Source organism: Brassica napus, chromosome C2, assembly GCF_020379485.1.
Source record: "Brassica napus cultivar Da-Ae chromosome C2, Da-Ae, whole genome shotgun sequence".
Taxonomy (NCBI): domain Eukaryota; kingdom Viridiplantae; phylum Streptophyta; class Magnoliopsida; order Brassicales; family Brassicaceae; genus Brassica; species Brassica napus.
In genome coordinates this window covers 28,726,830-28,870,488 of record NC_063445.1, presented here as the reverse complement: position 1 = coordinate 28,870,488, position 143,659 = coordinate 28,726,830, and the positions used below count along the sequence as shown (strand labels likewise).

General features: G+C 36.0%; 9 protein-coding genes, 1 long non-coding RNA gene and 1 pseudogene across 17 annotated transcripts; 7 read left to right on the top strand and 4 right to left on the bottom strand.

Annotated features, from left to right (window-relative positions):
* The first annotated feature begins 10,436 nt into the window (after positions 1-10,436).
* On the top strand, positions 10,437-16,474 carry LOC106381461. Its single transcript, XM_013821365.3, has 5 exons — positions 10,437-13,046; positions 13,147-13,668; positions 13,755-13,854; positions 13,936-15,846; positions 15,978-16,474. The coding sequence occupies exons 1-2, from the start codon at positions 11,654-11,656 to the stop codon at positions 13,416-13,418; spliced, it is 1,665 nt and encodes a 554-aa protein (XP_013676819.2). The 5' UTR covers positions 10,437-11,653; the 3' UTR covers positions 13,419-13,668; positions 13,755-13,854; positions 13,936-15,846; positions 15,978-16,474.
* Positions 16,475-44,588: 28,114 nt separating this feature from the next.
* Positions 44,589-47,615, bottom strand: LOC106381458 (uncharacterized serine-rich protein C215.13-like). Its single transcript, XM_013821362.3, has one exon. The coding sequence runs from the start codon at positions 46,754-46,756 to the stop codon at positions 45,812-45,814; it is 945 nt and encodes a 314-aa protein (XP_013676816.1). The 5' UTR covers positions 46,757-47,615; the 3' UTR covers positions 44,589-45,811.
* Positions 47,616-47,765: 150 nt separating this feature from the next.
* On the top strand, positions 47,766-52,028 carry LOC125581634. The gene is made up of 2 exons (XR_007319279.1): positions 47,766-51,548; positions 51,637-52,028. It is a non-coding gene; the product is annotated as an uncharacterized LOC125581634 (long non-coding RNA).
* A 2,195-nt stretch (positions 52,029-54,223) lies between these two features.
* On the top strand, positions 54,224-57,066 carry LOC106381457 (DNA repair protein recA homolog 1, chloroplastic-like). Its single transcript, XM_048747428.1, has 12 exons — positions 54,224-54,611; positions 54,944-55,035; positions 55,167-55,242; positions 55,329-55,521; positions 55,614-55,699; positions 55,778-55,903; positions 55,990-56,094; positions 56,161-56,217; positions 56,304-56,366; positions 56,452-56,528; positions 56,622-56,694; positions 56,783-57,066. Exons 1-12 carry the CDS (start codon positions 54,378-54,380, stop codon positions 56,906-56,908), a joined length of 1,308 nt encoding a protein of 435 aa, XP_048603385.1. The 5' UTR covers positions 54,224-54,377; the 3' UTR covers positions 56,909-57,066.
* Positions 57,058-58,150, bottom strand: LOC106381459 (photosystem II 10 kDa polypeptide, chloroplastic-like). The gene is made up of 4 exons (XM_013821363.3): positions 57,870-58,150; positions 57,716-57,774; positions 57,588-57,643; positions 57,058-57,314 (listed from the first exon to the last, which is right to left on the bottom strand). The coding sequence occupies exons 1-4, from the start codon at positions 58,021-58,023 to the stop codon at positions 57,167-57,169; spliced, it is 417 nt and encodes a 138-aa protein (XP_013676817.1). The 5' UTR covers positions 58,024-58,150; the 3' UTR covers positions 57,058-57,166.
* A 2,107-nt stretch (positions 58,151-60,257) lies between these two features.
* On the top strand, positions 60,258-63,348 carry LOC106381455. 3 transcript variants are annotated; one of them, XM_013821359.3, is made up of 12 exons: positions 60,258-60,785; positions 60,850-60,997; positions 61,074-61,176; positions 61,290-61,413; positions 61,514-61,579; positions 61,856-61,894; positions 61,976-62,056; positions 62,138-62,179; positions 62,269-62,319; positions 62,435-62,503; positions 62,587-62,829; positions 62,922-63,348. In XM_013821359.3, exons 1-12 carry the CDS (start codon positions 60,621-60,623, stop codon positions 63,144-63,146), a joined length of 1,356 nt encoding a protein of 451 aa, XP_013676813.2. In that variant the 5' UTR covers positions 60,258-60,620; the 3' UTR covers positions 63,147-63,348. The 3 variants fall into 3 exon arrangements, with proteins under 3 accessions (XP_013676813.2, XP_013676812.2, XP_013676814.2); XM_013821358.3 differs by having other exon boundaries at positions 60,264-60,785; positions 62,132-62,179; XM_013821360.3 differs by having other exon boundaries at positions 60,266-60,785; positions 60,865-60,997; positions 62,132-62,179.
* Positions 63,349-73,342: 9,994 nt separating this feature from the next.
* Positions 73,343-81,092, top strand: LOC106381454 (histone acetyltransferase HAC1). 2 transcript variants are annotated; one of them, XM_048747423.1, is made up of 17 exons: positions 73,343-73,600; positions 73,705-73,999; positions 74,103-74,217; positions 74,315-74,579; positions 74,659-75,087; positions 75,201-75,343; positions 75,457-77,043; positions 77,138-77,434; positions 77,511-77,918; positions 78,010-78,210; positions 78,311-78,453; positions 78,546-78,858; positions 78,936-79,075; positions 79,473-79,551; positions 79,639-80,031; positions 80,121-80,338; positions 80,425-81,092. In XM_048747423.1, exons 2-17 carry the CDS (start codon positions 73,857-73,859, stop codon positions 80,537-80,539), a joined length of 4,989 nt encoding a protein of 1,662 aa, XP_048603380.1. In that variant the 5' UTR covers positions 73,343-73,600; positions 73,705-73,856; the 3' UTR covers positions 80,540-81,092. The 2 variants fall into 2 exon arrangements, with proteins under 2 accessions (XP_048603380.1, XP_048603381.1); XM_048747424.1 differs by having other exon boundaries at positions 73,353-73,600; positions 73,711-73,999.
* Positions 81,093-81,323: 231 nt separating this feature from the next.
* On the top strand, positions 81,324-82,128 carry LOC106378197 (annotated as a pseudogene).
* A 60-nt stretch (positions 82,129-82,188) lies between these two features.
* Positions 82,189-98,276, top strand: LOC106381453 (U-box domain-containing protein 52-like). 4 transcript variants are annotated; one of them, XM_022696244.2, is made up of 11 exons: positions 82,189-82,418; positions 93,936-94,149; positions 94,234-94,328; positions 94,401-94,522; positions 94,595-94,806; positions 94,891-94,939; positions 95,378-95,672; positions 96,006-96,107; positions 96,208-96,615; positions 97,117-97,875; positions 97,965-98,276. In XM_022696244.2, exons 2-11 carry the CDS (start codon positions 93,963-93,965, stop codon positions 98,016-98,018), a joined length of 2,283 nt encoding a protein of 760 aa, XP_022551965.1. In that variant the 5' UTR covers positions 82,189-82,418; positions 93,936-93,962; the 3' UTR covers positions 98,019-98,276. The 4 variants fall into 4 exon arrangements, with proteins under 4 accessions (XP_022551965.1, XP_048603384.1, XP_048603382.1 ...); XM_048747427.1 differs by having other exon boundaries at positions 94,595-94,939; XM_048747425.1 differs by lacking the exon at positions 82,189-82,418 and having other exon boundaries at positions 93,350-94,149; positions 94,595-94,939.
* A 175-nt stretch (positions 98,277-98,451) lies between these two features.
* Positions 98,452-103,559, bottom strand: LOC106381452 (pyrophosphate-energized membrane proton pump 2). Of its 2 annotated transcripts, none has more exons than XM_013821353.3 (15): positions 103,309-103,559; positions 102,808-103,079; positions 102,458-102,661; positions 102,204-102,355; positions 101,958-102,105; positions 101,756-101,891; positions 101,350-101,522; positions 101,077-101,197; positions 100,410-100,597; positions 99,864-100,301; positions 99,620-99,784; positions 99,388-99,543; positions 99,208-99,319; positions 98,902-99,121; positions 98,452-98,803 (listed from the first exon to the last, which is right to left on the bottom strand). In XM_013821353.3, the coding sequence occupies exons 2-15, from the start codon at positions 102,904-102,906 to the stop codon at positions 98,704-98,706; spliced, it is 2,412 nt and encodes an 803-aa protein (XP_013676807.1). In that variant the 5' UTR covers positions 102,907-103,079; positions 103,309-103,559; the 3' UTR covers positions 98,452-98,703. The 2 variants fall into 2 exon arrangements, with proteins under 2 accessions (XP_013676807.1, XP_013676806.1); XM_013821352.3 differs by having other exon boundaries at positions 103,347-103,541.
* Positions 103,560-104,090: 531 nt separating this feature from the next.
* LOC106381450 (V-type proton ATPase catalytic subunit A-like) lies at positions 104,091-108,810 on the bottom strand. Its single transcript, XM_013821351.3, has 21 exons — positions 108,654-108,810; positions 108,376-108,508; positions 108,023-108,149; positions 107,878-107,933; positions 107,738-107,794; positions 107,509-107,620; positions 107,386-107,423; positions 107,137-107,238; positions 106,906-106,962; positions 106,741-106,812; positions 106,553-106,654; positions 106,413-106,475; positions 106,202-106,334; positions 105,976-106,082; positions 105,681-105,875; positions 105,446-105,532; positions 105,245-105,349; positions 104,971-105,068; positions 104,821-104,899; positions 104,633-104,721; positions 104,091-104,547 (listed from the first exon to the last, which is right to left on the bottom strand). Exons 2-21 carry the CDS (start codon positions 108,451-108,453, stop codon positions 104,433-104,435), a joined length of 1,872 nt encoding a protein of 623 aa, XP_013676805.2. The 5' UTR covers positions 108,454-108,508; positions 108,654-108,810; the 3' UTR covers positions 104,091-104,432.
* Positions 108,811-143,659: the final 34,849 nt, after the last annotated feature.

Here is a 143,659-nt window from a genome sequence, read left to right as displayed (position 1 = left end):
GAGGGTTTGTGTAATTGTTTTAAGTTATGGTTTTTTTTATTTTATGTTTCTTTTAATAAGCTCAATGAGCAATATTTGGTTCTTATGGTTGAGTAGTAGTTTGAGTTCTTTGTATTGGCCTAGAACTCAGTTTATGTTTTTCTTATGGAATAAAGTTGGTGTTTCTGGTTCATGGGATTCTGGTCTACGGTGGTTTTGGTTTAGTAAACTCAAGGAAAATCATGTTAATGGTTCCTATGGCTGTTTACAGGGGCACTGGAAACATCTAGAACTATTTATATTTGGATTTAAATTTGGAGTTGCAGAGTACATGACCCGACGCTATACGTTTCTGTGGTCAGCTCGGGATGACACTTCTGATAGTATGGCCTCTTTAAGTCAATAATATGGTACATATATTGGACTGTAGAAAAGGAACACAATAGGAGGAGAAGATGATATGATTTCTTCTATGTCTCTTTCATGGCAGGCTCGTCAATGGATTAAGAATGATTGCGTAGATCTTTTTATGGTCAGTACGGCAAGTCAAGTGTGTGCAAAGGCCTATGTGCAATCTCGAAGCGGGCTTTCAAGTCTTACATTTTCAAGCAAGATGTTATATGAAATTTATGGAGCTCGTCGAATACGAGGTTTCTCGCGAGGTGCTATCATTTTAAAGGGTCTTCGGTTTTTAATGGAAATGATTATGGGATTATCCAAATTATCGGGTTTACAATATGGTTATCTAATGATATTATTTTTAAAAGGGTTGTATACTTTCGTTCATCATACAAGGTTTCTTCACACCTGCTTCTCTAGCTCGGAAAGGCTTATTAAAATACTTTTCATTGAGAGTACTTAGTTTAGCACCACCTCCCATCAGATAGTTTTCTGGCTGAGGTAACACCATCTATTACCTTCCAGACAAATCAACGACTGTTAAGGATAGCAACGGAGGAGGAGATACGGCAAGCTTTGTTATGATGCATCCAGAAAAAGCTCCAGGACCGGACGGAATAACAACACTTTTTTTTCAACACTCATGGCATATTATTAAAAAAAGATTTGGTTGAGATGGTCAATAATTTTCTAGTTACAAGAGATATAGACTCAAGGTTAAACATTACCAACATTTGTATAATTCCAAAGACGGAAAGACCTACAAGAATGACAAAATTATGGCCGATAAGTCTATGTAATGTGGGGTACAAGATTATTTCGAAAGTCTTATGCCAAAGAGTGAAAACCTGCCTTCCAAAGCTTATTTCGGAAACACAATCGGCTTTTGTTGCGGGAATGCTGATATCGGATAATATTCTTATAGCTCAGGAAATATTCCATGTCTTGAGAACCAATAAGTCTTGTCAAGACAAGTATATGACAATCAAAACGGACATGAGCAAAGCGTACGACAGGGTGGAACGAGCCTTTATTCAGGCTCTCCTACATAGGATGGGGTTCGATCCTCATTGTGTCAAATTAATGATAAAGTGCATATCATCAGTTCAATATCGGGTTCTACTAAATGGTCAACCACGCGGTCTCATAATTCCACATAGGGGTTTACGTCAAGGGGATCCTTTATCTCCCTATTTAGTCATTACTCGGTGATTTTCTTGTGCTCATGCACGGATGTAAATATTTCTAAAGTAAATATACTATAATAATTGATTGCTATTTAATTTTAATTTTAAATTAATTTTTAATTTGCATGCATCATTTATATTAATAATACTATATTACTTTAATTATAGATATGATTTTACATATGTTATATCTAATCGATTTGTTTTGTTTTTACAATCGATTTAGTTATCATTTAGGTAAATTGGATTGCATCTCTGAATTCAGCTGTAATATTTTTTATTCTATATATTAAATTTTGATTAATTATCTTATTTGCATTTAGGTGGTTGTTGTCTTAGATATGTAAATATATTTTATGAATATTATGTATAACTTAAAATATATTGTGATTATAATGAAATAAAAAAATAAACTAAAGTGTCTGATTCCAAATTTCATAAATTAATATAACGATAATATTCTGAAGTCTCATGCATATAGAAAAATATTGCAAAAGAACTAAATTGTAACAGTTGGTTAATATTTTATTTTCATTTTAATATGTTTTGAGTTGTCCAATGATTTATATTTATAAAATAAATTACTATTCTATAAAATTATATATTTTTATCGTAGTTAAATCTATGACTTTAGGTATAAGTTGGATTAGTCGAGTCACTCATGTTATGAGTATATTAAGTTACATATATTCTTTCAAATTCAAAATGAAGTATAATTTTTTTTATAATTAAGTCAAATCAAATCAATTATATTTATCGTTTAAAATGTGCATGTATTTTAATAATATTTATCAAATTATATGTTGATGTTTTTTAAAAAAATATTAGAAAGGAAATTGATGATCAATAGGAAGTTACATGCAAAAATAGCTGATACATTTTTGGAAACTCAAGAACACATATCAATATTTACAATAATTAAAATATATTATAAACTCTAAATAAATTTATGCCTTTTGATTATGGAACTGTTAACTTCCACAAACATAAAAACATAAAATTTAAAAGCAAATTTAATATTAAGAAAACAAATAAATTTAACAATGATAAAATATAATATATCTACCTCATTAAACTATTTTGTAACTATTTGATCAAACGATGTTCATTTTTAAAATTTATTTTTAGTTTTTTTTTTAATATCTCTTAAAAATAAGCAGTTAACAAAATTGTGATTTTATTTGAAAATAATATTATACAAGCAAAATATAATTTTCCAATATTTTTTTGCTGTAACTGAAAGATATTATAGTCAACTAAATATATGAAAAATAAATAAAATATTTCAATAATACTAATTATAAACTATTTTTAGTCAGTTAAACATATATTAGTTTATGTTACTTAATTATTTTATGTAATCGTCTAAGAAAATATATAGATATATAAAAATATTTCGATTACTTTGAATTTTTCTATTGTTTAAAATTATGTTTTAAAATAAATAATATTTCTTTTCCTAATATCAATATTATCTGTGTAAATTGTTTTTAATGAAATCACATTATATATAAATTTATATTTTTCATCTAATAAAATATAGATATAACGAAAGTATTTTATTACTTCAAGTATATTTTATGTTATTCAAAAAAAAAATTTAAATGTAATATTACTATTTTGTGAACCTTCTATTTTTTGAAATCATATTATATATACATATATTTTCGTCTTTCAATTCGTTTTTTTTTATTTTTATAAAAAATTTCATTTTTATCATATGTATATGTTTTTGGAAAATTTTAAAAAGGAAACTAAATAAAAAAATAAAAAGTAATATTTTAAATGTAATATTTTTAATTTATTAAGGGCATCAATGTAATCAACTATCGTGAAAATTAACAGGAGAGTGACACATAGGAAACTGACTTCTCAAATAATATTATAGAGATGTGCACTAAGGCTTTGATAGAAAACATTAAAAAAGCTGAGCGAGAGAAACAATTGATGGGAATGAAGGTAGCCAGAGCTTGCCCATCAATTTCTCATCTGCTCTTTGCCGATGACAGTCACTTCTTTTGTAAGGCACAAAAGAAGAGTGTCAAATCATTCTTAGGATATTAAAGGAATATGAGCCGGTATCGGGTCAACTAATAAATTTTCAAAAATCTTCAATACAATTTGGACATAAGATCGAAGAAGCTAGTAGATAAGAATTGAGGGATATTCTGGGAATGCAGAATTTAGGAGGAATGGAATCCTATCTGGGACTGCCTGAGTGTCTAGGTGGATCCAAGATACAAGTTTTTGGTTTTGTACAGGATCGTCTGAATAATAGGATCAACAGTTGGACTTTTAAGTTTTTCACTAAAGGAGGAAATGAGGTGGTCATTAAGTCAGTGGTTACAGCTTTACCAAATCATGTTATGTCTTGTTATCGGTTACTAAAGGCGGTTACCACAGGCGACTGCAAAGAAATTGACGAGTGCGGTAGTTCAATTTTGGTGGAGTCCTGGGGAAGCACAAAAGGCATGCACTAGAAATCGTGGGATAAATTATGTATAAACAAAGACGAAGGAGGTCTGCGTTTAAAGATCTTACGGATTTTAATACGGCTATGCTTGGAAAACAATTATGGCGTCTGATAGAGACGCCAAATACCTTATTTTCTCGAGTTTCAAAGGACAATATTACAGGAATGATTCACCCCTGGAACGGATCCGTTCATATTTCCCGTCATACGGTTGGAGGAGTATTGTATCTGCTAGATCTCTGGTTAGCAAATGACTAATTAAAAGGGTGGGAACAGGTTCATCTATATCCGTATGGAATGACCTATGGCTCCCAACCACTCGCCCGAGACCAACTAATAAACACCAACAAAACACTTACCCGGACCTTACAGTGGATTCTCTCATTAATTCAGCCTCGCGAACATGAAACTCGCAAGTGATTCGGGCTTGGGTGGATCCCCAGCACGTGAACATTATCGAAATCATACCATTGAGTAGGACTCAGTTGGTGGACATGGATGGATGGCATTTCACTAATAATGGGAAATACACGGTCAAGTCGAGATACCAATTAGAACAGGTATACCCGGATAAGAAAAAAACCACAAGAAATTTTTGGACCCAATGTGGATATACTGAAAGCGTTTTGCTGGAAGGTGCAGTGTCCACCGAAGATAAAACATTTTCTATTGCAAATGGTTCCAGGGTGCATAGTTGTTAAGAAAAACCTGAAAGCGCGAGGGATACAAGGGGACATATCTTGTGATAGATGCGGAGATTCAGAGGAGTCAAGAAATCATGTGTTTTTTAATGTCTTCCAGTGCGTCAAGTTTGGGTGCTCTCAAAGATACCATAAAACCCAACTAATTTTCCCACCAACTTTCTCTTCATAAACATGGACCATCTTTTTTGGAGAGTTCTCCCAAGCATGGACGATCATCAATTTGCATGGATATTATGGTACATTTGGAAAGGGAGGAAAAAGAAAGTGTTTAGTAATATTGACATTGATCCTAGAGAAACACTTAAATTAGGAGAAACAGAGTCAATACTTTGGGCTGAGGCATAACTGCCAAATATAAATCGGGAAAAACAACCGGTAGAGGTTAGGAATCTACAATCTATCCCAGGGCGGTGGTGCTTTACAAATGGGTCGTGGAAAAACAAGGAGCCTTACTCAGGACAAGGTTAGTATAGCACCTTAGAGGGTTTTGATGGATTGATGGGGGCAAGAAATGTTAGGGCAACTCTTTCACCTCTTCATGCAAAGGTGGAGGCACTAATATGGCAATAGAGTGTATAAGGAATTTGCGTCAGTTTCAGGTCACGTTTGCAACGGATTGTTCTTAATTGGTGAAGATGGTTTCCCAACCAGAAGAATGGCCAGCGTTTGAAATGTATCTCGAAGACATTAAAATTTTGAAAGCAAGTTTCCTAAACTCAGAGATCATTAATGTACCTCGGACGGAGAATTCAAGAACAGATAGTCTAGCACGCAATGTCAGAAAACAACTGTCTTTCATCGTTCACATGGATACAGAGTTTCCAGTTTGGTTCACAGAGTAAGTACGAGGCTGTATATGTTGATGACAAAAAAAAAGGGTCAAGTTTGGAAATTATCGGATATGCCTTTTCCATATATATTAGTTTTGAACAATTATTATATATATTCAAAGAGTTTTGGTATGATATCTATATTCAAAGAGTTTTGATACAATTTCAGATTATTTCTATTCGATTTTGAGTCGGTTTAATTTAAAAACAAAAAAAATCATCAGATTTAAATATTTATATCTATAAATGCACGAAAATTACATACCATTTGGTTAAATCTTTTTGTTTTTTACTTGAAACCTATCAAATTTATCTTAAGTTGCATAAAATGACCAAAAATATATCAGAAATAATTGAAATTAGACAATTTTCAAACTTCATTTTTAATTTTATTTTTAACTTCTAGTTTAACATTTAAAGTTTTATACTACTTGAAAATATCTTAAAATATGATTTTACAAATAGAAATTCAGAACAAATAAATCATAACTCCGAATGTATCTTTTTGGAGAAAACACTTGAAGAAGAAACCAACGCTGATACATGAAATATTAGCATTCTTCTAACGGATCTCGACAAGTGATGGATCTCAAAATCCAACTCATAAATTAGGGTTAGCGTTTACGCGACATGTAACTAATTAACCAAATGTCTAGTGATGATTTTGTAGGAAAACGTATTTTTTATTGATAATCTGAGAAAGTACAATTCTATATAGATAAAGGGTATTTGTTAACAAGAGAGTACAATAGATATCAAGACTATAGGTTTTGTATGGAAGAATTCGGATCCCCTTTTTCTTTTTAGTCCTCCTTTTATAGATCTTGGGAAATGGATAATAACGACCACATGATTTCCGGCGCCGAGCTGGTCGCGTAGTGGATTTTTGAGCTGAGATCTTGCATGGTGAGCTTGAGGTCGGCGATTTGGGGACTTGTCTCGAGCTCCAGGTTGACGGACATGTTGGCGGTTTGCCTCTCGCCTGCCGGGGTAGGGTTTGAAGATGCGAAGAGCTGTCTTCGTATTTTCTCTATCCCGGTAGCGTTTCCAGCCGAAGGGTTAGCGTCAGTGGCCAAAGCCGTGATGCGTTCGTTGGTTGCCTTTGTGGCCCTTTCTTATGCGATAATACGGTCGAGTATGTTCTTCATCATGTCGAACATGGAAGCTGCGTCGGTCACCGGAAACTGCAGTCGTAGGGCCTTGGGTCATGGGACCTTGGGTCGTAGGACCTTGGGTTGAAGGTTCCTCGGCAGCCAGGCCTTTTCGGCGGAGGGTCCGACAGGACTCATGGGTTGTTTTGCTAACGTTACTTTAGACGGCGCCAAATGTTTAATCTGTTTTCGGTTAAACGATTATGGGGGTGAGAATATGATTTGTAGGTTTTCAAGAAGACGTTTTTATTGATTTATTGGACGAGTTACAAGAGTTTTCTGTCTAATACGGGAAGAAGAGAAGGTTTTTGGTCGGAACAGTGACCGGAAAACATAAACCCTAGTTCTAGCTGTTTTAAGTGTTGTGTGCTTGATTTTGGATACCCTTTCCTTCTCTCCTCGTCCTCTCTTTATACTCATTGCCCTGAATCACATCTCGGCCCAGACCTGATTTGGCTGAACCAAAATGGTCTGGGCCGGGATGTCACGGGTCGAAGTGTCTTCTTTTTCAATATGGGCCGAAAATAATATTTGTTGGTCCTCCAACATCTATGTCAGTGGGGTTTCGTTGACATACTTTGTATATTAACCTTGATGTCGTCTTAGGTCCAAAGTGTTTTGCTTTTTCTCCTTTGGACCAAAGCTTCCCATTCAGCTAGCATTGGCCGCCTCAAAAGAACCCTCGATGTGATCGCTTCGAGATTGTATTTTACTATTCTTTGAGTTATGAGAAGCCTGGTGATCTTGCTGAGATTCACCGATGATTTGTTTTCAGTCTCTTTAATTCTCAACAGGTACGATTTTATTTTTACTTGCAAGACTCAATCTGTCCTTGCACCATTCTGTAACACTGCGTCTTGATGTGTTGGGTCAGGTACGTTACGTTTTGTGGCAAATTTTATAAACACTAGAAACTCTTGATTCAGCTTTTGTTTTGGTTATTCAACGTGTCATTTTGTGAGTGCAAGACACTTCTGAATCTCTTGCTTCGCAATCGCAACTACCTGCACTACAACCTTTATGACCAAGTAGAGAAGTTGAAATCAAAAGCACCAAGATTTGAGGCACATTCTAACCAACATATATATTTTTAGTAGTTATTCTTTCATTACCAATTGGTTATTGTTATTGTAGCTTTCTAGATTATAGTTTATATCGTTTCTCTAATCTCTCACTTATGCTAACCTCTCCACAGTCAATGTTATTTCAAATACTGCGTTTATAGGTAAGACCATTGGGTATGATCATTTTCTTTTATCATTCTGTTTTTGTTTCTTGGGATGCTTCAACTATTGTATCTAATATGGTATTTACATACGCACTCTGGTCATGCCACCACTACAAGAAAACTTGCTTTTAGCCACAACTTAGCCACAAAACTTTTGTGGATAGTATAAAACAGCTACAAAATCTCCGCAAAATTAGCCACTACTTACAAAATCTAAAATTTGTGGCCATTTGTTGTTTTTTTGTCGCTCCATAGCAGCAAAAAAACTTTTGTGGCTATTCGAAGAAACACAGCCACAATTAACTACAAAAATAAATTGTGGATATACATTTCCACAAAAATCCCCCACAAGATTCATGGCTTCCGTATCCACAACTTTACTCGCGGATAATTGTTGTTATATAGCTACAAAATGTATTTTGTGGCTATCTCGAGGATAAAAAGCCACAATACGCTTCAGAATAAATTGTGGACATATATTATCCGTAAATATCCACAGAAGTTTTCGTTAACATTTTAACCACAGACTTAAATTGTAGCTATCCGTAGAAATATAATTTTTAAAATTGCATGTGGTCACAAATATGGTTGTGGTTATAATATTTAAAAGATTATAATGTTAAGAAAACATATCAGCATGTTCAAATCTGGTTCCATAATTAATTACATTAACTATCTACGCTTGTACTAGGATTTGTACGATACATTAAATATGTTATACATTTTTTACTTTTTTTTAGGTTGCAGGGAGAACATATCTTTATATTACCAAAAAAAAAGATAAGAATTTTTTTAAAAAAAAAATGAAGATACAAAGTAAAACAATTTCACATATCACTAGGCATTTCAATTCTCGGTTTGCTTCATGGTTTGGTTCTTCGGTTCTAAAGGTTTAGGATCTATTAAAATATTGAGTTTGGTTTTGTTTTGTTTATTTCGTTTTTTTTGTTTGGTTTGGGTAACCAAGTTGAAATCCGTCTTATTTCCAAAGGAATTTAAGATTCTATCCGGTTTTGATTTTTTTGTTAATTTGGGTTAAAAGTAAAAAAAAACAATTTTTTGAGATCAATATCAGATATTTTGGGGTTGCAGATAAAAACTCGAATAATTCAGATAATTTTAATTATTTTGGATCAAAATTATATTAGTCATTTAACTTTTTGGTTATTTAACTTATAAATAATTTTAAGTTATTTTTATTTTTAAAATAAATATAATTAGTATATATATATAGATATATTATATTATAGAAATTTGGGTACTTATTTGGCTCTCGGTTTGGTTCGAATTCAGTTTTTTTTTTGGTTCAATAGATGTATATGGTCCACTAATATAACTGTTGGGATTCAAACTCGAACCGAACTTATTTTCCGATTTAGTTTAATTTGGTTCTTTGGTTCCAGATAAATGTGTGAAAGACTAGTTGCATCAATTATAAAAAAGCTCGGAAGATTTTATTTTAAATATTTAAGAAGTAGCCATAGACTAGCATCATAACTACAAAAGATATTAACTAGATTTTGGGACCGAAAAATAAATGATTCATCGCAACACTATTAAAGAGTAAACACAAAAAATGAGTAATGAAGAATCAGACAAAAAAAGAAGAATCATATATTAACAAGTCACATGTTGTACATTAAATATAAGTCATATAATCAATCTCTCATAAGGTTGTAAGATGCATATTTATTGGTTCAGACAAATAGTTGATGGGGCAAAGAATATACTCTTTAACCACAAATATAGCTATCTAAAGAATATCTATATTTGATGGAGCAAAGAATATATTTTCTTTAGCCTCAAATATAACTACGTAAAGAATATGTATATTTGATGGGGAAAAGAATATATCTCTATAATATTATTTGAGAAGTCAGTTTTCTACGTGTCATGCTCACGTTAATCTTTACAACGGTTATTTACAGAGATACCCTTAATGAATTAAAATATTAAATTAATATATTATTATTAATTTTTTTGTTTAGTTTTCTTTTTATTTTTTTTCCAAAACATATATAAAAAGAAAAAAATTATAAAGTTTAAAAACGAATTTAAAAACGAAAATATATGTATATAAAATATGATTTCATTAAAAAGGAAAGTTCCCAAAATAGTAATATTCCGTTTAAAACATATTTTTACCGAACAAAAATATACCTATAACCGAGAAATAAAACTAATTTGATTTGAATTAATTAGAATAAAAAATAATTTAACTTGAGTTTGAATTTGACATAATTTATTTAACTCGACTAATCCAATTTATTTTTATACATATTTATTGTAGGATGACTCAAAATATATTAATAAATAAAAATAAAATATTAACTAATTGTTACAATATAATTATATATATATATGTATGAGTCTTCAGAATATTATCATTATATTCATTTATGTAATTTTCAATAAAAACTTCATTTATTTTTTACTTAATTTTAAGAAAAATATATATTACGTTATACATCATCTTACTAAAATATATTTACATATCTGGAAAAACAACTAATCTAAATGCAAATAAGAATTTAATCAAAATTTACTATATTTAGAATAAAATATTATAGTCCAGTTCGGAGAAATAGATGCAATCCAACATACCTAGGTGATAAACAAATCGATTGTTTACCCAGAAACAACCAAACCGACTAAATAAAACATATCCAAAATCATATGTCTAGTTAAAATAATATAATATTATCGAAACAAATTATACAAATAAATTATAAATTTAGTTAAAGCCAAAAGTAAATATCAATTAATTATAATATATTATCTTTATAAATATTTATATCCGTGCATGATCACGGGAGAATCACCTTGTATATATATACATTAGATGGAGCAAAGAATATATTCTCTTTAGCCATAAATAATTGATGGGGCAAGGAATATTTGTATTTGAAGCCTAAGATGATTATAAATTGTAAACAAGCTCGACATCGTTTCATAACACAAGAAACAAACTTTCTAAAAAATGGGAGATTTCTTTCAATCAAGAGAATGGATGTATAAAAGATTAAAACGTTCTGATCATAGTTTGTGCGAGAAATTTATTGAGGGTGTAAACACTTTTATTTCTTTTGCTTGTAATCAAGCATTTTTTCTTGAGTGTGGGAAGTTGTTTTGTCCTTGTAAAAAATGCAAGAATCAAAAATATCACGATGTTGATACAGTGACGAAACATCTTATGTTGAAAGGATTTACAGAAAATTATTACTTGTGGACGCATCACGGAGAAAATTGGCAATACAATGATGGTGAAGCATCAGGAAGTCATCATGTGATGGAGCATGAACCATGGGGTGATTATTCTAACAATGTTCCAATGGAGGATCAGTACCATGATTCCAATACAGATTTTAATATGTTACCCGATGATGCTAGTTTTCCAGAAAACGTCCAAGAGCCAGCTTACGAAGAAAAACATGATGCTGTTTTTCAAGCGTTAGAAGCGGCAAATCAACCTTTATACGAGGGGTGTACTGATGGAATTTCTCAACTGTATTTGGCCTCAAAAGTGATGAATTGAAAAACCAATTTTAATCTTTCAGAGGAATGTCTGGATGAAATTACTGAAACCTTTAAAGCTGTTCTTCCGTCGCCTAATATTGCGCCTAAATCGTACTACGAGACAAAGAAGTAACGCGGTCTCTAGGTTTTCCATGTCATAAGATTGATGTGTGCGAGGATAATTGTATGCTATTTTGGAAAGGGGAAGATAGTAAGTTACTACATTGTCGCTTTTGTAAAAAAGACCGTTATGAACCAAATGTCGGTCGATCAGGGAAGAAAATACCAAAGCAAAGGATGTTTTATCTGCCTATTACGGATCGGTTGAAGCGATTGTACCAATCAGAAACGACAGCTTCACAAATGAGGTGGCATGCTGAACCTGTGTCCCCCGAAGGACAAATGCATCATCCCTCAGATGGAAGAGCATGGAAGCATTTTAAAGAGGTATATCCTAATTTTGCTTCTGAGAGTCGCAATGTTTATCTGGGTTTATCAACCGATGGATTTAATCCAATTGGTATGAATGGACAATCATATTCTGTATGGCCCGTCATCGTGACACCATACAATTTACCCCCCGGAGTGTGCATGAAAAGGGAATATTTCTTCCTCTCTATATTAGTGCCAGGGCCAAAGCATCCAAAGAAAAGCTTGGATATATATCTGCAACCGTTGATTGAAGAATTACAAAATTTATGGAGTGAAGGGGTGGAGGCTTACGATGTCTCACGGAAAGAAAAATTCACGATGCGAGCGGCCTTGATGTGGACAATTAGCGATTTTCCAGCATACGGGATGTTATCTGGATGGATGACCCATGGAAGGTTGGCTTGTCCGTATTGTATGGATGAGACCAAGTCGTTTTGGTTACCAAACGGTAAAAAACACAGTTGGTTTGATTGTCATAGAAAGTTTTTGCCTGAAGGACATCCTTATAGGCGGAATGTTAAAGATTTCTTAAAAGGTAAAACTGTCCATGATGATCCTCCACCATGGTTAAACGGAGAGGAAATATTACATGAAAGAATAAATAATATACGTGGACTGCGTAAAACAGTTGATTGTGGAGGCAAAGGACATGACAATCCTACTCGATCTATTGAAGGGTATGGTGTTGATTATAATTGGGTGAAGAAGAGTATCTTTTGGGAGTTACCTTATTGGGAGAACCTACTTCTTCGACACAATCTTGATTTTATGCATATAGAAAAAAATTTCTTTGATAATCTGGTTAACACAGTGCTAAATGTACCTGGGAAGACAAAGGATAGCATAAACTCAAGGATGGATCTCCCTTTGTTTTGCAGAAGACCCGAGTTAGAAATTTCCCAAGATGGAAGAGTGCCTATTCCAATCTTTAGATTGTCGAAGGAAGGCAAAGAAAAATTTCTAACATGGTTGAAGACCGATATTAAATTTCCAGATGGGTATGTTTCGAAATTTTCACATTGTGTTAATTTGAACAGTGTAAAGATATCAGGATTAAAAAGCCATGACTGTCATGTCATCATGCAACGACTTCTCCCAATTGCATTTGCGGAACTTCTTCCAAAACCTGTTCATACGGCAATTTCAGGTATTCAATATTTGAAATAATTATTATTTTTTTGCCAAAAAGATATAATACTCTTGCTGAATATTTTTAATTAATATTCTTATTTGTTCAATTTGTGTAGATATCGCACTCTTCTTTCGAGATATATCTGCCAAAATCTTGAAGATTGAAGATGTTGCTAGACTGAAAGAAAATATTGCAATTATGCTTTGCAATCTTGAAAAAATATATCCACCGGCATTCTTTGATGTGATGGAACATCTACCTGTCCATCTCCCAGATGAAGCTTTACTAGGTGGTCCGGTCCAATATAGGTGGATGTATCCGTTTGAACGATACATGTATCATCTGAAAAAAAGGTTAAAAACAAAGCCAGGATCGGAGGATCAATAGTGGCTCAGTGTGTGAATGAAGAAATTTCTTACGTGACAAATAATTATATTGCACCTTCAACAGTTCAAGTCCCTGAAAAAGATGTCAACGAAATCAGATTCACTTACAAATATCTTGATGTTCCAATAATGTTCCAGCAAGAAGGAAGAATCAGTGGAAAATCAAGTAGTGCATGGTTAAATGATGAAGATTATAATATTCTTCAGACATTTTTATTGCTCAACTGTGAAGTATTTGAACCATATGAGAGGTATGTTATGTTATTTATAATTAATAATGACGTAGATGGTTATGAATATATACTGGATATCTAGAAAACCAATAATATATATGCAGGATGTTTGAAGAATATATGATGGATAACCACCCAAACATAACTTCTAACGATATGACAAAAGCAAAAGATGAAAAAATTGCAATGTGGTGTAAAGATTACGTAAGTGCGAAAGTTATATACATGTTATAACATATTATATACATGTTTTTATCTCAGCTATTAAATAAGAAATATATGCAGATTAACAATGCTAGCAAATCATTTGAATTTCCATTGTGGATGTTGGAATTTGTACAAGGTCCAAAGCACCAAATCACGTCATGGCCTATGTATTATTCGAGAGGATATCATTACCACACACAAAGCCATGGACAAAATAAAAAGACAATGAATTTTGGTGTTTGTGTTCCTGGAACTACTGAGACCGAGTATTTTGGACTTATCGAAGAAATATTCATGATAGAGTATCATGGTGCCGTTGGGTTAAAAGCCATGATTTTTAAATGTCATTGGTTCAACATCGATCAAGGAATACGAAGACATCCATCTGGCATTGTTGATGTTTGCCCACAAATGCATTATGACAAGTACGATCCTTTTATATTACCAGAACAATGTGATCAAGTATGTTATGTTCCTTATCCTCGTCTACGATCAAGAAGAGAAGAATGGTGGACAACAATAAAAGTTATGCCGAGAGGATTTTTTGAAACTAAAGAAGTTTCTCAAAATGCAATACAAAACAATATTGTTGATCATGTGATACCATCCACTAATATTGTGTGAGTCGAAGCACATGCAGTCCAAGATGATTCAAATTACGAACCGATGCCAATGATTAATCCAGAAGATGAATATTTATCTGAAAATGATTTTATCGATCAGTATGACAAATATTCTGATTCAGATTCGCATTCGGACTAATAATATTGTATGAATAAATGGTTAAAAAAATAATGTATGTGTTATAAAACAAATAAGAAGATAAATAATAATTTGTAATGTATTTAATATTGTATGAATAAATGGTTAAGAAAATAATGTATGTGTTCTAAAACAAATAAAAAAACAAATAATAATTTGTCATGTATTTAACTTAATTCCTTTGTTTTAATATTGTTCTTTGAATGCTAAACTTTATCAAAATTCCTATTTAATTATTAATAGTATTATTGTAAAATACTAACCACAAAATTCTTAAGTGGCGGGAGTAATTTCCCGGGTATATAACTCCCGTAGAAACAAATAGCGACAAGTAGATTGGTAACAATCTAAAAATTAGAAAGTAATCACGAAATTTTTCACTTCCCGGGTTGTTTTCCCGGCTAAACCAATATCAGCCACTTGATTTATTAATTGAAAAAAGGAAGCTAATCTACTTGTTTGCTCCGCCTACAAATATTACGTATCTATCTTGTCCTCTTCTCACAGTCAATCTCTATCCTTTCTCACAGTCAATTTAAAAAAAAAAAAAGCTAACCCTCAGTATCCTTTCTCTCTTCCTTACGTTTCTCTGTTTAAGGTCAGAAATCTCTTATTTGTTTCCCTTTTAGATTCGTATATTGAAATCTGAGGGGTCAATCTTCTGGGTTTTTAATTTTCATGTTCTGTTTCGTTTTAGGGTTGGGGTCAATGTACAACCCATATTTGTAATGTTCAAGTATTTGTAAAGCTCAATCAGAGACCTTGTAAGCAAGAGGAGGAGATCAGAAGAAAAAAAAGAAGCCAGATTTTATTGGCCTAGCAGATTGGAACTTGATGCTAGAGACTTGGCAGGAGGAGCCACACCAAAAGAGGAGCAAAACGAATTCTGAGAATGCTTCCTCCAACCCAGATGGTTTAGGCACTCACCGTCATACTTCAGGATCAAAAAACCACAAGCGTTATGCTTATGACTTGGTTAGTCAATTTTTATATTCCATCAGCGTTATCTTCTGTAACTTACAAAAAAAATTTAACACCATTCCTCCAGTCACTGAAGTAGTGCGTATGACCCATACTCGCAAGGATGGCACTTTCATTGACAAAAGAGCAGAAGGTTTTGTGAAGGCTGCCGAGGCTCTTGCATTGGAGCGATCACAAGGTTCCTGTCTGACTGATGAAACCCCATCAGCACCCTCTACCCAGCAGCTCAACGCTACTTACATTGAAGTAAGAATCTCCTAATCTAACTTACATAATCTATTTTAATAGCAGAATGAATTTAGTTTTGCATAATGAATTGATCGACACTGTTTTGTTTGTCTATATCCATGAGTCTTTTCAATTTTTTTTTCTTGTAGGTGGCAACCAATGGCAAAGGGCGAGTTTATGGGCTTGGTTCAATTCAGGATATTGATGATGAACCAAGTGAGACTGCACCAGCATCTTTATTTACACATGTGGCAGTTGATGGACGCTTGACCACCATGGAGGGTGTTGTAACTTGCTTGAAGGATGATGTTTCTGGCTTGAAGGAGGATGTAATTGGTATTAAGCGAGGCATTGAGGTTCTACTGAAGATGAATGGAGTGGACCCTGTTACCTTTGAACCTATTCAGCGTGAGAGCGATGCATCTGTTCGAACTCCCCAATCAAGCCAAGAACTTGACCAAAATTCTCCCGTACATTAACTCTGATCTTGGTGTCTTTTGTGTTTATACTAAGTTAAGCTCTAACATCACTAGATGTCTTTTGTAAAAACATCACTGGATGTCTTTTGTAACTTCTGAAGAACATCATTAGATGTCTTTTGTAAAAAAAATTTATAATTTTAATGGTATTTGAATGTTTAAATTAATTATTATGTTGTTTAATGCTTTAAATTTGATTTCAAATTATTAATCAGTACAGTTTAAAAAATAAATCAAAATAAATATAAAGCCACAGAAAAGCACATATAAATTTGTGGCAATTTTTAAAATAAAACCACAGATTTCCACATAATAAGTTGTAGTTATACAAGCCACAAATACAAATAATTGTGGTTATTTTGTGTCTAAATTTCCACAAAACGTTTTGTTGTTATCAGTAGAAATAAAGCCACGATTTTAAGTGGCACGAGTTGTGGCTAATAAAACCACAAAAAAATTGTGGCTATTTGCGTATTACATCCACGATTAGTTTTGTGGCTGTTTGTAGAATATTCTCTACGGTTTAAAATGTGGCTTTTTGTAGCAAAAATTGCAACGAATCCGAGTTAGCGCTATTTGTGGCTATTGTCCACAAAAACCGTTTGTGGCTAAGTCGTAGAAGCACAGCAACAAATAACAACGCTTATTCGATTGCCACAAGCCCGTAGTCAACGAAATTTTTTGTAGCGATTTGTGGCTAAGCGTTAAATAGCCACAAATATTAAGCGATAGCCACAACATTTTTCATGGCTAATTACAGAATTTCTTGTAGTGCACATATATATGTGCGGTATATTTATATTTAAAATGCAAAAAGGTCGATTGAGTACTGATAAAACAGGTCTGATGTGAGAAAAAGAGATGTATATCGCAGATTAAGGGAAGCCAAAAGTGAGAAGAATAAGAGAGATTCTCGAATTGTTGAATTTACAACTGCCGTCTTTTCAGTTTTCACTAGAAGAATAGTGTAACCATCAATGAGAAATCTTATTCTATGGCAACGAAGCTTAAAAAAATAGTCCAGTCTCCAACACGAGGTCCTCGTGTTTTAAATTTACAGCCATGGCCTGATTTATATGTTTTTGATGTAAAGTTTTCTGTGGTAGTTTGGTGAGATTTACAAGCTATGATGGATCTGTAAAAGCTGAGAAAATAGAACCATTGTATATCTATACTATTAAAACAGAAACACGTCCAATTGATATTAGTTGAGTCCAATTATTTATTTCCTTTATTTAAGGAACCATTAATTATTTTCTTTATATAATTAATCGATTTTTTTTAACACTAACTACAACGTTATCTTTTCTTTGGTAACTGTATCTTCCAAAAAAGTTTCCTCTCTCTTTTTTACTATTGTTATGACCTACTAAAAAATAAACCAAGTATTATTATAATATAGTAATTGATTATCTTTCTTCCTACAGGTTAGTTACATAAGCAGTTACCAAAACAATATGAATCAATTTAATCTCGGCTAACAAATCGTTTCATAAAAAAAATTACTATTTTGATTTTTGAATGATTGCAATCGAATACTGGCTACCAGATCTGTATATTTGAGTCGTTTAGAAGCCGTTTATAAGAAAAAGGCTAAGCTGTTGAAGAAACTCAGATAACAATCATGGAGAAAGTTGCATGAAACTTAAAAGCTAGCTTTAGGAGGAAGACAGTTTAATTACGATTGTGCCATTAATAAAATAAAAATAAATAAATAAACAAAAAAAACTTCCCAAAATCCGAACCCGAGACAAATTAGCTAACATTACCACAACCACTAGACCTGAATATCTTGTGCTTTATAGACTTATTCTCTTTAAATATTCCAATCTAATTAGATTTTTATCTCAGTTTCATGAAATAAAAATTATTTGACTAATTTATTATGAAATTAAATTTAAGTTAATTTTTAAAGATCATTAGATTTATCTAGGTTTTTATCGGGTCAACCATAGCCAGATCACGGGTCAATGAAAAACTTATGAGGTTTTAACCAGATTTTATGCAGTTCTTAAATAGAAATTTTATAATTTAATTCAAAATTGGAGATAATTTATATGCATATCATTAGATTTCTGTGTTGATCGCGGGTTCTTATCAAATATGAAAACATCGCATAAAATATTATATTACAAATTAAGTTCAGAAAAATTTAAATAATTACTTTATATCAATATTTTCGAGTATATATGTTGGACTTAGTCGGTTTCAGGATCTAGACTTTTAGGTAGGTTCAACATTAGGTTTTAGAGTATGAATATTTTTTACTAATTACGTCAAAAAAATTCTGATTTTATTTAAATCTGATTACATATTTCATAATCAAAATTATTTATATTAGAATGTTAAACATATTATAATCTGCACAAATTCAATACAATTATCAAAACCATTACTAATCATATAAATATATATATATATTTTACACAAATATGATGCAAAGAAAAACACAAAGGGAAATTTTCACAAATAGATCTTTTTGAGTTTTGTGTCACAAAAATAGACCTCAAAAAATAAAATGACCAAAATAGACTTTTTATTTTGAAAATTTTAATATTTTTTAAGTTTTTAAAATTTGAAATCATACCCCCAAAACCCCACCCCTTAACTCTAAACCCTAAACCCTAAATCATTAACCCTAAACCTTAAATTCTAAACCATAAACCCAAAAACATACCCCTTAATAAAATATTTTGGTCATTTTGATCCTTAAGGGCTATATTTATGACAAAAAAAAATTATGCGTATCCAACGGAATTTCTCAAACACAAATATGAAAATTAATTTTCTTAAAAGAAATGTAAACAAAAAATATACCCGCTCTTTAAAGGGCGGGTCAAAATCTAGGTGTCTTTAAACCGGAATTCAGTCTTGCTTCCCTTTATTTGAACCATTGTACATTGTTTTGCTAAAAAAATTAAGTTTCAAAATATTATTTTTATTTGAAAAAAAAGAAACAACATATCTTCAAAATAAATTTTCCTTTTGTTAAGTTTCCTTTTATCTATAAAGTTCTCTTTCATATCATATAACTTTTAATTAGGGCTGGGCAAAAAATTTGAATCTAAAGAACCGAACCCGATCCGAAAAAATAGTACCGAATCCGAACCGAAATTGATTAAATATCCTAGCGGATTCAAAATTTTGGTATCTAGAAAACCGAACCCAGTCCGAACTGAAGTATTTTGGGTATTCGAATGTATCAGAAATAGATTTATATAGCTAAATATAATAATTATTTTTAGATTTAATGCATATTAAAAACATTCAAAATATACAAGACACTTTTAAGTTATCCAAAATACTTAAAAATATATAAAAATAGTCAAAAGTAAATTTTAATATATAAAAATAGACAAATTTTAATATATAAAAATAGTCAAATTTAATATTTAAAAATAGTCAAAAGTAAATATCTAATATAGGTAAAGTATACTTACAATACCAAAAATACTTGAAACCCTATTGATTCTCTATCCAAAACCAATTTATATGTTACGTTATTCAGATTTATATGTATTTATATTATTTTGTTTATAGTTTTTGAAAAATTTAAAGTATATAAAAAATTTTAAAATTTTAAAAATAATTTAAACAGGTTATCCGAACCTGAACTGAACCTGCAAAGATCTGGACCGAATCAGAATCGAAAATTAAAAAGACCTGAATGGAGTTGAAATCTTTGATCCCAAACATCCGAAACCCGAATAAATCTGAACCGAATCCGAATGGATACCCAAACCTTAATTTTCCAGCAAAAAGAAAATATAAAAAATAATTTTGCAACGGTCGTCTCCAAGGCTTAACTCGACAGATTAAAAACCTTTTGTGTTCCCTATCAAGACAATAGATATCTCCGAGACTTGTTTTCCTTCACCGTCGTCGAAGGCGTTACCGACGGACTCAGTAAGTTTCTTCTCTCTTGCGCAATTTGCTTACTTGTTATTGTATGAGGTTTGCTTATCATCATATCTAATCGTTTCTTGGTTCTAATTTCCTTTGAAATCAAATCTGATTTCCCTCTATCGATAGATTCGAGGGTTTGTTTAGCTTTAGTTTTACACTTTTACTTATCAAATTGGTGGGTTGGCTCAAAGATGTTGTAAGCTTATTATGACACTGATCGATTATTAGAGAACTAAAGAATAGCAATTACAGAGTTTTATGTCATCAGTGTTAGGTTACAGTTCATGCTTTGTCTCCATTTAGCTTTTGTCTTTTAATGGATCTCTCTAGGTTTCTTTCCTTAATTGTTTGTAGAGCGTGCGATACTTTGTGCCTATTTTATAGTATATTTTTGTTTTTCTTCTCTTCTTGATGTTTCGCTTTGCAGGTGAACATATTCACGGTGTCTCAAGCACGTACAATCATGGTTTGATCGTCCGAGAGACACGAACATAGTCTAGATACGGTTTCTCAGCCGTGAGTGATTTCCTGTGGTATATAATCAAAAAATCATTTTCATTAGTCTCTTTGCGTTGTCTCTTTTTCTTGTAACGTTTTTAAATTTTTTTTTCTTTTGGGGAGATTCTATATTACTGGATTGATTTTTTTTTTTTTGGCAGCAAACGGCTATTCTATTACTCAAGCTTGAGGTAGTCTGGGAAGCCAGACCGGGATAGAACAACCAATAAAACATAAGGGTCTATGAAAAGAGTGTGCATTCCTAGCTAACGAATCTGCAGATTCATTTGGCGTCCTTGGAAAGTAGCTGATCTTGAAGTCTGAAAAACACAACCGAAGAGTTTGAATTGTTTCCAGTTCAGTTGAGAAGTTGGGCCAAGCTTGTGGTTGTTCTATCATTGCAGTCAGATCCTTGCAGTCCGTCCCAAACCTCTGACAGATCGAGTGTTGTAGCATATTCTCCATTGCCCACTGTAGCGCTTCCAGTTCCGAATGTAAAGTTGTTTGCCTCCTCCTCAGGTTTCTTGACCCCATAAGTTGAATCTTACCCATGGTATCCTTCCAAACCCATTCCATCCCACTAAATTGAGCTGTAGAGGTCCATGAACCATCCACCATACAAATATTACACAAGCTTAAGGCTTGTGTTTCTTCAGTAGTTTGTACATGTGTCGGAATCGGCACAGAGTCTCGCGCATTGTACCAAGCTTGGCACTCACTTTCTACATACCTGACTAGTTCCAACGGGTCCCTGTCTATGTCTCTAACCAACTTATCATTCCTACCTTTCCAGATGTACCAAATTATCCAAGGATATGGATCTCTATCATCTTCTGGCTCCAGAATACTATTCTTTCTCCAGAAAAGATAGTCCATGTTAGCATAAATACTTGATACATGGAAGATTTGAGAGCTCGACGGTGTTACTGATAGCTCACATGCTTGTAAGGCAGGTGGACACTCAAAGATAGCATGAGTAACGGTCTCTTCTGGCGTTCCACATCTTGGGCAATAGTTATCACAGCGCATATTACGATGTACCAAATTCCTTGTTAGTGCTACCTGTCCTGATATTAGTTGCCATATAAGATGACATATCTTTTGTGGCGCATTCACCTTCCAAGCAAAGGCTTGAAGTTTTGATATTACTGGATTGATAACGGGACACTTTGGTGTAAATTCATATTGTGTAAACAAATAGAACATACATCCTGTCATTGATTTCATTGTTAGAGATCGTGATGTTTTATTTGTCTTTTTACACTTATGATATTACTTGAGTCTTGATCAAAAAAAAAAAGATATCACTTAAGTCATTCCTAATCAATCTTGCAATAGACAATTTTTTTTTTCTGATCAACGCAGTAGACAATTTCCCCTCTCGTATTTTCATGGTTCTCTAAAATATTTTCCTTGTTTGTTTGCTTGCTTGTTTGTGTGTTTGTATTTTGCAGGTTTGCTCCATAAATCCTTCCTCAGTCTCCTAAAATATCAACACTCTGAATTCTGATCAAGCTTGACCCTTTGGTTTCTGTATAGTTGATCCCAAGGAAGATGGTGAAGACAGCCAAAGAAAGCAACTTCTTCTTAAGTGTATGAGAGAATATGCAAGAAGTCTTCATAGAAATGGGATAAAAGCCCAATTGTAAGTAGTATACTTGTGATTGTATATTGATTGACAAAAGAACATTCAGGAGTCAGAATCATATTCATTGTTGCTTCAGTTCTAAAAGTGTGTGTATATATATATATATACTTCTTCTGAAACAGCATGGACTAGGAGTTTCAAAGTCTACTCCAATAAAACAGAAGACTGATCCAGCTTGTGTAATGTAAGGTCACATCTCTTGGGGCTGTCCCAAATTTTCATTTTATTTATTTGTTTTTCTACAATAAAGTGAAAAATAATAATTATATATTTGTTGAAAACACTAAGTCTGATCTACCATGGTCCATCAATCAATCATGCAAAACAGAATTTCAAAATTGAAAGAATATGTCGGCCCGTGGGTGAATGACAAAATCGATTGGAGGATGAAGTGCCCCCCCCAGTATATAACTTGTGTCTAAACAGAGAGACACGTGTCTTCTGTGCTGCTCACGTGGTTTAATCCTATATAATTGGGTCTCGTAGGCTTTCTTTTAGGCAGTGGTGTCTCTAGTCTCTGCTATTACACACTACAAGCTAGCTTACAGAATTTTAATAGACAGTCCTCTTGGCCACAAACTTTTTCTTTAGCTAATCACTGAACTAGTTTATTGTAACGAACATGTTCTTTGTATATTTGAATGTGTATGTGACTATTTACATATCGATGATGCTGGTGGGTGTAACTTGTGAGGGTTTAATGAACATAGTCTACATAGAGGACCGAGCCTCTTGCCAGAAATCTAAGTGGTCCGTCTGTGGCCCATACATACACACAAAGAGTTTACTTTGTCTTAAACCCAAAAATGAAGTTTTGATCCAAAAAAAGAAAAAATCACAAATCTAGTTTACTTTCTTTTTCACTTTAAAGCCTCGCTTTACAAATCATGAGAAAGAGAACAAAAAGAGAGAAGCCTAAAGTACAGAGAATAGAGACATGCTATAGATGCGTAGAGTATTGTACTTATAAAAATCTCTTGCTGGTCCAATCTTTGTCTATTTATTCCTAGACTTGATAGTCTATGTAATCTTTCCACACTTTGATACCTTTCACGTACCGGTTCGAGATATACTGACATATTATAACACGTGGGCGGAGTGTCCTTGGCTCAGCATTATTGAAACGGCCCGGTTCCTAGCCCAAAAATTTTCATAAAAGAATGGGCTTCTCTACGGCCCACTTGACAAAAACCTAGGGTTCCCTTCACCTTTTCATATAAAAAGGGTTGCAGCCCCTTCTTTTGTCTCATTCTGAAACTGGAGCGAAGCTCTGCAGAGATTTAGAGAGACTAGGAAACCCTAGCCGTCAAGCTTCTCTTTTCCTTTTCTCTCTTCTTCTCTCACGCCTCTCTCTCTCTCTCCCTCTCCTTTCTCTTTCCGTTGGATCTCTTCCTCTCTCCTCGCCGTGAGTCCTCCGAGATCAAGCCGAGCCGCCGGTGGTGGTGGTGGTCGTCGTCCAAGTGGTGGTGGGGTGATCGTCCGAGTGTGGTGATGGTGGTGGCTGTGCGGTGTTGTGGTGGTGACCAGATCTCGTCTCTCTCTTGTTTACTTGTTCCAGATCTGTTCAGATCTCATCCCCTTTGTCTCTTGTTCCAGATCCAGATCTAGGCTAAGGTGGAGTGTCTTGAACCCAACTTTCTCCCATGATTCTGTATACTCCTTTATGTTGGAGTTAGGAATGAGTAGTCCATGTTTGAGAGCTAGGTTGATAGAACATGTTTATTGTTAGGATGATAGATGAATGGATCATGATGCATAAGAACCCTCATACTGTTAAATGAGACTTAATGAACTGGTTTATGTTGTTGTGATGATGATTGGTTGATGAATGATGCTTGTGTGATTGGATGGGTAGTCCCATAGGTTGATTGTGATTAAAGCTAGGATGCTAGAAAGAAGCGACTGCTAAAATGATAGATGAGTATTGATTGTTAATGTTATTGCAAGTAGAACTTGAATGCGATGTGTATTGTGTGAGACACCGATAACGGGTGGCGTCTAGTGAACGTGTATGAGTACGAGTCTAAGTGAAAGTGAATGAGAATGAGTAAGTGAAAGTGAAAATGAAAGGGAATGAGAATAAGAATGTGAACGTGTCAAGGAACTTTCTTGATGTCCTGTTTGGACCACCGAGAACGGGTGGGCATCTAGAGTCTAAGATGTGTGACCTGCGGGACAGTAGCCTAACAAGAGGTACCCGCAGGAGCCCACGGGAGAGTAGCCTAACAAGAGGAACCCGCAGGAGCCCACGGGACAGTAGCCTAACAAGAGGTACCCGCAGGAGCCCACGGGACAGTAGCCTAACAAGAGGTACCCGCGGGAGTGAACCGTGGGACAGTAGCCTAACAAGAGGTACCCACGGGAAATGTGTAGTGGCGCCATAAGATCGAGTCAATGCCGAGTCATGGCGTAATTATGGCTATTATGACCGGGGGCGGACAGTGCCAGGATGGGCCAACGTGCTGCAATTCGGATAGCCATGTAGGAGCTGGAGGGGGACGGATGCTCGAAAGAGGCACCCTTCCAGGGCAGGCCGGAACGCGTAGGGACATCCGTAAACGGCTATAGGTCCATACGTCTAGGATGAATGGAGTCGAGTCGGTTGTGTATGTCGAGTCGGTCGAGTCTATTGAATTATGTGTGTAGCAATGACTGAGACCATTGTTTGGTTGATCGCTAGGTTGTTAGTAAAGTATAGAATTGTATTGCTTGGAAATGATAATAGTAGAATGTTCTAGAATGCATTTGGATTGATTGTAGTGGCTAGTCATCCCTGGTTCCCGCATAGAGTAGTATAGAGTGTCATGCGGGCAGGCTGGTCTAGAGTCACTTCACTGAGTAACCCATTTACTCAGGCCCTCCCTTTCCATTTTCATGTGCGCAGGACTGTAAGTAGAAGTATATGGATATGGGTGTGACAGTATTTCAAAGAAGGTTATGCGTCCGTCGACCCTTGGGACCAGTAACGGGACACGTAGGGTTGTCTAAATGAGTAGACACGTGTTCATAACGCCCTTTCGATAATCTCGGTCGGATGCCGGGGGATCGGGTTGTTACAATTGGTATCAGAGCGGGTTAAGATCCCTTAGTTCTGTCCTAAGGGATCAACATTTCCGACGTTTTCTAAAAAAAAAAAAAAAAAAAAAAACTTGTTTTCATTTAAAGAAAAGAGTTTGTGAAAGTTTTGATTCCCCCAAAAGTTGTGAAACGATTTCAAAACCACCCACTATATACGTCTATTATGGTTTTGATCAGATCCATTTTACTTGCAGAATTTCTTCCGAGCTTAGTTCATTTATTGTTTTCTTTTAACGATCCCGAGCAATGTTGTTCTCGCCTTGTATGCCTCCCTTGATTGCTGTGTGATTGTGTGCGTCCATTTCGATATCGGATGATAAGTTCAGAAGTCTAGGGCTTGGAATTCGGGGACGAATTCCAATTAACAGGGGGAGAATTGTAACGGCCCGGTTCCTAGCCCAAAAATTTTCATAAAAGAATGGGCTTCTCTACGGCCCACTTGACAAAAACCTAGGGTTCCCTTCACCTTTTCATATAAAAAGGGTTGCAGCCCCTTCTTTTGTCTCATTCTGAAACTGGAGCGAAGCTCTGCAGAGATTTAGAGAGACTAGGAAACCCTAGCCGTCAAGCTTCTCTTTTCCTTTTCTCTCTTCTTCTCTCACGCCTCTCTCTCTCTCTCCCTCTCCTTTCTCTTTCCGTTGGATCTCTTCCTCTCTCCTCGCCGTGAGTCCCCCGAGATCAAGCCGAGCCACCGGTGGTGGTGGTGGTCGTCGTCCAAGTGGTGGTGGGGTGATCGTCCGAGTGTGGTGATGGTGGTGGCTGTGCGGTGTTGTGGTGGTGACCAGATCTCGTCTCTCTCTTGTTTACTTGTTCCAGATCTGTTCAGATCTCATCCCCTTTGTCTCTTGTTCCAGATCCAGATCTAGGCTAAGGTGGAGTGTCTTGAACCCAACTTTCTCCCATGATTCTGTATACTCCTTTATGTTGGAGTTAGGATTGAGTAGTCCATGTTTGAGAGCTAGGTTGATAGAACATGTTTATTGTTAGGATGATAGATGAATGGATCATGATGCATAAGAACCCTCATACTGTTAAATGAGACTTAATGAACTGGTTTATGTTGTTGTGATGATGATTGGTTGATGAGTGATGCTTGTGTGATTGGATGGGTAGTCCCATAGGTTGATTGTGATTAAAGCTAGGATGCTAGAAAGAAGCGACTGCTAAAATGATAGATGAGTATTGATTGTTAATGTTATTGCAAGTAGAACTTGAATGCGATGTGTATTGTGTGAGACACCGATAACGGGTGGCGTCTAGTGAACGTGTATGAGTACGAGTCTAAGTGAAAGTGAATGAGAATGAGTAAGTGAAAGTGAAAGTGAAAGGGAATGAGAATAAGAATGTGAACGTGTCAAGGAACTTTCTTGATGTCCTGTTTGGACCACCGAGAACGGGTGGGCATCTAGAGTCTAAGATGTGTGACCTGCGGGACAGTAGCCTAACAAGAGGTACCCGCAGGAGCCCACGGGACAGTAGCCTAACAAGAGGTACCCGCAGGAGCCCACGGGACAGTAGCCTAACAAGAGGTACCCGCAGGAGCCCACGGGACAGTAACCTAACAAGAGGTACCCGCGGGAGTGAACCGTGGGACAGTAGCCTAACAAGAGGTACCCACGGGAAATGTGTAGTGGCGCCATAAGATCGAGTCAATGCCGAGTCGTGGCGTAATTATGGCTATTATGACCGGGGGGCGGACAGTGCCAGGATGGGCCAACGTGCTGCAATTCGGATAGCCATGTAGGAGCTGGAGGGGGACGGATGCTCGAAAGAGGCACCCTTCCAGGGCAGGCCGGAACGCGTAGGGACATCCGTAAACGGCTATAGGTCCATACGTCTAGGATGAATGGAGTCGAGTCGGTTGTGTATGTCGAGTCGGTCGAGTCTATTGAATTATGTGTGTAGCAATGACTGAGACCATTGTTTGGTTGATCGCTAGGTTGTTAGTAAAGTATAGAATTGTATTGCTTGGAAATGATAATAGTAGAATGTTCTAGAATGCATTTGGATTGATTGTAGTGGCTAGTCATCCCTGGTTCCCGCATAGAGTAGTATAGAGTGTCATGCGGGCAGGCTGGTCTAGAGTCACTTCACTGAGTAACCCATTTACTCAGGCCCTCCCTTTCTATTTTCATGTGCGCAGGACTGTAAGTAGAAGTATATGGATATGGGTGTGACAGTATTTCAAAGAAGGTTATGCGTCCGTCGACTCTTGGGACCAGTAACGGGACACGTAGGGTTGTCTAAATGAGTAGACACGTGTTCATAACGCCCTTTCGATAATCTCGGTCGGACGCCGGGGGATCGGGTTGTTACAATTATAGTACTCAAAACACCAAAACAGTGACCAATAGACACACACCATTCATACTTGTTAAAACGAACCTTCTTTAATTTTAACTAATCAATAAACATCATACATAAAAAAACAAACAAATAACCCACAAAAATGCGATAAAAAGTCTCTGAAAAACTGCATCATTTCCGAAATTGGGAAAAAGAGACACTTTCAAGTTTAATTTGTCTCAATAAGATTTTTTGAAGATTTTTTGGGAAAGTAGGATTTTATTTCCTCTTAATACCATAATGCCCTTGTAATTAACCAAATAATATGAATTTTAAATATAAATTATAATTTTTGTAATTGATTTAATATTAATTAAAAAAGTAAAAAAAAAAGTAAAAACAAGGAAAAAAATACGGTTAAAGAGTTTAGGATAACTCTAATAACCCTTTTTTATCTCGTCTTCTCCGCTGTTTCTCTTCACTCCTTCCATGGCGATTTAGGGTTAAGAGTTCTTCATCATGGTTCCGTGAATCCTTTCCTCTCTAACCTCGTTCTCTAACCTCGCTTTCGTCAATTTCCTCTTCGTTCTCAAACACTACATCCAACGAAATCGAAGTGTTCTTCCGTCAATTTCATCAAAATCTCACATTCTTCACAGTAAGTATGTGATTTCTTCTATTGATTCTCTTAAGAGATCGCTTCTCTAAACCCTAGATTTGATTAAAACCGATTTGTCATCTTTCTTAAACAAAGTTAGTTCCCTTAGTTTTATGGGTTGATTAATCATCTTAAACCGATTTGCCATGCATGTTACTGTTTTTGATTTGTAAAGAGTATTCATTTAGGTTTTTGGAAAGGGGAAATTTTTGGGTCTCGGTATATTATACTAGTTGTCGTTCGATTATAATGTTATCTTTTGTTTCTGCTCTCATTACAATCTTTTATCTTTGATTGTAGGTATGTCTGGGGAGTTACCAAAGCGTCTTATTAAGGAGGGTGAGGAGACCCAAGTGACTCAGATCAATAACAACTGTAGAATGGTATGTTATATGGAAAGGTTGGAGGAATGGCTGCCAAATGAGTTGAAAGAAGTGAAGAAAGATCGGGTTTTTGCTCCAATTTTTAAGTTGTACAAGAATGGTTTGGGTTACTTGGCGAGAGTGATACACAGCTTCTTGTGTAGGGAGCTGGTGACTTACAAGAACTTTGAGCTCTGGTTTGCGTTTGCGAGGAGACCACTTTGATTTTCTTTGGTAGAGTACCACGCAGTTACCAGCCTTCAGTGCGATACTAGTCTATCACGTAAGGAGTTCGTTGACTTCGAGGATGATGGTGGTTTCTGGAGCACAGTGGTGAGGAGAAAAGAGGGAGTAACTATCTTGGACCTTTGGAAGAATCACCATGAAGCTGTTAAGAAGTGGAGTAAAGCTGATCGAATAAGACTGGTGTATCCGTGCATCATTGTGACTATGGTTTGCGCGAGAGATGAGAAGGCTAATATCTCCTTCAAGTATATCAAGTTGGTCATGGATCTTGAGAATGTTCGAAAGTATCCCTGGGGAGTTGCTTCTTTTGACCTTCTCCGCGAGTCAATAGCTAAAACACGTGACAAACTGAAGGAGAAGACTACTAGTTACGTGTTAGATGGCTTCTCCTACGCCTTGCAGATTTGGGCAATGGAAGCGGTACCAAAGATTGGAAAGCTCTGTGGAAAAAAAAATTGAACAAGGGTTTTATGAACGGTCATAGATGCGTAAACTGGATGGGAGCTGCAAAGATTTCATACGGGATTTCAATAGGTTGGAGAACATCTTTACATCCGAGGTAAATATTCCAATTTAAGGTGATTGCATCCGGTTTTAATGAGTGTTTAAATCTAACCTTGTTTACGTTTTATGTGTAGGATGACATCTATCCATACATCTCGTGGAGTGGGAATTATGAAGTGGTTGAGAATGATGCTTTTCGCAGAGCTGATGATGTGGAGGATGATAGAATCAAGGTTCTCATGAGGATGATAAATACTAAGCATGACTTCAGTGACCACATTTGGGAGTTCGAAGAGACACCAGAGTTTTCTTGGGGGCTTCATGACAAACAAGGAGAGGATGACAAACAAGGAGAGGATGATGAAGTAGCTAAGAATGATGAAGAAGCTCCCAAGAATGATGAAGAAGATGGGAGTGATGAAGACTTTCGAACTCCAAGAGGATCATCGAACAGAGTCTCCAGAGCTAGAAAGGGAAAGAAGAGGCTCCCGGATCGTGGAATGGAAAAAAGGAAGCAAAAGGTTCTCTGTTCTAGACCACAACATGCGCCGTTTAGTGAAGATATGAAGAGCTTTATGGCGCAGTTGTTTCAGCAGAATTTTTCTGCAATGGAAGAGAGGCTACAGAAACAGATGGGTGAAAGATTTGAGAAAATGCAGTCTGAGCTTAAAGGTTCACTTAAGGATGCAAGCGTTGAAGTTGACGATATAGAGCCATCGACGAGGAAGCCATCACCTAGGAAGCCATCGCCTATCAATCCATCGCCGAGCAAGCCATCGTCGAGCAAGCCACCACCGAGCATTCCATCTCCAAGGAGGTCCAAACGCTTGGTAAAGAACTCCTAGTCTTCACCACTCTCCTCAATGTTGTTTTCACTTGTTTAGTTTGCATGTATGTTTGTGATAATTTCATCTATGTATCGGCGTGAAATGTTGTGTTTAATGTACTCTCATTTTGGAAGTGTTGTTTATTATGTGAACTTTGTATAAGATATGCATGGAATGGATGTTATTGTATCAGTTTTTTATGTGTTGCTTATGTATTTTTGAATTAACAGGATGTGAATTTGAGTCAAGTAGATGATATGGACGAAGACATAGGTACCCAAGGCCTTGAAGGGCTTTCTCAGTCTTCGTATGTGCCTGGTTTTGATCCATCGCAGACCAATAAAGACAACGAAGCACGTGATTGATGGACTCCAATGACTACTGTCCGAAAACTACCAAAAGTTGAACCAATTGAAGAAACCGCAGCTCCATCACCGACTAAGTGGGAGAGATGGTGTAAAGGACCAAGCAAGAAACTTGAGCTTGGTGATTCACCAATGGCTGACGATGGTTCTCCGCAGTCCTTATTGTATTACTTCAACGAGGAATCATGGAATAGATTCACGCAATGGGCTTTAAATCCAACACCTTTAAGGATTGGTCATACAGCCTTTAATTTGACTATCGCTCAAAGGATATTAACTCCTGGGAAGTGGCTGGGAAATGAGGTATAGATTTCTAATACAATTTCAATGGTCGTAGGTTCTTAACATATCTTTGATTGTGACATTGGTATTTGTCAATATTCAGGAAATGGACGCGATGATGTATATGTGGAGAGAGAACACAACTTTAAGGCGTTGGAATATAAAACGTGTTGCTTACATGAGCGCCCTTTTCTGCCTCCAGCTCAACAAGGCATACCGCAAATTTAATCCTAACAAAAAAGCCTACGAATTGCCGGATCTTTTTCTTTCTTACGGGAGAGGAGAGCTTCCGTCTCATGGCCGAACTGATAAAGTCTGGGGTGTTGATATTGATCGTCTCTACTTTCCTCTGTTTGTAAATGGTAAGAATCCTTGCTTCTTATACACGTCTTCACACTTATGTATCTCTATTTACAAATTTAGTAATGTCACACGTAGGTAATCATTGGATTTCTGTATGTGTCAACATCATTGAAAAGAAAGTGGAAGCCTTTGATTACCAACGGGGAAGGAATAGGCAATACGTAGAGAAGTTTGTTGCTGTGATTCCTAGGATAGTGAAGGCTGTTGCGCCACCTGAAAGAAAGAAGCAACTACTCCTCTCACCATATTATATCGTAGATGTACCTATAAAGTCCAGATTGAACAAGTCTTGTGCCGATTGTGGGGTATACGCACTGAATTACTTGGAATGTCTGCTGCTTGGTCTCGACCTCAGTTTAGTAGATGATGAGATCATGCAGGGTTGCCGCCAGAAGATTGCTCTGGATATATGGGAGGCTGCACAAGATCCCATGATAATTCAGCTTATGGCAGAACATGTGTCTTCAGGGTATGAGACTTCTGATGTCTTTGACATCGAAGAAGACTGATTATGTGTGTTTGTCTTTGTTTTACTAGGATTTGTGTGACAAAACTCTTGATTGGTTTTCTAGGAATTATGTGACAAAACACTTGGTTATTTGTTTATCAATTTGTGGTTTGCTTTTGCATGAAAGAGTTGCTTTAATCAATTTAAAAAATAACGAACCCTCACTATACCCTAAACCAACCCTACCTAAACCCTAAACGAAACCTCACTAAACCCTAAACGAAACCTCACTAAACCATAAACGAACCCTGACGAAAGCCTTCATAAAAGGTCCTTATACTCTAAACTCTTATCATTGGTGATGACAATGTATTGAGATTCACCAATTATGTACAGTTTTATTCTTTTTTTGCTTCATGTATTAACAATAATTTAGAGGATTAGGGATGATAAGCACCAACGTTTAGTAGTAGGTTTGTGTGGCTTATTTGGCACATTTTATCGATTTACTTTAGGTAGAATACATGTAATCTAATTATTGAAACGATGTCATTTTTTTTTATGTTTTGACCTACTCTCCTTTGTTCCTCATTCTTTCACGACAGAGAGAAACCCAGGGGAGAAAACTTGGCGACCAAATCAATCATGTCTTCGGTCAATTCTTCATCCGAATCAAGAGATGGAATCACCAAACAACGCGGAATTCCCACAAGATGTAATTGCGGTGAGGCATCGGCTCTTTTCACTTCAAAAACAGTTAAAAATCCGGGAAGATTATTTCATTATTGTCCTATGGGATCTGAGAAGGTTAGTCGTGTAATCATATAACCTTTCCTTTGTTTCACTCTAACCATTTCATTGATGGTAATAATGAAGGACATAACCCATTTGTTCAAATGGACTGATCGGTCAGTTGTTGAGGAAATTGAAGACTTCCAGGAACTGGTTGACGTTCAGAATTCATTGACAGCTTGTGAGACCATGCTGAAACGCCAGGAGAGTAGAATTGAAGAAATGGAAGATGTGATTGGACTTTCTGAAGAGAAGACCATCGAATGCATTAGGTAATTAAGGTTCATAAAAGCTTTGTTTGTGTTTTGTTTGGTGATGGTCTTCATGTACCTTAACTACGCATGATGGCCATTGTGTAACTCAATCTGTTGTTTTTGGTTTCTCAACTAAGTGTAAGAATATGTTTCTTGTTCTTTCTTGGTGATTGCCTTCAGTGTTTTTTTCTTGCGTTTGATGTTGTTTTTTAGTTTGGAGTTTGTGGTCCTCTTGGTACCTACCATCTTCTAATGTTTTCACGTTCACTTTTTCTTCAGTTTTATGTTATGAAGAAGTTACAAAGCCTTTAAAAAAATCCAAAAAGTTTTGAAAAAACCAAACTGTCAAATACCAAGTTCGATTTGTCTCAAGAATATCAATAGAGTAATAAGCAAATAAAGACAACAAAGAACACACAGAACATACTAAATAGGTAAATCACAAGTTCCTCTCTTGTGTCCTTCGGTACCACAGCGACTGCACTTGTGCTTTTTGTTCTTTTTTGATCCTTGAGAAGATCTGATCTTGTCTTCTAATGTTTCATACCTTCTCTTTACTGGTCTATCGGAACTCTTTCTTGCCTCTGGTGGTAGGACCTTCGCAAGCTTAACCTCAGTTGGGACATTCCAATCAACTTCTGGAACTGCTATTGGATTAATGGATTCGGCATAGGCAGTTCTCCACGTTGCAGTGGTGTAGACGCCATCAGTAAATCTGTGTACTTCCATACCTGTGTCAAAAAAATGGAGACAGCGTAATGTCTATATGCTGCCAAAACACCCAAATAAAATTAGGCACCAAGATCATCTAAGTATACTTCCATACCTCGTGAATAAATTGCAGGAATGGCGTGTATGCATGGTATTTTTCCTTACTCGTACTTCTCACATGTGCATGTTCTTCTTTCCAAATCAACATGACAATTGTGGGAACCGAAATTCGCACTGTCGATTTCCGTTTAAATTAAGAAACTAGGAAAACCCTAATTTCCCAGAGGTTTCGGATCTCTGCGAGAGCCAACGACAAGTGACCAAATATATGCGGAAATCATGAAAAGATAACAAACGAGTTTAGAGAAAACAACAGATCTTATTTCGAGTCCGCGTGAGAGCGTTGTGATCATTACAAGAGATCATAAAAGCTTTTGCCGCAAAGCCTGTCAGCGAGTTACCTAGTTCTAGCGGCCTAAAAGCTCAAACCTAGTTGACTCGCAGCTCGATAACAAAAGACGAAGAAAATACAGAAAAGGTTTTTGATTGATTTCGGACTGAACCTTATGAAAGGCTGCCTACGTACCCCTTTCGAGGATCAAGCCGAGCGAACCAAGAGATCGAACTGCTTGTGCACGTTCGTCTGGTAATCGGGTGCTAGTCATGGAAACAGAGCATGTCGAGAATAATACCTCAGAGTTTCTAAGTGCCGAGAGTTCCGAGTCTAAAAAGTTGTCCCACGTGCCTCTCGCCTAGGACTCCTTATATACTTGCTCCTAGGTCGGTTTACGCTTTTCCCCTTCTTCCCTTAAATCGTCATAGCTTAAAAATGGACATATTCCATTTGTTCCGATCTTCGTGATTATCTTCGGAAACTTCACATTTATCCGCAGAAACTTGACATTTATCTTGCCTTACGAACCAAGCATAAACCATCATACGGCTTATGGGCTTTTGGTTAAGAAATCGTAAGTGGGCTTCGAGCTTCGTCTTAGGTCTCTTTGGGTCGTCTTTGGCTCGAAACGTTTATTACGGTTTCTTCGATAAAAGCAAACTTCCCGCAGTTTTTATCGTAAAGTTTGACTGATGATTTTGCGTGAAAGGAAACATAGAATGATTTAGCCACGGTCTACGGGAGATAGCATTTAAAGAGTAGACGAGAACGCATGGATTTGCGTCGTATCGACGTTTTGGGAGAGCTCGGTTGCAACGTAGCAACCGAGCGGAACGGATGCTCAGTCGCTACGTAGCGACCGAGCTTGGCTTTGATCTTGGTCGCTACGTAGCGACCGAACGGAACAGACGCTACTTAGCGACCGAGCGGAACAGACGCTCGGTCGCTACGTAGTGACAGAGCTTGGCTTCGAGCTCGGTCGCTACGTAGCGACCAAACTTAGCTCGAGCTCGGTCACTACGTAGCGACCAAGCTTGGCTCGATCTCAGTCGCTTCGTAGCGACCGAGCGGAACAGACGCTCGGTCGCTACGTAGCGACCGAGCTTGGCTTCGAGCTCGGTCGCTACATAGCGACCGAGCGGAACGGACGCTCGGTCGCTACGTAGCGACCGAGCTTGGCTCGAGCCCGGTCGCTACGTAGCGACCGAGCGGAATAGACGCTTGGTCGCTACGTAGTGACTGGTTTTGGCTCGAGCTCGGTCGCTACGTAGTGACCGAGCGGAACGGACGCTCGGTCGCTACGTAGCGACCGGGCTTGGCTTGAGCTCGGTCGCTTATGTAGCGACCTTTTTCGAGCTCTTGTCTGATGTCTCGTGAATGCATTTTCTCCGCAAGATTCTTCGTAAAAATAAATCTTTTTCGAAGATTTATTTTTCGTAAAAACATTCATGCCGATTTTTACGGACTTTCAGACATTGATTCCGTCGTTACCGATTTTGACCCCAACAGTTAGCCCCCCAGCTCGTTAGAACCATGAGCTTATAGCGTGAGCTTCTAGCGAGTGGCTTGGCAAGTTAGGCAAGTTAGGCGAGTTAGGCGGAATTAATGGTCGAAGAAGTCTGTGATAAGTGGTCTTCTCGCTCTTCTAAAAGTAGAACGCGATAAGATTGGGGCTGCGCCTTATGACGGCTGCCTACGTACCCTTGTTGAAGGGATCAAGCCTTTCGTAGTTCGTCTTGGAGTTAAGGTTTGTAAGACCTTTACGGTCTGGTTTTTATGTAGAGGTTATCAGGCGTGTTGCTGCCGATGGCATTTTATATGGGTGTAGAAGGAAGACTACGAGTTGTCATCTCGTAATCTAACTCTGTTTGAGCTGCTATATCTGTGATCTGTTTCGAGAGTTTTCCGCAATGTGTAAACTTGCGGGATTTCTGAAGACGCTCGAATATTGGCAAAGAGACAAATTTTGGGATCTCGTATCAAGGTTTTTGATACTATGCCTAGAGATGTTAGAGACCAGTGCGTTGGGTTTAGGGCAAGACCTAGGTTTACTCCTGGTTTTAGAGGGTGCGATGACTAATTCGACTTAGGTATCCCGTTTCAGTTTCATCCTGATTCCATACCGATTTAAAGTCTGCGATAGGTTCTCGGCTTATACGACTTGAAGTGCTGACCAAAAATTTTGGGTTTCTTTTATAGCGCTATTATCCTTGTGTCGGATGTACGAGAGTCATCTCTACGAGATAGCTAAGTCTGTTTAGGACGTTAAGAGTTTGTTGGGATCAGCAACAAACTTAATGGTACCGTTTCGAGTCTTCGCGAAGGATATGTTTTGAGAAGATGTTAGTGCATATGACTGTCTGGTCTTCCAAGAAAGTGTTTTTATCGAGGAAGAAAATTTCGTTGAAGAACGAACCTTCAGGCGTCTGCGACGTCTCGCGATTCTGAAGATTTGTTATTCTTTCGTATGCCGCGTTTCGTGCTTGAAATGTCCGCGGGCTTGAAGATGTTTCGCAATGTTGCAAGGGATTAGTCTTAGCCCTGCGTTTGGGAAACATTCTGGTTTGACTACAGATGTTCGCAGCCAGAATTGTTGCTCCTGTTTGGATTTGATTTGCGATTGAGGAGTTAGGACCAAGGGGTTGCGTAAATTTGTCCCTGGAAAGAGGCATCCTCCTATATTGTGCTTTGTGTGGTGTTGGCCTTCTGAAATTTCTTTCGTGTCAATTTGAGGATGTTCCGTATAGCCATAGGAGCTCTGTTACGAATTTTCCTTACATGCCACATTTTACGAGTAAAACACAGCGGGCTTAAAGTGAATCGTAGTATATGGAACTTAGTCGATTTTTGACAAGTGGAACCTCTCCGTTAACTGTTTGGTTGTTAGGACTGAGTTGTGTTATGACGAGTTTACCGTATGATTCCCGTTTTTGGGTGGTACGATAATTGTTTGTGTAATCGTTACTTGGCGTTTCAAGACAAATTCCGGATTACCGTTTAGCCGTCAAGTTCTTGGAGCGGTGGTCGCTCAATTTTTTTGGCTTTGCATGAAGGTTGTGCTCAGCTTTATAGCCAAGGACGTTGTTGCCAAAGGATTAGACCATGACACTTTCGTGTTGTCAATAAGGTCAAGTCGGTTAGAATCATCCTTAAAGGGGATGATGTAACCTAGTTCGGCTTCGAAAGAAAGGCGTAATTGGGCGAGTGACGAATGGCGTTTATCGAGATTGATAGGCCGAGTATGTCCATGGTGGTAGAAAACGTTTTTCCACTATAGGGTTAATTTATACGTTGAAAGTTTCGTATAATGTTTCCTTTATTCGTATGGAAGTTGTTTCCTTTGTTTCCGAGGGAGATAAAGCCTAAGAAGCTCGATACAGAGCCCGTGCGGAGTCAGTTGCGGGGTGATTTCCTGCTCGGACGTGACCAAGCGGAATGAGAGTGGATGCCAGTGAGTCGCGGGGCTAAAGAATGAGACCTTTCAGATCGTGGTGCGAGGAAGTAAAGTTTATATTGGTCGTCCAATGTCGGATCATACAGCTTGGTTTTTTGCTATAAAGAAAGTACTTTTTCGTAAAACCTGTTGCGTTTACTTTCGAAAGTTACTTCGTATGACATGATCTGATTATACGAAGGATTTTTGCGTAAGTAACGGGCGACCAGTTTTTACGAATTTATTAAATTGACGCGACATATGGAGATGTCAAAATAACGATGTTTCTGCAGATTTTTGAGAAACATTTTCGCTTTTGTTTTTATTCTTCGGTGAAAGTTTCTCTGAGTCACTCATGGAGTTTTACCAAAGTTTATTTCACCGAGATCTAGTCGCGAAACGTTTTTACAGGTTTCTTGAATGAATCAGTTAAACAGCGATAGACATAGTCGACGAGCGGGGAGGACGTGTTCTCTTTGTCGTATTTTCTGTGTACTTTTATTCTTGATTTTTCTTTGTCGCAAATCTTTTTGATGTTTTTCCATGAGTCGGTTGGTTCAACGGAAAATGAGAGTGATGCTTTGACACCTGAAGATTTCTCGTATAATGATTCTTATACGAGACTCGTTTTATCAAATCGGAAAAGATCTTTATGACTTCAGCAAATCATCGACTTTCATTCTGAAGTTTGGCAGAGGTTTTCTAAACGAATGATTGCGATGATAGATGCTGTATAGTCTTTGAGAATTTTTACAACATGGTTGGATCAGTTCCTAGCGTTTAGACGAATCTCAGATTGTCGTTTGCTTTTAGGATGATCTTGACGAGACATCGCATTGTATGAATATTTTTCCGCGTATTTCTACGAGAGTTTGCTTTGTTGAAAGCGTTTTCTTGTCGAAAGCGTTTTCTTGATCTTGACGAGACATCGCATTGTTTGAATATGTTTTTGAAGTATGGAAGTATACGAGTATAGTATACGCACCTACTCCGATCCTTTTTTCTCGAGGAATAGAATGATCGACAGTCCGAGTCAGTTTGAAGACGACGCTTGGACTGTGATTTAGTTGTTTCCAGGTTGAAGACTTGGAATATGTCGGTTCCGAGAGAATTGCCAGAAACGAATCGGTTTTAAGATGACGTTCATGTCTCTAGTTTTTTCTCTCCTTAGGAAGCGAGCTTGATATGCGTGGCGATCATTTCTCGATTTTCGGAGAGTTTAGATCGGTTTGCAAGATCTGGACGAACAGTTATGGGACAATATATCGAGACAGGAAAAATCACCTAAGACTTAGTTCGCTAGACTATCCACTTAGGTTGTACGTTCCCTAAAGTTCTATGGCAGTCTCAAAGACGTTTTTATTTCTTAGTAATTTCCTACGAAAACTCCAAGTCTGATTTCAAAAATTTCAAGTCGCAAATACCTTAGTTCTCTTGAAGATGCAGTTTTGTCTCTTCTCAGTTTTGCTTGCTCATTTCCCCTTCCTCTTCTTGTGTATGCTTGCCTTTTTCGATATTGGTGTTTATCCTTTGAAACTTGACATTTCTCTTCCGAACTTGACTGATACGAAGTCAATAAAAAGGTTCAACGTAATCGTATAATTGAGGCGGCTAAGGTGTTAAGTTAACTATTACCGTATTATACGATTAATCTGAATCTACGCGAGAAAACTAGTCTTTGCGGGTTTTTTTTTATCGTAAAGTTTCAATGGTAACTCTAATCGAGACGAAACAAGAGACGTTTCGATCGAGATTTGAAGGAGAACACAAAGATGGAGGTAAGGGCGAGTAGGAGCAAGCGAAGGAGTTTAGACGAGTCTTACTTGTTTTCGTCGTAAAATCTCAACGGAAACTCCGATTGAGACGAAACGAAGCGTTTCGATCGGGATTCAAAAGAGAAAACAAAGGAGGAGCTTTTTGAGGCCTGACAGGTCGCTATGTAGCGATCTGGAGGTCTGACAGGTCACTATGTAGCGAATAGAAGTAAGCCAAGAAGAGTCCTACTTGTTTTCGACGTAAAATCTCAACGGAAACTCCGATTGAGACGAAACGAAAAGCGTTTCGATGAGGATTCAAAAGAGAACGCAAAGGAGGAGTTTTCTGAGACCTGACAGGTCGCTATGTAGCGAGTGGAGGTCTGACAGGTCGCTACGTAGCGAGTGGAAGCAAGCCAAGAAGAGTCCTACCTGTTTTTGTCGTAAAATCTCAACGGAAACTTCGATTGAGACGAAACGAAAAGCGTTACGATAAGGATTCAAAAGAGAACGCAAAGGAGGACCCTTTTTAGGCCTGACAGGTCGCTACGTAGCGACTGGAGAGTTGGCTTGAGCTCGGTCGCTACGTAGCGACCGATCCGTGTGCGTGCTGCTACGTAGCGACCGAGCTGTGTGCGTGCTCGGTTGCTACGTAGCGACCGAGCTGTGTGCGTCCTCGGTCGCTACGTAGCGACCGAGCTTGGCTGTAGCTCGGTCGCTACGTCGCGACCGAGCTGTCTGCGTGCTCGGTCGCTACGTAGTGACCGAGCTTGGCTTGTGCTTGGTCGCCACGTAGCAACCGAGCCGTGTGCTTGCTCGGTCGCTACGTAGTGACCGAGCTGTGCAATCGATTTGTTCCGCTTCCTTTTTCCGCGATTAACCTAGGGGTTTTCTGCGGTTTTTGGGAGAACAAGTTTTACCCTTCCGAAATGTTTTCGGAAAACATGTTTTGGTAAAACCCTTACGCATTGAGATTTCTTTTGTTCGGTAATGAGCCAAACTTACGGGGTTTGATAAGATTTATCGTTTCCCTGGTATGTTTAAAAAGAGAAATCGCGAGCTCGTTTCATTGCACTTCCTGTGGCGAAAAGTCGCAGCAAGGTTTTCGATTTTCTGAAGAACTGTGGCGTTTGCATAGGCGTTGGCCATAGGCGCAGTGGCGCAGTGGCGGCTAGAGTTTTCTTACCAGCGTTGTTGCGAATTGCGATTTTCTCTTTCGTATTTCCAGACATTTTTTTGATCAAGCGTTTTGCGGCTATGAGTTTGAGTAATCCGTACCTCCCCTCCTTCTAGCGCCAAACTGTGTTAACCGAAATTCGCACTGTCGATTTCCGTTCAAATTAAGAAACTAGGAAAACCCTAATTTCCCAGAGGTCCCGGATCTCTGCGAGAGCCAACGGCAAGTGACCAAATATATGCGGAAATCATGAAAAGATAACAAACGAGTTTAGAGAAAACAGTAGATCTTATTTCGAGTCCGCGTGAGAGCGTTGCAATCATTACAAGAGATCATAAAAGCTTTGGCCGCAAAGCCTGTCAGTGAGTTACCTAGTTCTAGCGGCCTAAAAGCTCAAACCTAGTTGACTCGCAACTCGATAACAAAAGACGAAGAAAATACATAAAAGGTTTTTGATTGATTTCGGACTGAACCTTATGAAAGGCTGCCTACGTACCCCTTTCGAGGATCAAGCCGAACGTAGTTCAAGAGTGAACCAAGAGATCGAACTGCTTGTGCACGTTCGTCTGGTAATCGGGTGCCAGTTATGGAAACAGAGCATGTCGAGAATAATGCCTTAGAGTTTCTAAGTGCCGAGAGTTCCGAGTCTAAAAAGTTGTCCCTCGTGCCTCTCGCCTAGGACTCCTTATATACTTGCTCCTATGTCGGTTTACGCTTTTCCCCTTCTGCCCTTAAACCGTCATAGCTTAAAAATGGAGATATTCATTTTTTCCCGATCTTCGTGATTATCTTCGGAAACTTCACATTTATCCGCGGAAACTTGACATTTATCTTGCCTTACGAACCAAGCATAAACTGTCATACGGCTTATGGGCTTTTGGTTAAGAAATCGTAAGTGGGCTTCGAGCTTCGTCTTAGGTCTCTTTGGGTCATCTTTGGCTCGAAACGTTTATTACGGTTTCTTCGATAAAAGCAAACTTCCCGTAGTTTTTATCGTAAAGTTTGACTGATGACTTCGCGTGACGGGAAACATAGAATGATTTAGCCACAGTCTACAGGAGATAGCATTTAAAGAGTAGACGAGAATGCATGGATTTGTGTCGTATCGACGTTTTGGGAAAGCTCGGTTGCTACGTAGCGACCGAGTGGAACGGACTCTCTGTCGCTACGTAACGACCGAGCTTGGCTTCGAGCTCGGTTGCTACGTAGAGACCGAGCGGAACGGACGCTCGGTCGCTACGTAGAGACCGAGCGGAACGGACGCTCGGTCGCTACGTAGCGACCGAGCTTGGCTTCGAGCTCGGTCGCTACGTAGAGACCGAGCAGAACGGATCCTCGGTCGCTACATAGAGACCGAGCAGAACGGACGCTCGATCGCTGCGTAGCGATCGAGCTTGGCTCGAGCTCGGTCGCTATGTAGCGACCTTTTTCGAGCTGTTGTCCGATGTCTCGTGAATGCGTTTTCTCCGCAAGATTCTTCGTAAAAATAAATCTTTTTCGAAGATTTATTTTTCGTAAAAACGTTCATGCCGATTTTTACGGACTTTCAGACATTGATTCCGTCGTGACCGATTTTGACCTCAACAACAATCATATTTGTCTTCTTTAACAAGTGATATGTAGTTGTCAACCTTGTAAACATGAAACCCTTTTGCCTTCACAATTCTCCTATCAATCTTTTTCTCCACCTTAACAGTTAAAGGATCAATATGCTTCGAGCTTAACATGCGACGCTCATAGAACCATCGGGTCAACATTTCTCTTATACTATCCAGCAAAGGAATAACTGGATATTGTCTAGGTGATCACAGACTTGAATTTATGGACTCTGCAGGGTTATTGGTCCTAATGTCATACCTGGCTCCAGAGAAGATTGAACGAGCTCATTTTCTCACATCAGCCTCCTGTAGATATCTTCCAAGCGCAGGACACATTTCAACAATTTCGGTGAAACGTTCTTGAAATTCAGAGAACCTATATGCCCGCGAAGCCTTCTTGACCAAGGCGGACAACCCCTTTGTCTTGAAATTTTTTACCACATTGGTCAACAAGTGGTGAATGCAAATTCCATGTCTTGAACGAGGGTAAACAGTCACAAGCGCTTTAGCTATTGACGCAGCCCTATCTGATACAAAAGCTAAATCTTTACTATCAGCAATAACCACTTTCAACTGTCTTAAGAACCACTCCCATGAATCCTCAGTCTCTGAATCAACAACTCCAAAAGCAATCAGATACAAATTGGAGTTACTATCTACAGCTGTAGCAACATGTAGCACTCCTTTGTATTTATTTTTCAGAAAAGTTTCATCAACAACAATCACCCTACCCATTGCATTGTAGAATCCTCGAACTGATTGCCCAAACGACATAAATAGATACATGAATCTCCCATCCTCAGTTGTTTCATAGTGCGTGTGGGTACCAGGATTAGCTTCTTTAATCATATGTAAATATTTTGGTATTTTAGCATAACTTTCATCTGGTATACCTCGAGCCGCTACAATTGCATACTCACGAGCTTCCCAAGCCTGCCAATAAGTAATCTCGCAACTATGCTCAGTCTCATGAACTGAATGATGTCATTTGCTTTTGGGCCATCATTGGCATCATCAAATCGATGTTGTATCAGCTTCCTTGTTCTTGCCGATGCCGTTTTTTCGAATTTGCTTTTCTTCGAAGGAGCACATGAATGTATTCCCACACACTTGTTGATCATGAAGTATGTAGACCCATCCAAACATTCCGCACGCAGAGTCCAGTTGCACAGTTTATCCTTACATCGAATATACCACCATTTTCTCGTTGATTTGAGAATAATGTAATCATAATTATTCTTCATTGCCCAAATTTTCATTGTTTCTTTCAGAACATGTTTACTTCTGAAAATTTGATCCTTCTTCACGAAATCTTGCTTCCAGATTGGCCGTTGTTTTCACGCTCTCCATTGTTTTCACTCCTTAAAACAGCATCACCAAAACCATATTTAGCGACATGATTCTTCGTTTTATCAGTCGACTCTTTTGACGGTATGGCAAATTCTCCTTGATTTGTTTCAGGAACTTCTTCATCCTCAAAATTGCTTGAGTCAAATGGCTCCTTATTCAAATCGATATTGACTCGTTCCTTTTCTTTTGCACCAGTAGCAGACAACGTGACACACAAGGTTGTAGACGAACTCTTCTTCGTGTAGCTCACAAAATTAGATACTTGTCGATCATTGCTGATAATAATGGGAGGATTCCCTCTTTGATTCACCATCTCATAACTGAACTCGGCATTAACGAGCATATGGTCGACCCCATAATCCTCACACACGATGATCTTAAGCTGCTTCAACAAAGTAGTAGTTTCTAATGTTACCATTCGACCACCCCTTGTTTTGTCTGCCAAGAAACTCCACTGATCACCGCAACTTGAGATCCATTCACCAGATTTAACATAGATTAGAACCATGTTTTATTGATATATAGAAGAGATGGTTATGTCGATGAACAAGAGAGAGAAACTAAGAACGAAGGAGAGAAAGATCGTGGGGTGGGAGGAGAAAAACGTGGGAGAGAAGATACTATGAGAGATTTAGGGTAGATTTGGTTTAGATTTAGGAAATATATTTATTGAAATATGGAAGTTTCCATATTTTTCGTGATTTACCTATAATATGTAATGTACGTATATCAGAGCGCTGAAGAGAGGGTGGGAGGTTTATTCTTCCTTACGCATTTGATAACGTAAAAGGCAGAAAAGGTTATGACACCTAAAAAAAAAGAAGGTATTTCAGAGAGTCGAAGTTAGAACTTGTAAAAAAACTTTAAGTAGAGTAAAGATATCTTGTTAGAATATCACCTCACGAAATCTAGCTAGCATAGAATATTGAAGAAAGTTTTATTTGTATTCTATACCCAGGATAAATCTGTGTGTAATACTTACTATCCGATTTCTAGACTAAGTAGATGGCTAGAATGAATATTATATCCCTCCTAGAACATAAAAAATACATGATTCCACTATTGTTAAAATAAAATTTAAACTTATAAATAGTCATACTAATGTTTATAATGATTTACATATTTTTTTATATTTTTAAAACTTAGTTTACTATTTTTCCATTACAGAAGGGTAAAACCTGTCCAAAATGACCAAAAAATATCAAAAGTCATATTTTGACAAACAAAAGTTGAAAGTGTCTCTTTTTCCCAATTTCCCATCATTAATAATATCTAGATTTTTTTTTAAAAAAAATGGCAGATGAAAGAGACAGCTTAAGTAAGCTTCAACGTGGAAAAAAAATTGCCTCTCTCTTAAACAAAAGCTCTAACCTCTCTCTAAGCTACCGGTGAAAACCCTAGCTCCGGCTCGGTTATACCGACGCCGGAGGCATTTCCGTTCTCCCCTTCCTTTTTTTCTTTTGCTTTCCTCCTCACTGGCAGACCTTTGCTGACATGCTCGTTGTCTCTGGGTTCAGGGAACTCACCCAAAGGTTTCATTGAGACCGAAGGTGGTGAGTTCTGGCGCACTTTGGAGCGGCGGCGAAGCAAACGAGATGGCAGTGAAGACGAAGGTCGGATTTTAGGGTTTCGAAGGAGCGGGATCTAATTTTCCCTTTTTCAGATCTCCGGCGAATCCGCCTCAGCGACGGCGCGTGGCTTCAGAAGACGACTCCTCCACCATGGATCTATACCTCCAAGCGGCGGTGAGCCATGTAGAGGAGAGATATGGCGGCAAGTGAACAAAGGATGGTCTTCCGGTTCTCGGGGATCACACGCCCTTTGGGTTACACTGATGGAGTGGTCAACCGGAGGTCTAACCTAGCGACGGTTCGTGGCGGCGGCTCTACATCCCAGCACCGGGAAAGTTGCTTCTAAACCGGTGGTACGAGCTCTGCTTCTCTGGAAGCTTGGATTCTCGGCTCTGGCTCCTGCTTTGTTTCAGCTGAAACCCGTCTTTCAGTTCGGACCTTGTGTCTGATTTTAGGCTAAGGGTCTCAGTATTGAAAACCGGGGAGACGATCTAAGCTCGATGTTGCACCTTTTGGTGAGGATGCTAATGGGACAAGGACTTCATTGCCGATTATTAGGTTCCCTTAGTTTGTTTCAATTGTACTCGGGTGTAGATATTATCTTTGGGTTACCATGAGGTCAGTTTAGGTGTGGTTAAAGAGATGGATCAGTCCGAGTCGTGGATTGGTTTCATTCTCACTGTGGTCCAAAATGCATTGAATCTAGGTTAGGTAACGTTAGTTCCAATCAAGTGAGTTAGGGTGGTACTAGACCAACTCAATGCATTAGTGGTTAAAGTCTCCTGTGGTCAAAATATGAAGTTGAGCCAAAAAAAAAAAAAGTAAGCTTCAGCGTGAGAAGAGCGTAAGATACAGCAGTTACTGAGCATCTGTTTCCTTATATCCCACGCGCATTTATTCCTTTAGCTTAACGCGTCAACTTGACTCTCTCTTAACTCTCAAACCCCAATAAGCAAACTACACAGTACTAAAAGTAGATGGACTAATACTACTAGCTAGCTAGCTAGCTACTCGATCTGTTGAGTTACGGCCTCTACTAATACCACCGTGCTGATGATGAGTCAACAACGCTCTGTGGTTAGAGCCATTCCCTGTTTTATTGTGTTGAGACGAAGCTGAAGAGAAGAAGTGGCTAAATATTACAGAACCACCTCTGACTGAACAAACGGGAACGTTAAGAACAGGAGCCACGCTCAGGTTTACACTGTACGATCTCTCCACTCCTCTGTTTCTATACCCTCCTCCGCGCGGGCTGCTTGAGCTTCGTTCAAGGCTCTGAAACACGATCTTCCCCGACGAGTTTAGCCTCGGACTGTCGCTACATGTTTCTTCTCTATCACGAGGCTGCTTCACTAACCTCATCCTCGGCCGAGCGGGAGCGAACGGGTTGGCCGTGATGTTTTGGTGAGCGAGGTGGTTGAGTCTCTCTGCGTCGAGCGATAGCCTCCTCGGGGTGTCCGAGGAGGAGGAAGAAGAAGAGAGGGACATACGTGAAGAAGAGGAGACGGAGAGAGATTCGATGTCGGAGAGGAGAGGAAGACTGATTAACGAAGAAGCATCAGAAGAAGACGACGACGTTTTGGAGCTCCTGTTTAAAAACTGCTTAAACGACGCCGCAGCCTTGCTGTTTTGAGAGAACCGTTTCAGCCCTAACAGCTCTCTCCATTTACTCGAACAGCGTGGCGCCTTGGGAGAAGAAACCAAGCTACCCTCCTCGCCGGAAACCCCCGTCTCAACTTCCACCACCGCCGTCGTCACGAGTTTACCGTTAGAGAAAAGCTTGTCGGCGGGAAGCATTCCGACAGGAACCTCAGTTCTGAACTCGAACTCTTCCTCCGGAGGAATCAGCTTCTTCATCTCCAACGACACGGCGGATCCAGAGCTCCGAGCGTTGAAACATCCGTAAGCAGAGACAGTCACATTGTGGACGCAAGTGGAAGCCATCACCGGCGTTCAAGAAAACAGTATCGCCGTGCCAGATCTAAAGTACAGAGAGAGTGTTTGATTTGGAGTTTGTTTTTCGAGAAAACAGACTAGTAAATATACTAGCCTGGTGGCGCGTGCATGTCACTCTCGATTAGGTTGATTTTGTTTCATTAATTCAACTTTTTAGTTACCTTAATACTCTTTTGTTTGTTTTATTACAGAAAAGTATTAGTATCTTTTTATATCTTACATGCAATGAAAAATTTCTATAAAACATCATTATCTTAATTTGGAAGTTAGAATAAAGCACGAAATCATCGGTATAGAAGATCACGTGATACAAGGGATCAGAATAATAATAAATGCGCCAAATTAGGAAAATAGGATCTGTTAGGAATCGTTTTGACAGTTAGCTTAGGTATTAACTGCTTTCTTTGCAGCCGAGTTAGGTTTTGCTCTCATCTCTTCTTGATTTAGTAGGATCTTGTCTTTCTAGTATTACCTCCAGAACTAGATGTTAATTGCTTTGATTTTGATCAAAAAAAATTGCTTTGATGAAAAGAAATGGTATCACGTTTTGAGTTTTTTTTTCTTCTGATTTTAAAGATTGCAACTGGTATTTGCACAGTCAGGCCACGCATGTTTCTTTAGAGTTACGGATTGTTCTGTGTTTTACACGATATTCAAGAAACTGTTAAGCAGTAGTGGATTAGTACCTAAGCAAACACTACTAGACACCATTTATCAAAATCGTAAAAAATAATTCAAATTAAACCGATTTTAAACACTAGTTTTACTTACTTTCTCTGCATGTATACACATTTAAAATGACTATTGAGTGGTGCAACGTGTGCGTGTCTCTCCTTTTCTGATGTTGTGTCCATTTCAGGATGGACTCAAGACCTACATACATGGTTTAATCGTTGTCCTTTTGGTTGCAGATAATATATCCGTATGCACATGACACTGATCAAAAGTGTTTGTTTTTTCACATGAATTTAAAGGAAATAACATGAAGGTACATAGTTTGTCTCATCACTTTCTGAGGTAGAGTTCATGTCGATTCAATGATTTCTACATCTGGTGTAGCCAATTTGAATGCTCTATTGATTTGCATCATTATGGGATATTGCAGCTGTGGATCCAGACTGCTACTGAAAGCAACTCCTAGTGAAATGATGAATCTACAGCTAGTTAAAATGAATTTATTTCTCTTAATAGCTAAGCTTTTCATCAATAAATCCATTAGAGTACCTTTGTGCTTGCTTCAAGAATAGATTTAACTTCACAAATTTTGAATATAACATCACTCATTCAGTGGCAGACTGGAGTGAGAGTGGAGAAAGATGAGAGCAGCTTAGAAGAAGATGCTGGACTTTTGGGTTTGCATTGTCATGGAAAATATTAGGGGATTCAATAAAATGCAGGAGATAGTTGATTAAAGTGTTGAGCTTTGCTCTTCACTCTTGACAAAAAACAGTGCCAATCTCAAAAGGCTTAAGAAGATCAGATCAGATCAAGTCATTTGTTTCTTTTATAATCTTTTGTCTAAAAAGAAACTCAAATTTAGCTCTTTCTCATTGGCTGATTGATATGCTTGCTATAATTTTAACTATTATATTTCATCTGTATTTATTATTTTTTTAAGTTCATCACATATATTTAAAAATAAATACATATTTTTGTTTATATTATAAATTATTTTAATAGTTTATTAATTTTGTCACTTATATTTTTAAACTTGATACTTGCCAATAAAACGCATTAATAAGCCGACAAAAAACGCATTAATAAAAATTAATTAAAAACAAGGTTGAATTTGCTCAATATTTATAAGAGCTCAAAAAATTAAAAATATAACCATTGAACAGTGACATCCAAGAGATGTCACAATCTGGCCCAAACCTTGACATTTTTCTCCTCTTACTCGTGTCTGCGTGAGTATATGCGCATCACATGTGTAACCAACAAAACTAAGTATATTATACTATAAACCATATAATATAGTCTAAGTACTAATACAAACAAACATGGTAAAGAAGAGACACAGGTAGAAACGTGAACAAAACACCACATCAGCAATACTATTCTAGACTATACAATGTATAGGTGAGTGGAAACAGAAACTCACCCGAGCATTTACCAAATTTCTTATGCTACCAATTATAATAGAATAAAACAAAAATACAATTTTGTTTATCTTTTTAGATAATTTTTGTAACTGATAGCGGTAAAAATAAAAATATTAATAAGAGTAACGGATGAAGGAATGTTGTTGTTGCTATGTAAAGTAAAGGAGAAAAATAGATGGTAGGAGAAAAGAACATACACTAGAGGTGGAAGAGATATGACGAGTGGTGACCATGGCGGAAGAGAAAATGACGGCGGCGATGAAACAATCAGTAGTAGCGATGGTGACAATGATATGCTCGAGGGGAATGAAGAAAAAAAAATGACGGAGTTAGATATAATCTGTATAATTAACATGACACTATACTGTTATATTAAATAAATAGTCACTACAAGAAAACACGCCTATTGCGAGGGAAATTTGCGAGAGAAAATGTTCCATGCAAATTTGCGACAGTTTTGCAACGGAATTGCAAAAAAAATTAAACTCTCGCAAATCTCTCGCAAATTTGCGAGAGACTTGCGAGGGGATATATTCTTTCGCAAATTTGCGAGAGATTTTGCAAGGGAAGTTACAGAGTCCTCGCAAATTCCTTGCAAATTTGCGAGAAAAAATTTCTCTAGCAAATTTGCAAGAGATTTGCAAGAATTTTGTCTGAGTATCTTGTTTCTTCACAATTCCCTCGCAAATTTGCAATGGATTTGCAAAGAAGATGCATGATATGTACATTTTGACATTTCTATCACAAAATCGAATAAAATTAATAAATAAAAAAATTAATTAAAATATTTAGTGTTTAACAAGTACATCAATATATTCGCTGGATAAATATTTCCCAACACCTGAACTAATATTACTAAGTACTAAACATCAAAACTCTATAATTTATACAATAAATACACATCAACTAAATTTCTAAAAAAATTGAAACAAATTTTCACGTTAATTATATTTTCAAACAATAAATAAAAAATACATATAAATTCAACAAAAATATTCCAACCCCCAAACAAAACCCTAAAATGATTGACTTATGAATTTGCAAGGAATTTGCAAAGGATCCCTCGCAATTCTCTTGCAAATTTGCGAGAGTACCTAAGCACTCGCAAATTAGCAAGGGATTTGCAATGGATTCCTCACAAATCCAATGCAAAGTTGCGAGAGATTCAATTTCCCTTGCAAATTTGCAAGGGATTTGCAAGAGACTCGTTGCAATTTCCTTGCAAATCCATTTTTCCAAACTTAAATGGTTTGGGTTTCATCAAGGATTTTGGTGTAGAATAACACATTTTATTGAATCATTTAGTGTTTAAAATATTAGTCAAAAAACATTTTCAGAAATTTAATTAACCATAGTTATGAACTTAAGTCCCAACACTTAATTTGTTATTGCAAGTAAGTAACATCAAACCCTTGTAACGTATATAACTCATATACGTCAACTAAATTTCCGGAAAATGTTAAGCATACTTTCACATTAATTATTTGTTTTGAATCAAATCACTAACTAGTAAATACATTTAGTCTACCGAAAACATAAGAAAACCTCAAACGAAACCCTAAAATACACTCTTTATGAATTTGCAGTGGATTTGCAAGGGAATCCTTGCAATTCCAATTCCCTTGCAAATCGCAAATTTGTGAGAGAATTGTGAGGAATCCATTGCATTTCCCTTGCAAATTCATTTTTTCCAACTCAAAATGAAAATTCAAAACTAGTGATGATTTAAACTCTAATACAATCAACTTTATAATGTTTGAAAACTTAAACTCTTAATCTTAAATAAAAACTTATAAACTAAATGTTTGATTAAAACTTAATCTCAAACTATATATCTATTTCCAAACTTTAACCATAAACCCTAAAACACATTTATCCCAAACACCATATCTCAAATTTAATCACCAAAATCCAAACACCAACTTTAATCTTTTAAAATTTAAACACCAAAACTTTAACATAACTAATAATCAAGAAAATTCAAATAATATCCTAAAATTTTACTTTAAACCCCAAACCTAATACTCCAAATAATATTTAATCATAAACATTAACCTTTTATTTAAAATTTTAATATATTAATATAACCTTAAATCTTAAGGTTGAACTCAAATTTTCATATTTTAAAATTTTAATTTCATATCTTAAATCCAAACCATAAACTCCAAATATAAACCATACCCAAATCATATATCCTAAACTCAAATTAAAAAATAAAATCTTGTCACTTTTGTTAATGTGATATATCATTAACATTATAAAATTTATAACTTTATAAAATTTATAACTGTTATATAAATAAAATTAGTTAAACAATAAAATTACAATTTCTAAAACTATTATTAAACAAAAACACAGTTTGTAGTTCGATAATCTCTGACCATTGATAACTTTTGATCCAATGGCCTTAAATCAATCTTTTGTTAATCCTTGTCACTCTTTCTCATTGGTTCACATTGTAAAAGGTGGATCACTCATTATTAATCTCAGTCGTTGATAAGTGTCAATCTAAAGAAATGAATTAATGTATTTGATTTAATATTTTCTTTATCTTTTTCTTCCTTCTCGTCCCTGTCGAGACTTCATGCTTCCTCTTCTCCTCTCTCATCGTCTCTTCTATTTCTCTTCTTCTCATCTCCTCAATGAAAAAAAGACAGAGCAAGCATCAACAATCGTTGGTGAGATTTATGTATTTTGTTTCTTCTCTTACACTCCTCTGTTTTAAAATTTATTAATGTTTTTTTTTATTTTCCTGATCTGAGAAAGTGGTGATGTGATGAGTCGGCAGTGGTGGCGTGACGAATCAGTGGTCGCCGGTGGCGAGCATGGAGGAGCGGTGGCGGAACGTGGATGACGAGGCAGAAAAGCTTAATGGCGGAGGAAGCAGAAAAGCTTCACGGTGGAGGCAGACGCGGACGAGACAAGGCGTGGTCACGTAGGGTTGGTGGTGTTAAACAGAGATGTCGCTGGAGTACTGGTGGCGTTTGCCGGAGACGTCAAAGGAGGCGGAGGCGGAGGCGTGAGTAGTTAGGGCTTTAGGTTTAGGTGTGAACTGTATAATTTTTTTATTAGGTTAATTGTTTAAAACTACTTTAATTTGTAATACAAATTCAATTATTTTGTAAATAAAAATTAATAAATTATATATTTTAATTGCATTTTGTGATTCTCTATTTTTAGTTTTTGGTAATGTAAATAATAGTGAAAATTATTTATATATTTTTAATACTTTTCAAAAATATTTGCGAGGAAACAGTTTGTCATAAATCTATTGCAAAGCAACCATTTTCCGTGGCAAATTTGCAACGAACATATTCCATCGCAAATTTGTGAGGAACCATTTTCCATCGCAAATCTGCGAGGAACCACTTTCCGTTGCAAATTTGTGAGGCAAAGTATTCTCTTGCAAATTTGCGACGGAATTTTTTTTCTCGCAAATTTGCAAGGATATTGCGAGCGTTTTTTATTTGCGACGAGCGATTTGCAACGGAATACGTTTCCTCGCAATAATTTCGCAAATGGCGATTTGCAACGGAATTGCGATGCTTATTTCCCTTGCAACAGATTTGTTTTTTTGTAGTGAGTATTGGACAATTATTTTATAGATAACAATAACCATAATACAGATTATGTTAGGAAAAAAAATTATTTGCATTGTTGCTGAGAGAGAAAAATAGTGAGGAAGCAATGAAGAAGAACAAGAAGTTAAGAGAAGAAAAGAGTGGAGAAGAAAATGCAGAATAGAAACAAAAGAAAAAAAATATATATTGTACTATACTATACTTTGACAATAAAATAGAATAAGATAATATAATATTTTACAATAATTTATGCAAGAATTAATATATATTCTTTATAGAAATGGATTGTTCATTAAAAGAAATTGTGTGCAATATATATAATTTTTTATCTTTAGAAAAATCTAAACAGACGAGTCATTTTAATGTAATTTTTAACATTTTCATGACTTTGCATTCTATTTTATTTGTTACAACAATATAGAATTGAACACACTAACAGAGAGAATTGATCAGCTTCTCGATTGCAAACCAACATCTGATTCAAGGATAGTGATGAGTTGCGATGGTGCTAAAGGAAAACACAATGAAGCTACTAGAAAAAAATGTCGAAAGAGATATAATTTGCCAAAGAAAAGGAAGAGAATCGTAATATACTATACTATGATTATAAATAGAATAATATATTAGAGTTATTCTTGGGTTCACCCCCTAGGGTGAACCTCTAGATTCACCAGCCAATAGAATTTCATTATTTCAAATTCGATATCTTTTAAAAAAGGAAACAAAATATTATCAAGTTATATTATGTTTTTAAAATTAAAAAGTAAAAAAAAAATAGCAGCTACAGAAGAAAGAATTAAAAAAATATTTTTAACGTCGTCAGCAAAATACTAAACCCTAAATCCTAATCCCTAAACCCTAAATCATAATCCCTAAACCCTAAATCCTAAACCCTAAACCCTTGGGTAAACCTAAACCCTTGGGTAAACCTTAAACCCTTGGATAAACTCTAAACCCTTGGGTAAACCCTAAACCCTTGGATAAATCCTAAACTCTAAATAAAAACACTAAACCCTAAAACTCTAAACCCTAAATCCTAAACTCTAAACTCTTGAGTGTTTTCGTGTTTAGTGATTTTGATTTAGAGTTTGAGATTTATCTTAGAGTTTAAGATTTATCCTAGAGTTTAGGGTTTACCCAAAGGTTTAGGGTTTAGGATTTAGGGTTTAGGGATTAGGATTTAGGGTTTAATGTTTTGCTGACGACGTTAAAAATATTTTTTTTGTAATTATTACTATTTTTTATTTATTTCTTTTTACTTTTTAATTTTAAAAAGATAATATAATTTGACAATATTTTGTTTCTTTTTTTAAAAGATATCGAATATGAAATAACACATTCCTATTGGTTGGTGAACCTCTAGGTTCACCTAGGGGTGAACCCAAGAATAAGTCAATATATTATACAAAACTATTGTTTATCTTTTCCAATTCAATCAATTATCTGACTATATATCTTCTTAAACTCATAAACAGGATATGCAAAAATAAAAACAAAGAAAAAACAATTTAAGTGCATGTAATTCAGAGTGGGATGGCTTCGAAATTGATGAAATAAATTATTATGTTCTTCGATTTAACCGGATGTTTTGGTAGGAAATTGAATTCATTTACAAAATTTTCAGAAGTTATCGAAAATTAAAGAGACGGTGGACCTACAATTTTTTATGTGCAAAGTGGGATATTTTGAGAATTATACATAAAGTATGCACAATATCGTATACTAAGAGCTCCTATGGTAGAATCTTTTTTTTTCCTGTTGCTGTAGACATGAGGCCAAATTTCTCAAAAAAACAACTAAATCTTTTTTTTTTATCTAAAAATCGATAAAACTGACGAAAACTATTTTTAAAGTCTTGAAATATATAAGTTGTTGTTCTTCTTCTTCGGCTGCTGTCTTTTGGACTCTCTGCGTTAACCCAGAAAAATGGATTCTTCATGCCTTGTTGTGTTGTCTCTAAAGCTAAATCCTTTGTTCAATCCTCTCAAAGCATGTTCCTATTCTCCTCCGCTCCGTCTCTCCTCTTACTACTCCCGCCGCTTCTACTCCCCGGCCACCGTTAACGTCGCCAAGAAAACCTCACAGAGCATTCCTTCAGAATTCGATGACAGAATCAACGGCTCTCTCTCTCCCGACTCCGATTCACGCTTCCTCGACCGTGTAACTTCCTTCTCCCTCTTTCTTTAGATTCAGTGTAAACAGCAGGCCCATTAGGTTTGTGTCTCCATTGATGATAATTATCTCTTTCAGCTGAAAAGTCATAACCTTTCGGAAGGTTATTTACATTTTATTACAATTGTGGTCTGAAAGTGCTGACCTTTGGACATGGGTAATTAATTCAGACAAGATAGAGTTTTCCAGAGTGAAAAAAAAAAGACTTTCATTTATCTTATTCAGCTGTCTCTTGCATTGTTTCTGAGTCCACTCTCGTTGTGTTTGAGTTCTTTTTGTCTTACTAGCTTTTTGTGTGTTTCTTCGCTTCTTGTTTACAGCAAAAGGCTTTAGAGGCAGCAATGAATGACATTAACGGTTCTTTTGGTAAAGGAAGTGTAACAAGGTTGGGGAGTGCTGGTGGAGCTTTAGTGTGAGAATGAATCCCTCCCTCTGTTGATAGTGTCTTTCTTGATACATTAAGTCCAATACCATGGCACTACTACACACCTTGATTTGAAATTGTTGTTTAGAAAAGATAATATGATTGTGTAATGTTTGCAGGGAGACTTTTCCGAGTGGTGTATTGACGCTTGATCTTGCCTTAGGTGGAGGCCTGCCAAAGGGTCGAGTAGTCGAGGTATATGCATTTTCTGAGAGCAAAGGAATGTTTTTATTCATAAAAGTTGATTAATTGGTTTATTTATAATCGGATGGATACTGCAGATATATGGACCAGAAAGTAGTGGCAAGACCACACTAGCACTCCATGCAATTTCTGAAGTGCAGAAGCTTGGAGGCAATGCGATGCTTGTTGATGCAGAGCATGCCTTTGATCCATCATACTCTAAAGCATTAGGTGTTGATGTTGAAAATCTCATAGTGTGTCAGCCAGACAATGGCGAGATGGCTTTAGAAAGTAAGTAGTCCGAAAACATTCTTAAATCTCGTGTTTTGAACCTTATCTTCATGTAAAAACTAACTTGTTTTCTTTCTTCATTACTCGCACAGTTGCAGACCGTATGTGTCGTTCTGGTGCAGTTGACCTTATATGTGTTGATTCTGTCTCAGCACTTACTCCACGTGCCGAGATTGAAGTATGATATCATCATGTCTTTCTTTCTCACATGTAACTTCTTAACTTTTTTTCTGAATTGAATTTGTTTCATGCTTAGGGTGAGATTGGGATGCAGCAAATGGGGTTACAAGCTCGTCTTATGAGTCAAGCTCTTCGTAAAATGTCAGGAAACGCCTCTAAAGCTGGTTGTACTCTTATTTTCCTAAACCAAATTAGATACAAGGTAATTACTGATAACACTAATCACTCCACCTTCTATGTTGTTGTGTTCTTCTTGAACTAACGTTGTGTTCTCTTATGCTTATGAAGATTGGTGTGTACTATGGGAATCCAGAGGTGACTAGCGGAGGAATTGCGTTGAAGTTCTTTGCGTCGGTCCGGCTAGAGATTCGTTCTGCAGGGAAGATCAAATCTGTAAGCATTTAAAATTGTGGTTTGGTTCGTTTTGAAACTGTTAACTCATTTACTCATATTTTAAAGAGCAAAGGGGATGAAGATATTGGTCTTCGGGCTCGTGTAAGAGTGCAGAAGAGCAAGGTTAGTGTGTGAATGAAGGGATAACATGTCAAGTTAAATTATAAAGAGAAGTAGTGAATTTGCCTTTTTATCTTTTCTGTTTACAGGTTTCAAGACCGTATAAGCAAGCCGAGTTTGAGATTATGTTCGGGGAGGGAGTCAGTAAACTGGTATTATGCATCATCATCATGTCTCTGACTGACAATGCCTTCCTTTGTCTTTTTAACTTAAAAGTTAAAACCTAAAATCCTGTAGGGATGTGTTCTTGATTGTGCTGAGATTATGGAGGTTGTGGTGAAGAAGGGTTCTTGGTACAGCTATGAAGACCAAAGGTCTGGATGGATTCAATACTGAAAATCTCAAAGTGGATACAGATGATGTGATATGTGTGTGTTGGGTCTCTCTCTCTCTCTCTATCTTTTCAGGCTCGGGCAAGGAAGAGAGAAAGCACTGCAGCATTTAAGGGAGAACCCTTCTCTTCAAGACGAGATTGAGAAGGTTTGCTTCCTCCGTTAACATCCCCCAATATATCGATATAAGCTTCTTTTTTTTTTTTTTTTTTTGCATTGATTCCTTCTCCTTGCAGAGAGTGAGATTGTTGATGTTAGATGGAGAAGTACATCGATCAACTCCTTTGTTTAGCAGCAGCAGCTCATCCTCGGTTTCACGTGATGATGAAGAAGAAGAAGACGCTCTTGACGAGTTCCAATGACTGAGTTCTACACCAAAATGTTCGAATCAACAACACTCATGTTCATCTAATCATCTCTCATTTTCAAGTATCATCTCCAAATGAGTTCAGTCTATAAAACTGTATTCAACTTCTTGTTTTTGTACACCGAGATCTCTGAAAGATAGGTATTACACAAACGCTACTAGAGTTCTTTATAAAATTCAAAGTAGCATTACAGAGAAGAGAAACAATAAACACAAAACATGTAGAGAAACATGATGATGTTTTGAAGATTTTTTACTGAGCCAAAGCACTTGTGTTGTACACAAGAAGAGCTCCTCCGGCGAGAATTCCGGCGAGTGTTACCGCCCAAATAGCCAATCCAGTGACTCCTCCCTTGTACACATCACCACCTGGTGACCACTCCTCCTCGTTGTAGATAGGACTGTAAAACCCCAAACATCACTTTGTCAACAACCTATATGACATACATGTCAAAGTGTTAAATGTTCTAAACAGCGGCAAATCAGGTTTGAACTAAACAATTTTTTTCAAACCGGCGTTCAATAATTCGGTTTTAGGCGTCAGTCTAAACATTAATCCTCTGTAAGTACATAATCAATCAAAGTGTTTCACAAAAAAATAAAGAGAGTACATAATCAACCAATCACTGCCTAGCTATTACTCGAATATTGACGGAGATTATTTATATATTCACCTGTATCCATCGACGTTAGCTCCATACTTGTCAACGAACTTGTAAACACCGTATCCCTGAGAATAACACGACATCGTTTTAGTGAATAAACTGAAGTAAAGAAAAGACATTTGTTATTTATCCCTAACCTTTCCCTTTCTACCGGAGGCGTCGACGCCGTCCCTCAAGTCCATGCTGCCGTTAACTCCTACAGAGAAAATGATCAAACGGAATAAGCTATAACATGACGGTAGCGTGTGTATAAAGGTAGAGAGTCTGGTGTGTTATATTTTATAAACGGACCAAAGGGCTTGTCGGTCTTGATCTTCTTGACACCGCTCGCGACGATTTTGAATGAAGTTCTTGTGAGCGACGGCAATCCTCTCGCTGACATCTTCTCCACCGTGAAACCCGCCGGTTTCAACGTCACCGATGATAGCATCACTGAAGCAGCCATTTCTTCTCTTCTGTTTCTCGCCAAGTGCTTGTGTGTGGTCTTGTAATATGCGAGGAGATAGAAGTGCGATAAGTGATTGTGGTTATGACACGTGGCGGATGTTGTGTGGCTTTGGACTGGATTTGTTATCTTAATATTCTTCATCAGTTTTGCTACGTTGGATTGTCAGTATTTTCAAAATTTTCATTTTAAACCCCTGTAAAATTTAGTTTACTTTGATGTTTAGTAAATATCTAAAGGCTCATTTCGTGAATTACCTGATGTGGAGATGATTGAGTAAACAATAAACATGATTTGAGTTTTATTAATATAGGGAATGTTGTGTAGACCGAAACACGCATAGACCAAGCTTTCATGTGAACATGGTTGGGTTAAGAAAAGACAACACATAGATTAAACTCAAGTAGGTTCCCTTGGGATTTAGATGTGGAGATGATGGATGAGGAGGAAGAAGAGTTTGAGCTATGGCTTCAACAGAGGCTATTTTGCTTCTGGTCTCTTCTGTGACCTCTAAACGTAGAAAAAGCTGGAGCCCTTTCTAGCTAGGCGAGCAAGAAAACAATGGCGAAGACATCCACTTGATTCAAAACTCTATAGCTTAAAACCGGATTCACTGCAAGTGAATGCAAAGCCCTGAAGGGCATGTTTTTAGAGGTCTTTCTGTATATGGAAAGCTGTGATTTTTTGTTTGTTTACTTATTTTTCAGTGTTGTAAACTTCTTTGAGTAATTGACAAGAAACCAAAACTTATTCAAGTAAAAAAAAAAATTAAAGAATCTGTGCGTTTCTTACGATGAAAATGGCCCCAAGAAATTGTGTACAATTAATTGCCGTTCATTTGATGAAAATAAACTCAGAAGAAAAGAAATGTACGACGTTAATATTCTTTCAGTTTTCAAATAATAGATTTTATATTTTTACACATTAAATCTAAATTAAAATTTAATTATAAATACATTATTATATGATTAATTATTTAAACTGATAGTAATGTAATAAATTTATTTATTTTTAAACTGAAAATTTATTTTTAACTAATAGCGATGCATATAAATTTTTTTGTTTTAAGAAACAAGAAAATAAGTGTAATTTTTTGTTCGTAAGAAATAATTTCCCTTATAATTAAATACTAGCTTAAGATCCGCGCCTTGCGCGGGATGAATATTATATATATATATTATTTTTAAGTATTATATATTTTTTACATATTATGAAATAATAAATATATATTGAATAATTAAAAATTTAGTAACTATTACGTATATAATTAAATTGGTACAAATACTTAAATAAATTTTATTAATCCAGACAAACACTTTTTTCTATTTTATATGGTATAAAATTAAGTTTAAATGATATTAACATAGATATATAATACATTTTTTATATTGACATCTGTTAAAAAATATTTTATATTCATATTATTTTTGATCATTTGTATTTCCTTATAACAAAATTTTTAAATCAATGATAACAATAAAAAATTGTGGGATGTTTAATAGTTTTAATAATTTATAATTGTAAAAACATTCAATGCAAAGTTTAAAATCTAAATATTAAGTTGTTAATAATTTTTCAAAATGTTTATCAAAAAAATTCAAAGCAAATTCGAAATTAAAATACTGATGTATTTTATATGGTATATAATTTATTTTCAAAAAAAAGATTAATATACATATATATATATTATTTATTAAATGAGATTTCATACTTATGTAATTTCGTAATCATTTGTATCTTGCTATAACATAAATTTTAAACCATGGATCACAAAAATTTCAATGTGAGATTTTAACAACTTTAGTCGTTTATATTCGTTTTTAAAAATTCAAAATATAGGAAAAAATTTAATTTTTTATTATATAGTTTATGTGGTTGTTTAATTTATTTTAATAAGTTAAAATTTTAAAAAATGATAGAGAATAGACTATTTTATATCAAATCTTTATTATTCAAAATCATTAATTGTCATATATACTTTAGCCACATTAGGCAATTCCGTGATTTTTATTTAAGGAAACAATGAAAAACATTTATGATTAATTTATGGTTAGTTTAATAAAAAGCTTATTATATATTTATATGGACCAACATATTTTTCTAAGGATTCTAAGAATTGGTGTGGTGATGACATGTGGCTACAAAAATATGTTGTAATGGTTCTCTTTTAATATATATAGGAGATGTTTTGGGCGAAAATAAAAGCCGAGAAATCGAACCCGTAAGTTTTCCCTCCTTATATGTTACCGAACCTTCATATTTTATCTTTTTTTTTTTTATTTCCTTATGCTTTCCTCTCTTCTTCGATTGTTGACCTTCTGGGTACGAGTTTCCTTTTCTAGCACCGCCGCAATTTTCCCCGGCAGTAAAACCCTAGAAATTGGGATTATACAACGACGAGCAAGAGATTCGAAAATTTGATCCCTTTCTCGTCCCTTCCCGATTCAATTCAAAAACCCTAAACCCTAAAATCCTCGCCCAATTGCTTCAATCCTTTGTCTCTTCGTGTAAAGGAGACTCCTTTGTAGTCTTCCTCTACATCTATAGAGCTATCTCTATCTCTCTGTAAGTAGAACCGTGGGGAGGAAGAAGGTGAAATGAGTAGGCTTTCTTTCCGGCCACGGCCACTAGACATTCACAAGAAGCTTCCCATTTTGAAATCGTTTAAAGACTTTGAAGACGACGACACTCCGACTTCCACCACTAGAAACTCTCAGCTCCTGCGTATAGCTTCTTCTTCTTCTGTAGATGTTGAGAATGAGGTCTGTTTCTGAAACTTCTCCTCCAAAATCGTTTTTCTCAATCATTTGTTAGTAATGGTAAAAGGTTGTGTTAGCCCAGGTGCAACATCCAGTGCCAAGCAAGAAACTGGCTTCAGAGATACCCACACCTCAGTTTGTTGTTGTGGATACATATGAAAGGGATTATTTAGCCACTTTTGGTCAACCTGCTTCTTATCTACGTGCAAGAGGAGGTACCCATTAACCTCTGCTTTGAATTTTCTATTCTTGCGATGAAGGTGCTTTAAGTCTGTGTTTATATTTTTGCAGCTCGGTCTGAGCTTGGAGAATTCGTGGAGTATGATCTTGACAACGAGGATGATGACTGGCTTTATGATTTTTATAAGGATAACAAGGAGCTCTCACCTGAAATGTAAAGTAACCCATCTGACTATCGTGTTCTGTAGTGTATACTCTTGTCATCTTGGATGGATCACTTGGCTTTATATACTCAAAACTGACTGTATCATGTTCTTCTATATACAGGCTTGAGAGCATTATTTTTAAGCTAGAGGTGTTGGATCACAAAACGAGGGAAAGAGCTGGTGTTATCACACCTACCCTTGGTTCTCCGGTTCATGTGCTTTTGCAGCTTGATGCTGCTATTGAGGTATATATACCTTTACTTCTATTTTGTTTCATTGTCTTATCATATCTTCTGTTCTTGGAACCTACTTTCATACAGAAGCGTTGTTGTCTTCTTATCACAGGCCCTGCAATCACTGTCAATTAATTATGGAGTCTTTCAGGATATCTTCAACTACTGGAAAGACAAGGTTTGAGCCTTATCTGGCATCCTTTGGTTATTATGAGTTTTCTTGATACAGATGCTGTGTTGCATAGGTTCATGATAACTTTAAAAATCAATTTTGACAGTGTGAGATCTGAACCTTGTTTTACAAATCTCTGGATTCCTGAATTATATGCATAATCCTTGTGATTGGAGTACTGTTACTTTTCAGATCACAAACCAGTTAAACATCCATAGCACGTTTGGCTACAAGACTAATGCAAATGTTTTCATTCTCTTTTTTTTTTTAATGTGAACTTAGCGCAAAAGATGGCAGAAGCCTGTCTTGCGGCGTTTACAGGTTTGTACCATTTTATAGGGTTGAAACAATCAAGTCCCATGTTAGAATGGTTTTAAAGTTTTGCTTCTTTGTGTCGAATAGCCTCCTCCACCGGTGAATGACACGAATCCCTACAATGTGTTTAGGCCAAGAGAGAAAGCTCACAGACTCCACACAAGAAGGGTAGGCATACTTTTAATTATTTAGACATAACTAGAGAAAGAAAAACACTGATAAGGTATTTACTTCTACTTATAGATGCAGAGGAGAGAAAACAATGTGCAGTCATTTGAAAAGCTTCGACAGGTAACCAGAGGCTTTCTTGCTCGAGAACCAGTCTTAATTTCCTGAAACCTGAGCACTTAGCGTTAACTTCTGGGATTATATTGTTACAGGTTAGACGCAATCTTGACCAAGCGAAGACCATTCTGGAGGCCCTCATTAAGGTGTTCTCTATGACAATTTTAAGTCTCATATGACTTGTATGTAACTTTCATTTCATATCTTAACAAAAGGGTGGCATCCTCAAAAGTTGTCAATTCGATGTTATTAATTCTATAGAGAGAAGAAAAGAAGAGGGATGTCATGGATGGCGAGGTTAGCCTCCAGAGGATGCAACTCCAGTACAGGGTACTTACTTACTACTACTCCTTAACCCCTTGTCTCTGTCTGTTTATTGATGCTTTGTCAGATATTTGAGTTTGAGATTGCAGCATGAAACAGAGCTGTTAGAAGATAGCTTTGCTCAGCATGGATTTCAACCAGCTACAACATCTTACAAATATGGCTCAAGCGACGAAGAGTTGATGGACTCAGATGACTACACTAGCACACATGTACGCACAAGACCTCCCATTATCCCTAACTCTCGTTTCACAAATGGATCTCAACCCAGAGGCATAAAACAAGAAGTTAGAAGACGACACTCCTCCCATCACAATTGGCTTCACAAACTGGTTAAAAACCTTCCCTTTACAACACCACCTATCTGTCTATTTGCTATAATTTGATCACTAAAGCAAGCAACTGTACTGGTTTTTGCCTTTAGGATCCTAATGAAGCGGTGATGCTGTTCACAAAACCGCTGGTTCCTGAGAAACTGGCTGCTGCAGGGATCGTTCCTCCAGCACCTGATTCATCCACTGGTCAACCTCCAAGTCGGTTTAAGGGGAGGATTGGGCGTGGTGGGAGGATAATTTTTGATAGATGGAATCTTCTGATGCAGTCTCACATTAACTGCGGAGACTCTTTCTACATTGCACCAAATCACTAATCTATCAACTTCAACTGTTAAAATATTATTTCACAATCTTTCTTTGTAAAGACTTTTCAGTTGACCAATGGTGACGAAGAAGTCTGTGCCTAAAGTATTTGGCACTCTGTAACTCGGTAGTTATTTTCTGTTTGTTTCCGTTAAAAGGAAACGGTTCGGTTTTAAATAATTAACCGGTTATTTTACCGGTTCAGTAAACCAATAGTTAGTTTGCCAGGGACTAGACTGAAATATTTAACAATCTTTCTTTGTAAAGACTTCTCAGTCACCAATTAAAATCTACGTTAAGTCGTTAACTGCTGTAGGGGTGTTCAATCCGGATATCGGTTCGGTTTTTCGGTATTTTGGTTAGTAAAATATAACTACCATTCTAAATCCATATTTACTTCGGTTCGGTTTATATACCGCAGGTTTTCGGTTTATTCGGCTTTATACCAAAACATAATTATTTAGTTTGGGATCATATTATATAAATTTTAGAGTCATATTATCATCGCAGTCATTTATTAAAAATATATTATATTTTCAAATAAAAGAACAAAAAAAATAAAAACGCTTATACCTTCAAATGAAATAATCAAATCTAGAATTAAAATCAAAGCTCGAAATTTTGAAAATAAAAATAGAAAACAAAAAAGAAGTATGAAAGAAAATGTTTCCACTCTTCCATATTCAGTGTTCATCAAAGTCATGCTTTGTCGAGTGAAACTCTGTTCGTTTATAAATAAGAAAAAAATTATGAAGAATTTTTTCTAGTTATTACCTATCAAATTTATAATCTTCACTTCAATTTAATCAAAGATAAAATAAAACAAAATGATTAAAAGAAGAAGACTAAGAAAATAAAAATCCTCAGTTACGATGAATCGTTATTTAATTATATTTTAAGTATTTTTCAAATTATGATTCTTTATTACTATAAAAATATGGTAATAATTATTAACAAAAGAATAACTTATATAACAAATATATTTTTCATGTGACGTTATAAAATATGTACATATTTACATGTTTTTACTTTTGATCGGTTTTGTTCGGTTTATTCGGTTTAATCGGTTATAAACCAAACCATATCCAAATCCTACGGTTTTTATAAAATCATATCCATTCGGTTTATATGGTATATACCAAAACCATACCATATTGTCTATTTCGGTTCGGTTCGGTACGGTTCGGTTTTACCATATTGGACAGGCCTAAACTGCTGAGACCCTTTCTACACTGCACCAAATTACTAGTCTTTTTTTAAATAACTTATTTCTGTTATAAATCAATTGGTGTATGTCCATAACCGGCTCAAACTCTAGAGAGAAAGACGGCTGCGGCATGGAGAGAGAGGGAAAGTCGGCTAGAGACTTTCCATTCTTCTAGTTTTCCTATTTCATCTATGTTTATAATTTGTAATCTTTCCATTTATGTATTTCCATTTATCTCTCACGTAACTCTTATATAAAGGGTTCTCTTATTCATTAATAAAACACAGAAATATTCAGACCTAAAACCTTCGTTTTACAACACGTTATAGCCTCTAACACCCTGAGCCTAAAACCAAACCCCTAAAGCCCTAAACAAAAAGAATCTACCTCGGAATTTCAAAGAGGTCGTTCTCCCAAACCATGAGGACCCAGAAAACGATCAAGATATCAAATCAAAGTTCTTGCCAAGACGAATCAGTCAATGCAAACCGTTTGTCGATCTGACCACCGACGCGACCTCACGCACCCATACAGTGTGCGCCGATTTGCTTTGGAACCCTAATCCAAACCCGACGAACCCTAATCTGTTCTTGCAAGCGTTCCAGCTTGTGTTCATCTGATCAGCCCCAGCCCTAAGGTGTTCCTGATACTAGACGAACTCAGCCTCAGCTCCATCCGTTCTCAGCTTACATCCCGGACAGCTACAGCTCACGTTCCCGATCAGACGCGTTCCGTTCCAGCTCGCGTCCGTTCTAGCTTGTTCCATCTCGCGTTCCAGCTTGTTCCAGCTCGCGTCCCGTCCAGCTCGAGGTTCTCTTGGTGGTCTTGTTCTACAATCTTCAAAACCTAAAGGTAATTCGAATTCTGAAAACATGAATCGAATCTGGTTGTTTTGTAAAGATCGAAACCCTAAAATATAATCTTTAAAAGGATGAAAGCCATAGGATAATAGATCGATACCCTATGAGTACATCGAAGCTCTATAAGTTCGATCCAAACCCTAAAATCGAGATTTGATCCATTGATAAATTAAAATCAGAACCTTGAAGGTTTTGAATCTCAAAATTAAACTCCCTTGATCTAAGATCAAATCGAATTCCCAAAACCCTAATTTGAAAAATCGATTTTAATTGTTTGGATTTTAAATTTTTTTGTTTGATTGATTGATCACCTAGAACTATGATTAGGATTGTTTAAACTTGAATCTTGAATCTGAAGTAAGTGGCTTGTTAAAATCAAAATCTGAAACTATATGATTAGGTTAAACTGTTCTAGACATAATCATACTTGTGGCCGTGTGGCCTTGTTGCATTCATACCTAAACCTAATCACATTGATTGATTACAATTGCACTTAGAATCTCATGTTAGGATGGTATTGAAATTGAAATTGAAATCAAGTATGATTGTTCTTTGCTTGGCCGATTAGCTTGCTTGTGTTGAGTACATTGTATAAACTGATAGAATGCATCTATGCTAGGATTGCAATTACACAACAAACTATATGCATTGATCCTGAATTGAATCATTAGATGTGCGGCTTGTTTTCCTGTTTTGGCCGTGTGGCTTCCTCATGGCCGTGTGGCTTCTTCTTGGCCGTGAGGCATAAACCTTAGCCATAAGGCTTGCTTGCTTGATTGATTTTATTGATTGTGAGTTAAGTCAGCTAGATTGATTGCATAATGAATCTGAAACCCTAAATCTCGAATTTGAATCCCTAAGGGCCTTGAAACCCTAAATCGCATGATATTGATTCAAATTGAGTTTAGGTTTGATTCTTGTTATTTTGACTGATCTAATTGATGTCTTGAAAGCTAAGGTGCTAGATTATTTTGATTCTCATAAAATCTGAAACCCTAACCACATTTTGTATTGCTAAGATGATAAAACCCTAATTGGATCAACATAGATTGTTTGCATCATAGCTTGGCCGTGTGGCCTTTATTGCACCTTACTATCATAGCTGTGTGGCTTGCATACATCATATCACCTTGATCACATATAGAAACCGAAAGCTAAGATCGTATGCATCACATATCTATCTAGCCGTGTGGCCTCTTTGCTTTCATCATGATTGTATGACCGTGTGGCCTTGATTGTATTGCATTAAACCCTCATAGCCGTGTGGCTTACTTACTGATGCATTGATCATTACTTGATTGCTTGCTTGGCCGCATCATACATCACCTAGGCCGTGTGGCCTCATTGCACATCACCCCTATAGCCGTGTGGCTTGTTTATTAGGAATGCATTAACTCGATTGTTTACTTGGTCACACAATTTATTTTCTTATAAAGATTGAGTGATATATGATTACAGATGTCGAAAATCAGCAATCTAGATTATGCTGCCATAAATCTCTTTGGAGATAATTATCTACAATAGGCATTAGACACAGAGATTGTCCTGAAATCAAAGGGCCTCGGTGAATGTATCATCGAGGACAATAATGCAAGTGAAAGTAATAGATATAGGGCAATAATGATTACTCGCCAACCCTAAGCCAATGAGGCTGCAGAAAAAAAAATCTAAAGAAAGCAACCACGTCCATCATGATAAACCATACGGCTGTAACCGTGATGGATGGAAAGGACGTGGGCATAGCCAAACCACCTTATACGACCATGGACATAGGAATCACTATTATTGTGGTTGTGGACCCAGTTTTGGCCATGGTTAAGGGAGAGGAGGCTGTGGCATTTCTAAGCCACCACACTCGACCAAGTCAGTGTGCCATAAGATATGTAATGGGGAATCATTAGGCTAAAACATCTGATTGTCTAAAAAGAATAATGTTGATTTCGACTTCTATGTTTGCTTTGCTTTATGTTTGAGATTTTCTTGAATTAAGAACTTATATTATAAGATGAATGAATGATTTTAGATATGACTAAGAAAACGCCAATATATAAGGCAATGTTGCGGGTATAGTCAGTCAGATAAGGGCTTGCGGCCAGTATAGAATTGCCTAAAGGGCTACGGCTAGACTTAGTACATTGGCGCCTAAAGAGGCTAGGTACATTGGTGCCTAAAAAGAGCACACAGGCTTGAAAGACCTAATGCTCTATATCCACCCATAGAAGCCCATTGAGTTTATAAGATATTTGATATAAGAATGATTTCCATATAGAAACAGTGGGCAAAGGAAACAAAGAGTGGTTGAAACTGTACCTGCATTCTCTACTGATCTAGACTATGCAAAGATCAGTATGATAAGAGGCAAGAGCCATGGTAACCAGATTGGTATACCCCACAAAAATTATACACTATATGGCATGACCGGATTAGCCATCCTGGTCTAAACTTGATGAAAAAGATTGATATTAAAAGGGCACACAGAGTTATCCCATAGTAGCTCACGTTGTGTAACATGTACACAAGGGAAACTCATTAGGCTATAATGTCCCAAGCATCTGCAGATTATAGTATGATCATGAGGGGGAGTGAGGACAAACCCGTGGTCCATGACCATACTATAAACACGGATATAACAGCTTGCCCGTACAGGCTATTACCTATAAGGTTCAGACTCTAAAGTCTATAAGCTTGGGGACATCACGAGTTTTACATGTATATAAGGTTAATATGCATCAGGCCATATAAGTGAGCATAGATATTCCCATCTCATATTGAATACGGGTCATGAGCCAGACATATACCATCTTAAGAGACTATTGAATAAACCACCACAGACATATGTGCCGTCTAAGATGGAACCTCAGAAGAGGATTGAGAATATATGTTGGATAAAAGTATGTCTTTCTCCCACGAGTTTTAAGAGGTCTTGAGCCAAATATGGGTGATCAGATTGAGGCCATGTGCACGGATTGCATGACTAATGAATCCGACTATCCAACATTAGAAGGAGAAAGTTATAAGCTGGTAAAGATTAAAAGAATGATAAGAGAAATAGAATGGTATCAACCATCATTGTCTTGGCAAGATCCTCGGACTAAAAGTATGATTTAAGACGTCTAAAGAAATATTATACAAAGCTAGCTAATCTAGATGCCAGACACTGACCCGAAAAGAAAAGAAAAGAATGACTAAGTCATAACCAGCTTAGCACCAAACGAAATCTGATGTCCTAGAGACACAGTCAAGTTGCTACATAATCTATACAAGATAGACCAAAGTGTTCCATAAGATAAGGAACCTCGGAAAGAAAAGGTGCATAGAATACAGATCCGAGGTCAAAATAGAAACCATACCAGACATTGAGAAAAGGCTGCGCAGCTAAACATCTAAGGTACCAAACCATGTATCTTGGGACGCCAAGCTACTAGGTAACAAAGGTCCTGGATAATTAAATCTCAAATCGATTAGATCATGTCTGGAACACAATGGAACCACACATATATATAAGTGTCGACACATGAGAGTTATATTTGTATAAGGATACATAAAGTAGTAGCACTTGAGTTTAAAGATATAAACTAGGATCATGAACCCACGAAAGAGTACTCATAAAGATTAAAGATTAGATTGAAAGATAAACGTGGGGTTCAAGGTATCTAAAGAAGAGATAGGCGTATTGGCCATACACATATACAGAAACACCATCTGATAAACCAGTGAAATAGATGGGTTTTGTGAGGGAAAAGAAACCGTGAGAGATGGTACATGATCACGAGGTATAAAGGTGTTCATGTTTTTCTACTAAGAACATTCGATCATAGCTTGTTACACAAGGATACTCACAGAGACCAAATGAACAAATTATAAGGAGATAAACTCCTATGTGGTGGATGCTGCTACAGATTTTCGAAATTGACAAAAGGTCTGGTCATAAGAAAGAAATTAGATTGACATACACTGATGTAGTAAGCAGCATATGGATCACTGGATAAAGAACAACATTGTTCCTAAGCTGTTCATGGACTGAAACAAAGCAGCTGCATATATTATGTAAATGAGTTGTATAAGAACAATCCAATTCAGTCCATATACTTATAAAAGAGATTTGAATTCCTTGTGTTTACTTATACTAAACCAACCTAAAGAAAGGTTAGTTGATTGATACAGATTATCTATTAAATCTGTGTGGGTGTCCGGCTAGAGGCGTCCGGCCCTTCTTCTTTGATCATGGCTAGTGAAAAGAAAGATCAGCCATCGTGTTGTCGTCCATAAACACATGTGGCCGAGGTCCATGACCTAATATGCGTGATATGGTCCACGGCAAGAAAGGTCATGGGACGCCATCATATATTAAGATAGGACTGCAAAGACTAATGAATGTAGCATTGCCAAAGGCAAGAAGAGTCGATGGTCATGTGTGAGGTCCATGAGTGTATTTGGCTGCAAAGCCTTAGTTCAATGAGATCGTAAAACTCATTACAGCAATAATCATTGATCACATCTTGATCCTAGACACTCATGAGACAAGTTATAAACATGTATAGGCGAGATCTATGACTCAATATGAATCGATCATATTAGAGTGTGGTTGATATACATCTGTGTAAAAAAGATGCACCAGGACATAGACTTATGACTTGAGATTACAAGTTCACGGCACCATGCTCAGCATGTATATTGTCTGTAAGTCTGACCGACCAAATTAAGAGTAGTCGACAGCAAAGATTCACTTATTGACCATGCGCACACGATGTCATAAGACATAAGAAAAGACCGGAGATGTCAAAGTAATCCAGTTACGGTTCAGTAATAAACTTGGCCGATTTGTTTACTTCCTACCTGCACGTTCAGGAAGCTCACGCATCAGATGCGTAGGCTGAAGAACTTCCACTGAGGTTCACATCAGGGGGAGTAGTACGTGTTGTACTCTTTCTCCTTCATCATGGTTTTGTCCCACTGGGTTTTCCTGATAAGGTTTTAATGAGACAACATTAAGCGTATTACAATCCCTGAATGGTTATGGCATCCAAGGGGGAGTGTTATAAATCAATTTGTGGATGTCCATAACCGGCCCAAACCCTAGAGAGAGAGACGGCCGCGGCATGGAGAGAGAGGGAAAGTCGGCTAGAGACTTTCCATTCTTCTAGTTTTCCTATTTCATATATGTTTATGATTTGTAATCTTTCCATTTATGTATTTCCATTTATCTCTCATGTAACCCTTATATAAAGGGATCTCTTATTCATTAATAAAACACAAAATATTCAGACCTAAAACCTTCGTTTTACAACAATTTCTCTATTATTATGATGAATGTGAACATACAAAGTCTTCATGTAGAAGACTAACGATCATTGTTCACTAGTCTATTTAACAATCTTTCTTTGTAAAGACTCCTCGTAGAAGTGTATTTTCTGTAACTCGGTAGTTATTTTCTGTTTGTGTCCGTTGAAAGGGAAGAATTCGGTTTAAATCATAAACCGATTCTATCACCGGTTCAAAAAAAACAATGGCCACTGTGCCATGGACTACACTGAATCATAAATTCAAGACAAAATTGTAATAATATCTCAAATTTGGGGTGAAATTGAATTTTATTTTGAGGGCTCTTTGTTCTGAAGATTTCAGTTTTTCTCTTCCTCGTCAATCGCTAGAACTGACAATTGGTTGGGCCAACCATGGGTTAAACCATTCCAAACAAACATGGGTTGGTGATGGTCATACCCAAATAACTTATGGTATAATTGGGTTAAAGACCAACTTTACTCATGGGCTAACTGGTCCAAACCAAATGGATGTTGGGTTGGCCCTAATCATTACTAGGATTTAGACAATTTGAGAAAAAAATAGTCACGATCTTCTCTTCTGCAATTCTCTTATTCTCTTCTGCGATTCTCTTCTTCCCTCCAAGATTTCTCTTCTTCATTCCTAGATTTTCTTACCCACGAGTCTTTCCTTACGTCTTCTCCTTAGATAGATGAATCAAGGTAAGTTTCGAACCATTCCTTTGTTTTTGATTGAAGGTTTACCGAAACCCTTTAAACTGATTCTCGTTTTTGATTGAAGGTTTTTGTTCCTGGTAAAGGCATCATCTATTTATAAGGAGGTTTAGCTCTGTCTCCATTTCTCTACGTCTGACTTCTTCTTCTCATCACGATTTCAGGTATGATTCTCGAGTTTTAACTTCGATATGGGGTTATGTGGGTTTAACTCGTCATCCACCTCGTTCTGTGTTGTGGGTTTTGTGTGTTCATGTTTTTGGGTTTCATCTTTCTTCGTAGTAAGGTTAGGATTCTGTGTTTGATTATTGATGATGATGAATCTCATTTCCATGGCTTAAGATTATTGATGGTCGTGAGTGAAGCAATGAAACAATGAAACTGAGTAGTTATAACTCATGAGGTCTCTCTGATTAAAGAAGTTTGCTCTTATATACTGAGTAGTCTATTAGTGTATATGTCTATCTTATAAACATAAGGGTTCTTTGTGTTTGTCATGTTTCAGTTTCATTAATCTTGTAGTGCTTGAAAATTTTCATACTATAGTTGTTTGTCTCTTAACTTAAGTCAGTCTGGTTATGTATTGTGGGTTTTGTGTGTTTATGTTTCTTTAATCTTGTAGTGCTTGTTTTACATAGTTTTAAAAGCATCATTATATAAAGAAAGTGACAAATGACACACGTATGTCAATGACACACATATCTTGTTTCTATTGTTTGTATGATGAATCTTGTTTTCATGGATATATCTTGTATATATCCTTTACAGATTTCCTTCACTTGCTACATGCCTCGGTTTGATCTTCAAACTTAAGGTAATATTTATCTTTGATATGAACCTAGTGCTGGTCAAAACTTGTTTATATACCATGATGACTGCTTCTTTCTCATTTAAATATTTTGTTGTTTCAGAAAATGGAAGTTATGGATTTGAATGATGATGGTCAAAATGATGTGATGGATGAAGATATAGAGGATCATGAATTATAGAAATTTCAGAGACTAACAAAGGTACACAGCCAAAACGAGTTCAGTCTAGCCGTAGAGTCTCTAGGTGCTGGAAAAAGTTAATTATAATTGGAGGAAAACTACCTGATGGGAAAACCAATATCAGATGCAACCTTTGTAAAAAGATTTACTGCTTAAATCTTAGTCGAAATGGAACCTCAAGTTTGATTTGTCACATGAAGGTTTGTCTAAAATATGCCGGAACATTTAGAACTTCTCGAAAGGTTGATATGATGATGTTTCGTGAGATGATAGCAATGGCCATTATAGAGCATGATCTTCCATATAAGTTTGTAGAGTATAAGAGGATTAGATTGATTTTTTCTTATGCTAATTCTACTATTCAGTATTGGAGTAGAAACACAACAGTTCTGATGTGTTGAAAATTTATGAGAATGAAAAACAAAAACTTAGGAAAATCTTAGGGTTTGTTTGACAACAAATCTTTGGAGGGATAATACCATTGAAGGTTATCTTGATTGGAGTTTACAAGCCAAGATATTGTCTTTCACTGTTTTCCCTCCCCCTCATTCTGGAATAGCTATTGTCTATTTCTATGAAACTAGTTGAGCTGTTGAAGGAATGAGGACTGGAAGAGACAGCTGCACAAAGATCTGGTATGTTATGAAAATAATACATTGCTAACTAAAATCTAATATGTTTTTTTTTTTAATAAGTGTGAAAATCTTACGACATACATCTTTCTGAAACATATGGAGTATAAAATAAATCAATGGTTCATTTAAATTTAAGTTCAACTTAAATTTTGAATAATTCGTGTAGTTGATAGTATTCTATAAAACATTTAGTTTTAATGGTTTGTAATTTTTTCGAACAGTGATATGTACAGTGTAATCGGTTCATAAATTCTGGTTTAAGTGTTTATTTTTCAGGATTGGAAGAATTAGGATGTTTTGTTCAAAGATATAATTACAAGTGTGAAGTTGCAAATTAAGAAAAGTTTTGATCGGACGGACAGGAACATACATATTGGTAGTTAGTTGATCCTGATCTCTCCGATAAAACATTTTGCGGCGCGAGTTTTTCATTTTTTGCGCCTTTTTGCTGCGCCAATTATCGCATTCAGACATCAAAATTAATATTTAAATGTGTCTACTTTTTGTTACTATTTTAGTAAGAAAAAAAATCAAAATCCCCAAATGGAAGCTAGTCCTACAAAAAAACTAAAATCCCTAATTCGACGAACTCTGAACCCAGAAAAATCCTCCGATTCGTGAACAACTGTCTTCAATTCTTTTTCCATTCGTATACAGCTTGATCCTCGCTTTGGTTGAGTTCCACGTGTCGCATCATCGTAATCCTAGTAGCAAGCGATCGGTGTTGGATTCTGCTCTTACTTGCGAAGGATTGCTCCTTTTGTGTATCAATTCAAAGGTTAGGGTTTGCAGTTTTAGAGCTTTTAGTTCAATTTCGACATTTACTCAGATTAGTTTGGGGTTTAATTGCTTGCTGATACTTTTGAGATCAAATTGAATCAGTTTCAGTTCGTACTTTTCTGAAGAGCTGATTCAGGAGATGAAATTTGGATGCTGTGATTTGTGGAGGAGAGGTGGAGAGTTATGCGGTGGTTGTTAGTGTTAGTTACGAGAAGAATTAGAACAAGGCGAAGAAGACTTAAAAAGTTAAACCAATGAATGTTCAGGCGCACTTGTCAGGACAGGTTTCGAACCAAGGGAACATGTCTCAGCAGAATGGTGGTGGTGCTCCTGGTTTAGGACCTTCACGTAATGACAATGATCTCTTGAGACTTCGGCAAGGCATGCGAATCAAGATGTAAGCTTGCACATGTGTTTAATTCACTTTAAAGTTTCTTTTTGGATTCCAGTCTTTGTCTTATTGATTTCTTCCTATTTGGCTATGTTTTTTCTTCTTCCAGTTTCAGCATCTTACAGCAAAAACAACCATCGCCAGCTGACGATGCATCAAAGGCAAAGTATATGGATGTTGCTAGACGCTTAGAGGAGGGGTTGTTTAAAATTGCTAACTCAAAGGTAATTTTTAAAAAGATCCATGTGCTTCAGAGACTAATACGCTAAAAATAGTATTTTAACACTTTTGTTTTTTCCTTATGTGTGCCACTTTCTACAGGAAGATTACTTAAATCAGTCGACCCTGGAATCTCGGCTGGCAAGTCTAATCAAAGGCAGACATATGAATAACTACAATCAGCAGCGACATGCTAATCCTTCTTCGGCTGGAACAATGATACCCACTCCAGGGTTACAACATAGTGGTGGGAATCCAAATATGATGATGACGTCCTCTGTTGATGCTGCAATGGATGGAAGTAATAACATCACAACTACTGCTATGAACACTGCAAACATGCTAAATCCTGGTGGCATGCTCGGAGGTTCTTTCATGACAACTTATATAAGATATCCGGAATGTTTTCATAGTTTCTCTGAACACCTTTACTTGTTGTGTTGCAGGTAACATGTCTAATGGATACCAGCATTCATCGAGTAACTTTGGTCTTGGTTCTGTAGGGAACATTGCATCAATGAGCTCACAAAGAAATACTGGCCAGATGATGCCTACCCCTGGAATTGTCAACAACAGTATTAATAGCAATAGCCAGTCTTACTTGAATGTTGAAGCTTCCAATTCCAACAATAGTGTTGGATTTTCTGCTGCTCCCATGATGGTTCCTCAGCCTCATCAGCAGCAGCAACAACAACCGAGGCAGGATATCGGTGGCCAAAATAGTCGTATCTTGCATAATCTTGGGAGTCAAATGAGTGTTGGCCTTAGACCTGGGATGCAGCAAAAAATGTCTAATGTGTCTAACAGCTCCATAAACGGTGGTGTTGGGATGAATGCAAAAAGTGTTGATACCCTTCAGCGTTCAGGAATGCAGAGTAAATATTTATTCCCTCTCCCTTTTTCTGCTTGTCTAGTTTCATATGCACTGTAACTCCTTTTGGGTGTGTGTCCATCAGAAAACTTAATTTTATGTTATTTACTCTTTCAGGTGAAGGATATGGCACAAATAACGTTGACCCTTTTCATTCTGGAAATTTGTATGGTGCTGCAACATCTGTTGGGACGTTGACAGATACTCAGAATACCAATACGGCAAGTTTTCAGTCTATGTCTGGAAATAGCTCTTCTCTGGTAAGGACTGATCAAAGTTCACATTCATTTGCAAAAAGTGCACTAATGAAACTTTAGTCACTTTGTCAATCTGAGAATCTTGGATTGTAATTTATTTCTGTAAACTTTTGCAGTCACATCAACAGCAGCAGTTTCAGCAACAGCCTAATCGGTTTCAGCAACAACCTAATCAAATTCAACAACATCAGCAGCAGTTTCTACAGCAACGGCAATTGAAGCAGCAGCAGAGATTTATGAGTCAAGATGCTTTTGGGCAAAACCATGTGGCCTCTGACATGGTTACACACGTTAAACATGAACCTGGAGTTGAGAACCCTAGCAATTCTATCCACTCCCAAACTCATGAGCAGTTCCAGCTTTCTCAGTTTCAAAATCAATACCAGAACAACGCAGATGACCGTCATGCAGGTTCTCAGATTCTCCCTGCCACAAGTCAGAGTGATATTTGCACATCAGTTCCCCAAAATAGCCAACAGATACAGCAGATATTGCACCCGCAGGGTATGGCTTCCGACTCTATTAACAGTTTTAACAACCTTTCTGTTGGAGTGAAATCAGAATCTGATCTGCAAGGTCACTGGCAATCTCAGTCACAAGAACATACTCAAATGTCTAATAGTATGTCGAACGAACGGCACATTCAAGATGATTTCCGTCAAAGAATGTCAGGAACGGATGAAGCTCAGCCCAATAATACCTCTGGAGGGTCTATTATAGGTCAAAGTCACATCTCAACTACATCAGAATCTCCCACTCCTCAGAATCCTGTTGGTACCACTTGTAGATATGGAAACGAAAACCAAGATCCGAGATTTAGAAACCAACAGAAATGGCTCCTGTTCCTACGCCATGCTCGCAACTGCAAAGCCCCTGAAGTGAAGTGTCCCGAGCGGAATTGCGTTACGGTTCAGAAGCTCTGGAAGCACATGGACAGTTGTGCTGCGACTCAGTGTTCATATCCTCGCTGCCGCCCCACGAAGACACTGATTAATCACCATCGAAGTTGTAAGGAATCCAACTGCCCTGTGTGTATTCCTGTGAAGGCCTTCTTACAGCAACAGGCAAATGCTCGGTCCCTAGCTCGTTTAAAAACCGAAAGCAGTGCTGCGAAGTCAGTAAATGGAGGTGGAATATCCAATGATGCAGTACAGACCTCTGCTGGAGCACTCTCTTGTGCTTCGCCTAGTGCTGATGTTTCAAATAATTTGCAACCTTCTTTGAAACGGTTGAAGGTGGAGCAGTCTTCTCAACCCGTCGACGTTGAGACGGAAAGTTGTAAAAGCTCTGTTATCTCCGTAACAGAAGCACAATCATCATCTCAGCATGCTGAAAGGAAAGATCACAGGCACAGTGATGTACGTGCATCTTCAAAGTATTTTGAAGTGAAAGCTGAGGTTTGTGAAGGTTCTGTACAGGCACGACCCGGTTTTAAAGAGAGAAAAAGTGGAATTGCTGAAAATATTCCCAAGCAAAGACCAGTAATTGAACCTGTTAAACAAGATTTGCCCGATGCCTCACCTCGGCAAGAGAAGTGCAAAATGGAGAAAGTATCGGAGTCACTGAAGGAAGAAAGTCTAGTAGAGTCTAAACCTCCACCAAAATCTGGAAAAGCAGAGATAAAGGGTGTTTCATTAACTGAATTGTTCACCCCTGAGCAAGTGAGAGAACATATCCGTGGTCTCCGTCAGTGGGTTGGCCAGGTTTGGATTTAGCTATTCCGTTTAGCACTTTTGTCCATATCTATCTTAAAAAGATATTTGATTAATGATGAATCTGTTCTTTATGTGCTTGCAGAGTAAAGCCAAAGCAGAAAAGAATCAGGCTATGGAGCATTCAATGAGTGAGAACTCATGTCAACTATGTGCAGTGGAGAAGCTTACCTTTGAGCCACCACCTATATATTGTACCCCTTGTGGTGCCCGCATCAAGAGAAATGCTATGTATTACACCGTAGGAGCTGGTGACACTCGTCACTACTTTTGTATTCCATGTTATAATGAATCCCGTGGGGACACTATACTCGCTGAGGGGACGCCTATACCTAAGGCAAGACTCGAGAAAAAGAAAAATGATGAAGAGACTGAAGAATGGGTAAACGACTATCCACTCTTTTTGTGTTTGTCTCCTGATTTTCAGTACATTCTGTAATCTGTTTCTACCTTTTCAGTGGGTCCAATGTGATAAATGTGAGGCATGGCAGCATCAGATCTGTGCTTTGTTTAATGGGAGAAGGAATGACGGAGGGCAAGCTGAGTATACCTGCCCTTATTGCTATATAGCAGAAGTGGAACAAAGTAAGAGGAAGCCTTTACCTCAGAGTGCTGTTCTTGGAGCTAAAGACCTTCCGAGAACAATTCTCAGTGACCATATTGAGCAGCGGCTGTTTAAGAAGCTGAAGCAGGAAAGAACAGAGAGAGCCAGGGCTCAAGGAAAAAGTTTTGATGAGGTGCCTACTGCCGAGTCCCTTGTGATTAGAGTTGTTTCATCGGTTGACAAGAAGCTGGAAGTCAAACCTCGGTTTCTTGAAATTTTTCGGGAAGATAGTTACCCAACAGAGTTTGCATACAAGTCCAAGGTAAAGAATGATCAAGGCTCATTGTGAATTTATGCATTTCTTTCTTGAAGTATCCTTCACCCATTCTCCACACACCATTTTGTTTTGCCAGGTGGTTCTGTTGTTCCAAAAGATTGAAGGTGTAGAAGTTTGCTTATTTGGGATGTACGTCCAAGAGTTTGGTTCTGAATGCGCATTTCCTAATCAACGCCGAGTTTATCTCTCTTATTTGGATTCTGTAAAGTACTTTAGACCGGAGGTTAGATCTTATTACGGAGAGGCCCTGCGCACTTTCGTTTACCACGAAATCCTGGTAAATCCTGGTCTTCTTAAACATTAGTCATTAGCCAATATCTGTGTTCTTTTTTTGAACTCTATGGAGTATTAAGGGTATGATTTGATCATGTGTTTAGATCGGTTACCTAGAATACTGCAAGTTGCGTGGTTTCACGAGCTGCTACATATGGGCTTGTCCGCCGCTCAAGGGCGAGGACTATATCTTATACTGTCATCCAGAAATCCAGAAGACGCCAAAATCTGATAAACTACGAGAGTGGTTAGTTCGGTTACCTTTTTTGGAATAAACATAAGTTTTTCTATGAAAAAAAGTCATTTACATAATCCAAACGCTCATGTTGTTCATTGCAGGTACTTAGCAATGTTGAAAAAAGCTTCAAAGGAGGGCATTGTTGCAGAAACTATAAATCTATACGACCATTTCTTTATGCAAACTGGTGAATGTAGAGCTAAGGTTACTGCAGCTAGGCTCCCGTATTTCGATGGTGACTACTGGCCAGGTGCAGCAGAGGATCTTATATACCAAATGAGTCAAGAAGAAGATGGCAGAAAGGGGAATAAGAAGGGAATGCTAAAGAAAACAATTACAAAAAGGGCTCTAAAAGCTTCTGGGCAGACTGATTTATCTGGGAATGCATCCAAGGATCTGCTACTAATGCATAAAGTAATCTTTACTTTCTATGCGTTTTACTATCTTTTTGTTATTTGTTTTGTTAATATTATATTCACCTTTTTTCCCAGCTTGGTGAGACCATTCACCCTATGAAGGAGGACTTTATCATGGTCCACCTGCAACCTTCTTGCACACATTGCTGTATGTTGATGGTATCTGGAAATCGTTGGCTCTGCAGTCAGTGCAAATACTTTCAGATTTGTGATAAGTAATAACTATTCCCTTTCTCTTCTGCTCTTTACTTTTATAATATTTTTTTTTGTTGAATTGCACACAATGTTAAGAAATCGCTAGGCCTTAACTAGGCGCTTTGTAGAGGATTAGCAACTAGGCCTACAAAATTATTTTGATGAATTATCAAATTAGATTATACAAAACGAAAGAAATTAGACAGATTTGTGGACTTTTACTAACATTATTGCTTAATTTTTTAGATTTAGACTTATTTAGATCAATTTAAACCAAGTTTAACCGATTAGAACAGTCCGAGTTGAGTCATATAAATTGGATTTAAAAAAGAATTGTTTCGGCTAAGACCAAGTTACCGCCTAGAACGATTTTTAGAACCATGATTGCACATAAGAATCTTACTGATTCCCTTTCAGGTGTTATGAAGCTGAACAGCGGCGTGAAGACAGGGAAAGGCATCCTGCTAATTTTAGGGATAAGCATGCGTTGTACCCTGTGAGTTGCATTTGCTTATTGAGGATAGCGTCCTTAACCTTTTGTCTGTGATCAGTGTCATGAATCTTGGTGGGATTGTATCTGCAGGTTGAGATTACAGATATTCCTGCAGATACGAGGGACAAAGATGAGATACTAGAAAGCGAGTTTTTCGACACAAGGCAAGCGTTTCTGAGTCTTTGTCAAGGGAACCACTATCAGTACGACACGTTGAGGCGGGCAAAGCATTCGTCAATGATGGTCCTTTATCATCTGCATAACCCAACTGCTCCTGCGTTTGTCACGACCTGCAATGCGTGTCACCTCGACATTGAAACTGGTCAAGGATGGCGCTGTGAAGTATGTCCAGACTACGATGTGTGCAACTCCTGTTACAGTAGAGATGGTGGAGTTAATCATCCTCACAAGTTGACTAATCATCCATCCCTAGCTGATCAAAATGCTCAGAACAAAGAAGCAAGGCAGTTGCGTGTCTTGCAGGTATTAATGATGTTTCTTTTCAGAGCTGGTGTTGCTTCCCTCTTGGTTACATTCTTTGTTTTATGTTCTCTTCTTTTTTGAATTTGCAGCTGAGGAAAATGCTGGAACTTCTGGTACATGCATCACAATGTCGTTCTGCAAATTGTCAGTATCCAAATTGCCGGAAAGTGAAGGGACTATTCCGACATGGTATACAGTGCAAAGTGCGTGCTTCAGGAGGTTGCGTTCTATGCAAGAAAATGTGGTATCTTCTGCAACTCCACGCTCGGGCCTGCAAGGAATCTCAGTGCCATGTACCTCGTTGCAGGTAAACGACTTTGTGATGATCCATAAAATACATCAAACCACTTTTGTTCTTTTGAATTTTGTGTTAATGATCGCTGTGAACTTCAGTGACCTGAAGGAGCATCTGAGAAGATTACAGCAGCAATCAGATTCAAGGCGAAGAGCAGCTGTGATGGAAATGATGAGACAGAGAGCTGCGGAAGTCGCTGGAGGATCAGGGTAATCAAAACTTGTACATTTGGAAAGATCAAATCAAAGTTCCTCTCTCTCAAAGGTAACAAGATATGTAGCCACTTTCACTGAGAGCTCCAACAACTTGATCGTTATCCTATTGGAGAAGAAGATGAAGACAAGGCAGTTAGAGACTAATGATGCATTTAGCTTAGGTTCGTATTTAACATGTGCCCAGAGCGAGACTTGATTTTCAGAAGAAGCAGAAGAAGAGCAAGTCAAGTCTTCTTCAAGGTCAGTAGATTTGATTTGGTTTGGTTGGGTGATCTTATGATTATATTCAATACACACGCACACACACTTCCCTCACTTGTTTCTATTTATAGTAATTTATATTGTATTTTTGTAAAATTGCCATTTCTGATCTGGGAATGGCAATAGTGTACGTGTAACATATACAGTTACGTTAACTTGTTTCTTGCAAGAAAAGTAAGATAGAGAGAGTGTTTGTCTTTTGATTCTCTTCCACTTTTTTTTGTCTTTTCTGTTTTGAGGAAACTGTAATCACACTTGCAAGTTGCAATCGTAGTTATTTAGTTCTTGAATTAGTCTTATGGTTAATTACTATTTTTTTTTAAATTGTGTGATATTGTCCCATGTATGCATAAGATTCTGGCATAAGTGGAAGTCTGAAAAGTTTCTAAATTCCAAGCCACTAGATATTGACAAGTGTCTAAACAAGATAGAGGGTTCAACAAGAACCACTAGGTTAACCTTGTCGCGAAAACGAGACAGAGAATCTGATGAGATCAAAAGAACCAGTTAAGTAATGATAACGCACTCTGTCTCCTCTCCACCGTTTGAATCTATTGAACAACCGAAGTAGTAGATATCAATGTCATAGCTGCTGGGTGACTAGATCGGCTGCAGCGACAGTTTGTATATCCACACCGGCGTTTGGGGCCATAGCAGCCACGATTATGGCTTCAGTGTCCGTAGCTTCTGCAGAAATTCTTCCTCCTCCTCCGCAAGATGGTGAGACCCTATCGAATGTACCGCAAATGTTATCAGGTGAAGACAGCAAGAAACAGAGGATACAACGACCAAATCCAACAACGCAGAGAAGTGCACCGTTAAATGCGTCAGCATTTGTATTCGCAGTGGAGATGGAGAAGGACCGCTCAATATCAGAAGGTCTCTTTCTTTCTCTCTGTTTCTTTCTTTCTCACTCGCTTTTCGTTACTGATGGTTTTTCTCTTATGATGGAAAGGCCATTAGTGGTATTCGAACAAGGATTTCGTAGCTGTAATTACTGGTAATATTAAAAATAAATAAAGTTTGTTGTTCAGCATGAATCTTTAACCTATAGGAGTCATGAGTTCATGAGTACTCTTGTTGCTGCTTTGTGTGTGTGTAGCTTAGTGGAATGTTCGGACATTTGCAACTTGATAGGAGATGGTGACTATGGACCTTGAAATGTTACTTCCACACTACAAACAAAAGAAGGTTTGGAAGAAGAAACAGTGGAGAAAGGAACTGATGTATATTCAGATTTTTTTTGTGGAGTCTGATAAAATTACATATTAATTCATTTTAAACACGTTTATAAACTCGATTTAAATGAAACATTTATAAGCTTAACCAAAGATTTTGTTGTCAATGTGTCAAGAAGGGTCATCACAGGTATTGGTGTCTTGGTGGTGATCATATAGCTCTAGATTGCCAATAAAAGGGAAAATGTCAAGACTGTAAAAAAACTCGGTCATCTAGCTTGAGATTGCCAAGAACAAGGAACATGTTAGAGCTGTGGAAAAGTCAGCCATATAGCTCAAGTTTGCCGAGAACAAGGAACATGTTACAGCTGTGGAAAAGTCGGCCATATAGCTGGAGATTGCCAGAAAATGGTTTGACCAATATACCATTATTGAAAGGTAATTTTCTTTTTGAAAATACAGTGACAAAATAACTAATATGCCATAGTATCATAAGGGTAGGTTAAGTACGATCTTCTTTTAGTAGTATAGAGATTATAAGATTTCTTTTATGCGATAACATGCAGAAGATTAAATACGCGTTAATCCAGTTTCATGTTGTAGTAAAAGTACATCTATCTATCTGTATATATAAAGAAGAGTTTCATTGACTCATATGCCATACACATCAGATTCCATGTCACTAATTCGGAATCTGTGGTGACGACACGTGTCACGGTCAATCAAAAGTCAATGTTTCATTAATTCTTAAGTTTAATGGATTTTATGTGTTTACTACGCTCCAAATACACCTTCTCTAAAAAAACTGTATAGGAAACTTAGGGAAAGTGGCTGTCGAGCAACAATTCTCGTTCAGTCAACTGTCAATTAAAATCCTACCGGTGACGAACGATTCCGATCAATGTCAGTTGGAAGCCGAATAGACTTCTTTAATCTGGCTCTATTACGGAAATTAACTTGGTTCATGCATCTTCATTAACATTCACATTAATACCTACTCTCTACTTCTCACACGGTCTCACATTCAAATGAATCCCTTCACTCATTCCTTTGTAATCTTCCATTATAAATAAGAAGGTTTTCTTCCAACAAAATCATCAGTTTATTTCTCTTAATAAACAACACAAAAAGGTGATGAAAAAAGATTTGTTAAGCCCATGGTTGTACTTAACGGATTGTGACAGAAAAGTGATAAGAAACATAAAAAATGAGATGAGAAACAGAATAAACAGAGAAAAAAGAAAAAAGGAAGACGATAGAAGAGGGGAGATGACTTTTTTTTAGTGAACCTTTTCTTTAAAAGATCTATTTATCTTTAGCTCATAATAATTTCAAACATCTTGGTGTTGATTTTTCATTATTGTGGCTTCCTAAAAGGTTGTTGGCCCTGATCTCAAAGATACAACAGTTAGTGTAGAAACTTATGGATATAGAATCATGTGTGAGTATGCATGATTGTGATTTGTGAGTATATTTCAATTACATCTTTTCATACCGACTACTAGACTGTGAATTCCATTTAACTTGGTTGCTTCTGTGTCTCCAAAATTGGATGAGTTTTGATATATAGATAAAATGCATTTTTTTATTATACTTCTAAGTTTGAGTCTGCATATATCACAATAAAATAAGAACGGTGGACGAATGAGCTGAGTGTGGAACACTAAACATGTTCTTACATAAAATTGAAGCGTTGTAGTTTTGTCCAAACACTAACTTATGCCTTATTTAGAACACTCACTTTCCATAACATATATACTCTCTTCTCGACAAATGACACCTGCTAACCTAATAAAAAAACAATCACAGCGTTGACACATTTGAAAGAAAATTCGTCCAACAGCATCTCCTATTTCGAAAAAAAAACTAGAACTAATACGATATGAAAAACAATAGTTTCAGATATATATATATATATATATATATATATATATATATATATATATATATATATATATAATGTTTCATTTGACATGCACATAATTAATAATATAATATCAAAGACATAAATTTTAAAATATTCATAAGAAAAAATATAATCTAAGATTTTTTATATTAAAAATTATTTTACTTATTATAAAAATTATCATAATTACAGTAGAATAAACAAAGAAAATGTGTAAAACTATTATGTATTCATGAAAATTTAAATATTAAGATGATCATGATCTATAAAAAGAATAACAAAACATACACAATAAAAGTTAATATCACCTTAAATTTTAAGTAAGCTAAACATTTTGAAATACTCTTTAACTGATATATTTATGTATTTTTGGTTACTAACACACCCGTAGCGTGAATAGAGAGAGAGAAAAAAAAATTATGCTAATAGTAAAAATTAGTTTTTTGGTTAATTTTAAGGGCTTTTTGCAAGATTGACTCAAAACTCAAAGTCAAACCTAAAACTAACCAATGCTTTTCTTGGATTTTTCTTTTTTCCTATTCACCCCACAAGTTCATGATATTCACGAAAATGCCATCAAAATTTTTTTATTTTTTTTTTCCGAAAATGACATTTTTACTCTCTCATCCTCATCATCTTCAAGTAATTACAAGATTGCCATTGTCATCAATATCCCAACCACCATGAACAACTAATTTGAAGCTCTTAATGCACCTAAAATCGATTTACACTCTCTCTTTCTCACTTGTTATGATCTAAAAACAACATCTCTTTCACTTTGCCTCCATATTCATCCAAAAAACTCAAGCTTTTGATTCAAAATTTTTTATGGTTTATAGAGCCATTCAAGCATACTATTCTTGGTGGGTTACTTTCGTTTGAGATTCTGGGTGGTTGGAGAAGACTCTGTGTGCTAAGGAAGTCATCTCACTAGTTTAAGGTATGAAATTGAATTTTTTTCCAGATCTGTTTGTGTAGAAGACTTACCCGTAAGTAGTCTGGCTGTAGAAGACTTACGGGTAAGTCTTCTGGTCAAACGAACGACTTACTTTTAAGTCGTCATCTTTGTTTGTTAAAAAAAATCTAGAGAATACCCTAGACGACTTACTGATAAGTCGTCTAGGATAAATGGGTTAGTTTTGCATTTGACCGAATTGTGTCAGATATTTGACTTTTCCTGGATGACTTACGAGTAAGTCGTCTCCGGGAAAACAAGAATTTCAATATTTTATTAAATCTGGACGACTTATCTGTAAGTCGTCTCAGGTTACTTTTGCAATTGGAAAATAAAACTTAAATATTTAACTTTTCCCAGATGACTTATGCGGAAGTCGTCAAGTAAGACGACTTACTTGAAAGTCGTCCAGGATAAGCAAAGTCGTCCAGATTTATTTCCTAAATTATGGTCAAACCTTGCTTATCTCGGACGACTTTCTTGTACGTCGTCTGCCTGGACGACTTTCAAGTAAGTCGTCTGGGTAAAGTTAAATATATAAGTTTCTTTTTCGAATTGCAAACTAACCTGAGAAGACTTACAAATAAGTCGTCTAGCTTTAATAAAATATTGAAATTTTTGTTTTCCCTGAGACGTCGTCCAGGAAAACTCAAATATCTGATACAATTCGGTCAAATGCAAAACTAACCCATTTATCTTAGACGACTTACTGGTAAGTCGTCTAGGTTTTTTTTTAACAAACAAAGGTGGACGACTTACTTGTAAGTCGTCCTATTTAAATTTCAATTGCAAAAATGACCTGTTTGGATGACTTACTGGTAAGTCTTCCAGACGACTTACTGGTAAGTCTTCCAGACGACTTACTGTTATGTCGTCTGCGTCAATGTTTAGTAAAAACTTTCATTTTCTCTATGTTTACTAATGTGTTTTATTTTGAATTTTTGTAGATGATGCGTCAGTTACATGCAGTGTATGGAGAATGGTTGTTTAATGATTGCCGTTGGGATTTTGTGGTTGATAATGTCAAAGGAGCGAGAATCATTTTTTTGGGGAAGGTTCGACACATGCTGAACTTCTTGCAATGGCTCAAGAAGATTATAACCTGGACATGAGCACAAAATCTGTGGAGATAACCTACTCATTACCAGCAGAAATGATTCAGGCTCCAGACACCCCTCCTATTCATGTTACAAGTGATAGACAAGTTCGAAACTTGCTCGAGATAACCAAAACGCATGGAGTACGGCTTTGTGTATCAAGCCGTAGCAAGGTGGAAACGGTTTCAGAGTTCAGGGAAGATGATGAAGCTGATGAAGTTGATGAATGTTTTGAAGATGATGATGATGATGTGGTTGAAGATGAAAATCATGATGGGGAGGAGGACGATGGGGAGGAGGATGCTGGTATCTCTATTGTTGCTGAAGCGGACGAGAATGGTGAGGATTATAGTGTTTATGGAAAGGTTGAAGATGAGGATGAGGAAGATGATGATATGTGTTTTGAAGATATCGAAAAGATTTAAGGAGGAAGATCGAATGGTAACAGTATCTATGTCAACCAGAGTTTTGTTAGCAAGGGTACACTGCTTTCAGAGCTGCGATTGACAGCAGTGAGGTTTAAGTTCTCCTTCAGAATATACAAGTCAACGAAAACTCTCCTTGTGACAACATGTCCGGTTAGTGGTTGTCAATGGAAGGTCAGAGCGAGTGTGAAACATGGGACAAACACGTTTTGGGTAACAAAGTATGTGGAAAAACATACATGCTCAGCGGGAGACCGACTCGCTCAGCGGAGACACTGTACTCCGAAGTATGTTGGTAGGCTTTTCATTGATCGTGTTGGAATCATTGATGGGTTGAATCCGCAGCATATCACTGATGCAATGAAGAACATGTTTGGCATGACGCTTGATTACACCACTTCATACAGAGCACTTTTATATGCACAAACATTGGTGAGAGGATCAGCAGAAGATGGGTATTCGCGTCTGCCATCATATCTCGAGCAAATCTCCTTAGCAAATCCCGATTCTATCACGGCTATAGAACTTGATTCTATCAATAGATTTAAGTATCTATTTCTCTCTTTTGGAGCTTCTATCAAAGGTTTTAAGTATCAGAGAAGGGTCATTGTGGTGGATGGGACTCACCTAAGTGGGAAATATGGAGGTGTTATGTTAGTTGCAGCCGCACAAGATGGGAATTTTCAGATATTTCCATTGGCTTTTGGGATCGTAGATGCTGAAGATGAACCTTCTTGGGAATGGTTTTTCACAAAATTGGCTAGTTGTGTATCTGATGAGCAGCCTCTGGTGATAGTCTCTGACCGGCACGCGGCCATTAAAAGTGCGTGTGATAAGGTGTTTCCTTGGGCAACCCGAGAATATGTTATTATCACCTTCAAGATAACATTGTCAAAAAGTTTAAAGGGAAACATCTCTTGTACTTGGTGAAAGGTGCTGCTTATGCTCATACGGTTTCAGATTTTGACCGGTACATGGCTGAGATACGGAGTGCAAACCCGGACCTTGCAACGTATTTGGAGAATGCCGACGTCAGCCTATGGTCAAGGGTTTATTGTCAGGGGGACATGTACAACATAAAGACAAGCAACATCGCTGAATCTATTAATTCCGCTCTGAAGCGAGCTAGAGGATTTCCGGTTCAGTTCCTGTTGGAGTTCATAAGGGAGAAGCTAGGAAAGTGGTTTTGGAAAAGGAGAGAAGATGCTTTGAGTCTCCCAACTCAACATAGTCGAGGTGTTGAATACTTGCTTGTTGTTCGATCGGAGATAGCGGATACGATGACGGTACAACCAATTGATGGATGGCGATTCTTTGTGAAAGGTGGGAAAATGGACTGTGTGGTTGATTTGGAACATGGAAAGTGTGATTGTGGTGTCTATGCAGTGGAGAAAATACCTTGCTCTCATGCTATAGCTGCTGGAACATCTGTTGGTTTGCATATCTCCACACTTGTATGTCCAGTGTACTCAAAGGATTTTCTGTTTGCAGGATACTCAGAGAATATATATCCTTGTGTTGGACAACAAGTTGAGGAACACACATGTTTTCCTCCGGAAGTAAAACGTGGTCCGGGAAGACAGAAGAAATCAAGATGGCAATCTTGGTTGGAGCTATCCAGGATGAGAGGACGCAAACTCCGGAAGCAACACAGGGTTTATAGATGCTCAAAATGCAAGGAAACTGGCCATACGAAACCACAATGTAAGTCGTCCAGTGATTAGTCTTCCAGAAGACTTTCCATTAAGTCGTCCATAAGGTCGTCCAGGGTTTTTTCTTCCAGAAGACCTTCAAGTTAGTCGTCCAGTGATTAGTCTTCTAGAAGACCTTCAATTAAGTCGTCCAGAAGGTCGTCCATTTAGTCGTTCAGGGTTTTTTCTTCCAGAAGACCTTCAAGTTAGTCGTCCAGTGATTAGTCTTCCAGAAGACCTTCAATTAATTCGTTCAGAAGGTTGTCCAGTTAGTCGTCCAGGGTTTTTTCTTCCAGAAGACCTTCAAGTTAGTCGTCCAGTGATTAGTCTTCCAAAAGACCTTCAATTAAGTCGTCCAGAAGGTCGTCCAGTTAGTCGTACAGGGTTTTTTCTTCCAGAAGACCTTCAAGTTAATCGTCCAGTGATTAGTCTTCCAGAAGACCTTCAATTAAGTCGTCCATAAGGTCGTCCAGTTAGTCGTCCAGGGTTTTTTCTTCCAGAAGACCTTCAAGTTAGTCGTCCAGTGTTCAGTCTATGTACTAAAAATTTGTGTTATGAACTTATCTGTGTCAACTTCTTTGTCAAATTGCACTACCAAACAAATTTGAGATGGTCTTGCCCTTTATATTATCTGAAATATAGTTACAAAAGGTCACTGCTCAGAAGACTTTCCATACTACTTATAGTTAAGTCGTCCAACATTCCAGACGACTTAACTGTAAGTCTTCTGCGCTGAATATAGTTACAAAATAGGGATCAAGTTCAAATACAAAATAGGGATCAAGTTCAAATACACACAGCCTAATCTATCTAAAGTGGCCTGTTTATCACCCGTCATACGTACTCAGGATGTCATCCATGTCCTTGTTTTCGAACTCATGCATGTCAGGAAGCTCTTGAAATATATCCACCGCCATTTTATCCCTCATACTCTTCCCGTTGGGCTTAGCAAAGTCTTTTTTACTAAACTCTATCCCATGAGCATGACATTCAATGTACTTTAGAGTGTACACGCCACAATCACCAGCTCGGGCCGGAGGTATATTGGTCGGTCTCTCATATGTGAATGGCTCCAGGCTGTATTGGGCACGTACTTCGTCTGAGGAAGCGCACTCAACAAGCAGATAAGGGACCATGTAGAGAAAAGGCTCCATTACCACATCGAGTTCTTCTAGAGAGATACTGGAACAAATGCTGTCAAAGACGATTATGTGCCTTTTAGGGATCGATATCCACATAGCAATCCAATGACTGTCGGCGAAGTTTACTGGCGCATAGATATCATCAATATCCGTCCCCCAAACCTTGTTCGATTGGCAAAATGATGGTATAGTGCCTGCATAATAATTCCACGCCCCACCAGGGAGTCTTCTTCCTAAACCATTGTGATCGGGCTTCGAGTCCTTAAAATCCTTGAAGTTGAATATCCATTGTTGAGCAAAGAGATGATCAAGGAAGCACATTCTCTCGCTCCTGAAATGTTGTGGATTAGCGTTGTACCTCTTCCTCAGTACATTAATCCAAGCATCAATATGCTGCATATAAAATATAGTACAAGTCAGAAGATATCAGATGACTTAGTGGTAAGTCGTCTACGTAGAAGACTTACCAGACGACTTACAAGTAAGTCGTAGACGAATTAAGTCGTCTGATAAGTCGTCTACGTAGAAGGCTTACCAGACGACTTACAAGTAAGTCGTCTATGTCATAGCAGAAGACTTACACGGTCCTCCAGTCACTCTAGGGAGGTTCGGAGGATTTGATACCACCAAGTTCTACTTTTACGTGGTTTTTTATCGAGAGCTGTTCTATAATGACTGCAAACACAAAATATTGAAAAGCAATCAGGTTTTATGGGAAAAGCAAGCTATTATGTGAAAAGCAAGCTATTATGGGAAAAGCAAACACTTACGGACAAGATTTCAACCAATCAGCGAGCTCCTTCAACTTCGTCTTGTCAATTGGTGCAAAAGGATTATAGCCTGGATAAAGCTTTCTGTTTGAAATGATCACTCTGGCCGTGCTGTTTCCCGTATAAGGAGATTTCTGTGAGGCAGCAAGTTTCCTTGTTCGATCACTCTTTGCACGGCAAAGTGCCAAAGCAGCATCCCTATTTTCTAGATATCTAGCATCGTCCTTCTTTAAATCTGAAACAGTGGATTGATTTTTGTCCAATAGAACAAGGCTCGGTTCTGGAGCTTTATCTTCCGAGGAACTAGCATCTGCGGGCACAGCTGAGGGCACATCTGCGGGCACATCTGCGGGCACATCTGGACCTTTATCCTCCGCCAAGCTCTTCCTTCCCGCGTTCGTCCCATTGACACTTTCACTCTGCAATATACAAGATGGGTTTATACAATAATAACCAAAAATCCATTTCAAACAATAATAACCAATGAGTGTCTTCAAACATGAAACAAAATACATATATAAAATCCATACACTATAAACAAAGCACACATGTTCTGACATACAAGAAACAAAGCAAATGCAATTTTTCAATTCTTATTCTTAAGACTTTGTCTAGTCAATCTCTTGTTGTGAGAGGATTCGTTACTAACCCCGGGTTCGAGCGTCGGTTTAGGTGGAGAGGTAGTGTTTTGAGATGATGTCCCTTTCCGTTTTGTGGTGATACCAACCTTCTTCTCCACAGCTTCCACCCTTTCCGACAGATACTTGATCTCCTTAAGGCACGTCCCAAACCCTTCCCTCATGGCATCAGCTATGTCCTTGAACATGGTTTTAATATCCTCTTTGGTCAACCCACCAACAGCCGCAGTCACCTCTTCACTAGCCTCTGCAGCTGCCTCTTCACTAGCTTCAGCATGTGCCTATTTACGAGCTTTCTTCCGAGGTCTTGGACTGTCTTCCTTCACTACTTTTTTCTTCGCTGGACTCACACCCGCCGGCTTTGTATTGACCCAAGTACCGGTGAATTCCCAGCAATCCATGGTCCACTTCCACAGTTTCTTCACAAACATGAGTTTAATTATGTTCTCCGCGAGCGTGTCCTCAACATCAAACTCCCATTTTGAAAACATTTCAGCAGTGTCCTTTTCAACAAAGTTGATCACCCTAGTCTGATAAATAGAAGATATGAACTTAGATATTTGACGGATTAAGAAAGATGGAAAGAAAAGACTTCACAGACGACTTATAATTAAGTCGTCTGGAAAGTCTTCCAGCTGGACGACTTAATAGACGACTTATAATTAAGTCGTCTGGAAAGTCTTCCAGCTGGAAGACTTAGTAGAAGACTTATAATTAAGTAGTCTGGATAGTCTTCCCAGACGACTTAATTATAAGGCTTCTACTAAGTCATCCAGCTGGAAGACTTTCCAGATGACTTAATTATAAGTCTTCTACTAAGTCATCTAATTGGAAGACTTATCAGACGACTTAATTATAAGTTTTCTGCGAAGTCGTCCAGATTGAAGTAAATACCTGACTGAGGATAGCCTCTTTAAACTGTCTGCGTCCTTTGCGACCCTTGTAAGCCAGTATCGGTGGAGACGGATTGTTTGGGAGAGGATTACTAGAAGTAGCACCCAATTCCGGAAGAGCTGTGTACACCCAGACCTGGAGAGCTTGCGCAAACCCATTAATAGTGCAACAACTCGAAATATCTCTGCCCTTCACAGAGTCCATCAGCACCTTAAACGCGACTCTCCCCCATGGATAATTCTCAAACCGTTCTAGCCCCATCACTAGCCTTGCCAGACTAACCCGTGTAGGGGTTGAATACTTTCTCCCTTCAATGTATCCAGTGAAGATGGCAAGGTACGCGAGCCGCTTGCGATCATCCCGAGACCACCCTTCGCATCTCTCAAGTACTGCTATTATCTCCTGAGTAGATGGCCCAACTTCGACATGAACTCCCAGCATCTCCCAAAAAGAAGTCAACTCCTTTGTAACAGCAGAGTGAGGTCTCTCAAGGTCCTCGATGTACTCGCAGTTTAGACCAGTGAGGTTTTCAAACTCACAGTGAAAACTTCACAGGTTCTGGACCAACGAGACTCCACAGCTCATACTTCTTCTTTATGTCCAGCTGGAAACCGAGCATGTAGTGAACCAGCCTTGAAGCCCAATCAAATCCCAACTCTTGGAACTCGATGAAAACTCCCAACTTCGACTACTTCAGCTCTTCATATTCGTCATCATGAAGAGCTTTCTTTAAAGCAGCATGCAACGTCCAACAAGTATGATACGAAATGCTATGCACTGCGGGGGGCTCTTCCCCTAATGTATATATCCATTTTTTTTTCTTGCAAAACAATCAAAGACAACCATCTCAAACAATCAAAGACTTATAATTAAGTCATCTGGCAAGTTTTCCAGCTTTCCAGACGACTTAATTATAAGTCTTCCAAGACTTCCAGTTTTATGTTCACCTTTTCCTCAATCAATCACTCGACAGTAAGAGATATAACTTACCGGCGGCGGAGTTCAACGAGACGCCTCTGAGAGAATGCGCGCTAGGGTTTCCTCTCGGATCTTAAATAGAGGAAGCGGCTGTGAAAACGGTGGTGAGAACGACGGTGATAACGGTGGAGAGATAACCGGCGGTGAGAACGATGAGAACGATGGATTAGAGAGAATCGACGGAAATCGCCTTCGAAATCGCCTTTGAGAGAAACAACTTTAGGGTTTTCTGATTTTCGATAAACAGTGAAAAAAAAAACACATTATATATGGCCGGTAAATAATCCGGTTAGGTTTAAAAGTACATTGTAAAATTAAAGGTTTGGTCCGGTTTGGACGACTTACTAGTAAGTCGTCTGTTGAATATTGTACATCAGACGACTTACTTGTAATTCGTCCCAGACCCTAAATTTAACCCCTAAACTAAATTGACTAAATTAACTAACTAACCACGTTATAAACCTATAGTTATACTTAAATAGTGTTTACTATACACAGAAATAAAAACACTTAGGTAAATTTTAAAGTTTTCAAAAAAACATTTATCATGCCAAAATCTAACCCTAAGAACACATACAATACTACAACATATGTTGACAAAACCTAAACCAAAGAATATCATGACTCACTACTTTCACTCATCTATGTTGAAAACAATTAACTTTTGTTATATCTTAATTTATATCTCTTAAAACATATGTTAATTACATGATTTCAATTTTTCACTTATCAAAATATTTTTTACAAAATTTTTAAATTATTTCTAAGTAAAACTAGTCCAGACGACTTACGGGGGTTAGAAACGTAAAAAAAAATTCGGTTTTTTTTGTTTGTTCACAAGGGGTTGGTTGTAATTTCAATAGCCTTTTAGGTTACTTTTGCATTTGATTCAAGTTTGGGTTAACCTTTGTGTTTGAAATCAAGTTGTGAGTCATATTTGGTAATTTTCCCTAATTTTAAATTAAGAAAATATTATTTCTCATATACATCTCTTGCAAATTTAAACATAAAACACAAACCACAAATCATATAAAAATAATAATTTTGATTACAAGTAAAGTATATCCCGCCAGTAGGGCGTGCCGCCCTTAGTTATTAAAATATTTAAGTTCCAGAAAGTATTTTTGTTTCTACCTACCGTCCATTGCAAGGCAAGTTTCTAGAGGTGATTAAAGAAAGATGTGATCGTTTAAATTTACACCATCTGTTACACTTTTCAATATTAGAAAAAGGTCAAACCAAACAAATGAGTTTGTACTATAATCTATCTGAAATTAGATTATCAGCCAAAAAAAACCCCTTAAATAACAACCGTTAGAAAAGAGGAAATCCTCTAACCCATTACAAAATCAAAACATTTTAACATTTTTTTTTCATTTTCTGAGATCCAAGTGAAGTTTTTTCTCTCAAAGGATATTTGTTCTTTTCCATCCTTTTGTTTGTTATTATTTCTCAAAAGGATAAGTAAATATATAGAAGAGAAATAATGTGGCTACCAAAAGCAAATAACGGAGGAAAGAAAGAAACAGGAAAAGGTTCATTAGCAGTTGCAATAGACAAAGACAAAGGAAGCCAACATGCTCTTAAATGGACCATCGAAAATCTTGCTTCTCGTGGCCAAACCATCTCTCTCATTCATGTCCTCTCCAAATCACATTCTTCTTCTTCTTCAGGTTCTAAACACTTCTCACATTCATCATTTATTAGGGTTCTTCTCGACGGAAAGAACCCTAAGTTTTGTTTTTTTTATGCTGTAGATATTGCAGAAGCAACACCACAGCAGAAGCAGGAATCAGAGAAGTTAGCTCAAGATCTCTTCGTGTCCTTCCACTGTTACTGTTCCCGTAAAGAGGTGTTGACAATCAAACCCTATGCTTTTAGAGTTAGGATCTTTTAACAATTTTTGATATATTTATTGGAGCAGATAAACTGTCAAGACATATTACTTGAAGACATAGACAAAGTGAGAGCCATTACCGAATATGTTTCATCTTCCGCAATAGAAAACCTAGTCGTTGGAGCTGCATCACGTAATGGCTTCATGAGGTATATATTGTAGTCTTTCTTCTTTCATATTTTGTAACAAAGTCTTGAATATATATAATATTCTCTGAGCAGACGATTCAAAACGGATTTGCCAACAACTGTATCAAAGCAAGCTCCAGATTTCTGCAATGTTTATGTCATTTCAAAAGGCAAGATTGCTTCAGTAAGAAATGCATCTCGTCCTGCTCCTTATAAAAGTTCAAAGCAGCTCTCTGAGTTTGACAATCAACACCCTACCACTCCTGAGCAAGCACCAAAACACCATGATCATAGCCATTCTGCAGGTTTGATTACTTCCTTAACAAAAAACCAAAAATGTATTCTCAGAATCTGTTCTTATTTTGTGTTTCATTGGTTTTTGCCAACAGGTAGTACGCCATCCAGGCCTCGTCGATCAGTTGAATATGATTCTATACGGTAAGGACATCTGAAGCTATTAAAATGATGTCTTTAGTCAATGTTCTAAAGAAATCGGTATAGCGTGTAGGCCTAAACGACAAATCGGTCATAATCGAAAACAATGTTAAGAAATCTAATTTAAACCGTTTAAACCATTTTAAATCGGTTAAAGTAGTTTAAGTTGGTCTAATTTGATTTAAATTTATGTAAATCAGTCAGTGTAAGTCCACAAGTTTGTTTGATTTTGTTTTTGTATATCTATTTGTTATAATTCTTCAAAATAATTTTATAACTAAACTTAATCAATTAAAGTATATAATATATAATAAATAAACAAATAATTCGTTGACGTCTAGTCCCTTGATATTGAATAATCCCTAGTCACTAGGCCTATACAAATCATTCTAGTAAACATTGGGTCTAAAAGATTTTGAACATTTTATAAATTTTTTGTAGATCACCGCTAGTGAGACGACAAGGCAAACAATATGGAGACTTATATGATTCAGATAGCGACCTTTCATTCATCAGTCCATCTTCACATAGAGACTCTCATGACATTTCCTTCATCAGCTCAGGGAGACCAAGCGTTGACCGCTCTTCCTTCACTCACGATTTTCCTGAATCTGGAAGGAGTTCAAGAATGTCAACAAGCTCAGAGTTTAAGTTCAGTGATCCTAGTTTCCCTAATGAATCATCTACATTCTCTGAAGAGAGTGGTGGAACATCTTCATATTCATCTCAAGGCGTGGTTAGTACTAGTAGTTTTACTCAAGATCCTTCACTATTTTCTTTTTCTCTTAAAATGTTGTGAAGAAACGTGAATTATTCACGAAGAAAACAAAGAATACTTAGAGAGGCAAATACCCGTTTTAGGATATATATATATATTTATTATATGAATGAATTTATACAACCTCAAAACCTAATTTTCATTTTCCATTTAGGAAAAAACCATAATCTACTAAAGATTCATCCGGCCCAAGGATGTGGCATTTTATTGAGATTTACTTCCAGAATCAACATAAAGATTTCATTTAGAATGTTTGCTTAGATGTGTGTTTGTTTGTTTGTTTTGTTGCAGGATGATATTGAAGCTGAAATGAAGAGGCTGCGTCTAGAGCTCAAACAAACCATGGATATGTATAGTACAGCCTGCAAAGAAGCTTTAAGTGCTAGACAACAGGTAATAAAATACACTAGGCATTGAACTCTATAACTCCTGTTTATTGTAGTGGAAGGAGACTAATACATATAAACTGAATGTTGTTTTTCTGATATTTTAGGCATCGGCCCTGCAAAAGCTCAGAACTGAAGAGGAAAGAAGGTTAGAAGAAGCAAAGAGTTCAGAGGAAGCAGCAATGTCAATAGTGGAAAAGGAGAGAGCTAAAGCCAAAGCAGCCTTGGAAGCTGCAGAAGCTGCAAAGAGATTAGCAGAAGTGGAAGCTAAGAGAAGAGTAACTGTAGAAATGACGGCTTTGAAAGAATCAGATTCATTCTCTCATGGATTTGTTCGGTATAGGAAATACACTGTTGAAGAAATAGAAGAAGCCACTTCAAATTTTGACGAGTCTAAAAAAGTTGGAGAAGGAGGCTATGGTCCTGTCTTTAGAGGCTATCTTGATCACACAAGTGTTGCTGTTAAAGTTCTACGTCCTGATGCAGCTCAAGGAAGATCACAGTTTCAAAAAGAGGTAATAAAAAAACATTTTTACAAAAGTGTTTTCATCGTTACACAAACATATCGAGTAGGCACGGGTTTTCGAAATTTAGCTAGTTCGGTTCGAGCAAAACCAGCTGAACTGAACCGGAAAAAGTTCGGTACGGTCATGTATTCTGGTAGTTCGGTTTTTTAAAATTTTACCAAAATAAACCAAAGTTTTTTGTTTCGATTATATTTCGTTAAAAATTTGGTTAAATTCAGGTATTTTCGGTTAAGTCGGGTTATTCAGTTCAAAATTTTGGTTAATTCAATTTAAAATTTGGTTAACAATTTTTTTTTTTGAAAAACCGAACTAACTGATTACCGAACCAAACTAACTGATTACTGAACCAAACCAAACCGAAAATAAAAGTTTTTTAATAAACCTGCTGAAATGAATCAAACTCGTAACCGAACTAACCGAAAATTTTGGTTCGGTTTGGTTCGGTTCAAAACCGCATGCCTAAACATATCTTTAAATGTTTTTTTGCAGGTTGAAGTGTTGAGCTGTATAAGGCATCCTAACATGGTGCTTCTTCTTGGAGCTTGTCCCGAATTTGGGATCCTTGTTTATGAATACATGGCAAAAGGAAGCTTAGAGGACAGACTTTTCATGCAAGGCAACACACCGCCAATTACTTGGCAGCTACGTTTCAGAATCGCTGCTGAGATAGCTACAGGACTACTCTTCCTCCATCAGACCAAACCTGAACCAATTGTCCACAGAGACCTTAAACCAGCAAACGTGCTCTTAGACTACAACTACGTCAGCAAGATCAGTGATGTAGGGCTAGCCAGATTAGTCCCTGCAGTAGCAGAGAACGTTACACAGTACCGAGTTACTTCAGCTGCAGGAACATTCTGTTACATTGATCCTGAGTATCAACAGACAGGAATGTTAGGCGTGAAATCAGATGTTTATTCACTAGGGATCATGCTGCTGCAGATCTTGACAGGGAAACAGCCAATGGGTTTGACTTATTACGTTGAACAAGCGATAGAAGAAGGGAGACTTAAGGATATGCTTGATCCAGCAGTACCGGATTGGCCTATGGAAGAAGCTATGTCGTTAGCTAAGCTTTCACTTCAATGTGCAGAGTTAAGAAGGAAAGATAGACCTGATCTTGGGAAAGAGATATTGCCTGAGCTTAATAGGTTAAGAGATATTGGTGAAGAGAGTCTAGGGAATGTGTTTAATGCAGGAAGGCACGGGAACTCTGCTAACACTAGCCAAGTCTCCATCTCATCATCTGTGAGTTTTGTTCTTTATCTAAAACTTCTCGTAAATGTTTGAACTTTATGTTGTTTTGTAACCTTTTTATATTTGTTTGTTCCTTGCAGAGTGATCCTTTTGTAACGAGTTCAGAATCTCTACCTGAAGAATCTCAATCCTAGTTTTGGGATCATCTTGTTGAGATTTAACGCTAAAGATTTGCAGGAATTAAAACAAAGACGGCAAGTTTCTTTGATGTTCATCAGAAGCTTGAAGAAGAAGTTAGGGTAGAGCCTAGAGAATCTGTTATAGTATGGATATTGTAATGGCTTATAATAAGACCCATCAAGGGTATAAACCCATAATCTGTAAGATTGGCCACACTAATGTATTAAAACAATGACATTATTTAAATGGAATACATTATATTTATCAGTAAACAAAAGCAGACATGAAACTAATATATCCTAATCTTCGGAACTGTTTCTTGCCTGAAATAGAGAGAACTGTAACTCTCAGAAAAACTGTATTGAGAGTTATTGATTGGTTGAATTCATTGCTACGGAGCAGACATATGTCTGTCCGAGTGGGAGGCAAATCAAGAAGAGCAAGAAGTGCTAGAAAGATGAAATCTAGTAGAATGAGAGTTAACAAAATCTCTAGAAGTCACATTGGGCTGATTAAATGTCTCTAGACTTGCTTAAAAGTGTCACTAAACTCAAAAACAGAAACATCTCGTTTATTCAGATGAAATGAACACAAAACCAATTAATCCATGGGACACACTCATAATCATAACCAACCTCTCTCCCTACCTCTATGTATGTGCAGGAGACGGTCTCTAGGTGGGTAAGTAATGGTCCTCACTTACAGGAAAACCGGTGCCATGACAAGAGTTATAGTCGCAAGCATCTTGATGAGCACATGAATGGAGGGACCAGCCGTGTCCTTGAACGGATCTCCCACACTGCAATTTTCAAATCAATACTAATGAGAAAAATCACTTTTATGAATACAACTTTGGTTGAGATTTTTTTTTTTGAAGTAAAAAAACGAAATGCTTACGTATCACCAGTCACCGCTGCTTTGTGAGCTTCACTTCCTTTGCCACCGAGTGCACCTGTCTCTATGTATTTCTTTGCATTGTCCCAAGCACCACCCGCTGTGTTTAGGAATAGTGCCATTAAGATACCACAAACAGTTGCAAACATGAGCATAGACGCTACAACTTTAGCTCCAAGCAGAGGTTGTCCCGTGTAGTATCCCAAGATCCGGAACACCAAACCTGAGAGAGAGAGAGAGCACAAGAGGTTTTGTTTTGGTCACAATCTTCTTGCTTTGGTACAATAAAAAAAATCATTATTAACTTACCAACTACAATGGGTGATGCTATAGCCAACGCTCCTGGTTTTATCATTTCCCTCAAAGCTGCAGATGCTACGATGGCAACACAGCGGCTATAATCTGGCTTCTCCTTGTACTCCTGTTACAGCAAGTTAGTCAACAACGACAAGCCCATAAACATAGAAGAAGAAGGAAAACTATGCTCACCATTATGCCAGGCCTCTCTATAAATTGTCTTCTTACTTCGTTAACAACCTCTTGTGCAGTTCGTCCAACTGCTGCGCATGCCCAAGCACTAAAGAGGAATATAAGCATGGAACCTAATAGTCCACCTACGAAGACTTCTGGGATAGCAATATCAACCTGTTTTTTTCCGAGGATGAGTATGAGAAGCTGTCTGAACATGAAAGATACAACAAAGGTTTGGAGTGACATTTACCTCTTTGAAAGACACACTAGCAAACGCTGAAACCTCGTCCATATACGCACTAAAAAGAAGGAACGACGCAAGTGCAGCAGACCCAATGGCAAAACCTTTTGTTGCTGCTTTTGTTGTGTTCCCAACAGCATCAAGAAGATCAGTGATCTCACGGACACTCTCTGGCTACATTAATTACGTCTACATTAATATATATATATATTTAAAACAGAGAAGCCTTTAAAACCAATCATGTGACATTTACCTGCTGGCTCATCTCGACGATTCCACCAGCGTTATCAGCTATGGGGCCAAACATGTCCATAGTAAGAACATAAGCTGCAGTGCTTAGCATTCCCATAGTAGCAACAGCTGTTCCGAATAGCCCTCCAGTGGGGATTCCGTTTTCATCAACTAGTCCCGAGGTATTGCCCAGCCAATAAGCAGATATTATAGCAACACTTATAACCAAGACGGGAAGAGCTGTCGATTCCAGACCCAAGCTGACCCCAGCAATTATATTGGTTCCGTGGCCAGTCGAGCTAGCAAGAGCCAGCGTCCTAACAGGCTCATGCTTATAGTCTGTGTAATATTTGGATATCCAGACAAATGCATAGGCTGTGATGATGCCAACCAACCCACATAGAGCGAAACTGAACCATGCAGATGGAGCTTGTTCGGTGTAAAGCAACCAGCGAGTGGACTACAAAACATATATAATGATGTCAGAAGAAGATTAAAGAAAATCAATGAGAATTCTGAAATCAACAGAAGAAAGAAGACAGTAAATGGTCGGAGTCGACAATATTACCGCGCCAAAAGTCAAAACCGCTAATATAATCGTCAGAGAATATCCTTTCTGAAGTACAGCCATTGGATCCTCTACCGGAGATTTGACGCTAGCATTACGTGTTCCCTTGATTGATAATATACCAATTGATGATATTACCAAGTCAAAAGAATGAACAACTAGAGGAAATAGGATAAAGCCTGATGGATCTGCGTAATACATAGAAATTTTAGTAAGCAGAGAGTTGATCATTTAAATTGCAAATCACCACCACGACTAGAAATGGCCAAGTAATGATATTCTATAAGTTGACGTAGTCAAGCGTAACTAACACTACAGATGTCATGAAAAGTAGTCTTCCTTCAATTTTCACATCATGCCTACACAGATTCATATTCTAAACTACAAACTCTATGCACATTCTATATGGCTTTTCAAATCCTACGGAGTAATAATGCACCCTCCAGTCATCGCGGATGTAGTGACCAAAACAACCATAAAGCGTAGATTGTTTTTGAAAACAAGATGTGCAATCTTATGAGCTAAAGTTCTCTCCACAATTTCTTAGGGTTGCATTACAAATTATATTCCTAGATGTCTTTTTGATCAGCATAATTCAGGAACGCAAACCATTGATCAGATATATTTCATGTGAGAAGTAACTTTTTACAGAGAGATCCCTACATACCTTCAATTTTGCACTTCTTAGCCATTGTTCCACCTAGTATCATAGCGCTGATAATTTCTGCAGCTATACTTTCAAATAAATCAGCACCTCTGGCAGCACAGTCCCCCACATTGTCTCCAACCTACAAGAAGATGAGAAAAAAAATACTTTTAAAAGCATAAATGGCGAAAAGATAACCTTTTAAGACTTTGAATTTGGCGGGTACACTATAGAGTGTACACTGGGCATGCACAGAAAATCGTGAAAGAGCCAAAAAGGACAAAGATGGAATACCAAATCAGCAATAACAGCAGGATTCCGAGGATCATCCTCAGGAATACCCTGCTCAACTTTTCCGACGAGATCTGCCCCAACATCAGCTCCCTTAGTGTATATTCCACCACCCAACTGAGCGAATAAGGCGACAAACGAAGCACCAAAACCATATCCCACGAGAAGAAGAGGCACTGTAAGAGATCATGAAAAAATACGGCTATCAGCAATGAGAGTCTATGCAGACCGTTTCTGGTTGAGCATAGGGTGACTGCTCAACCCAAGTCACAACCTGATTAAGCTAAAATGATCCTTTGAAAAGATCAAAATAATCTTTCGAACTCCGTAAAATGATGTATACTAAGGGCATGCAGACAAGATGAAAATGTAATTGATTTTCATAGAAAGCAGAAGAGAGGACACTTACGGTCATTAACACTCATTGAACCTGGAGAATCATCCACTCCCAACAAAACATAAAACGTAGAGTAAAGGATGGCGATACCAATCACAGCCATACCAACAACAACCAAGGCTGAAAACCCACCAGCACGAACGGCTATCTGCATTATATCTCCTTCTTAGTATTTGGTGATATGTGAAAAATAAACTTAACTTAAAAAAAGAACCTGCAACGCTTCTCTCGCAGATCGTCTAGCAGCACTGGAGACCCGCACATTAGCACGAACTGACACCCACATTCCAACATATCCAGCAATACCTGAGCATAGCGCTCCCAAGAGAAATGCGGCAACAGTAATATAAGCAGACATCGCCCTACAGCAAACAGCAATACAAGCCAAGTATCATTCATAACAAAACAAAAAAAAAAAAGATTAAACAAATCTTGTGTGTGTAATCATATGCATATTCACCTTCCTAAACCAGCAGCCTCTTGCTGGGGAGTCAAGCTACGGAACAGATATATGCAAAGAATCACAAAAGCAAGCAAAATAGCCATCTTGGATATAGTGCTATACTGCGTTCTGAAAAACCCTTCAGCTCCATCACGTATAGCATCTGATATCTAAGAAGTAAGAGAATCACCTCACAAATTGTATCAAAAACGGAAACAAAAAGAAAAAGCCAACATCATGATTAACACCACATAAATAGAGTGAGAGCTTACCTGAACCATCTCTGGAGGTCCTTCATCTTTCGCTAAAACCCACTTGGTTAGATATAGTGACAGAAGGAAGCTGATGATGCATACAGTGAAGACGAACAAGATGATAGGAGAAGTACTAGCTCCCATGAAAAAGATCACTCCAAAGCAGATTAGCAGAATTATAGAAAGAACACGAACATTCAATCTCCTAAGAATCCGGAATATCTGCCCAAGAAAAAACAAACTTTTTACAATTTCAAAGGAGAGGAAAACAAAAATGCTAACAGAAAAAAGTAATAACATGACAAAAGTGTAAATTTTTTTATATCAAATCTTAATGAACTGAGGCAGCCAAGAAGAAAAGCACTAACCAGTGGACTGTAGGTTTTACTACGCATGTTGGGAAAAGCCCTAGGCCTGTCATTGAAAGACAACAAACTGGCCTGCTCAACATCTTCATCCATCATCATCTTCTGAGCTGAGTTTTCCCAACCGAGTTTGTGATATATACTACAAGATTCTCTTCCAAATGTCAACACCACTTCATAAGTTAGCACGAACCAACCATCCAAGTCTAGCTATATCTTTGATTCCAGCTTCTTCAAACTTTCTCAGTTGGTAATGAGCAACCTAACCAAAGATCCTGAGGAAAATAGAAAAGCATTATTAACCCATGAGTTTTCTCTTCACCTACCGAATAACATTTTCAAATTAAATTCAAACCAGATAACGCAATTAAACAAGAGACCCTAAAAGATCTAAAACGAAAGGGACTATGCATCCGACTTCATCTGCCTAAGTAACACCATTATACTTCAATCGCGTTAGATCTAACTTCCGTTACTAAGAGAACTTTTTTACATGATCTACACCTGGAAATTGATTGCGTAAGCGATAAGAGAAATTATACGGCGGCTTTCCCGGGAATGATCAGGAGGAAACCGCCATCAGCGTAAGCTTGTCCTTGCCGAAGAAGCGCTCTCTCCTCCTCTCTCTCTTTTGTCTCCGAATACTTTTCAGAGAACTTTCGGAATGTTTTTTAATTTTTGGTACTATTTTCGTAAAAAAAGGTAATTATTTTTCACTCCTTAGTGAGTTAGTGACACACTGCCACTTATCACTCTTCTCGTTTAAGTAATTATCCATATAGCTCAAAGTATTAGAAATTATCTAAAACACCCTCAAGTTTTCCAAAAATGTCTGCTTTGTCGAGAAAAAATAAATATTTGCTAGTAGGCCGTCTAGTCTACCCCAAACATATGGGCCTAGCTCATCTTACATTTTCATATGTGACCCATATAGGGAGATTCTGCATAGTAAGAACCAATACTAACTTCATCATACCAGTGGCTCGATCACGACGGAGCTCTCCTCTAATCGTCCGTCTCCGGCGAACTAATCTCTGCCCGTGTTTGAACTTTGAAGTTATAAGAATTGCTCAGCCAGCCGTTACCATTTCTGAGGATTTCTTAACAGAATTACCTCCTTGGTGTTAAGATTTGAAGAGGATGTTGATGACAAGCGAGTTCTCGCCTTGGTCTTCCACACGCATACCAACATCAACAAGTATATTTTAAATCAAACCATAGGACAAACATTGTTGCAACTTACAAGGCAAATGTGAACCAAAAGAAAAAAATACAAAATGATGATATTATGAGAAAATAAAAGTATCACCATTCACCAATAGTTTTTTTTTCAGTGCATTTGGACAATAATAACAATAACTTATTGAATTGAGAGGTACATCAAATCAAATAGATGACTCACTTTGGCTGTACCTTATTACCATCAAAACGAAAACATACAAAACAAAAAACAACGAATCAAACATATTATTACACAGCACAGCCGGAGATTCATGACGTTCGCAGGGATAAAACTCGATCGATCAAACCAAACCACCGATAAATAGAATACCGACCACTATGATAGTTGTTTGGCTCAAAACACACAAGAGAGCACTTTTCAGACTTGTGGAGACTCTGACGACAGCTTACCGAGTTTCATCCTCCAAGGCACGGAATCCAGCAGTGAGATCCTCGTACAATTTCTTGAATTTAGCCACAAGCGCAGCCTCCCCTTCTGCTGGATCTTCGAACTTCTGAGACCTGTTGTTTCCGTTGACTCACAACTTCAGTTCCACACACATTTCACTAGAGCTATACGATGATTGATTCATTGAAGTTTGCTTACACTAAACGGTAGAAAAGATCTCCCAAACGATGCTTGATGAGAGTGTAAGTAATCTTTTGACCATCCATTCCAGCTGCTCTTTCAACCGCCTGTTGTATCACCCAACAACATTTTGCGACCAAGTTACAATTTTACTGCGCAAACCACTTTACCACAAAAAATATCCACTTCACAAAGCATCTTAGTACCTGATTGGCTAGGTTGTAGAAATGGATAATGTTACGCATCATCCACACAGACTTGTAGAAAGGGCAGAACTTGTCATATCTGTCAAAGATTCAAGAATAAATAACTCGTTGAGAGAGAACTAAAGCAAAACGAAGGGAGACAAATCTTACGGTGTGAAAGCGTTTTGAGCAAGGTAGTCTTCCCTCAATAACTTAGCTGTTTCCAAGGTGATTTTGTCACCTTCCGCTAGCGCATCTTTTCCCACAAGCTGCACACAAAGTGTAACGCACGGGTCAAACAAATTCCTTCATAAAAAAAATATCTGCTGAAGAGCAATTTTTTTCTATAACTTGAGTCAAAGTTTAGATGCCAAGATAGTCGCTAAGAGACCAAAACTTATTAGTAACAATATTAGATAGTTTTAGAAGGATAAGTGACACGTACCTGGACAATTTCATTAAGATCATCTTCCCTCTGCAACACCTCTCTGGCCTTTGTCCTGATGTTGATGAAATCTGGATCGAACTTCTCATAGAAAGATTCCAATGCCTGAGAAAACAAAGCAACTTTTCATACATAAAAGAACTTCGACACAGTATACACCTAGACAGGTATGAAGGAAGACACGGGAATATTTAACCATACCGTGGAATACTTTGAGTAGGAAATCAGCCAATTAACAGAAGGAAAATGCTTTCTCTGGGCAAGCTTTTTATCCAAACCCCAGAAGACCTGCAGGAAAGTAAAAGAGCAACCAAATTGGAAGAGTAAGGACTTCAACGTAGACTAAAAAAATGCTAATATATACGAATCTAAGCAGATCTAGATTATGTACAAGTACAATGGAAGATGGGGAAACAGCTATGGAGTAGATAATCACCTGCACAATACTAAGGGTTGCAGAAGTCACAGGGTCTGAAAAGTCTCCACCAGGAGGTGAAACAGCACCAACAATTGTGACACTTCCATCACGTTCTGGTCCACCGAGACATTTCACTTTACCAGCACGTTCATAGAAGGATGCCAAACGTGCTGCTAGATAGGCAGGATATCCACTGTCGGCAGGCATTTCAGCCTAGAAAACAAAGCAAAATATGTGTCAATAAACTGAGAAATCGAGTAACAGGACAACACGAAAATTCATAAACCAAAAGTTGTGAGAAGCAAAAGATTACCAGACGTCCTGAAATTTCTCTCAATGCTTCTGCCCAACGGGAAGTTGAGTCTGCCATCATACTAACATTGTAGCCCATATCTCTGAAATATTCAGCGATAGTGATTCCTGGAGTTCACATTGCCCATAAAGATAACCATGAGGTTTGTAATAAATTGTATGTTTGTCATTAACAGATGGTAACGGTCTTCTTCAAAAACTATTAGACCTACATGGCTGAAAATTACCTGTGTAAATCGAGGCTTCACGAGCAGCCACAGGCATGTTAGAGGTGTTGGCAACCAGTGTAGTACGTTTCATGACAGATTCCTCACGACCATCAGGCAACGTCATTGTCAATTGTGGGAAGTCCATAAGCACCTAATTTATGAGAAACCATCAGACCCAATTTCTGATGTATGTGGCCAATAAGCGTATTCAGAATGAGAAGAGGTATACCTCAGCCATTTCATTTCCTCTCTCTCCACAACCAACGTAAACAACAGCATCGGAGTTGGAGTACTATGTACAGAACAACAAATTAGCTTCGGAAATCCGATATATCCAATCATTAAGGTTAACAAAATGTCACAGCCTACCTTGGAAAGTGCCTGACTGATAACAGTTTTACCACAGCCAAAAGCACCAGGAATGGCACAGGTTCCACCAAGAACGGAGGGGAAAAGGGCATCAAGCACACGCTGACAACAGGGAAAAGAAAGGGGTATCAGAAACAAATGTCTTCGAATGAACAACGACCACTGTATTAAATTAATAAAGTGATCACCTGCCCCGTAAGTAGAGGAGTATCGGCAGCAAGTTTGGATGCAACTGGCCTAGGCGTACGTACAGGCCAGCTCTGACATATTATCAACCAAACCAATGTTATTAAGTGAACCAAATAGCTGAACGTTTGCACTTGCAAGTAGTTAGACTTAAGATACGCTCAAACCTGAAGCATGGTGTACGATTTCTTAACCCCCTGAAATTCAAGCTCTAGCACTGTATCCTGGAATATGAAAAACGCCGCCAAACAACCATGAGTAGACAGTCAATCTTTTTTCCAATCGGAATTGGTTACCAATAGATCAAGTTATCCATATATTAACTCAAACATTGAAGGACAAGAAAAGAGTTTTGGATGTATATATACAAATTGTTTGAGAGAAAGCTAAAGTCAAACCTTAAGGGAATATTGACCAGCTGGAGCAATGTAAGTGATCTTCCCCATGGCATCAGGAGGAAGGGCAACACGGTGTGTCATCAGGGTGTTCTCGAAGACGGTCTGCATTCCAAAGTAATGTTTGACTATCAGAAAAAAAATATATATATATTTTTCGGTGCAAACAAGGAAAACTCCACGTAACTAACTAACTATGTACACTAGATTCCCTTGCCAAGATTAGATTAAGGAGGAGTCCAACAAACTTACAGCATACAAGTCACCACCAGTTATTGTGTCTCCCTCGACTGAAACAAAGGAAAAATTAGTTGCCATCAGACTAAAACCATATAAACATTTCCACAGACAAATATATGAAGTAAAACACAATACCAAAATCATTCGGCTGGAATTCCCAAGGACAATCTTTGTCAAGAGCTGGAACAGACACACCACGAGGGATGTACACATCACCAGATCTCTTGGCAATAGTCTTCAAAGGCCTCTGTTATATTCAAAGAAATGAAAACAAAATGAATTGTGAGAAGCCAGAGTCTGCAGTTTGTAATGTTATAACGAAACATACAAGTCATAAACTTCAAGATTCAAAATCCAACTGAACCTGAATTCCATCGAAGATATTTCCCAATATTCCTGGTCCAAGCTCCACAGAAAGAGGCTGCAAAATTCAGGAAATAACATATGTTAGCTGTGGACTTACTAAAGAAACAAAAAAAATAACAAGATAAAGAAGTCAGGAACCTTGTGCGTTCGAAGAACAGGATCATTAACAGTCAGTCCAGCTGTTTCCTCGTAAACTGATAAAACAGAAGATATGCATAAAACGTTAAATCCATATGCAAGTCTTTGACAGATAACACTAAGAAGCAGAGAAAAGGAACAAAACCTTGAATGGTGGCGGAATCTCCTTCAAGACGAATGATCTCTCCAATCAAATTATCATGCCCAACACGCACCAACTCATACATAGCAGCACCAGCCATACCATCAGCAACAACGACGGGACCTGAAACCTGCATCGCAAGAACTTCTAAATGTCAAACCACTAAGAAGTATCAGATCAGATCAGAAACTAGCATACGAGTTACTTAACCAAGACGAAATCAACAGATTCTGAAAGAGGGAATCAGAGTTCTCCAAAACAAATCCACCAATCTACCTTGTAGTAGATCGACTTAATATCTTCTACCCTATAACATAACAAAACGATATAAGATCGACGAAACGGGATGATGCTACCTTGCGAACGTAACCATACTCGCTCTCCTTCTCATCATCCTCGAAGGTAGTGAGCTTTCCTGCGTAAAACGGCGGCATTTTCGCAGCAACCAGAGATTCAAATCCGATCGATCAGGAACACAAAATTCAACTCCTGAAAAATGCCGAGATCCGATCAAATACCGTCAATCAGAAACGGTCAAAACCTCCGAGCGAGATCGGAGATCAAGGAAGAAGATAACATTTCCGATTCAAAATAAAAGAGAGAGAGAGAGAGAGAGAGAGATGGAGATCCTCACCAGTGAAGAGACGGGAAGAGTGGTCACGAGGAGAGAGGGAAGGGGAGGCACGTAGATATTTACAGAGTTGTAGAAGAAGTTGATCTGATTGACGAAATCGTGGAGCGATCCTCTACATGACATCACACGTTACGCTTGTGGATTTCGGCTCCGTGGTTAATTAGCCACGTGACAGATTACTTATGGGCTTGATTCTTTTAAGGCCCATGGGTCCGTCGTATATTTCTTCCGTATTCCTCCCTTTCTCGTTAACTACAACAGATCCCAAGGAATAAAAGGAATAACGAATTTTTTGTTATGAAAATAACTTGTATTTTATTATATCGCAGGAATTTAAATAAGAGCGAAATTTTATACCCGTAGAAATTTATAACACTGATAGAAAGTGTTTATCAGAGAGAAGAGAAGGTTGAAGTGCGATTACAAATGAACGAAAACGTTCGTATATATAGTAAGAAATTTACTGTGCAAATAGTGCAGCGGACCCCACATCTTTTATAATTTCAAACATTACGGCTCCTTCTGTTTTTGTTGACTTTCGTAACACTCCCCCTTGGGGGCCGGTGTCACTATCCGCTCTCGCTTAACATCTTTGTTGCCTCGTTAAAAACCTTTCCAGGAAAACCCAATGGGAAAAACCATAGTAAGGTAAAAAGAGTACAACTACGTAAGCTCCCCCTCGAATGAACAGTCATAGATCCTTCTGATGGCGCATCCCAATGTTATGGATGTGTTTTCTGAATACCGAGGTAGGGAGTGATTTTGTGAAGAGGTCGGCTGCATTGTCGCATGATCGAACATATCTTACTTCAATCTCTTTATTCTTCTCGAGCTCTTGAGTGTATCAGAAGAACTTCGGAGGTATATGTTTGGTTCTATCGCTTTTGATATATCCTTCCTTCGTTTGAGCAACACATGCCGCGTTATCTTCATATAGAATAGTTGGCTCCGTATTTTCGTCAATCCCACTGCTTGAACAGATGTGTCGGCTTATTGATCTTAGCCATACACATTCTCTACTTGCTTCATGGAGTGCAATGATCTCAGCGTGATTTGAAGAAGTAGCAACAAGTGTCTGCTTCTGAGAACGCCAAGATATGGCGGTGCCTCCAATTGTAAAAACATATCCTGTCTGGGATCGAGCTTTGTGTGGATCTGACAAATAACCTGCATCTGCAAAACCAATCATTTGACCTTTTGAACTTTTAGGATAAAACAAGCCTAAATCAGTTGTTCCTTGAAGGTAACGAAAGACATGTTTAATTCCATTCCAATGTCTTCGCGTAGGAGACGAACTGAATCTCGCTAAAAGATTAACGGCAAAAGATATGTCAGGTCGAGTACAATTTGCAAGATACATAAGAGCTCCAATTGCACTTAAGTATGGAGTTTCAGGACCAAGTATTTCTTCATTTTCCTCAGATGGTCGAAACGGATCATTTTCAACATTAAGTGATCTAACGACCATCGGGGTGCTAAGAGGAGTTGCTTTATCCATGTTAAAGCGTTTCAATACTCGTTTGGTATATGTAGACTGGTGTACAAATATACCCTTTCGAGAATGCTCAATTTGTAATCCTAGACAATATTTTGTCTGCCCGAGATCTTTCATCTCAAATTCTCCTTTCAGATAGTTTGATGCCTTTTGGATTTCGTTTTGAGTTCCAATAATATTAAGATCATCAACGTACACCGCGATTATCACAAATCCGGATGTTGTTTTCTTTATGAAAACACAAGGGCATATAGGATCATTCGTGTATCCTTCTTTTGTTAAGTGTTCGCTGAGACGATTATACCACATTCGTCCAGATTGTTTTAACCCATATAATGATCTTTGCAATTTTATTGCACATAACTCTTTAGGTTTGGAACTTAACGTTTCTGGCATTTTAAATCCATCTGGGATTCTCATATAGATATCAGTATCTAATGATCCATATAAATATGCCGTAACGACATCCATGAGACGCATTTCTAAATTTTCATTGGCCGCTAGGCTCATCAGGAATCTAAATGTGATTGCGTCCATAACAGGAGAATAAGTTTCCTCATAATCAATTCCTGGCCTTTGAGAGAAACCTTGGGCTACGAGACGAGCTTTGTATCTTGTAATCTCGTTTTTCTCATTTCTTTTTCGGACAAACACCCATTTGTACCCAACAGGTTTTACATCTTTGGGTGTGAGCACAATAGGTCCGAATACATTTCGTTTGTTAAGCGAATCTAATTCGACTTGAATTGCATCTTTCCATTTTATCCAGTCATGTCTCTTTTGACATTCATATACAGACTTTGGTTCTGGATCTTCGTTTTCTTCATTTATTTCCTTTGCTAAAAGGTATGAGAAAACGTCATCAATATCATCCATCTCATTTCGTTTCCATATCTTTCCATTATGGATGTAATTGATAGAAATCTCATGATTTCCTTCAGATTCAAGATGCTTTATATTGTCGTTAGATTCACAATTTTCTTCGTCCAAAATATTTTCTGTTATTTTGGGAGTATCATGCTTTTCACATTCCTTACGTTTTCTAGGAAGTTTATCCTTTGAACCAATAGGTCTACCGCGCTTTAAACGTGTTCCTGATTCACGTGTATCAACTGCCGTTCCACCATTTTGTGGTATTTCAATACGAGCAGGAGTATTTGCAGCGGGTATATGTGATTTAGTTACCATTTTGGTATCAGCAAATGCATCAGGTAGCTGATTTGCTATATTTTGTAAATGCATGATACGTCGAACTTCTAGTTCTGACTGTTTCGTAGGAGGATCAAGGTGTAATAACGATGGTACACTCCATTTGATCTCTTTTCCTACTTGTTTATTGTCTCCCCCTAGAGTTGGGAATTCTTTCTCATTGAAATGACAATCGGCAAATCGTGCCGTAAACACATCACCAGTTTGTGGTTCTAGGTATCTTATTATTGATGGAGAATCATAGCCAATATATATTCCCAACCGTCTTTGCGGTCCCATCTTTGTACGTTGCGGTGGTGCTATTGGAATATAAACCGCACAACCAAAGATTTTTAGATGAGAGATATTTGGTTCTTTTCCAAATGCTAACTGTAATGGGGAATATCTATGGTATGCACTTGGTCTTATCCGAATTAGTGCTTCTGCATGCAAAATAGCATGTCCCCATACAGATGTTGGGAGTTTTGATCTCATGATCAATGGCCTTGCAATTAGTTGCAGCCGTTTAATTAATGATTCTGCCAAACCATTTTGTGTATGAACATGAGCAACAGAATGCTCTACTTCAATCCCTGATACCATACAATAATCATTAAAAGCTTTGGATGTGAATTCACCAGCGTTATCTAATCTAACTCTTTTAATTGGATAATCTGAGAACTGTGCTCTTAATTTGATTATCTGAGTTAGAAACCTCGCAAATGCCATATTTCGAGATGATAACAAACAAACATGTGACCATCTACTCGATGCATCGATTAATACCATAAAGTAGTAGAATGGTCCACACGGTGGATGTATTGGTCCACAAATATCACCTTGGATTCTTTCCAAAAACTTTGGTGATTCTTTGTCAATTTTGGTTGGTGATGGTCTTATGATTAATTTCCCAAGAGCACACGCATCACATGTCATTTTATTACTTTGGTATATATCTTGGGTTTTTATTGAATGACCATGTGAGCTTTCAATGATTTTTCGCATCATTGTAGTGCCTGGATGACCAAGGCGATCATGCCATAATGTAACATCTTCTGGATTTCTTTTTATCACAAGATGTGATTCTATAGCATCAATATAAGTGTGATGCAATCCAGAAGGAAGTTCTGGAAATTTTTCCAGTACAAGGCCTTTGCCTGATTTTTCAGAAGTTATATACAAATACTTCTTTCCATTCTCAGTTGCAGACTGAGTGTTATACCCTTGACGGTATATATCTTTGAAACTCAACAAATTTCTCTTAGAATTTGGAGAATATAAGGCATTATCTATGGAAAACTTTGTTCCATTAGGCAACATAAAGTTCGCCTTGCCAATTCCTTCGATCAGGTCTGTAGGACCTGATATTGTGTTTATAGTCATTTTTACTGACTTTAAAGTAGAGAAATATCTCTTATCCTTCAGTATAGTGTGCGTTGTGCCACTATCTGGTATGCAAACTTCTCTACCAATTTGTTTAGTTGTTGTTCCATTTGCTTTCTTATCCATTTCTGTAACACACAGTTAATATTAATAAAGAAAATAAACTTTCATAAGTAAACATATTATGCATCAATAACAAGTACACAATAATTATACATTAGATATTTTGAAATACAACATTATTTTGAAAGTGAAATACATAATATTTTATGGCATCACTAGGCATTATTAAGCTTGATCAGTACAAGCACTTCAATTATTTTGATGAGTGGCCTCGTCGAAATCTCCCATAAAGTCAGAGGATTCGAGGTATGTCGATGTTGTACCCACAAGGTGTTCATTGAGATTTACTTCTTTGCCTTGCCTTTAATAGATTCTTGGTACAATTGGCATAGATGCCGAGGAGTTCGACATACTTGAGACCAGTGTCCCTTCGATCCACATCTGTAACAGACGTTCTCATTTTTATGAGTAGGGTTTTCTTGGGTTTCTTTCCCTTTTACCCGATCAGATCGATTCCATGTGTTGGATCCCCTTCCTCTTGGGTTGTTACTCCTTTCATGGTTGCGGTTAAATCGATAACCACGACCACGACCAAAACCACGATTGTGACCACGGCCACGACCACGCCCACGATAGGAATAATTTCCTTTTTCCGGATTTTTTATATCCGTTGCATTTACCTCAGGAAATGCTTTGGTTCCCGTGGGTCGGGCATTGTGGTTTTTAATGAGGAGTTCATTATTTCTCTCCGCTATCATAAGCGCCACAACGAGTTCAGAGAACCTCGTATACCCACAATTTCTATATTGTTCTTGTAGAACATAATGATTTTTGTGGAACGTTTGGTAAGTTTTCTCGAGCATTTCTGCTTCCGAGACAGGCTTACCGCAATAATCTAATTGCGCCGCTATTCTCAATATAGCGGAATTGTACGTTTCCACTTTTTCAAAATCTTGAAATCGTAGATTTTTCCACTCATCAAGTGCATGGGGGAGAGTAATTTTTCTTTGGTTATCAAACCTCTCCTTCAGAGCTTTCCAAAGATCTAAGGGATCTTTGGTTCTCGCATAATCATGCGTAAGGTTTTCATCTAGATGCCTTCTCAGAAATATCACGGCCTTAGCCTTTTCATGAGAGGTTGATATATTGCCATCTTTTATTGTTCCGAGTATTTCCTCGGAATCTAGATGAAGCTCCATGTTTGTAACCCATGCCGTGTAGTTTGTCCCAGTTACTTCCAATGCCGGAAACTGAAGTTTCTCGATTTTTGCCATTTGTATTTCTAAAGCACATAAATAAAAATTATTAGAATATTATTAATATTAAAAGAAACCATTTACATTAATCATGCAAGCAATTACAAGGAGAAGCGATGTAAAGAAAATTAAACCGATATTCATCTTAAATTCACTCGGAGTAAATTCTCCAACGAATAAACCATAAATTGAAACACAAATAAAAATGGCACATAAAAACAAAAGTGCGCGAATCATCTTTCTTGAAATGAGAAATCGGAGGAGAGCGATTTGAAATTTTTTGAGAGAAGATGAAATGTTTTGGATGATGAAATGGAGTGAAAATGAGTTGTATTTATAGATGAAAATTACTGTTCATGACCGTTGGAGAAAGGGGAAATTTTTGAAAAAATTTCTTTGTGACCGTTGGGGTTAAATCGAGTGCACTAAAAATCAGTCTGAAAATATCGTATTAAACAGTCAATCAAATCTATAAAATTTCATAAAAGTAAAAAAATTATGACAATGAAATATTTATGTTATGACAACAAATCATGCGACGGCTCAGCCGATCAATGCAGAGTAATAAATAAATTATACGGCGGCTCGGCCGACTTATTAATAATAAACAGAATATAAGGCGGCTCGGCCGACCAATAAATAATAAACAGAATATAAGGCGGCTCGGCCGACCAATAAATAAATTAAATTACTAGTAAATAATATAGGCGGTATTCCGGCCATTATAACATGATATAAATAATAGTAGAGGCGGTATACCGACCATTATAACAGGGTATAAATGATACAAATAAATTTTACCGAATCGCTGAGTGATCGTGCTGATAACGTGTTATGAAAAGAACTTGTATTTTATTATATCGCAGAAATTTAAATAAGGGCGAAATTTTATACCCGTAGAAATTTATAACACTGATAGAAAGTGTTTATCAGAGAGAAGAGAAGGTTGAAGTGCGATTACAAATGAACGAAAACGTTCGTATATATAGAAAGAAATTTACTGTGCAAATAGTGCAGCGGGCCCCACATCTTTTATAATTTCAAACATTACGGCTCCTTCTGTTTTTGTTGACTTTCGTAACATTTTTTACTATTTCTAATTTTTTACCTATAAGGAATATTTTTTTTCAGTTATTTGTCGTTCTTTTTATTCTAAAGGAATATAGAACAAACCTCGCTAAAATTGATAAGGAATAATCTTCTTTTTCATTCCTATAGTTTATTCATCTACATTTTTTCCTTACTCATTTCTAATGTTCTTATAATAGTCACCAGTTTTTTTTCTTCAAACGACTATTCTATTACTTAAGCTTGAGGTGGTCTAGGGAACCAGACCGGAATATAACAACCAATGTAGTACAAGTCCCTATGGAAGGATCTCGCTATCTTAGCTAAAGGATCAGATGATACATTTTCTGAACGAGGAACAAAAACAATCGAGAACTCTGTGTATCTAGTTTTCAGCTTCATAAACTCCTCCAGCTCAGTAGAGAAATTCGGCCATGCTCCGGGGTCTTTAATCGTCGAGATTAGGTCCTTGAAGTCGGTTCCAAAGGATTGACATGTCGATACCTCAAGCATACACTCCATTGCCCAGGGTAAAGCCTCCAGTTCTGAATGTAATGGTGAGATTCGTCTGCGTTGATTCCTTGCTCCCAAAAGCTGCGTCGCTCCTCTAGAATTTATCCATGTCCATCCATAACCACTATATAATGCGTCTTGTGTCCATGAGCCATCTATCATGCATCTCTCGGAAATAGGAGGTCGTTCTAAGTTTTGTACACTTTCCTCTTTCTCCAGTCTTTGATTTGCTCCAAACCAAGCATGACATTCTGATTCAGCGTGTCTGACAGTTTCCAAAGGGTCCCTGTCTATTCCCCTGAATAGTTTATCGTTTCTCGCTTTCCAAATATACCACATAATCCAAGGATATGGGTCTTTGTCCAGCTTTGGGTCTTCAATATCATTCTTTCGTCAGAAAAGGTAGTCTATATTTGTGAAATGACTTCCACTTGGAAATAATGATGGTGGTGTTGGGGTTGTCGTGTGTGCCCAAGTCTGTATAGCTGGAGGACATTCAAAGATGGCATGATTTATAGTTTCATCCTCTGCACCACAACGAGGGCAATGGTTGTCGCATCTCATATGACGATGATTCAGATTACTTGTCACTGCTAACTGTCCAGATAACAATTGTCAAGTAAAGTGTCTGATTTTGGAGGAGCTTTTATTCTCCAAGCAAAAGCCTGGAGCTTCGTTCTGCTGGGTTCCTATGCCTCCAATTCCTCCTCCTTAAGCAAGTTAGTTGCCACCCAGTAACCTGATTTGACCGTGTACATCCCATTCTTCGTATAACTCCAACAATATCCATTCCGATGGTAATCTTGGCTTATGGCCAGCGATTGAATCAATGGGATGTCATCGTGGTGGACATAATTCTCTATCATCTCAGTATTTCATCTCTTCGGGTTCCCAATCATCAGATCACTTACAGGCATCATTGGATGGAGCACCGGTGCAATCGGCGTAGCTGGTCTTGATGGTATTGTTGGGACCCAAAGGTCTTCCCAAGTCCTAATCTCATTGCCAGAGTGTACCTTATGTCTAATTCCCATTGTTATAAGTGGTTTTGCAGCCATTATACCCCTCCACCCATAGGAGGGGTTGTTCACCTCGTTTAGTCGCAATGGCGAACTACATCGGAAATATCGTCCTCTCAGAACTCTTGCCAATAGGGAATGCGGAAATTGTACTATACGCCATAGCTGTTTTCCCAGCAATGCCAGGTTAAATTCATGAATCATCCTGAATCCGATTCCACCTTCTTCCCTTGATTTGCAAAGTTTCTCCCATTTTACCCAGTGAATTCCTCTTTTGGGAGGGTTTGAGCTCCACCAAAATTGGGCAATGACACTAGCTAAATTCTGGTCATAATGGTCACCAGTTAGACCTTACATTCTTTCGCGTCATATATAAATGTGCATAAAACAATAAGGGTGGACAATGGGCAATTGAGCCCCCGCTTTATTTTCGGATACTTGATACTCAATTCGATTTGTTAAAATAGTTAAATTTTCTACTTGTATTTGATTCATTTTAAATGAGTACTTGACATACATAGTACTTGTAGTAATTTTGAATACTTGCAAGTTAATTAACTTGTTCCGTTACTTGATCAAATCTATTACTTAAATCTAAAATACTTGATTACTTGAATATATGTTTGAATTTATAATATTTAAAACTCAAGATACATAGATTTTGAATTAAAACTAGATTATTAGACTGCAGTGTTTTAATAAATATTTTTGATTTTAAAATCATAAATATTTATTGAGTTTTGTTTATATTAAAATAATGTCAATATCAAGTATTATTATTATATAAAACGAATTAAAATTAAACGAACCAAATTGTTACAAAAATAACGAGGCTTGATACTTGACTTATATTTGCAAATAATAGAAATTAGATACGTGTTACCCGATTTAACAATAACAAATTCTTGTCTTTTTAAAACCAAATACGGGGCAAGTATTGGATATAAGCCGAGTGCCGAATAATTATGCCTAGCCCTATAAAAACATATTTGCAAGAAGTTTAGGTCATTTTACAGAATTTAAAAACGCAGTCACAACTTACAACTCACAAGTTACATGCAATAGCTTTCACCAAAAAAAAAAAGCTTTCTCTGTCTCTCTGCATCATCATGCATAGATTAGCACTTTGAAAACATGTATAAATCCAATTACAATTTATTGGCATCATATATAAGCATTTCAACATCTTTGATACAACATATATTATACAATAAACTCGGCTACCCCATGTATAAATTTGTGTAGATATACATATTGTTCCTTGGTAGCTAAGATATTTTGATAAACAAGAAAAAAGGAACTCACACTTATAATAATTACAGTTTACGGCTTAACTTTTAGAAAGTTTTTACAAAACTCCCAAAACTATGACATAGACGGAAATTAAAAACAAGTGTGAATCAAATGCTGAGGAGCTCATGCCCGAATTTTTTTTCTTTTGTGATACTCCCGCCCGAAAAATGAATTAAATAAAACTTTATTTAAAAAATAGCAAAAGACCACTAAACCAAAAAAAAATTGCATAATTACAAGCCAACCAAGGGCATTTCACGGACCATCCAGACCCGACCCATGAAATTCGGATCTCTTTCTCCATAAGTTCCGCAAAATTAGTAAAAAATTGTGTAACTGTAAAACTTGGTGTAACTGTAACACTTAATAAAATTTCAACTAATATATATTCTATCATTTACAAAGTAATCTAAGTTGAACTAAGTCGCACTTTTATGTAAAAGTAAAACTTAGTAGAAGTTCAACTAATTTTGATTGTATCTCTACATTAAGAAAATTAGTTTGTAGAGAAAAACTAGAGACATTACATAATGTGAAATATATTTTACATAAACTTAGTAAAAATAGATAAAAATTACATGTCATAATTCATAAGCACACAATTAATCTCCAATTGGCCAGTCACGAGCAGTCAGATGAATTTCATTGCAGAACATCCAAGATGCACATTGCCAGAAACAACGATCACATTTCCATTAGGTTCTTGATCCATCTATTGAGACTACAAACACTGGTTCTATTATTCTAGAGCACCAACAATCATATGACATATCGGGATCTATTCTTTACAATGGAGACATAAACATCTCAAGTTTATCGTAACCCCAATGACATGTGAGTGCCCAACTAGTGATCATGTGATACATCCGATCAACATATTCACGAGTAAAACCAGGATAGTTGTGAACCAATCTTCTATCATCGACGCTAAATGCTAAGTTCATCATAACATCTACATATTTGGCCAACACACATCCTCTCTCAGCAGCAAAATGAATTTTTTCTCTTCCTTCATCACGTAAATGTAGGATGAATAATTCATACATACCTCATAAGTAGATGGCCTCTGGATTACCCAAATTGTAGTACCTAAGCCTGAATGTTCTAACATCATTGATCTCATCTGTCCAGTCATTCAAGAAAATGAGATTTGCAGATTTGTAAAAGTAATCTTCTCTACCAATTGCATTAAACTCGGGGAAAGCAACTCTTGCACTACCAAAGTCCCGGACATTGGTTGTTGCTATCTTGGAGATAATGTTATTAAGCATGGAAGGAGGGAGAGAAGGCAAGTTGAAGTTCGCCATGGAGAGATAGTCGTTTTATCAAGTATATGGAGAGAAATTTGTTTTATTTATTTCGAAAAGGTGATAAACCATTTTATAATGATCATCTAACCCAACTACAAGTTGTGATTTGATGGACACCTTGGAAAGACACAAGTAGTAACTTCAACAGTCGTGAAGAGATAATTATTCATCATTACATTTGAATTGTAAAACTTTTTATAAGTTGGTAAAACCTTAATTGATTAAGATTGTATAAGTTTGTCGAACTAAGTGAAAATTTAAATGATGTTGATTGTAAAATTTTGATCAACTTAGTAAAACATCAACTAATTTAGATTATATAACTTAGTTTACTTTGTGAAATTTTATGATGATTGCTTAAAATGTAATGAAGAGATAAAATAAAACGTTTATTAGTCGGAGAAAAGAAATTAAAATGGTATTTGTAAGGTTTATTTATTTGGAGAAGGTGATAAACCCCTGTATTTAATGGTCATCTTACCCAACTATAAGTTGTAACTCCTCCATTTAAATGTGATTTGATGGACGCCTTGGAAAGACAAAAGTAGTAAATTCAACAATCTCGGAGAGATAAGTATCCATCATTACATTTGAATAATATAATTTTTATAAGTTGGCAAAACTTTAATTGATTAAGATTGTATAAGTTTGTCGAACTAAGTGAAAATTTAAATGATGCTGATTGTAAAATTTTGATCAACTTAGTAAAACATCAACTAATTTAGATTATTTACTTTGTGAAATTTTATGATGATTGCTAAAAGTGGTCATTAGTCGGAGAGGAGAGCTGAAAATGGTATTTATAAGGTTAATTTAATGATCTACTTACCCAACTACAACAAGTAACTTATCCTCCATTTAATTGATTTGATGGAGAGACACGAGTAGAAAATGCAACAGTCGCCTCTCTTGGGGATAATCATCATTAGCTCTGACAATGACATTAAATCTTCTCCTTCTTGAAACCCCTCCTTCTCTCCCATCTTCTTCTGCAAAAATAACCAAAAAAAAAGCAAAGAAACTACTCATCGTCTCTTAGATATGGCACACTACAATAAGCTTGATGAAGTTGTATATAACGAGAGTCTCACGTGTTGGCGTTTCAGAGTGAAAATACTCAGGATCCACATGTTCTATTCCTATGTTACCGGTGGAGGACCCAACAAGGTTTATATCCTAGCGGATGAAGATGTAATTGCAAAAGCATAATCTCTCAAGTATCTAATAATATACGACAATGCAAACTAAAAACTTGAGACTTAAACTTTATTTATGAAGGGAGCCAAGATGGAGATGACTGTTAATGAATTAACTGCACAGAGATTTAGAGGCCTTGAGAAACAAGGGGGGAAATGGGTGGAAATCTTTTGGGTATAAGTTGGACGTGCCTTACCAGGTTTCAAAGTAACAAACTCTCCATATACACTAACTGCTACCTGGTATACAGAAGTCTGGATCATCGATCCTCTGAGCAATCAACATTACATGGAATTCAAGAATATCCATGACATCCCTCACATTAGCAACATGAACAGAAACTATCCAATAGGTATGAATGCTAATGACTAATATATATTTCAGATATGTAAATGTAAGTAACAAAAGCGAAAACACTCATGTGGTAGATATAATGGGAGTGATCTTTGACACGGAAGCTCATTTTGATGACCCTGCAACGCCAAAGATGGTGTTTTACATTAGGGACAATATGTAAGTACAAAGAAACATATGATTAGAGCGAAATGTTTACATTAGTGTAATTGACACACATTTTTTATTCATAATAGTGAGAGTCAGATAAAATGTGTGGCAACTGCCGGTAATGCTTATGCCTTTCGGGATGGGTTTGAAAGTATGAGGGATCGTGGACAGGTGATTGTGGTCCTGAAGATGTGGAGGGTCTGGTCCATTATTATTATGTGTTTAGTTTTAAATGTGTTAGTTGAGTTAAGCGTTTCTTAAACTCATTCATACATGTTGTTTTGGTCCTCCTGAGCTATGTCTTGAGACAAATGGTGGATTATCTGACTTCATGTTCAATCCGTGCTTGGAGGAGGTTGAGAAGTTCGGGAAATTGCTCAATAACAATGACCCTTATGTTCGTAGGCATGGGGCTGTGGGGACTTTGTAAAGTTTTATCTTATGTATTAATGTTGCTGAAACTTGTTAGTATGTTTGTGGTATGTGAATGTTGAATGCTCTTAAAAACGTATGTTTGTGATGCTATTGTGTCTTGAAACTGGTTTGTTAAACTTTTGTAATTGTCCAACTGCGTTAAATCTCAAATAACTTGAAGTTCGTCTTTTTATAAAATAGTCAAACTTTGTTAAAGTTTCACTTATGTACTTGTCCAACTTCTTGAAACTTAGAATAACGTGAAGTTCGTGTTTGTATAAATAGGTTACACTTCGTTAAAATTTTATCTTTGTACTTGTCCAACTTCGTAAACCTTAGAACAACTTGAAGTTCGTGTTTGTATAAATAGGTCACACTTTGTTAAAGTTTTACTTTTGTACTTGTCCAATTTCGTAAAACTTAGAATAAAATATAAAGTTCAACTTTTTCATTAACTCTTAACATTTTACTCTTGTACATCCAAATTCCTAGAGCTACAATGACAGGGGTAACGACATAGACAATAGGAATAATAAGACTACCTCCTACAATCATTTTCTTAGGCTTAATTTTGGGAGCTTCACTCCTTATTGTTGCTTTGAGAACTTGGACTTCTTCTTCTAGGATTCAGACTTGGTAGTCCAACTATTGTATCTCTTCAGTGAAAGCTTCATCGACCCATTTGAAGATGTGATTGTCGTCCATAAGCTACAACGTTTTGTTCAAAATTTTCTGAACGAGGAACAAAAACAATCGAGAACTCTGTGTATCTGGTTTTCAGCTTCATAAACTCCTCCAACTCAGTAGAGAAATTCGGCCATGCTCCGGGGTCTTTAATCATCGAGATTAGGTCCTTGAAGTCGGTTCCAAAGGATTGACATGTCGATACCTCAAGCATACACTCCATTGCCCAGGGTAAAGCCTCCAGTTCTGAATGTAATGGTGAGATTCGTCTGCGTTGATTCCTTGCTCCCAACAGCTGCGTCGCTCCTCTAGAATTTATCCATGTCCATCCATAACCACTATATAATACGTCTTGTGTCCATGAGCCATCTATCATGCATCTCTCGGAAATAGGAGGTTGTTCTAAGTTTTGTACACTTTCCTCTTTCTCCAGTCTTTGATTTGCTCCAAACCAAGCATGACATTCTGATTCAGCGTGTCTGACAGTTTCCAAAGGGTCCCTGTCTATTCCCCTGAATAGTTTATCGTTTCTCGCTTTCCAAATATACCACATAATCCAAGGATATGGGTCTTTGTCCAGCTCTGGGTCTTCAATATCATTCTTTCGCCAGAAAAGGTAGTCTATATTTGTGAAATGACTTCCACTTGGAAATAATGATGGTGGTGTTGGGGTTGTCGTGTGTGCCCAAGTCTGTATAGCTGGAGGACATTCAAAGATGGCATGATTTATAGTTTCATCCTCTGCACCACAACGAGGGCAATGGTTGTCGCATCTCATATGACGATGATTCAGATTACTTGTCACTGCTAACTGTCCAGATAACAATTGTCAAGTAAAGTGTCTGATTTTGGAGGAGCTTTTATTCTCCAAGCAAAAGCCTGGAGCTTCGTTCTGCTGGGTTCCTATGCCTCCAATTCCTCCTCCTTAAGCAAGTTAGTTACCACCCAGTAACCTGATTTGACCGTGTACATCCCATTCTTCGTATAACTCCAACAATATCCATTCCGATGGTAATCTTGGCTTATGGCCAGCGATTGAATCAATGGGATGTCATCGTGGTGGACATAATTCTCTATCATCTCAGTATTTCATCTCTTTGGGTTCCCAATCATCAGATCACTTACAGGCATCATTGGATGGAGCACCGGTGTAATCGGCCTAGCTGGTCTTGCTGGTATTGTTGGGACCCAAAGGTCTTCCCAAGTCCTAATCTCATTGCCAGAGTGTACCTTCTGTCTAATTCCCATTGTTATAAGTGGTTTTGCAGCCATTATACTCCTCCACCCATAGGAGGGGTTGTTCACCTCGTTTAGTCGCAATGGCGAACTACATCGGAAATATCGTCCTCTCAGAACTCTTGCCAATAGGGAATGCGGAAATTGTACTATACGCCATAGCTGTTTTCCCAGCAATGCCAGGTTAAATTCATGAATCATCCTGAATCCGATTCCACCTTCTTCCCTTGATTTGCAAAGTTTCTCCCATTTTACCCAGTGAATTCCTCTTTTGGGAGGGTTTGAGCTCCACCAAAATTGGGCAATGACACTAGCTAAATTCTGGTCATAATGGTCACCAGTTAGACCTTACATTCTTCCGCGTCATATATAAATGTGCATAAAATAATAAGGGTGGACAATGGGCAATTGAGCCCCCGCTTTATTTTCGGATACTTGATACTCAATTCGATTTGTTAAAATAGTTAAATTTTCTACTTGTATTTGATTCATTTTAAATGAGTACTTGACATACATAGTACTTGTAGTAATTTTGAATACTTGCAAGTTAATTAACTTGTTCCGTTACTTGATCAAATCTATTACTTAAATCTAAAATACTTGATTACTTGAATATATGTTTGAATTTATAATATTTAAAACTCAAGATACATAGATTTTGAATTAAAACTAGATTATTAGACTGCAGTGTTTTAATAAATATTTTTGATTTTTAAATCATAAATATTTATTGAGTTTTGTTTATATTAAAATAATGTCAATATTAAGTATTATTATTATATAAAACGAATTAAAATTAAACGAACCAAATTGTTACAAAAATAACGAGGCTTGATACTTGACTTATATTTGCAAATAATAGAAATTAGATACGTGTTACCCGATTTAACAATAACAAATTCTTGTCTTTTTAAAACCAAATACGGGGCAAGTATTGGATATAAGCCGAGTGCCGAATAATTATGCCTAGCCCTATAAAAACATATTTGCAAGAAGTTTAGGTCATTTTACAGAATTTAAAAACGCAGTAACAACTTACAACTCACAAATTACATGCAATAGCTTTCACCAAAAAAAAAAGCTTTCTCTGTCTCTCTGCATCATCATGCATAGATTAGCACTTTGAAAACATGTATAAATCCAATTACAATTTATTGGCATCATATATAAGCATTTCAACATCTTTGATATAACATATATTATACAATAAACTCGGCTACCCCATGTATAAATTTGTGTAGATATACATATTGTTCCTTGGTAGCTAAGATATTTTGATAAACAAGAAAAAAGGAACTCACACTTATAATAATTACAGTTTACGGCTTAACTTTTAGAAAGTTTTTACAAAACTCCCAAAACTATGACATAGACGGAAATTAAAAACAAGTGTGAATCAAATGCTGAGGAGCTCATGCCCGAATTTTTTTTCTTTTGTGATACTCCCGCCCGAAAAATGAATTAAATAAAACTTTATTTAATAATTAGCAAAAGACCACGAAACCAAAAAAAATTGCATAATTACAAGCCAACCAAGGGCATTTCACAGACCATCCAGATCCGACCCATAAAATTCGGATCTCTTTCTCCATAAGTTCCGCAAAATTAGTAAAACTTTGTGTAACTGTAAAACTTGGTGTAACTGTAACACTTAATAAAATTTCAACTAATATATATTCTATCATTTACAAAGTAATCTAAGTTGAACTAAGTCGCACTTTTATGTAACTGTAAAACTTAGTAGAATTTCAACTAATTTTGATTGTATCTCTACATTAAGAAAATTAGTTTGTAGAGAAAAACTAGAGACATTACATAATGTGAAATATATTTTACATAAACTTAGTAAAAATAGATAAAAATTACATGTCATAATTCATAAGCACACAATTAATCTCCAATTGGCCAGTCACGAGCAGTCAGATGAATTTCATTGCAGAACATCCAAGATGCACATTGCCATAAACAACGATCACATTTCCATTAGGTTCTTGATCCATCTATTGAGACTACAAACACTGGTTCTATTATTCTAGAGCACCAACAATCATATGACATATCGGGATCTATTCTTTACAATGGAGACATAAACATCTCAAGTTTATCGTAACCCCAATGACATGTGAGTGCCCAACTAGTGATCATGTGATACATCCGATCAACATATTCACGAGTAAAACCAGGATAGTTGTGAACCAATCTTCTATCATCGACGCTAAATGCTAAGTTCATCATAACATCTACATATTTGGCCAACACGCATCCTCTCTCAGCAGCAAAATGAATTTTTTCTCTTCCTTCATCACGTAAATGTAGGATGAATAATTCATACATACCTCATAAGTAGATGGCCTCTGGATTACCCAAATTGTAGTACTTAAGCCTGAATGTTCTAACATCATTGATCTCATCTGTCCAGTCATTCAAGAAAATGAGATTTGCAGATTTGTAAAAGTAATCTTCTCTGCCAATTGCATTAAACTCGGGGAAAGCAACTCTTGCACTACCAAAGTCCCGGATATTGGTTGTTGCTATCTTGGAGATAATGTTATTAAGCAAGGAAGGAGGGAGAGAAGGCAAGTTGAAGTTCGCCATGGAGAGATAGTCGTTTTATCAAGTATATGGAGAGAAATTTGTTTTATTTATTTCGAAAAGGTGATAAACCATTTTATAATGATCATCTAACCCAACTACAAGTTGTGATTTGATGGACACCTTGGAAAGACACAAGTAGTAACTTCAACAGTCGTGAAGAGATAATTATTCATCATTACATTTGAATTGTAAAACTTTTTATAAGTTGGTAAAACCTTAATTGATTAAGATTGTATAAGTTTGTCGAACTAAGTGAAAATTTAAATGATGTTGATTGTAAAATTTTGATCAACTTAGTAAAACATCAACTAATTTAGATTATATAACTTAGTTTACTTTGTGAAATTTTATGATGATTGCTTAAAATGTAATGAAGAGATAAAATAAAACGTTTATTAGTCGGAGAAAAGAAATTAAAATGGTATTTGTAAGGTTTATTTATTTGGAGAAGGTGATAAACCCCTGTATTTAATGGTCATCTTACCCAACTACAAGTTGTAACTCCTCCATTTAAATGTGATTTGATGGACGCCTTGGAAAGACAAAAGTAGTAAATTCAACAATCTCGAAGAGATAAGTATCCATCATTACATTTGAATAATATAATTTTTATAAGTTGGCAAAACTTTAATTGATTAATATTGTATAAGTTAGTCGAACTAAGTGAAAATTTAAATGATGCTGATTGTAAAATTTTGATCAACTTAGTAAAACATCAACTAATTTAGATTATTTACTTTGTGAAATTTTATGATGATTGCTAAAAGTGGTCATTAGTCGGAGAGGAGAGCTGAAAATAGTATTTATAAGGTTAATTTAATGATCTACTTACCCAACTACAACAAGTAACTTATCCTCCATCTAATTGATTTGATGGAGAGACACGAGTAGAAAATGCAACAGTCGCCTCTCTTGGGGATAATCATCATTAGCTCTGACAATGACATTAAATCTTCTCCTTCTTGAAACCCCTCCTTCTCTCCCATCTTCTTCTGCAAAAATAACCAAAAAAAAAGCAAAGAAACTACTCATCGTCTCTTAGATATGGCACACTACAATAAGCTTGATGAAGTTGTATATAACGAGAGTCTCACGTGTTGGCGTTTCAGAGTGAAAATACTCAGGATCCACATGTTCTATTCCTATGTTACCGGTGGAGGACCCAACAAGGTTTATATCCTAGCGGATGAAGATGTAATTGCAAAAGCATAATCTCTCAAGTATCTAATAATATACGACAATGCAAACTAAAAACTTGAGACTTAAACTTTATTTATGAAGGGAGCCAAGATGGAGATGACTGTTAATGAATTAACTGCACAGAGATTTAGAGGCCTTGAGAAACAAGGGGGGAAATGGGTGGAAATCTTTTGGGTATAAGTTGGACGTGCCTTACCAGGTTTCAAAGTAACAAACTCTCCATATACACTAACTGCTACCTGGTATACAGAAGTCTGGATCATCGATCCTCTGAGAAATCAGCATTACATGGAATTCAAGAATATCCATGACATCCCTCACATTAGCAACATGAACAGAAACTATCCAATAGGTATGAATGCTAATGACTAATATATATTTCAGATATGTAAATGTAAGTAACAAAAGCGAAAACACTCATGTGGTAGATATAATGGGAGTGATCTTTGACACGGAAGCTCATTTTGATGACCCTGCAACGCCAAAGATGGTGTTTTACATTAGGGACAATATGTAAGTACAAAGAAACATATGATTAGAGCGAAATGTTTACATTAGTGTAATTGACACACATTTTTTATTCATAATAGTGAGAGTCAGATAAAATGTGTGGCAACTGCCGGTAATGCTTATGCCTTTCGGGATGGGTTTGAAAGTATGAGGGATCGTGGACAGGTGATTGTGGTCCTGAAGATGTGGAGGGTCTGGTCCATTATTATTATGTGTTTAGTTTTAAATGTGTTAGTTGAGTTAAGCGTTTCTTAAACTCATTCATACATGTTGTTTTGGTCCTCCTGAGCTATGTCTTGAGACAAATGGTGGATTATCTGACTTCATGTTCAATCCGCGCTTGGAGGAGGTTGAGAAGTTCGGGAAATTGCTCAATAACAATGACCCTCGATGATACCCACCCCGCACCAATACCTAGTCGGTATTCCTGCATTTCTTACTCGTCTCCGACCACCAGTCGAGGAAGATGAGACAGACATATTTGTCTCCATTGCTCGATCGAGGGTTTCGGGGTTTAGAGAGAATGGTGCTGAGAGAGAATGGGGTTGAGAGAGAAATGGGAAGAGAGAGAATGTGGTTGATAGATAATGGGAAAATTCAAAAAAAAAAAAGGATTTAATGGTTTTGGGGTGTGGGAGGGAAAATTCTAAAAGTTGGGCGGTATAAATTTTGATTTTTTTTCAAGAGTTTTCGTGGTTGAAGTTTCACCAAGTTCGAAGTTTTACAGAAATCATCAAAGTTTTACTTTACTAATTTTTACATTGATCTTAGTTTTACTGTACTTGAATGAGTGGTTTTATGGTTATACCAATTATAGTTTGTTTCCTAGATTCATTTCTCATGTCATCATGTAAAAATAGACTTCATTTCGTGACATATATAACTTTTGTAATGTAAGAAAGTGAATATTAAAGAAAAAGCTACAAGAACGCAATTTATTCTTATATGAATACAAAATTAAACAATGAGATGGAAAATTCAATAATTATGATTAATTAAATAAAACTCATTAATAAATTTCCTACTACTTGCATGACTTATTAACTAGTTAAGAATTTCGTATGTTTAAATTTGTATTTTAAGTCTTACTAAGTTTACATATCGTACTTATACCAGTAAAGCAAAAGTTCCACCAAGTCTTACAACGTTTCCCTTACAATAAAAACAAACATCAAAACTGAAAGGTTTACAACATACTTCCTCTTATGTGTTCTTCTGTGGATGTTCTTTGTGTTCCTCTGCTTCTCCATATCCACTCTCACTCGCACTATAGTTCATACCATATGAGTTTTCTTTCTCAACTTTTGATAGTTGCTCGGTTATTGACACTATTTCCAATTCTTTGATGTCCTCTACATGCAAAATACTTCTTTTTGTTCTTTATCCACTGATGTTAAATAAACAAACACATCTTCATCATCCAAAATATATGATTGCCTCTTAGGTTCCACAACAAGTGGAATGTAACTAAATTTAAGCATCTTCGTATACGGATCTATGCCCATCTTCCTACATATCATCTCCTTCAACAACGAATAAGTGATTTCCTTCAATGATGGTCTCTTAAAATATATAGCATACAAACGACCATCGGTTGGAATCCATTCATAATCATCTCCGGACTTCGAATTATTTACATCATAATCAAAATGTATGTTTGCAGAAGAAGAACACATTGTCTGTAATACAAAAAAAAAAAATTAAACCATTAAAGTCAAACCTAGTCATACAGTTATACCATCAAAATTCTACTAAGTTATACCTAGTTATACAGTTATGCTACTAAAGTTATATTAAGTTATACTTTGTTACACAGTTTTGTCGGTAACTTTGATTAAAAATATCTAAAAATTGCTCAACAGATTTAAATAACTGGTCTAGTTCAAACACACAAAAAAAATTTGTAAGAGAAGAAGTTACTATTGTACCTTTGATGACACCCAAAAACAACAATTCAATGAGATAAAAAATGAATATTAAGAATTGTAACAAAGAAGAACAAATTCTTTTGGAGGCTCCATTTTAATGTTAATTGATCTGCTATCCAGACACAAACCCATTTCTCAAGAACCAGTTAACGCTTTCTTAAGATTTTAAAAATGTTACATGGGTATTTATTTGGAGTCTTAGAGGCAGAGAAAAATGTCACAAATAAGCTCAAACAAGGTAAACCCGAAATAAGATTTAAATTACGAAATAAAAACTACAACAAAACGAAAATAACCACTTAACCCCAGAAGTCTTACGAATGAGAAGATCCAGCGAAGAATGATGTTTTGGACTTATCTACACTAATACTTTTTTGGTGGATGGATACTTGAACGCATTTGTGAATATCTAAACTTACACATAGAGCTTAAATAAAATAATATCACAGAAGAAGCCACGAAAATGTTAAAAGTTGCAGTTAAAAATTAATCATTATCTTATTATCAATTTTGGTACCGGTTACTTTTCATCCAACCGGATTTTTTGAGGTTTTTATTTTCAGAAATTACATAATTATCTAGCAATAATGACAATAAGTAATTTTCAAAAAAAATTGAGAAAAAATAATAGAAGTGTAACAAAGTTTTTATCCAAAATAATAGAATTAAATAATGTTAATCATATAATTAATTATATATCACGGAACATAAACAAATGTCAGATCCATTTATAATTATTTCCAAAACAAAATTCACATCAAAATTATTTTAAACATTAAGTAAATAGTAAAACGATATATTGTAGTATTTTGTTTTTAAATAAATATTTAGTTCGATTCTTTTTATCTGATCAAAATATGATTCGTCTGGTTTAACAATAATTCTTTTGTGATTATTTAGTGATCTATGACGAAAGAAAAAATGATACGTATTTTATAAAAAGTAAAAGACAAATAATCTATCACAAAATTTATTAAATGCAATGATTTTGAAATTTAATTTACTGAAATTATGTAAAAAGCGATTTCACATAAATAAGGTCCTATATAAAATATTTAACTGCATTTTTGAAATTAAAAAAAAAATCATGTCAAATACTTACGAATTTTTGTGCGGCCTTCCCTAGTAATAAATAATTACAAGTTTTAAAACTGTGTTAGAATTTCTTTTTAATAATTATCATAAGATAAAAAAAATTCATCAACAGAAACTAAATTGGTATATATTTCCAAATCATTAACCGCAAAGATAGAAGGACATGGCTTTTTGCAAAATTGACTCAAAACTTAAAATCAACCACAAAACTAACATATGTTGTTTTTAGACATTTCTTTTGTCGTATTCTCCCCACAAGTTCAGATTATTCACGAAAATACCATTAATTTTTTTTCTTTTTGAAAATTGCATTTTTTCTCTGTCAACCTCATCATCTTCAAGTATATACAAGATTGTCATTATCATCAATACACCAACCACCATGAACAACAAATTTGAAGCTCTTAATTCACCTCAAATCGATTTACACTTCTTCTTTCTCAATTCTTATGAACTAAAAACAACATCTCTTTCACTTTCTTTCCATATTCATTCAAAAAACCCCAAGGTTTTGATTCTAAAATTTTCATGGCTCATAGAGCCATTGAAGCTTACGATTCTTGGTGGATCACTTTTGTTTGAGATTCGAGGTGCTTTGAGAAGACTTATGTGGGCTAAACAAGTTATCTCGCTGGTTGAAACTACGAAATCAGTTTTTTTCCAGATATGTTCACCCAGACGACTTCCGGGTAAGTTTTCTGCCTGTAGACGACTTACATGGAAGTCTTATGGTCAATACAGAGGTTAATTTTGCAATTGACTTTTAAATGTGTTTTTAGAGACGACTTACATGGAAGTCGTCCATCTTTGTTGGTTAAAAAAAAATCGAGACGACTTTCATGTAAGTCGTCTAGGGTAAATAGGTAAGTTTTGCATTTGATTGGATTGTGTCAGAAATCTTACTTTTCTTGGACGACTTACCCATATCTCATGAGTCCTCCAGTAGAAAATTAAAAAATAAATATTTTGTTATATCTAGACAAATTCCATGTAAGTCGTCTCAGGTTAGTTTTGTAATTGAAAAATAATACATAATTTTTTTTCTATACAACTTACACGGAAGTCGTCTGTTGGACGACTTACATGAAAGTCGTCCATGATTTTATTCCGAGATTTTGGCCAAACCTTGTTTATCTTGGACGACTTCCATGTAATTCGTCGGACGGACGACTTCTGTGTAAGTCGTCTAAAAAAATAATTTTTTTTTTGTTTTATTTTTCAATTGAAAAACTAACCTGAGACGATTTACATGGAAGTCGTCTAGGTATAACAAAATATTTATTTTTTAAAAATTTTATACTGGACTACTTATGTGTAAGTCGTTCAGAAAAGTCGTCCAAAAAAAGTCAAATTTATGACACAATCCGGTCAAATGCAAAACTAACTCGTTTACCCTAGACGGCTTACATGGAAGTCGTCTCAATTTTTTTTTAACAAACAAAGATGGACGACTTCCATGTAAGTCGTCTAAGTTAAAAATCAATTGCAAAACTAACCCAAATGGACAACTTCCGATAAGTCTACCAGACGACCTTCATGAAAGTCGTATGCGTCAATGTTTAATAAACTTTAATTTTCTCTAAAACTATAAAGACTTTTTAATATTTTTTTGTTAATTCATGTGTATTAGTCGATATTTGAGCTCCTGAATGAAATTCATAACTTAATTGGTTTTAATTATGAGTTCACCGACATTCATGTGTATTAATGTTTACGTACGTTGGTTTTTGTAAATTTGGTAAGTAACTTAAGATATGTTTATTTAATTTTCAAAAGTGTTAAGTAACTTCAGGAATATCAAGTAACATGGTTTAATGTGTCTTCTTAGATCATAAGATATATTTTTTAACTTTCAAGAAATTTGAAATTTCAATTTTCACTTACAATTTTGAGTTTCCTGCTTAAATTTTATTTTTCGTTCAAATTTTCCCCTTATGTTTCAATTTTCCGCTTTAAATTTAAGTCTTCCGAGAAGACTTCCCAGAAGACTTCTAATGAAAGTGTTCTATCTTTGAACTTATGTAATGGTTTATCTTTTGTGAATTTGACTAAGTTTTCTTGAGAATTCTTCTCCCTTAGTTGTAATAAATTTGATTAATTTTTTTTGTGTTATTGTGTTTTGCTTTTGAAGTTGTATCAATAACTTCAATTATATCAAATAATTTTAGCAAGATAATATTGTGGAATATGAACATATTTACCAAATTGTTTTTATTAATATCTCTTCAAATTTACAAAACAAATCACAGCTAAAAGAGTACACATGCAGATAACAAAACATACCACACACAAAACTATTATTGATCATTCCTCTACAAAGACAAGCTTGGACTCCACTTGATATAGAAAAACACTCCGACAGAAGACTTCCAGGAAATCTTCCAGAAGACTGACTGGAAGTCTTCTAGCACATTATATTTTAGAAGACTTTGGAAGACTTATGGGAAGTCTTCCGAAGTGTGCTCTAGATCTGAAAAACATGTATATCAAACCCCTAACTGAAAAACCTGCATATAAAAAAACGTTCAAATTGCTTAAAAACAAAGAAAATGAGTGGAAGATTATACATATATATACTTTTATAAAACACACAACGTACATATCTAAGTGGAAGATGATGACCATCTTGTTAAAAACCTGAAACAAAAAGATAGATGATGAGAAAGATATGAGACAAAAATGAAAAATTCATAAAAAGTTTTGTGTTTTCAAGTCAAAGAGATTAGAGTGGGTTTGGAGAGTTTTAGTTTGCGGAAAAAGTAAGAACTTTATGCAACATGAGGTTACTAAATGAAGAAAAATCAGACATAAAAACTTACCAAAATGCTCTGACCTGTTATGAAAAAGAGTCATGTGAGATGAGTCTGCCAGAAGACTTCCAAGAAGTCTTGACTTCCAGGAAGTCTTCTAGCACATTATATTTTAAAAGACTTTAGAAGACTTTCCATAAGTCTTCCAAAGTCCGCTCCAGATCTGAAAAACATGTATATCAAATCAAGATATGAAAAACCTGCATATAAAAAAACGTTCAAATGGCTTAAAACAGAGAAAATGAGTGGAATATTAGATAGATCTACTTTTATAGAACACATAAAAATACATACTTAAAATTAATAGATCTACCTTTAAATGAGTGGAAGATGAGAACCATGTGATGAAAAACATGCAAAACAAGATAAACTATTGAGAAAAACATGAGACAAAAACATTAAATTTATATAAAGTTTGGTGTTTATGAGTTCAAATAGATTAGAAAGAGGTTGGAGAGTTTTAGAATGAGGAACATAACATTTTTGTTGCAGCCATTTGAGAGGAAGAGAGAGAATGTGTAAATTTTTCTTTATATATGGAGACAAAAATTTCAATAAGGTTAAATATTTTCGATTCAGAAGACTATCAAGTAAGTCTTCTAATAGAAGAATTCTCAGATGAGCCCACAAAACTTCAATATTTTTAGCGGGAAACTAAAATATTTTTAGCGGGAAATCAAATTATTTTTGGCGGGAGTTAGAAGACTTTCAGAGAAGTCTTCTAATCACCAGACAGCTTACTTGTTAGTCCTCTAGACCCTAAACATAACTCATAGACTAAATTAACTAACTAAACACTTCATAAAATTAAATTAAACTTAAAAAGTTTTTAATATACACAAAAATAAATATATAGGTAAAATTTTAATTTTTCAAAAAATCATTTAAGCTTTCCAAAATCTAACCCTAAGAATTAATACAATATAGCCATTTTTCAAAAAAAAAAAAGAATACATACGATATTACAACATGTGTTATTAAACCCTGAGCCAAAGAATATCATGATTAACTACTTTCACTCATCTACGTGGAAAACTATTCAATTTTATTATATCTTAATTTATATCATTTAAAATTATTTATAATTACATGATTTTATATTTTCACTTGTCAAAATAATTTTTTAAAAATTTAAAATTATTTTTAAGATCAACTATACCAGAAGACTTCCATGGACGTCGCCTAGACGACCTACAATATCTCAGAAGACTTTCCGGGACTATATTCGTAAAAATAAGTTATGTTTTTTGTTTGGTCATAAGGGGTTTGCTGTAATTTCACAAGACTTTTAGGTTATTTTTGCATTTGATTCAAGTTTGAGTATACTTTTGCAATCAAAGTCAAGTTTTGAGTCATATTTGGCTAATTCCCGAAGATAGAAATACATTTTTAACAAGATAGATACATTCGGCATATTAACTTTTTGTATATATATATATATATAATAATAATAATAATAATAATAATAGTAATATTAATTAATATCCAGATTTTATTTTCTTAATAATCTCAACTGATAAATGGTAATATATTTTTATTTAAACAATCATTACTAATAAAAGAGACCTTTTGAGGCTCCATAGAACGTCTACATCAGCAAAAAAACATTCTCCCGAAAAATGACACGTGGCATTATTATTTAAAAAATAGAAAATAAATAATAAGTAAATTTGCAATATAAGGAAAAATAAATAATAAGTAAATAAACAATATAAAAAATAGAAACATTGCAATAAAGAATAATAAGTAAATATACAATATAAGGAAAATATATAATAAGTAAATATATAATTAAGAAATAAAAAAACTAAATTTAAATTATAATGCAGACATGAATTATAAAGAATATTACAATAAGAAAATATAAAACATATGAAAAATAAAGAATAAGTAAATATACAATATTAGAAATACAAAAAATATATTAAACATCTATTTGAAAATCCTTACTAATAAAAGAGACCTTTTGAGGCTCCATAGAACGTCAGCAAAAAAAATTCTCCCGAAAGATGACACGTGGCATTATTATTTAAAATATAGAAAATAAATAATAAGTAAATTTGCAATATAAGAAAAAATAAATAATAAGTAAATACACAATATAAGAAATAGAAACATTGCAATAAACAATAATAAGTAAATATACAATATAAGAAAAATATATAATAAGTAAATATATAATTAAGAAATAAAAAAAAACTAAATTAAACATTATAATGCAGACATGAATTATAAAGAATATTACAATAAGTAAATATTAAACATAAGAAAAATAAAGAATAAGTAAGGGCTTTTTGCAGAATTGACCTATAACTTAAAGTCAAACACAAAACTAACTACCTTTTTTTTTAAAATTGGTTTTGCCCTATTCACCCCACAAGTTCATATAATTTACGAAAATGCCATCAATTTTTTTTTCTTTTTTTTTTTGAAAATGACATTTTTACTCTTTCACCCTCATCATCTTCAAGTAATTACAAGATATTGCCATTGTCATCAATACCACAACCATCATGAACAACCAGTTTGAAGCTCTTAATGCTCCCAAAATCGATTTACCCTTCTTCTTTTTCCATTCTTGTGAACTAAACACAACATATCTCTCACTTTCTCTCCACAATGAGCTAAAAAAAACCCAAGATTTTGATTCTAAATTTTTTATGGTTCATAGAGTCATAGAAGCTAACGATTCTTGGTGGGTTACTTTCGTTTGTGAAGTCGTCCGCGTCTTCTCCGCTAGTTTTTAAGTCTTCTACGTTAGTTTTTGAATAACTTGTATTTTTAAGAGTGATAAGTAACTTCAAGATATGTAAAACTCATATTTACAAAATATGTTCTCTCTCTTAGTTTTACTAAATTTGACTAAGTTTTTCAACGCAAACTTATAATAAAATATGATATGCTTTGACTAGTTACTATTGTTTGTTTCCATCTCTTAAGTATTATTGTTATAGACAATAATGATGACTATTGTTATGAGTTGGAAGAAGGGTTAAAATGCTTCTTAAAATGTTGTATCAATATAAAGCTACCAACATTCTTGTTTATTAAGATGAGAAAAAGGCCATTGGAGTTTATTATTGCATATGAGAGATCCAAAGATAAGAAAAAGGCTACTGAAGTGTATTATTTCATTGATTTGTAAATGTGTAAACACATTGTTAGCACATTTAATACATCTTGGAAAACATTATTACTGATTTTACAAAAAATTCACAACTAAAAGAGTAGACATGCAATTCACAAAACAGACCACAAACAAAACTATTATAGATCATTCCTCTACAAAGACAAGCTTGGATTCCACTTGAGTAGATAAGACCACACGACTTTTAAGAAGTCCAGATGACTTCTAAGAAGTCCAGACGACTTCCAGGAAGTTCAGACGACTTTGTCAGAAGACTTTGAGGAAGTTCAGACGACTTCCAGACGACTTTACAGGAAGTCCAGACGACTTTACAGGAAGTCCAGACGACTTTGTCAGAAGACTTCCAAGAAGTCCAGACGACTTCCAGACGACTTCCAGACGACTAACAGGTAAGTCGTCCCAGAAGTCTTCCAGATCTGAAAAACCTGCATATTAAATCCAGATCTGAAAAACCTGCATATCCAAAAACGTTCAAATGGCTTAAAAACAGAAAAAATGAGTGAAAGATTAGATAAATCTACCTTTACAGAACACACAAAAATACATATCTAAAAATAATAGATCTACCTTTAAATTAGTGGAAGATGAGTACCATCTAATTAAAAACCTGCAAAAAGATAGATTAGTAAGAAGGACATGAGACAAAACTGGAAAATTCATATAAAGTTTGGTGTTTTAAGTCAAAGAGATTAGAGTGGGTTTGGAGAGTTTTAGTTTGGGAAAAAAGTAAGAACTTTATACAACAACAAGTTACCAAATGAAGAAAAATCAGACATAAGAACTTACCAAAACGCTCAGATCTATTATGAAAGGGAGACTTCGTCAGAAGACTTCCATGAAGTCCAGACGACTTCCTGGAAGTCCAGACGACTACCTGGAAGTCCATACGACTTCCTGGAAGTCCAGACGACTTCCTGGAAGTCCAGACGACTTCCTGGAAGTCCAGACGACTTCCTGGAAGTCAAAACGACTTTGTCAGAAGACTTCCAAAAAGTCCAGACAACTTCCAGACGACTTCGAGACGACTAACAGGTAAGTCATCCAAGAAGTCTTCCAGATCTGAAAAACCTGCATATCCAAAAACGTTCAAATGACTTAAAAATAGAGAAAATGAGTGGAAGATTAGATAAATCTACATTTATAGAACACACAAAAATACATATCTAAAATTAATAGATTTACCTTTAAATTAGTGGAAGATGATTACCATTTGATTAAAAACCTGCAAAAGAGATAGATTAGTAAGAAATACATGAGACAAAACTGAAAAATTCATATAAAGTTAGGTGTTTTCAAGTCAAAGAGATTAGAAAGAGGTTTGAGAGTTTTAGAATGATGAACATTACATTTTTGTTGCAGCCATTTGAGAGGAGAAGAGAGAATGTGTAATTTTTTCTTTATATAGGGAGACAAAAAATCCAATTAGGTTAAATATTTTTGACTCAGACGACTTCCTGGACGACTTACATTTCAGTCGTCTGGTGAAGAAATTAAAACAGACGACTTACATATAAGTCGTCCAGAAGAGTTTAATTTTTTTAGCGGGAAATTAAATATTTTTAGCGGGAAACTAAAATAGAAGACTTTCCAGATGACTTACTTGTAAGTCGTCTGGTTTAAATTATTTAAGCTGGAAAATAATTTTTTAAAAAAATTTTAGGCGGGAATATTTGGACGACTTACATGTAAGTCGTCTGTTTTAATTTCTTCACCAGGCGACTGAAATGTAAGTCGTCCGAGTAAAATGATCCGGTTAGGTTAAAACTTACATTGGTAAAATTAAAGGTTCGGTACGATGTGGACGACTGAAATATACGTCGTCCGAGTAAATTATTCAACAGACGACTGAAATATAAGTCGTCCACACCCTAAACATAACCCCTAAACTTAATTATCTAATTAAAGACTTCATAAAATCAAATCAAACTTGGAATGTGTTTACTATACACATAAATAAACACATGTAGGTGAAAACTAATTTTTGAAAAAAACATTTTAGTTTTCCAAAATCTAACCCTAACAATACATACAATACTACAACATATGTTTGCCAAACCCCTAAACCAAAGTATTTCATGATTCACTACTTCCACTCATCTATCTTCAAAACAAATCAATTTTATCATATCTTAATTTTCATCACTTAAAACTGTCTATAATTACTTGATTTTTATTTTTCACGCATCAAAATATTTTTTTACAAGATTTATAAATTATTTTTAAAATAAACCGGTACCAGACGACTTACACTTCAGTCGTCCAGACGACTTCCAACATCTCAGACGACTCAGACGATTTACTAGGGCTATATTCGTAAAAATGGCTTCTGTTTTTTTTGTTTGGTCACAAGGGGCTGAGCTGTAATTTCACTAGGCTTTTAGGTTAGTTTTGCATTTGATTCAAGTTTGGGTATAGGTTTGGGGTTAAAATCAAGTTGTGGGTTAGTTTTGGAAAAAACTCCAATAAGTAAATATACAATATAAGAAATACAAAAAAATACATTAAACATCTATCTTAAAATCCTTACTAATAAAAGAGACCTTTTGAAGTTCCATAGAACGTCCACACCAGCGAAAAAAATCCTTACTAATAAAAGGGACCTTTTGAGGCTCCATGGAACGTCCACATCAGCAAAAAAAAATTCTACCGAAAAATGACATGTGGCATTATTATTTAAAAAATAGAAAATAAATAATAAGTAGATTTGCAATATAAGGAAAAATAAATAATAAGTAAATAAATAATATAAGAAATAGAAACATTGCAATAAAGAATAATAAGTAAATATACAATATAAGGAAAATATATAATAAGTAAATATATAATTAAGAAATAAAAAAATTAAATTAAAATTATAATGCAGACATGAATTACAAAGAATATTAGAATAAGTAAATATAAAACATAAGAAAAATAAAGAATAAGTAAATATACAATATAAGAAATACAAAAAATATATTAAACATCTATCTGAAAATCCTTACTAATAAAAGAGACCTTTTGAGGCTCCATAGAACGTCAGTGAAAAAAAATTCTCCCGAAAGATGACACGTGGCATTATTATTTAAAAAATAGAAAATAAATAATAAGTAAATTTGCAATATAAGAAAAAATAAATAATAAGTAAATAAACAATATAAGAAATAGAAACATTGCAATAAAGAATAATAAGTAAATATACAATATAAATAAAATATATAATAAGTAAATATATAATTAAGAAATAAAAAAAACTAAATTAAACATTATAATGCAGACATGAATTATAAAGAATATTACAATAAGTAAATATAAAACATAAGAAAAATAAAGAATAAGTAAATATACAATATAAGAAATACAAAAAAATACATTAAACATATATCTTAAAATCCTTACTAATAAAAGAGACCTTTTGAAGTTCCATAGAACGTCCACACCAGCGAAAACAATTCTCCTGAAAGATGACACGTGGTATTATTATTTAAAAAAATAGAAAATAAATAATAAGTAAATTTGCAATATAAAGAAAAATCAATAATAAGTAAATAAACAATATAAGAAATAGAAATATTGCAATAAACAATAATAAGTAAATATACAATATAAGGAAAATAAATAATATGTAAATATATAATTAAGAAATAAAAAAATAAATTAAACATTATAATGCAGACATGAATTATAAAGAATATTACAATAAGTAAACATAAAACATAAGAAAAATAAAGAATAAGTAAATATACAATATAAGAAATACAAAAAATACATTAAACATCTATCTGAAAAGTATATAATAAAATAAATAATAAGTAAATATATAATATAAGTAATAGAAATATTACACTAAACATCTATCGTAATATTACAATTTGATATAAAAGCAAAACAGTTAGATAAGTAAATATACAATAAAAAAAGTAAATATACAATATAAGAAATGGAAAAACTACATTAAACTTCTATCTAAAAAATGTATAGTTTTACATTTTTATTATTTCAAGATATTTTATAAGTAAATACACAATATAAGTCAAAAAAGCATACAATATAAGGAATATAAATATTACTTCAAACCTCTATCATAATATTATCATTTGATATAAAAGCAAAAAAAGTAAAATAAGTAAATATATGATATAACAAAAAATAAAAAATAGGTAAAATACAATTAAAAAATTAAAAGCTAAATAAAACATCTCTGTGAAAAAATGTTTAGAAAAATAAATAATAAGTAAATATACAATTTAAAAAAATAGAAATATTATATTAAACATCTATCATAATATTAGAATAAGTAAATATACAATATAAGAAAAAATACACAATAGGTAAATATACAATAGTAGAAATAGATACTAATAAAAGAGACATTTTGAGGTTCCATAGAGGCTTCACATCAACGAAAAAAACTTCTCCCACGAGACATGGCATTATTATTTAAAAAATGAAAATACATAATAACTAAATATACAATATAAGAAATAGAAACATTACATTAAACAATAATAATTATATATACAATATAAGAAAAAATAAATAATAAGTAAATATACAATATAATAAATAGAAATATTACATTAAACATGTATCATAATATTATCATTTGATATAAAAGCAAGAAAATTAGAATAAGTAAATATACAATATATAAAATGGAAAAAGTAAATTAAACATATATCTGAAAATGTATAGTTAAATAAATAATAAGTGAATATACAATATAAAAATATTACACTAAACATTTATTATAATATTACAATAAGTAAATATTAAACATAAAAAAGAATAAGTAAATATACAATATAAGAAATACAAAAAATACATTAAATGTCTATCTGAAAAATATATTATAAAATAAATAATAAGTAAATATATAATATAAGAAATATAAATATTACTTTAAACATCTATCGTAATATTACAATTTGATATAAAAGAAAAACAATTAGATAAGTAAATATACCATATAAGAAATAGAAATACTACATTAAACATCTATCTGATAAATGTATAGTTTTATATTTTTATTATTTCCAAATATTTTATAAATAAATATACAATATAAGTAAACCAAGCATACAATATATGTAAAAGAAACATACAATATAAGAAGTATAAATATACATTAAACCTCTATCATAATATTATTATTTGGTATAAAAGGAAGAAAATTAAAATAAATAAATATACAATATAAGAAAAAATAAACCATAGGTAAAATACAATTAAGAAATTAAAAAACTAAATTAAACATCTCTCTAAATTTTTTTTTAGCAAAATGAATAATAAGTAAATATACAATTTAACAAATAGAAATATTATATTAAACATCTATCGTAATATTAGAATTAATAAATATACAATATAAGAAAAAATACACAATAAGTAAATATACAATATTATCACTGAAAACACTAAATTAAACATCAATCTGAAAAATGTATAGTAAAATAAATAATAATTAAGTATTTTTTTTACAACAATAATTAAGTATAAGATATAAAAATATTACATTAAGCATCTATCATAATATTAGAATAAAAAAAGTAAATATACAATATAAGAAAAAATAAATAATAAGTAAATACACAATATAAGAAATAAAAACTAACATCAAACATCTATCTGAAAAATGTACTTTTTACATTTTTATTATTTACAAATACTTTTATAAGTAAATATATACACAATATAGGAAGAAATAAATAGTAAGTAAATATACAATATAAGAGATAGAAATGTTACATATTATAATAAGTAAAAATATAAGAAAAAATAAATAATTAGTAAATATTGTATATAAAAAATAAAAATATTACATTAAATATATATCATAATATTATCATTGATATAAAATCAAGAAATTTAGAAAAAGTAATTATACAAAATAATAAAAGATAAATAGTAAGTAAATATACAATATAAAAAAATATACATCTATCTCAAAAATGTATAGTTAAATGGAAAATGTATAGTTAAATAAATAATAAGCAAATATACATATAAGACATAGAAATATTACATTAAATATTTATTGTAATTTTACTATTTGATATAAAAGCAAGAAAATTAGAATAAATAAATATACAATATAGAAAAATTCCATAAGATGGTAAGTTTAACTTTTTATCACAAAATAGTCTTAATGAGAAAAATGACCAAAAGAAGTTTTATTAAAGAGTAAAAATACGTTTATACCGTAGGGTTAACTAATCTAGATTTAGGGTTTAGAGTTAAGTGTGGGGTTTTGATGATAGGATTTCAAATTAAAAAAAAAAATTAAAACTAAAATTTTCAAAATAAAAAGTGGCTATTTTGGTCATTTTACTTATTCAAGGTTATTTTTGTGATAAAAAATTAAAAATATATATTTGAGAGAGTTGCCCTAAAATATAAGAAAAACTAAATAATAAGTAAATATACAATATAGGAAATGAAAAAACTATATTAAACATCTATTTGAAAAATGTATAGTTTTCTGTTTTTTCCAAGGAAATAAATATTCACACAAACATATAATTCAGAATTTTGTTGTTGTTCAGAATACAATGTAAAAAAAAACTATATAGTTAACATTTGAAAATCAAAATAGCTCCGCGCTACGCGCGGATTAACTTTTAGTACAAGAAAATTGATAGTTTTTCGGACTATGAGATTACCGGAGTCTATAAATACGCACCTCATTAAGGCTCTTTTATTCACATATTTTATTGGTTTATATTTACAATTAATTTTGATAAAATGTAAACATTTATACAAAAATACAATCTATAAGTTGATGTGATTTTTATATTTGTAATTATAATTAATTTAATTCTTACTAATGTGATCTATATATGTGATGTGATATATATATATATATATATATATATATATATATATCACATTACCATATTTTAAAATTACATCAAAAATGAATATTTACAAATTAGTAAGCGGGAATAAAAAATACCGCATACCGCCTATACTTAGGTGAAATTGAGACAAAACCGCGAAATACCAAAATTTCCCTCTTTACTATAACACATTCTCTACTTAAAGATGTAAAATTTAGTTTCCACAAAAAAATAGAGTCACCAAAAAAAAACCCTCTCCTCTCGACAAATCTAACTGCT

Bases quoted from the DNA above. Each gene is read 5' to 3' on its own strand.
- LOC106381461 (XM_013821365.3), top strand. From the start codon at position 11,654: ATGCTATTTTGGAAAGGGGAAGATAGTAAGTTACTACATTGTCGCTTT. The intron at 13,047-13,146 runs GTATTCAATATT...CAATTTGTGTAG, and splicing joins TGTTCATACGGCAATTTCAG to ATATCGCACTCTTCTTTCGA.
- LOC106381458 (XM_013821362.3), bottom strand. From the start codon at position 46,756: ATGGCTTCCACTTGCGTCCACAATGTGACTGTCTCTGCTTACGGATGT.
- LOC106381457 (XM_048747428.1), top strand. From the start codon at position 54,378: ATGGATTCTTCATGCCTTGTTGTGTTGTCTCTAAAGCTAAATCCTTTG. The intron at 56,218-56,303 runs GTTAGTGTGTGA...TTCTGTTTACAG, and splicing joins TAAGAGTGCAGAAGAGCAAG to GTTTCAAGACCGTATAAGCA. The intron at 56,695-56,782 runs GTTTGCTTCCTC...TTCTCCTTGCAG, and splicing joins TTCAAGACGAGATTGAGAAG to AGAGTGAGATTGTTGATGTT.
- LOC106381459 (XM_013821363.3), bottom strand. From the start codon at position 58,023: ATGGCTGCTTCAGTGATGCTATCATCGGTGACGTTGAAACCGGCGGGT. The intron at 57,775-57,869 runs GTCCGTTTATAA...TTTTCTCTGTAG, and splicing joins CAAGACCGACAAGCCCTTTG to GAGTTAACGGCAGCATGGAC. The intron at 57,644-57,715 runs GTTAGGGATAAA...TGTTATTCTCAG, and splicing joins CCTCCGGTAGAAAGGGAAAG to GGATACGGTGTTTACAAGTT.
- LOC106381455 (XM_013821358.3), top strand. From the start codon at position 60,621: ATGAGTAGGCTTTCTTTCCGGCCACGGCCACTAGACATTCACAAGAAG. The intron at 61,580-61,855 runs GTTTGAGCCTTA...ATGTGAACTTAG, and splicing joins TCAACTACTGGAAAGACAAG to CGCAAAAGATGGCAGAAGCC. The intron at 62,830-62,921 runs GTTAAAAACCTT...TTTTGCCTTTAG, and splicing joins ACAATTGGCTTCACAAACTG to GATCCTAATGAAGCGGTGAT.
- LOC106381454 (XM_048747423.1), top strand. From the start codon at position 73,857: ATGAATGTTCAGGCGCACTTGTCAGGACAGGTTTCGAACCAAGGGAAC. The intron at 74,000-74,102 runs GTAAGCTTGCAC...TTCTTCTTCCAG, and splicing joins CAAGGCATGCGAATCAAGAT to TTTCAGCATCTTACAGCAAA. The intron at 80,339-80,424 runs GTAAACGACTTT...TGTGAACTTCAG, and splicing joins TGCCATGTACCTCGTTGCAG to TGACCTGAAGGAGCATCTGA.
- LOC106381453 (XM_048747427.1), top strand. From the start codon at position 93,963: ATGTGGCTACCAAAAGCAAATAACGGAGGAAAGAAAGAAACAGGAAAA. The intron at 94,329-94,400 runs GTGTTGACAATC...TTATTGGAGCAG, and splicing joins GTTACTGTTCCCGTAAAGAG to ATAAACTGTCAAGACATATT. The intron at 94,940-95,377 runs GTAAGGACATCT...AATTTTTTGTAG, and splicing joins GTTGAATATGATTCTATACG to ATCACCGCTAGTGAGACGAC.
- LOC106381452 (XM_013821353.3), bottom strand. From the start codon at position 102,906: ATGATGATGGATGAAGATGTTGAGCAGGCCAGTTTGTTGTCTTTCAAT. The intron at 99,544-99,619 runs GTAAATGTCACT...GGAAAAAAACAG, and splicing joins CTAGTGTGTCTTTCAAAGAG to GTTGATATTGCTATCCCAGA. The intron at 98,804-98,901 runs GTAAGCATTTCG...TGAAAATTGCAG, and splicing joins GCAGCGGTGACTGGTGATAC to TGTGGGAGATCCGTTCAAGG.
- LOC106381450 (XM_013821351.3), bottom strand. From the start codon at position 108,453: ATGCCGCCGTTTTACGCAGGAAAGCTCACTACCTTCGAGGATGATGAG. The intron at 107,621-107,737 runs GTTCAGTTGGAT...TGAATATAACAG, and splicing joins ATATCTTCGATGGAATTCAG to AGGCCTTTGAAGACTATTGC. The intron at 106,476-106,552 runs GTAGGCTGTGAC...TTCTGTACATAG, and splicing joins TCAGTCAGGCACTTTCCAAG to TACTCCAACTCCGATGCTGT.